Source organism: Xenopus laevis, chromosome 6L, assembly GCF_017654675.1.
Source record: "Xenopus laevis strain J_2021 chromosome 6L, Xenopus_laevis_v10.1, whole genome shotgun sequence".
Lineage (NCBI taxonomy): Eukaryota > Metazoa > Chordata > Amphibia > Anura > Pipidae > Xenopus > Xenopus laevis.
In genome coordinates, this window is record NC_054381.1 from 41,037,747 (window position 1) to 41,181,925 (window position 144,179).

Here is a 144,179-nt window from a genome sequence, read left to right on the forward strand (position 1 = left end):
TGCATTATTCATGGCTCACCTAGCATATTAAACTTTTTGGTCACTCCGCTGTCTTAAAGAGGGAAAACTATGGGGTACCTCCCCTTTACCTATAATACCACTGGACCAATGGAAACACAATCACTCCAACAAGGCATACATTATACTTAAACTTACACGATATTCTGTTATTCAGTTTGTTTGGGCCAACAGGTCAAATGATTAAAACAGCAGATAGGGAAGAGATATAGCAGCTCATTTACTGATGCACCAAACACTGGAAGATCAATTTTTAAACATGTGATCTTCAAAGCGACCAATATCCATAGTACTCATACATGATGAACAGTTGGGATCATACAACCAATACTATCAAACAAGTTGGGCCATAATTACCCCACCACCATCCCGAAGGTCCCCACAATAACAGATCAGCTCTCTCCACTATATCATGAAAGTCACAATTCATATGTCTAAACCTACGCTGGAGTGATGAACTGAATCCTACCTGCCCAACCATCTTTCATCTCTATATGGCAATCCAGCAATGGCAAAATTTCAGATAATAAGCATAACTCAACGCCAGGGTCTTGGGTTTGTTTTTGGTGAAATATTCTATTCCAAAAACATTCTAGTAGATGAACGGCCTTCTGATGAGAACTGGCTCTAATGTGCATGTTGTGTAGAAAATAGACCTGATTGGAGGGATTAAATATCTTATTAACCATAATAATAGCAGGTCTACTTAGTACAGGTATGGGACCTGTTATCCAGAATGCTCGGGACCTGGGGGTTTTCAGATAATGGATCTTTCTGTAATTTGGGTCTTCATGCCTTAAAAGGAACAGTAACGTCAAAAAATAAAATTGTTTTAAAGTAATGAAAATATAATGCAGTGTTGCCCTGCACCGGTAAAACTGTTTGCTTCAGAAACACTACTATTGTTTATACAAATAAGCTGCTGTGTAGCAATGGGGGCAGCTATTCAAATGAGAAAAGGCTCAGGTTACACAGCAGATAAGCTCTGTCTGTCTGATGGTGTTATCTGTCATCCATTAGTTATCCTGTGCCATATAGCCATTTTTCAATTTCCACCATTGCTACACAGCAGCTTGTTCATATGAACTATAGTAGTGTTTCTGAAGCAAACAGATCAGTTTTACCAGTGCAGAGCAACACAACCTGATATTTTCATTACTTTAAAGCACTTTCATTTTTTGGTGTTACTGTTTTGCTTCCAACAAGGATTAATTATATCTTAGTTTGGATCAAGTACAAGGTACCGTTTTATTATTACAGAGAAAAAGGAAAACCTTTTTAAAAATTTGGATAAAATGGAGTCCATGGAGCTTTCTGGATATCGGGTTTCCGGATAAGGGATCTTATATCTGTATGATGTGTTTGGGTACTTTGTCTACTGTTTTATGCATTTAATTCTTTTTTCAAACTCATCTACTAAAATGAAATGAAAGAAATGGCCAATAAGAACTCTGTTAACTCAAACTTGCCAGTAGGATCAGGGCTGGATTGCCCACTAGGCACCCTATCCACTTGCCTAGGACCCACCTAGCTTTAGGGGCCCAGCCCTGGATCTTGCCCCACCCTCCTCATTGCCTGCCCACGTCCCTTTGTGATGTCGCCCTTTCGCTGGGCAAACAAATAAAAAGCCTGGGTGAGAGTGGGAGCCGGATCTTTTGCATGCAAACTGACCAGCTAGTAGGAGGCTTGATAAAGGGCAGGAGCCCAAAATGTTACCTGGTTTTTGGCACAAATAAACACTTCAACACTGTCTTATAGGAATGCTGCAGAGTGAATTTTCTGCAAACTGACCAGCTAGTAGATCCTTCAGTTGGCTGCTTCTGCTGCTTTTTCTGCCGTTGTTTGAACAATTACTACTGAGCTGAGAAAACCAAAATTGATGCCTATCTGGGTGCAAAGTAATTGGAGAGGGTCTCTGCAGGATCAAGGCTACAGCTGAGCAGTCTCTACTACTCTCTAGTCATCCCATGTGGTTGCAAAAAAATTGTGACAGGACTGTCTGTGTGACTGACTGGGTGGGAACTGGCTGGGGCTGATCTTACTGACAGGTCTGGGGTGTGAGGCAGCTTGATGCTGTATGCTGTTGCTTCAGGTTATGCCTCTGTATAAAAAATACTCTCATCTGAAGCAGCTTCTCTTATTTATGTCACTGCTTCCTTTTATACCCATAGGTAGGAGCTGCCATACCATTCGCATCTGTGTAGATATAGCATTCCATTAAAAGACAAGGTAAAAAAAAAAAAAAAGACAAGGTAAAGTTAATTCACAAAGATGTGCACTTGTACTCATTCACAAAACGTTTTAGCTAAGCGCACAAGCTAAATCAGTGCGCACATAAAACAATAGGCGCCGTAAAAAAATGTTTTGTTTTGCCAGTTATAATATTTCCAAAATTCAGGAAATATTTTTAGAAATAAAGTTTACCATTTCCAGTGTCAAAATGGAGTGTGGTGGGGGGGGAGGGTTTGATCAGTCAGGTGAGTGTCTCCAATTGAAATCTGAAGGCATTGGGGCTGTGCCACAGGCTGGTGGGTATGAAATTGATCAGGTGCAGTTCCCCTGTTGTGCAGATGGGGTGGTGTGGGATCTGTGAGTGCCTGCAGTTTTCTTCTTTGGTTGAAGCCCATCAGATGGCCCCATACCCTGCCCAATAAGCTGTCAATTTAGTCTGTTGGCAGCTTATATCTGCCCGTGTATGGGGACCATAAGAAAGAGATGCGGGGTAAGAAAGAGATAATGGTGAAAAGGAGTGGTCTGAATAAAAAGAAACATAAGGAGAGGAGACCAAAAAGAGAAGAACAACAACAATGGCTCCTAAGAAGGAAATGGTGAGAAAATGGACAGTGGGAAATAAATAGGAAAGGTGTATAAGATAAAAGGAATGGAAGGAAAAGAAAATTGGGTGTCGATACATGATGGGAAATGGAAAAGCAGTGGAAAGCAGAAGTGGAAAGATGTTAGAGGACGGGGAAAATTAAAGATGGTAGGGAAAGAAAACAAATAGGCAAGTATTGAATGAAATTGAAAAAATAATAAAAAAAAGTGGATAGAAGCAAAGGTGGCAATAAACATAAAAGAAGTGAAAAAACAGAAGGAAAACACAAAAGTAAATGAATATACCAGAAGATAAGAAAACAGAATGGAATATGAGCCAATGAGTAACAGAAGGTGAGCTCCATGCATATATGTATGAAGGCTGATATAATTGTAGGGTTAACTGTGTCTTTTAGTTGCTGATGTTTTTGAAGACTGGAGGTGGAGCTTTAGAGAGCTAATAGAGATAACATTATAGACTGCAACATCACTTGCTTTTTGGCTGGACAAATTTGTCAGTGTTGGGGGCTAGTACTCACTGCCTTTTACTGTATATATGATGCTTCGGGGCCGGTACCCGCTGCCTCTCACAGTGTGCTGTATGTCAGTGATCCCCAACCAGTAGCTTGTGAGTAACATGTTGCTCTCCAACCCCTTGAATGTTGCTCTCAGGGTCTTCAAAGCAGGTGCTTATTTTTGAATTCCAAGCTTGAAAGCAGGTTTTAATTGCATAAAAACGAAGTATAGTGCCAAGCAGAGATCCCTACTGACAGTCCACATAGGGGCTACCAAATAGCCAATTGCAGCCCTCATTTGGCACCCCAGGGGACTTTTTCATGCTTGTGTTGCTCCACAACTCTTTTTACATTCGAATGTGGCTCACGGGTACAAAAGGTTGGGGACCCCTGGTATATGTGATGCTGCCTCTCTGTACATACTGCCGTGTGGTATCAGTATCAATTGTTCTGCATGTATACTGTACTTGTTGTGCCAGTTTCTACTGACTTTAATTTATAATGTGATTGGGATTCCAGAACCTCTAACTGCTTAAAGGGATACTGTCATAGGAAAACCTGTTTTTTTCAAAACACATCAGTTAATAGTGTTGCTCCAGCAGAATTCTGCACTGAAATCCATTTCTCAAAATTTCTCTTCTAAAGGTGCCCATACACTATAAGATCCGCTTGTTTGTCAAGGTCACCAAACGAGCGGATCTTAACCCGATATGCCCACTAACTGCCAGGGCCAAATGATCGGATTACAATACTACGAACGGGCTTCAACAGGTTGCAGGACCGCATCAACTAGCCGATGTGGTCCTGGATCGTATATAAAAAAAAAAAATCAAACTTGACCGATTGACATCTGGCTGATTTTTGGCCTGATATCGATTGGGAGGCCCCACACATGGGCAGATAAGCTGCTGAGCCAGTCTAAAGGACCGATATCCGCAGCTTTAATCTGCCCATGTATGGCCACTTTAAGAACAGCACTCTAGTAAAATCCAGGTCCCATTGTGACATATGCAGTTACACTGAGTAGGAGAAACAACAGGCTGCCAGAAAGCAGTTCCATCCTAAAGTGCTGGCTCTTTCTGAAAGCACATGACCAGGCAAAATGACATAAGATGGCTGCCTACACACCAATATTACAACTAAAAAAAATACACTTGCTGGTTCAGGAATGAAATTTTATATTGTAGAGTGAATTATTTGCAGTGTAAACAGTGTCATTTAGAAATAAAAACTACATCATAAAAATCATGACAGAATCCCTTTGGTGTGCCAGTGCACACAACTTCTTATTATACAATGTACTAACACACACTGATTTTAAATTGAGCTTGGGGCGCCAATGTATTTGAGGTATCAACACCCACTGCCTGCAGTGCCAACTTCTCATTAGTAACATCACCCTGATATAATGTCAGATTGGGAACAAATACTGCAGCTTAGGTTCTGCTTAAAATCTTGTAAAGACAAACTTTAATGTGGGTGAAGTTTAAGGGGCATGGCCTTCAATGTGGGAATGGCACATACATTTGCACACTATTCCTTTTTGTGCACACAACCTTATAAACTTAGGGAGAACATTACCATTAAATCTCCCTCCCACGTGCAATTTTGTGCAGAGGTGCTACAGAAATTATTTTCACCGGGGGGGGGGGGCTGGGCCCCTGAAGTTATTCCCCAGTACCATAATGGAGTTTAAGATCACAGTTAGTACTGAATCTGTGCTGTTATGAAGCTTACAAGCAGAACATACACACCTTTAGGGAGCTCATATACTGTCTGGAGTCATATTTGGGGATTTTACCAGATCAGGATGTGACAGATTTATCCTATTCATTTTCCTATAAACATCTTTGGTGGAACACATTGGTGTTATTTCACAAATTTTGGTACTTTACACTATAGATCTGTATTATTTGGACCTTTCTTTTTATTGTTTTTACGTGCGTGTACATCACCAGTTTCTAAATTTTTTTTTTTTTACATATTGGCTTGTGGTTTTATTCCTATTGAGAGTCAGGCTGAAGACTGAAAGTAGAGGGCACTCTGATCTTATTTGACATATTTCCCCTATGTGTATATATGCTGATTTGGGGGGCATCTGTAGGCAGTAGAAAGTAATAAATTGTGCTTTCTGTGGAACTGAGCATTGTAGGTCCAATAGATTCCCTGTCATGTCCCAAAAGCCCCTGGGTATTTCCTTTGTGGTATTAGATCATGTATGTGATACTGGTATACAGGTAGCAGAGACTTACTGACACATATACAGTATTTGTGCATTTAGTCATAGCTTTCCATGAGGTGGAGCCCATAATTGCTTTCAGGACCCCAGATCTAATGCTTTTGCAAACAGCAAATCTCCTGAAAATGCCTTCCCCTTCAGAAAGCTTTCGATTGCTGCAAGTAAAACACATTACTCGTGGTGATCCGGCTTAATTGCAGGAAACCGAGAAGGAAGGCAATTTCCGATGATTAAGGTGGATCATCTGCGTGAGCAACGTGTTTTACTTGCAGTGATCTGAAGGGGAAGTCATTTTCAAATTTTTAGTCCATTGAAGCATAGGTTTTCTGCGGGCAACAAAGCGCATCTGCCATTGCTCTTAAAGGAGAACTAAACCCCCCGCGATGTCAAGTCCCCACTCGCCCCCCTCCATTGGCAACTCTCTCTCTGCCTCCCCCCCCGCACAGTCTTACCCCAGAATCCTGTCTTGAAATAGTGACCACAAATGCAGAGTGAGCACAGCGGAGCTCACGGACGCCATCTTCCTTCCCTTCGGTGATTTCCGTCTCTTTTGCGCAGTTGTCGCAAAATGGAAGATTGCTCCAACTGCGCGTGCGCCATTATGACTCTCACTTCAAGAAGATTGCTGAAGAGAAGAAGATGGTGCCCGGGAGCCCTACTGTGCTCACTCTGCATGTGTAGTCACTATTTCAAGAGGGGACTGAATTCTGGAGTAAGACTGTACAGAGGGGAGGCAGGGAGGGGGGGGGCAGTGGGGACTTAACATAGTGGGAGGTTTAATTCTCTTTTAAGGGATAGAAATTAGTAGAATGGCTTTGCTTTGAATTATAATGTATATTTAGTGCTGCTGACATTTTCAAGCACAGCAAGTTACACCCATAGAGGTAAAGTGCTGCCTAGTGCTAAAAGTACATGGAAATCAGATGAGTTTCCAAGGGCCTGATATGGGTATTGAACCATTCCAAGCTCCAATGAGTTGCAGGTTTGTAGCTTAAAGATGGACCCTTTCTATTACTGTGTTGGGTACAACACAATGCTTTTCTCTTATTTATGGGAACAGCTTGTTGGACATTGCCAATAGGTTTGTTTTCTAGAATCAGCTTTCAGACCTGGCGGCATCTTAATCCGTAATTTTAGATACAGGTTCAATACCAGTTATAAATTTTCTTAGACAACTATTGTTCACATAATGCCAAGAACTCTTTTTAGGTAAATTACCATGTGTCTGCAAGAAATTGTCCAGGGGTGGGGAGGAGAATGTGATGATGGCAGAAGAGCAGGTAGATTTGAGCTGGAGGTTAAATTAAACTGTAAATGCAGTGTATTTAGCCTATAATATATATTTACTTATGCTGGGCAGAGGATTACCATATGTAATAATTCAATTCAATTGTATCCATTACTAGCAATCTTTTCCATCCTGGCATGGGAGACTAGAGTGTAACACAATTCATAGCATTCAGGCACACCAGGATATGGGTGCTCAGGGTTTTGGGGTCTTCTACTTTATCAAGTGTCAGAATTTTGATAGGGCACCCAACTAACCTGAAATCACTAACCAGACAATGTGAACAACTCGTACAGATTTACCTCCAAATGTGGATTTTGCTGCAGGAGGTTGGGTTGACTGAAACATAGTTCAGTTTATTCATGATTTTCCCCCTCCACAAAACATACAGATGGAGAGAGATTTGGCATTTGACTGGGTGCAGTGGCATAACTACATGTTACTGGGCCTCACAGCAAAATAATTTTAAGGCCCCCAACATATACAGATATTGCCCTGTTTTACCAATAAATGTTGAAATTGATCATTATTTGGGGCTCATGGGGCCGCCAATATCTTCTGGGCCCCACTGCAGCCACTGGGTCTGCTTCCTCTATAGTTACGCCCCTGTGTGTTTCTCTTAGACATCAATCCCCTTTCATGCCAATCACTCTTCTTACCCTAACAAATTCTGCATGATCCACGGCCCTTCGTTAAAGGAGTAGTTCACCTTTACAAGAACTTTTAGTATGCTATAAAAAGGCTCATTTTCAGCATTTTTCTTTTTAATTATTTGCTGCCTTTTTCTGAATCCTTACAACTTTGACTAACCCCCAGCAGTCAAAGAACTATTGCTCTGTGAGGCCACAACCGGGTCCTTTCCTTATTCATCTTCCTGACTGCCATTCACACCACTGCCTGGTTGCTTGCATAATTTGCATCCTAGCAACAAGATCCAGCTTCTGCAATTCTGCACATCATTCTATTGAAACTTATTGCAGTTAACAGCAGTCAGCCAAATTCTCAGCAAAATCATCCCATGTACTTAAGCAGCTGATCTATGTGAAACCTGCACATGACTTACTAAAAAGTTAATTTAAAGGGAACCACTCCTTTAACTATTCAGATATGGTGCATCAGATGAAATCCCCATTGAACCAACAGGTTGGTATGTATAGTTCATGTAGTGAAATCATACAAGTCTACATTTTATTGACGTGTGTATGAGAGCTTGATCTGTTGTTGGAAGTGCAGATCATTTTTGATGGGTGTGGGTTGCTTTGTGAACAACAAAAGCCAACACTGCAGTAGGGATGCACCAAATCCACTATTTGATATTCGGCCAAATCCCCGAATCCTGGGTGAAAGATTTGGCCGAATACCGAACCGAATTTGCATATGCAAATTAGTGGCAGGAAAGTGGAAAAACTCGTGACGAAAAGTCCTAAGATTTCCCTACCTGCACCTAATTTACATATGCAAATTAGGATTTGGATTGGCCAGGCACAAGAATTTGGCCGAATCCTGGTTTCAATGCATCCCTACTACGGGGACACTGTGGGCGATAACAAGGCAAGCCTATAACAGATACACAAGACACAAAGTCTAGGAGTTAAACTCTTTATTCCATTCAGAGGCATCTGGCAAGTGGAGCTGCGTTGGGGGCACATTACAGATGAAATATGATCCATGCTTTGCTGATATTAATTCATTTACAGTATAACTTTCTACTGTAGCTATTGCCAAAATACTCCAAGTTACCAAGTCTCAATTGAAAATAACATGATTTACCACACTAACAGTCTAGAAATTTAAAGAGATATGACAGTATTTAAATCAGCAGATGTAGATGCAGCACCTATCTGTAAAGTAAAGTTCATGGAAAATAATCAAGTTATGTCTGCTTCAACATGTTAAGAAAAAGAAAGTTGGGCCAGTACTTAAGCCTCAACTAAAGTTCAATATGCTATTTTTTTTAATGACTTTTCATAGTTCAGTATTCTTTTAATCAATGTAAGAAAAGAAACAATTCTAACCACTAAATGAAGTCACTCTCGTCAAGGAAAAAAAAAAGAAGAAATTAAGGTTTCTCTTAAAACTACAACTTAGGTTCTGAGTTCTTTATTTTAACCAAATTAGTATAGATGCAGAAGAAGAAAAAAAAAGCACTTCAGACCATTTTCAAAAAGAAGAAGAAAAATCTCTAATCTGTACAACAATGATCTTTGGGAAAAATTATCTAGTCTATGCAGAAATGCCTCTATTTCAATATGAATCTAAGAGGTAGATCAACAAAATGATGAAACAAATGGTTTTCGCTAGTTGTGCCCCTCAAATCAGTGCAGCATGGTGATTGTGATCATCTCATGCACAAAAACATCACAAAAAAAAAAAAAAATAAAGGTTCAGAGGTAAATTGCATGGCTCTGTGAAGACCACACACGCGCACACACACAGCAGTCTTTATGCACCATGTGTTGCCACATATTCAAAACTGAGGTAGACTGGAGTTTATTGAAGAAACTTGAATGTGTAATATTACCACAATCATCATTCAATTTACATTCTGAAATTAAAAGAATTTGGTAGCTTTCCTTTTGTCCCTGCCTTTTGACTTTCCTTTTGTGTTCACCCTTTGGCTGCCAGAGTCATGCGGCGCTCTGGCAGCCAAAGGGTTCATGATTGGTTGCAAAGAAAATGAAAAAGAATGTGCATAAACCCTGCTGTAGCTATTTTAAGCCGGGATAGACTGTTGTATTCAGCTTTTAAACCTTTCAAGTGGCTTTGTGTGGCCCTTTTTTTTCTTTTATAAAAAAAAAAATTTTTTTTTTTTTTACTGCGGCTGGATATGTAAACGTAAGCCTGCCGTTATCTTCTGCGCGATCAAACGAGTGTTTGACCCCTCTCCCCAGTTCCCTCTCCCCCCCCACCCAGTCATGGTAACTGAACGTAAAATGTGCTGATCTTATGGGAAGCATTGATAGATGGTTGTGACAAAAACAAAATTATATATAAAGGAAAAAAAAAATAAAAAAAATAAAAATATATATTTATATATATAAATTTATATATATATATGCTCCCACAGATCAAGTGTTTTTACCAAACTGACGATGAAGCTTGCTCTTTGAACAGAATGGCAAAGTTCAAACGGGCTGCAAATGTTTCAATGTAGCATTGTTATAGGTAGTGATGGTCAAAGGCACAAAGGGTTCATTGCATTCAACCAAGCAGCACAAAAAAAAAATTTAAATTAATAAAAGGGGTAAAAAAAAAAAAGGTAAAAATAAAAAAAACAAAAAACTCCAGTCTATTGCATCCTAAAAATTTCCCAAACCCGGCCGGCCTCTTTCCATCACTTCCTTGTGTCCTGTTCCCAGAAAAAGTACCGTCAAGCTTTATTTTCAACCCATAGTAAAAGAAAAATTAACGGCATTGCTGATATCAGAATGGTGGTGTCTTTCCGTATTTATTTTTGAACATTCACTGAATTATCTAGCAATATATGATGGTTTGAAAGGCCTCAGGAAAACCGAGGCAACGCCCCATCTCTTACTCCCATCAGCCAACAGCAAGCAGTTTTATGCTGCTCTCTTGCACCAAATATTAGTAACTCCTTAGCTGCTGGCTGATATTTTATTTTTTTTTTTATTAAAAAAATAAAATGCTCAAGAACTATTAGCTTTATAAAGTATACAAAATACAAAAAAAATAAAACGAAAAAAAAAAAAAAAAACAAAACAAAAAGGAACAATTTCTCATTGAGGTACTAAATGCCTGAGGTAGTTTAGTAAAATGCATATATCTTTTTATGCCCTGGCCAACACCTTTCTACACTTCCCTTAGGTTATTCATGGCAGTGTTAAGTAAAAATGCAACCAAATTAGAAAAAAAAAATGCCACTTGTTCAACACTGGGACTAACACTTAATCTTATCAATAACCTTCATCGACTAACCCAACAGTAATCCCACCCTCCACTATTTATCTTTTAATACAACTGGACGTATAAGAGCAATGCCTTTTCTTTTTGAACCAGAACTCATAAGAGAAAGCTTCATTAAACAAAGTTCTAAAATTGTTGGGGGAATAAGAACAATAAAAAAAAAGACTAACAAGGTTCATGTTAACTTGTGAGAATAGATCAAAAGGGAAGTGAAGGGGACCTTTTTTTTTTTTTTTTTTTCTTTTTTTGCCTTTTTTTCCATTTTTAAAGCTGGGTTTCAAAAGTTTTGAAAGCCTAAATAATACATTCTCAGAGACAGTTTAATGGTTGCCTGGTCCTCAAACAGGGGATGCGCTAGGTGGTATTCTTCCCACATAGCAGGGACAAGAAGTGGAATTTGTCTTCATCTCAGTCTGTCTTTGGTCTGGCATCTGTCTCTGTGAAGGGCCATTTTCCTGAACCTTTATTTTCTTCTCGGTTGGGGTTGTCCACTTTGCACTGTTTTCTGCTGTTGCTGCTGCTGTCTTCTTACCTGAGCCAATATTTCCTGAATTTTCCTTTGTGCAAGCTGTTAGGTAACAGAAAGTAATGTCAGGCAGCTCTACAATTTACTTAAGCTCCTCGCTCAGACATTTATAGCTGCAAAACTGAATCTCTTCAAATAAAAATGCAAAAATGGATGTGTCCAAATCCCATAAGATCATAATTTCCACAATGTGGTTGCCCAGCAGTTAATCAATTATTAAGCCTACAAGGCTACAGAGATTCAGAATCTACAAAACTCAGAACTGGCTATGCAGTGTGCTTGTGGAAAAGTACTTACATGGGTGCTATGGAATGCTTAAAATCTACACATTGGGACTGTGATCATTGCTACATATAGCCCATGCAACCTGTGGCAGGTAAAGGTGGCCATACACGGGCCGAGAAAAGCTGCCGAGAGCAAAGTCAGCAGCTTATTGGCCAGTATATGAAACCCTCTGATGGACTTCGCGATCGTTACCTTCTGAAAATTGGGTAGCTGTCGATAGGGCAGGCTTTAAAATCCCAGTTAGACTGAGAACCACATCAGTCTATTAACGTGGTCCTCAATCTCACCGTCTGCATTCCTGGCCTTGTGAACCAATCATTGGGCCCTAGGGCCCACAACTGGATCAGCCCAATATTGTCCACTCAAGGGGGGCATCTGCTTGTTTGTGACCTCTCCAAATGAACAGATCTGCCCCTGTATGGCCACCTTAAGAGTAGTGGGAAGGATGACTATCTGTGGACAATGCATATGGCTGTGTTTTTTTTTGGGTACACATTGCCTCTGCAAGTGACCCATGGTCCATACCATTGATGTCAATGTATATGAATCCCCCACAGGTAGGAGTTTTTGAACCCCAATGCAAGTAGCAGCAATCACAATACCATGTGCTATAGAACTGGATGGGTTTAAAAGTAAAATGAAAACCAAGAGATGGAGGCTCTGGCCAGCACTACATCTGCTGCACATACCTGACTTGCATAGAAGTGACCCGTTATCTTAACGACCACTTCATCATTTTCATCTGGTGTTTGATCACGGGGCACAACAACCTCTGCACTTGTTAAATTCTGAAGTTCATTTACCTAGAATAACAAGCACACAGAAACATAAGCATTTAAATACAGTAACATTAAAACCGCTTACAGACTATGAGACTATAACAAACCAGGGGATGATAAACTAATTCTTATGTTCTGGCCTCTCCTCCCTATGCCACTATTTCCTGAGGCTTTTAAACAGAATGACAGCCTGTCCAAATTCTACAGTACACATAGCAATTTGGTCATTTTGTTGCTTATTGTTCCCCCTATTCAAAATACAACATTTAAGTGTCTAAACTTGTCAATGGGAATCATAAATTATCAGTACTGACCATACGATGACCATTGACAGAATTATACAGCTGAGCAGCGTATGGGCAATGCTAAGAGAATACACTGCAATCCCAATGGATTATCAGTCTGGACAGAACGGAGTGGCACAATACTAATGGTTTAAAAAAATGCATTTCAAAAGTGTTGACATATAGCAAACATTGCTACATTAAGGACACATTACACCATGTAGAAAAATCACACATTTATTAAGCGGCTTATGATTGTGTGAATATGTAGCACGGTGTAAAATTATGGCATAAAAAGGTTGTCGTCTTTTTTAAAAAAAGTTCCTTTGTACACACAAGTTTTGCCTGATCATGTCCCATTGACTTATGACAGTATAATATATATATATATATATATATATATATATATATATATATATATATATATATATATATATATTTTTTTTTTTTTTTTTTTTTCATATTCATTTATGCTGAATAACAAAGGATATTTATAAAGAGTTATTGGACACCAATTTTTAATTTAGTAGATTAGCAGAGTTTGGCCAACCAAGTATATCGCTAAATTAACTTGTTAGACATTGGCTATAATACATGTGATGTCCCAATGTATTACTATACCCAGACCAAAAAGAAAAAGGGAAAAATTGATTTGGTGTGCATAGTTTATGAAAATAAAGGTAGCTCCTGTTATCTTACTGTTTTTCCTCCTTTGCCAATAACCCGTCCAGCAGCATATGACGGCACTTTAATGTGGGTCTCAAGTTTCACTTCTTCTTTAGGTCCGAAGAAGTTTTCTTCTTTCAGTTTACCATAGATCCTTCCTTGAGCCTAATGGAAATGAGCGGTTAGTTTACAAATGGAAACAAGAACCAACAGAAAAACAAATTTACAATAAATGCCTGACAATATATTTAGTAGTATCTGCTCTCCTCCAGAGCTTTATGTTCCTGGACAATTTTATTTTAGAGTAAAGGTGGCCATAGACATTATAATTACGATTATTCCTGGAAAAGATCTTTCCAAGAAAGATTGTTTGTTTCAATACACACGCCGAATCATCAGATATATATGGGTAGAAACAATGAAAGTCTACCTGTATCGGACTATTCAGCACTAACAGTGGCCGATGTTTGGGTGCCTTCAAAGGCACGAGTCAACCTATATCCAAGTCTTCTGCCAATATCGGTTGGCTTATCTCCCACCATACACACACCAAATGTTGTATGAAATTTTTTTTTGGTTGGATATTATCTGTGCATCTATGGTCTTTCTGTAATTTGCCTCAATGCAGATTCATTTGATTTTAGTTGGAATCAAGTACAAGGTACCTTTTTGTTTATCAGGAAGTTTTTTTTTTTTTTTTAGAAATTAATTAAAATGTAGAACATGTTTACAGAACATATTTTCTTGACACTATTAACCTACCTTAAATTGGGCTTCAGGAGGTCCAGTGATGATCACCATTCTTAGTTTGGCATCAGGTCCCTCCGCAGGTGCAATCTAAAGCAACACATTTTAGTAAATTCCCATGGCCAACAAAAACAATTACAAAATAGAATACAGCCAGAACATCATTGGAATTAAGGAAAGAAACTAGTTGTAAACACGGAGGACAGTGCATTGTGAACTGTGGCTGATCTGGTGTTCTCTGTCCGACTACAAGGCAGGATTTGTATTGTATGAACTGTCCTACAGAAGGTCGTGTGGCACAAAAAATGAGACTGTCAGGAGCAGTTTGCCCACAATGAAACATGGGAAATGCCTACAAGTAAAACAGCAGCCTTAATTTCCCTGCCAACAATTTAAATGCAATGTCTCTAGTAAGGAAGTTACAGTAATGCATTTCCACATTATATTTTAATTAATGGGAATCATGCAGCTGCAACTACTAGCAGCAAACCGTTAAGGATAATTCAATAATAAACCTGAAACATGAGCGGACAATTCCCCCCCATGGGAAAAATGCACCACAACAATTGTATCATATGAACCCAAAATATAAATCTGCACAGCTCTGCTGAAGGAATGTTCAGTATAGTGGAAGCTTTCTAGATGACAAGCTACAGGTGACATGCAGAAGGACACAGATATTTGTATGCATTTCATGAAAACATAAACTTCAAGAGCATATTAACAAGGGAACCAAGAAACTGTACCTTAATAGATGCTCCTGCAAAACGTGATAGTTGTTTGATGTGTTGTCCTTGCTTTCCAATAATCGCTCCCACAGCTAAAGCTGGGATGAAGAGATGAACGGTCTCTGACTCTGGCTGCTGCTGTAAGGAAATTTAAAAACAATTTCAACATACCCAGTTTTGTTTTAAAATCCAGTATATTTAAATACACAAACCCACTGTATGGTCAAAAGCACATGGACATTTCTAGAAAATATTGTGCTTTCTTCTTTATGGCTAATATTTGTCATTGTTTCTACACAACAATGCCCCCTGAACAAAATACAAACCATAATAGTTTGCAGAAATGGGAGTGAAGAGCTTACTGGTCTGCAAAGAGCCCAGACCTGAACCCAACTGAACAACTACGGTATGAACTAAACACTGACTATGAGCTGGGCCTAATCCTAAACATTAGTATCCAGCCTCCCTAATGCTCTTGTGGCTAAGGGGAAGTAAATCCTACCAACATTAAGTGGAAAGCCTTCCAAAGGGAGATTATGTGATGGCAGCAAAGGGACAACTTCATATTAAATACCTGTGGTTTGGGAGCGAGATGTTGGACAGGCAGGTGCCCAAATACTTTTGGTCTTGTATTATTCAATTTCAAAGTGTGTTGTAATATAGGTATATTGGCTTAATATAGGTTAGCTACAGAATCACCATGAAGCAAGGTTGCAGGTTAAATGTTTTTACAGAGATCACGGCAATTAAAGAAAACTTCTACTATCCTTATATTTTAAAGGCATTCGGTCATGATTTTTATGGTGTAGTTTATTTCTAAATGACACTTTACACAGCAAATAATTCACTCTACAATATAAAATGTCATTCCTGAACTAACAAGTGTATACCTTTAGCTGTAATATTGGTGTGCAGGCAACCATCTCAGTTCATTTTACCTGGTCATGTGCTTTCAGAAAGGGCCAGTGCGGCACTATGGAGCTGCCTTCTGACAGGCTGTTTCTCCTACTACATGTAACTGAAAGAGTCGGAGTGGGACCTGGATTTTTATAATTGAGTGCCATTCTTAGATCTACCAGGGAGCAGATATCTTGTGGTAGGAAGCTGCTACCATTGTTCTGTTAGACTGCTTGGGATAAAGGGAGTACAGCAGTAAAGAGTGACTGAAGTTTATCAGAGCACAAGTCACATGACTGGGGCTCCTGGAAAACGGACAATATGTCTAGCACCAGATTTCAAAATGAAATATAAAAAAAAAAAATCATGTTTGCTCTTTTGAGAGCAGAATTCTGCTGGAGTAGCACTATTAACTGATACGTTTTGAAAAAAAACATGTTTTCCCATGACAGTATCCCTTTAAAGTAGGATGTATCAGCATATTACACAAGCTTAAATTATAATGAATCATGTGGCCCAAGGGACATCATTAAGCTCTGATTTATACAGGATTGCATCTCAAAGTATGATTTAGTATACATTTTGCAGGTTGTTTGAGGCATCTGTATAATAAATACACACACACAGACTTATATTGATGCAAATACTCTGGCTGCACTCAAAAGAAATTAAAGCAACTTTTTAAAGTTTTACATTTAAGGAAGCTGTAGGCTTAAGTTGTAGTTATTTGCACTGGTCTTACCCCAAATGGTGGATAAGAAGTAGATGATGTAGGTGAGGGAACTCCAACAGAAGGTGGTGGCATTCCTGATGAGGATGATGGGAAAAGGCCCAATGCATTCAGGTTCAAACCAGGAATCAAATGTGCCTGGAGCTGCAATAGAAAGAATATCCTCTTGACACGTTTACACATCATACATTTTTAGTATTAAAAGTTGTGCTACACAATTGATGTGATTACTAGGGCTAGCTGACTGTGGCATGGCTGTTACGGAACCATTTAGTATAAAGAACTATTCAGCAGTGATCACACCCTTGCCACACAAGGTGCCAACTAGAGACACGGCCCAATGAATGCAGCCTGTTTAGATCAGGTTACGAGATACATAGCCACATTAATCTGCAAATCTGACAGAAAGGGAATACAGCTCTGAAAGTGCCAAGATAAAATTATCTTGAAAATAAAGCAATGTGGCATAAGGCCAATAAATAACTACTGTGTCACCGTGTCCTTGAAACAATTCCAGTTAACCAATGCTATTTGCATGCCTTCATACCTTAAATCTACTGGAAAATCATGTATACAATAAACAGTACAAGGTACTGTTTTATTATTACATAGAAAAGGAAATCAATTTTAAAACTTTGTATTATTGGAATAAAATTGAGTCTATGGGAGATGGCCTTTACATGATTCGGAGCTATCTGGATAACTTTTCCGGATAACGGATTCCATACCTGTATATAAAACATTTCTAGAGATAGAATCCCCTTAAAACACAAAAAGTTATTTATATTTTCTGCTGTGCCCTTCATATACATTCAAATGTTTAGCAGCAGTTGCAATTAAAGGGGGATATACACCATAGCTCAACAAGAGACAATCAACTTGGAGATCCACAAGAAGATAACATTGGCTTCTGGACTTTTCTGAACTCCAATATGGCCACTCCCTTTTAAAATATTGCTGTGTTCTGTAACGTAGATGAATTGCCCCTATAGACTGAATTTATAAAAAAAAAAATCTCAATTTAATGTAATTTATACTCCGATTAGAATTGCATTCGAGTTACTGTAGATTTTAAAAAAAAAAATGCATATTGTGTAAAAAAAAAAAATTATATATATATATATATTAACACCACCACCTGGCACACACAGGGGGTTATTTACTTAATTCCAAATGCAAAAATCAGAATTTATTAAAACCCAGAGGATGGAAAAGTCTGAATCTGAAAATCCGGCATCTCAGATTGTTCAGATTGCATATATGTCAATGGGAGAAGGCCCAATGAGTTTTTGTTGTGCGCTGGGTTTCGTGCAATACGAAGAAGTTTTCGGCCGAAAATCTGAGTTTTCGGGTGAAAAATCCAAAAAAAAAAATATATATAATAATATACAATAACATAAAAATCTGATTTTATTCCCGCACATTTTCAGGAAAATGTAATAAATAAGCGCAAAAAATCCAAGCGGATTTGATCGGAGTTTGTAGCAGAAAATGTTGAGATAAAATAGGAATGAAAAATAACCCCATAGGCTCAGGGAATAAATGTTTGCAGTTTGCTCACTCCACATTGCAGAAGTCTCTTATGTTCACACAAGTTTACATTGGAGAAAAAAAAATATTTAACAACCCCCCACAAAAATTCACTAAATAAATTTAACTAATTTTTATTTTTTACTTTAAATACTATGTAAAGCATTGGCACATATTTTTCTACAGAGTCTGCAATGTATCCAACTTTTTGATAGCCCAAGACGCCAATGAAACAAATATATATATATATATATATATATATATATATATATATATATATATATATATATATATATATATATATATATATATATATATATATATATATATATATATATATATATATATATATATATATATATATATATATATATATATATATATATATATATATATATAGAGACACACACACACACACACACACACACACACACACATACATATATACACGCAATGCCCACATATAAAAGTTGTACTATTAATTTAAGTGTACAGAACAGAGCTGCCTTTAAAGTGAAAGCTGTACTTGAGTTGAACCTATACTCTGTAGCTGTATGGGTTAAAAGCCAATTTATACAGTTAGAAGGAATGTGCTAGCGAGCACCAGGAATTATAAAGCATCATTCTATTCAGATGTGATCATTTCCGTTCCAGCTTTATGCTAAACTCTGTACAATGTTATAGGAATATATTTCCCCCATACCACCCTCCCAGAACAAGCAGAACAATCACTTACATTCATAGCAGCAATATCATTTTCATAGGACTCCCTAATTTTTTTCATGATTTCTTCCTCGGCTTTGGCACATGGCTCAATGCTGCCTTTTACTGTAATGGTCCGTTCTGGATTGTACAGTGTCAAGTCCTGTAGTCTGAGGCCACAAAGAATAAAATGCAGAGAGAGATGAGGGGTTATGGATCCGATACACATTAGAACAAAAGGTTAAACAGCAAAAATGCATCATAACTTACGGAGATATTGTGATTTTTGTATCTGTATCTTGCTCAATTTTCTTAAGGTTCCTTCCTTCTTTACCAATAAGACGGCCAACAAAGTTGTTATGTGCTAATATTTTTAAGGGGATTTCTTCAGTGCTGAAATAATGATAATAATAATAAAAATAATAATAATAACAACACACTTTCTAGAACATATTTCTCCTGTTTTATCACTCCATTGTTGGTACTGCGATACATATATCATGTGACCATATTGCTTTCATATCTTTTTAAAAATGCTTATTTATCTGCTGTGTCCTTCATGGTATTCTTTCCGTGAATATTCTGAATATAGTCTATTCCTTGCTTAAGTCATCAGGAAATAAATAAAGCCAGCAAAGAGATCAGTTTACTTACAACTTGGTATCCTGAGCTTCCTTCTGCATGATCTCCATAATGATCTTACATGCAGCTGAGCAGCCTTCAGGGGTTGAGTGAATTGTAATCGGTTTCTCTGCAGCACCTGCATTTTCTTTACGGTGAATATCTATTCTGCAAGGGGAACAGCCATGTTAAATACAAGATGATTTGTTTCTGTAAGTGCTTAAAGGCCATATTGATTCCTACTTTATCAGTACACGGCTGGAATATAGTTTTTCATTAGCAGTGCAGTTTCTTATCTATCCTGGTAGACATTAACACAGCAGCCCCCATTATTTGTGTGATGTTAGAAATGAGGGGAGGTGACTATGCCCACGGGTGATCCCCGTCTAATTCATGCTTCACAGAAAGGACATAGGATTTTAATAATATTCCTTGTAGCAGGAATAGTTTTAGTAGTTCTTACTCTGGAACAACAAACCAAATAAAAGATTGCTACAATCAAACTGAAACTGTGACAATATTTAGATTTTTTCCCCCTTTTGTAAATACATGTATGATTAATAGGTTAAAATAACAAAAAGAACCATAGAGCACATACTTTGACTGGGTCTGTTTAGTGATGTTCCTGATGGTAGCACCCTCTTTCCCAATGATCGCCCCTACAAACTGTGTGGGAACCAGCATTCTCAGCGGAACCTCTGTCTGAGGCTTAGGTCTTGCAGCAGCACCAGGGGATCCCTGCCTGGCAGGTCCCCTTTGCCCAAACCCACGCCTCCCTTGAGGGTGTTGCTGCTGCGGCTGCTGCTGAAGCTGTTGGGATGGTGCTTGCGGTGTTGCCATTTCATCAGGTATATACGTCACTTTCAGGCTATAGTTTTCCAGCTGATAGCCGTTTAATTTTTCGAGTCCTCTGTTTTTTGGAAAAGCGAGAAAAACAGTTTACATTGACTTATTATACCCTGTGCACATTTTAAAACCAGGTGAATACATGGTACAGATGTAGCAATGCATACCCAATGTATGCCACGTATGATGTTAGATGGGACAATTCCAATTTGTGTAAACCCAAGATTACTTTGTATTTTTAAAAGAAATAACATGCAGCTGTTGCTTTGGCTTTCATGTATCCTTTCAGGCCAACCAGACATTACTGCCCTTTTACACTAGCAATGTAAAAGGGCAGTAAACTCCCCTTTGTACAACATTGATACGAATAATAAGGCTTGTATTACATACTTTTTATAACATACATACAAATTATAAAATGTTATGGTTTTTGTTATTAATTTAGTCACATTATACTTTGTATTGTATGAGAAAAACAAATCAGCAATCCACCAAAAACCCTCTGTATAATGCATTGCTCCATATCTGAAAGGGTGCAGACGTAAGAAGGGAGGGGTTTGTTTTATACAGAGGGTTGCTACTGGAGTGCTATGCACTGCACTTTTGGTGCTGCAGAATTATAATATGGTGGTATCCTTTATTATGCACACCCAAGTCCAGAAAGAAAGCATCCAGCCGATTGCAAAATGTAACCACAAGGTGGCAGCCGATCCCAAACAAAGTACGGCAGCTTTTTTAAATAACATGTTTTAAAACAGTAGGAGTATCAAACAGGCTAAAAAAGAATCCATACTTTAGCTACTCTAGAAGAATTCCCACAACACTGCTACAAAACAAGCTTGTCCATATTTGGTGGAGGTGCTGTGAACAAATATTTATATATTACATATTTGCTGTTAAAGAATAAAGCATACTGGTGTCAGTCCTGTCAAGCAGTGAGACTTACAATGCCACAAAGTAATATGTTGCTGCAGTCCCAGACTGGGATTCAACATAAGCCCTGGCATTTTAAGTACAAGTAAAGGACCTTTAATCCAGAATGATAGGGACCTAGGTTTGTCCGCATAATGGATCTTTACGTGATTTAGATCTTCATACCTTAAGTCTACTTGAAAATCATGTAAACATTAAAAAAATACAACAGGCTGGTTTTGCTTCCAATAAAGATGAATTATAGCTCAGTTTGGATCAAGTACAAGGTACTGTTTTATTATTACAGAGAAAAAGGAAATAATTTGGATTATTTTGGTAAAATGGAGTATATGGGGCACTGCCTTTCTGTATTTAGGAGTTTTCTGGATAATGGGTTTCAGGATAACAGATCCCATACCTGTACACCAAGACCCAAGCAGCCAAAAAATGTCGATTTGGTGTATTCTAAAAGCTTAATATCACCCACAAACCTACAATCATACAGGATTTCTCACCCTAACCTATACTAATAACCCAACATTGTGGCTGCAATTTTAATACAAAAGCCATAAGGACATCACAGTCTCCATGTTATACATACATAACTTCACTAGGGTACCCAATTGTCTGTGGATCGAAACGTGTTGACATGGGTACAGAATATTAAACATCCGTGCCTTATTGTCATGAAACTGCTTGGCGTGAGTGCTTTCTACTGGAGTTGTATTTGATTTATGGGTAGCACCTGGCCAGACACTTGATTGGCGAGTGCCGATGATGCAAGGAACTATATATAGTCCCCAAATACCCTTCCTACTTTACATACTACAGGTTATGGTCTGCAGTGGGTTGGCTTACTGTATAGACAGTGATGCTCCTGTGCGTGAACATGGCTTTGCAGAACTTGCGAGTGAAAATCCATTAACATAATATAACCCTATATCAAGTAGATTTCCATACAATTTTACCTGATGCAGCATTCTTGTTGCTAAGAGGCAAAGATCTAAAAGCTCTGTGTACTGACAGATTTGCCCTCGCATTAGGAGTACAGGTATGGGATCCATGATCCGGAAACCAGTTATCCAGAAAGCTCAGAATTACAGAATGGTCGTCTCCCATAGACACAATTTTATCCAAATCTTTTAAAGTGATTTCCTTTTTCTCTGTAATAATAAAACACTAGCTTGTACTTGATCCAAACTAATATATAATTAATCCTTATTGGAAGCAAAACCAGCCTATAGGGTTTATTTAATGTTTACATGATTTTCTAGTAGACTTAGGGTATGAAGATCCAAATTACTGAAAAATCCATTATCCGGAAAACCCCAGGTCCCAAGCATTCTGGATAACAGGTCCCATACCGGTAGTACAATGAGATGACTGTATAGCTTCTAAAATGACTTATGTAGTTTTTCATGCTTACAAGGTAGACACAAATAAAAAATTCAACTTACTGTCTAGCGTGCTCCTTATTGGCATATGTTACATTCACTACTGCAGTTTCTGATTCAGTGTTCACTAGAAGTGTGAATAAAAGAACAACATTAAGTTACTATACATATGGAGATTCCAAATGGTTGGGGTAGGAATATTAATATTGTATGCTTGCTGTACCTTGCTCACAGTTTTCCACTGTCCCATACTGTGCCAACAGGCTGTCCAGTACCTGGAACAAAAAGGACACACATTAGTTTTGTTTTTAATTTAATGTTGCACCAGATCACTTTAAAATAACATTAAACAAGACTGTTAATTAGAAATATGTATTATACTGTAGCAGATTAGCAGTCCAAAAAACTAAAGATTCATGCCTCTATAAATGTCTCCATGAGCTCCCCACCTTTCTGTTTTTGCTCACAGCACATGCACAGTCTGTTCTCGCTGCTGCCAGACAACAGAGTTTAGCGACCAAAACATAGATCATTTCAGTCTCTGCTCCATATACTAATGTTACAAAATCACCTGAAAACAAGGGACCCAGAGTAGTGTACATAACCCTATGTACACTGGTAAGATTATTATTCATACAACTTTTAAATCAAATACACAATTGTTCAGTGTTTTGAGTTATAACTAATCTAAAATCCCAAGCTGTTAAAAAATTTTTTTAGATGCCTTCCTATATAACTCATGCTACACGGCTAATGCTTAATGCTGGCTGCTATGGAGCCATACATTGATCTAGTTGCCAGTCAGGACTGAAATTTGCAGAGTCTTGTGCTGCAGAGATCCCAGGACAACATGAACATGAAGGTGGGCTATTTTAAAAGAGAAACTCACTATAAATAAGGTTTATTCCTTTAATGGGAATTGTTAAAATAGGTTGCAAGGATGGCTACAAAATGCATTTATTAAAGTCTTAGAATAAGTCAAACATCATTTAACGATTTGGTGGCAACTATATGGTAAGTTGGCAACTGTGTTTAAAATGTTTTCTTAATCTATTTGGCTCAACATTTAAATTGGACAGATGGCTTCAGCTGGCTACTCATGTAAAGTTCTGCTTAATGTGGTTGCCAATCGTTATGCCCACCTTGAGGTAGGCAATATTGGGATGATCACAATGCAAGACAAGCATGTTGATGTGCTCCTCACCCCAACAGGATTTTTAAAATCTGCCCGATTGGAATCGGTCAGCAGCTTTTATCTGCCCGTGTATGGCTACTTTTACTTTCTTACAATGTTTTATGACAATCCCTAAACTTCGTTTATCTGCAGCACTCTGGATTGTGCATGTATGTGATGCACCAGATGTTGGATGCACAGACAGTTACTCCTAACAGTTGCTATACTGTCAAAGCTGTTAAAGTAAGCAACGTGCAGAGTCAGACGATTTCCCATTTACATTTCCCTGACTTTAATATTGGGTGGCACGGAAGGGCAGAATTCTGTAGCACTGTGACATCCACAGGCTTAATGAAGAAGGAAAATTAAAGTCGGGATTCCCTTCTCTCCTCCAAAACATAGAACAAAGTGCAACCCTGATGTAGCAATGGAAAAGGTGGGAGGGAAATAAATCCGATATCCTCAAAGGAACCACATTTAAAAGTATCATGAAAAATGCATTCCTCCTCTAAAGTATGATTCGACTAAAGAAAAATTGCTGTGTACAACAAATGGTGCAACGCAGCCAAACTAGGACACATGAGCAAGGCTTTTGTTATCCCAGCAGCATGCAAGAGAAACACCCTGCAAGCAGCTGGCGAGGGAAACGTAAATATCAATCATCCAGTCTAACAGACTTGTCTGCAGCCGGCAGTTTAACATTATTACACTAGTGTAGGGCTTGATTAGGAAAGCACCTCTTTAAATACCATCACTATAAGGCACTAGTCGTGACACACACACAAAACCACAAGTGATCACACACACACACTACAACACTGTCATAGATTTGCCAGTTCTCTATATCTATATTTACAAGAACAACGGTGATCCAGCTTTATCTATATACAGTAGAATCACCATTTTACATTTTTCAGGTAACCAGGAAAAAATTATTTAAAACTACAAGAAAATGTAAAATCAGCAGTTTAGTACTGAAATGATATATGCAAATGAATCAGTTTTACTTTGAGATACAATATTTCCTGTGTTAATAACAAGGGTTAAAGGGTTGTTAAACATACACAACCTAAAGCAATAAATGATTGGTGCAGGACTATGTAAGGGGCAGACTAATTGGAATTGACCATTTACAGGCAGAAACATGGCAAAATACATCTGGTTAGTATTTTAAACCTCTATTTAACAAATAATAACATTCATAGCGGGGGGGGGAGCAGTTTTTGGGTACATCAGGACAAAATGTTGATGTAAAATGTGGGAAAACATTTCTTAAAATCAGGGAAATGCGCCCATTGAAATGCATTATAAATTGGTGGGAGCACAAATAAAAAAATGTGGAAAAACTTCAGGGTACTTAAAATCGACGTTTCACTGTATACCACACAGTCACGCACTATGGCAAAGGCAACAGTTCATTATTTTTCAAATAATATTTACAAAAACAAATACTTTGTACCCAGTGTGACAAAACCAGTGCATGACAACATTGGATGTTGATGGGCTGCAGCTTTCCTCTCTGCCCAATCTCTGCTCTTCATAATCATTGCCTAGATAGTCTCTCCCAGCCATTACCTCTCCATGTGATTTCCCCAAGACTGGTATGTCAGGCAGCAGCATTTTTGTCCATTTATTTTAAAACTGGTTATCCTACCCAAAAGCAAATCCGTTACCAGGGGTGAATTTACTCAAATATAAAACAGAGGCTTTGATTTTACTGAAGATGACAAGTATTTATTGGGCAATATATGTAAAATCAGGTAACGCAAATTAGATGGTGATGGGGGGGGCTAGCCATACATAGGGAGATCCACTCGTTTGGCGATGTATGGATAAACTGATCTCTCCCAGATATGTCCGAGGTGGGCCATATCAGGCTGATCAGATCATGGGCCCAACAATCAGATCACAATGAGTAGAATATGGGTGGTCAGATCGAGGACTGCAACGAACCAATGCGGTTCTTGATCAGACAGGATATTTAAACAATATATCAATATCTGGCTGACTTTCAGGCAAATATAGATAGGGGAAGCCCATCAGAGGGCATCCATACACTGCGTATTAAGCTGCCAATTTAATCTGTTGCCAGATTATATCTGTCCATGTATGGGGGCCTTAAATGATCTTTTAACCTTTTGCCTGACAACAATGTAAATATCTACAAGCAACAACAGAACACTTATGTTCCAGGTTTAAAGAAACTATGCTCCTTTATAAAATGGGTGCAATCTGTTTTTGTATGTAATCTTTAGGTTCAGTGTATATACCTATTTATTGTACAGTACATGCTTGTGCTTATAAACAGGTTAATATTAATAAATCTAGAGCTTGTTTTAATTACATAAAGACATACAGCGTGTCTCACAGCAAGTTGGCCATACCCATGCATGTAAAAAACCTGTGCATGCAAAAAGCAGACATTTCCAGAGGGTGGGATTGTGCTTTGAAAATCCAGGACTGTTTACAGCTATGCTACAAAACCTTAGGAAAACACACTCTAGCTAAGATATACTGGATTGTGAAAGCCACACATTCCACAACAACTGTACTTACCGCACATGCCACATTCAAAGCAGAAATATTATAAAACAAATGAAGACACCGGCCATGCAAGTATTGACATCTACAAATCCAGTCAGTGTATTCAGGGGGAAAAAAAATCAAAAAAATCAAACACCTACACAAAGAAAACCCGGTTTTAGGTTATAAATGCACAAATTTGCACTTATGAATTACTAGGCCTGAACTTTTATACGTAATCAAGTTGCATCCTAAGAGAAAATAGTGATCTGTTCTGTAAGTAAATGTAATAATCACGCTACGTGTACATGGCAGTTCACTTGCAGTTCAAGGCGGCCCTTAAAAGTAATTTTTCTAGGCCCGACTGAGAACAGCGTTCCCAGGAGCAGCTTCAGGCATGAATAAACATATATGCTGAGCTTATTCCTCTCATACAATCCCTATTTTAGACAAGGGGTGGGTTGAGGGAGAATATGGCTTGGCTATTAGATAACAAGACTCATTTCAGATCTCTGGGGGCATCAACACACTTAGCCACATATCCCAGAAATGAATATTACATTTTACATAAATGGAAAATTTAACATCTGCAGTATTTCCACACCCAGTACTGTTAGGGACTCTCTCTTATCCGCACAAATTTATTGTCCTAAAACAAAAAAATAAAGATTGTACTCTCCACTGCTATTTAAGCAAAATTGCCATGTATACCCACACCAATATGGGACTTAACCTCCAAATGCAATTCGAGCAATATTAGATAACCAATGGCCATGCAAAAGTAATTGAATTAAAAAGCAATATTTATTATCACCATGCCAAAATTACTAAAACCATTTAAAATAAGCAGCGCTGCTTGGGGGGTGGGGATCCCAATATCCCTATTAATTCTCACTATTAAATACAATACAATAATGGAGACTGCGTGCAAGCTGTTGGTAGGAGCCGCCAATTGTTTCCAGTTGTAACGAATTTTGGGCAGTACACGAAGCATCAATCTAGATAGATCCGTGAATAAGTGTTCATGTGAGGAGGATAGCGATGTGCCATCGCAACTGTGGTATATATCGCCAATAGGGTGCTTAATTCCGTGGCAAAAGAGATGGTTGATCCCGCAAGGTTAATAAATAGTATACTTTGCGGTATGTGGGAGCGGAGCCGGTGTGTGGTTAAATATTTAGTGCCCAGTATAGTTCAAGCTGTATCGTGTAAACATTAGGCACAATATATATATAGGTATATGATTTAAGCAAAATTGTTAAGGGAGATGGGTTATGGGAACTGTTTTTAACGAAGTAATAATAATAATGATTTTTATTATTTTTTATGTCTCATTTGGTGAACCTATACTTTTAGTTTTCCCTTTGCTTAGTGGTATAAAAGGTATAACAGTTCACCCACAGATTTAAGTTCCAATAGAATCAAACTGCCCCAGGACTGTTCTTGCTGGAACCTATACCTCAGCTCCTATTACTCTGGTGCAATGGTATAGTGTGCCTTTCTAACAATATTTAAAGGATTCTCAAACGTGAACCGAAATGAAATGCCATCCATCAAATGCTGATCTTTTGTAGGCAGACAGATGTACTGAAGTCTTTACATTAAACAATTAAATAACAATGACATTTACAATTAAAACCAAAAGTAATCTGCATTTGCTGAAAGATGAACCCAGGACAAGTGTTACAATTGTCTCCAAACAACAACTGATTTAAAGGGGACCCGTCACCCAAAAAAATTATTCAAAAACCTATTTTATCAGATTAGTCAAGGAAAATTAACTTTAACTACACTATATAAATTATTTGAAACTTGTTTCCTTCAGTCTGGGATTTCAAAATTATAGCAAGCAGACAGCAGCCATTTTGTGGACACTTATTAAGAAAAGCCTTGCATCATCTCAAAATCTTGTTTGTGCACCAGAATGGGGGACCAGATGTCCATCCCCATGCCCTGACCACACAGTTATATGGTAAAGAGAACTGGGGGAATGTGGGGAGAGCAGTGACATCTAAGAAGTGCTGAATTGAAAGTGAAAGTAATTGTCTGCCCCGCCTCTATGCCACGGGCATAGAGGAGGGGCAGACAATATTTGATTGACAGCTGAGATTTTTAAATGAGCTTACAACAGCTATGAATGCTTAAATAAAAAATAGAAATTGGATTTCATGTTTAATTTGAAAATGACTTTTATTATACAGATTTGTGTGTCTGGGTGACAGGTCCACTTTAAATAGTGTACTTAAATGAAAAATGTGCTATATAGTGCATAGACTTGACAATGCTTGGCACAGGCCTGGCAACCAGTTTGCAGGGTGATAGATATACAGTATAATGCTCACTGCAATAGGCAGTTAACCTGAGGCATCCAAGCAGCAGTCTCCCAATCTCTTGACTCACAAGACACTGCCCGAGAGGCAACTGTGAAATAGAACAGGCGAAAGGCATGAGATTAAAAGCAGGGGTTGTATGTCAGATGGGGAACATGCCACAGTAGTGTTTTCCATATTAAGCAACCCCCCTCCAAAAAAAAAAAAAAAAACACTTTGTGGACTACAATAAATAAATACACATATATAGAGGAAAAAAATTAATGGCCGACTATTGCAAGTGTCATTCTATAGCCCAGTAGATGCTTATAATGTTCTTTTGAAGCTTAGAAATAATAGAAACTACCTCAAAAGCTAATGAATACATACAATTAGCAAAGGAAATTATGTTTGTTTGCACCAAAATTGGTCGGCAAACCTCAACTGAAATAAATTCCCCCGCAATTTATTAAAGTTCTACGGCTGTGGGACACTCAATACCCATCATTAATGACAGTATCAGCAGATTAGGGCAATTGATCTGGAACACTAACCAATGATTTACTTATATAGGCGCGTTCACAAACAGCCCAAGGCCTAGATTTGCTTTTATTTATCCCTTTCTACAGCACTGCGGAATGTTGGCTCTTCATAAATAAACAATGCAGACATCAATAATAAAACACTAAATATGACATGCAATGGCAAGAATCCCTATTCCCTGGAAGCCATATGGGAAAAGTCCCACATTGGTATAACATACACTGGTCATAAATGCAAAGCAATCACAAGTAATTTTATTATTGAACAGATACATTTGTACAACGAAGCTGGTGCATACATGTGTTTATGTTGCCTTACAACACATTCAGTTGTACCCTATACAATGATTTTCAGAGCACTGAGAGTAGCTTTGAGGTCAATGTAGATTCCAGGACAAGTACATTCATTTTACAAATGAAGAGAGTGTACACAAAATCCAAGTGTGGAAGCAGCATTTTTCAGTAGTGTGGCACAAACTAGCACAAAATAACGACTAACCAAACAGCGGTTTAATTTTCCAAGTGACATGGCTAGGTTCTTTTATACTACATGCTTTTAAATTCCAGTGCAGAAATCCAGATGATTTACACATGCATGATCTTTCACAGAGGAACATCTTGTATTTAAGGTTAACTGGCCTTTTAGTAGGAGCACTGCTAAATATTCTCAAGTGTGTGGCCATGGCCATTACATAAAACAGATTTACAGTATCTATTTTAACTTTTCAACAGCATTTACTGAAATGTGTTTTATTAAAATAAATAACATGCCAACAAGTACCCAGGTAAATCAAGTATTTATTAATAATTTTAAATTCTGTTTTTACACAAGCCCAAAAATTAGACGAGAACCCAAACAAATGAGTCAGAAATATTAGGCTTGTCCATTCAGTTATTGTGAAATATGATCCAACATTTCATGCCAATGGCAAAAGCCTTTGCTTTCAGTAACTGGTTTGCTTATTCCAGGGGTCCCCAACCTTTTTTACCCGTGAGCCACATTCAAATGTAAAAAAAGAGTTGGGGAGCAACACAAGCATGAAAAAGACAATTGGGGTGCCAAATAAGGGCTATGATTGGCTATTTGGTAGCCCCTATGTGGACTGGCAGCCTACAGTGGGCTCTACTTGGCACTGTACTTAGTTTTTATGCAATTAAAACATGCCTGCAAGCCTGGAATTCAAAAATAAGCCCCTGCTTTGAGGACACGGAGAGCAACATCCAAGGGGTTGTAGAGCAACGAGTTGCTCACGAGCTATGGGTTGGGGACCACTGGCTTATTCAGAAAATAATGGGGTCCTCATTTAATTTACGCCTTCTGATTTTTAACTTTTAAAATAAAACCATGGATACATTATATGCAGTTTATTTTGGATTTAAAAAAAAAATAAAAATTATATCTATATATCTATATATATATATTTGGTTATACTCTAAACCAGAATCATGGATATGAGCACAAATCAAAATTTAAGATTGTGTAAGTGAATTGTAGTCTCCACCCATGTATAAGGGCCCTGTGCATTTCAAAACACATGGGAGTTCATAAGAAAATGTATATATTGCATTTATATATATTTTTTAAAAACTATGCATGTTTGTGCCAGCTCAGAATGCATCTTTATTCTTACCCGGCAAGTGCAAAAACACATAGGATAATTTGTCTGCAATAAAGCACTATTCTGAATTCACAGGAGCACAAACAGGCAGAATATAATGGAATCAGTTACCTAATGTGTTTAAGTATGCATCAAACGCCCCAAAACACCCCCATGGGTAAGAGCACTTAAGCAGCTCAGCACTGTCAAACCACAGTATCCGTGATCTCCCTAGTTAGTGCAGACCACCAGCAAGACATTGAAACATGACTGCTGGTAGTTATCACAGAGAAAAACAATGCAATATACAAACGCACCAAAAAACAGCCTTAGATTTCATCAACAGAACAGTGTGTGATAGTACTCAGGAGTGGATAGCTGCAGCAGCATGTGTGTGTTAGTGCAGCCAAAAGCTCACTGTCAATAAGCAAATGCTAAAGCAAGAGATGTAGAATTCACACACTGTGTATTTTGGCCTCAAACTAAAGACACAACGTTGACGAAGTTGTCTCAAATAATCATCAATATTTATTTTTTTGTACATGCCAATTGTAACTGTGGGCAATTCCATATACAGGTATGGGATCCGTTATCTGGAAACCCTTTATCCAGAAAGTTCCGAATTAAGGAATAGACTTCTCCCATAGACTCCATTATAATCAAATAATGCAAATTTTCAAAATGTATTCCCTTTTTCGCTGTAATAATAAACCAGTACCTTGTACTTGATCCCAGCTAAGATATAATTAATCCTTATTGGAAGCAAAACCAGCTTATTGGGTTTATTTCATGTTTACATGGTTTTCTAGTAGTCTTGAGATCCAAATTACACAAAGACCTGTTATCCAGAAAGCTCCAGGTCCCATGCATTCTGGATAATAGGTCCCATACCTGTACTTATGATGGAAATTGATGCATGTCAATTCTCTGGTTACAATCGTTTTCTGCAACAGCTCTCAAATTGTAGCAACAAATAACCAACTACTCTAGCCCACCTTGCACAAGCATGTTGTTCATTTTCTGCAAAATAGGGAGGGTTGGAGTATCTCTCCGCTACTACTGTTAGATCAGACACATGCAACAGAAGGATATTATTAGCAAGTCAGAGCAATAATTCTTTGGGAAAACTGCAATTTAACAATTTTTTTTCCTCCCACAGACTCCTCAGAAGACACTACTACTTTGCACAGCTGATGCTTCCTTAAACATTGCTGAGTGTTTGAGATTATTTGTGCAGAAAGAATTTTTAAAAGGCCCCTCACAGCGACAGTTTGTTACTTAATACTTGTTCTTGCATACAAGGCATTGCTGATTTTGCCTAGCTTGCTATTAACACACACACACACAAAAACCTTGTGTATTTTGTTAAGTCATATGACTACCAAGAAAAGCCATGTAGAACTTCTTTAACTGTTCCCACTCCAATTACAATCTTATTATTTGAGAAAAAGGAAACCATTTTTGAAATGTGAATTATTTGGATAAAATTAAGTCTATGGGAGATGGCATTTGCATAATTGGGAGTTCTCTGGTTAATGGGTTTCCGGATAACTGATCTCCAACCTGTATCTTTGCATGCAGACAAAAGTAGTTATAAGGTAAATCATTTCATTCTAAAGCATCCATGGGTCCCCACTTAAAATTTATTTAAACCTTAACTTTTACATTTTAAAATTAAGAGTTTTAGTGGGGACCCATGAATGCTTTAGAATGAAATGATCTAATTTTTTCTAGACTTGATGTACAGTACATAGATTATGGAAAGACCCCTTATCCGGAAAACCCCAGGTCCTGAACATTCTGGATAACAGGTCCCATACCTGTACTATATTGTCTTAGAGAGAAACTTTGCAAAAGGCATGGAGACCCATAATTTGAGAACCCCTTTAACAAGCAGCAGCTCAGGAGGAATAGTATGAGGTGGAAGAAGTTAACCACTTCGGTGGGATCTCACACAGTGAAATATAAATCAACAAAGGAAAAAAGAATTTTCAGCTGTTACATTGTAACCTCATTATCAAGTTCTCTCATGTAATCAGAGGAAAACCCAGCCAAGTTAGTAGGGCAAGTAATGCCAAGGGGGCAGCTGAAAAGAAGAGTTTATTTGTTTTATGGCTCACTAAATCTAAAGCTACTAAAAGTCGCTTGTTGTGCAAAGTTGCAGCATTTGTGCGTTCACCAAGTTCTCCCTCACTTATTGTGCCACAGATGTCTCTCTGAACTGGAGTTTCATTCATAAAATTAGAAAGCATCCAGCCTGGAGAAGGCAAAAGAAACCCAAGCAGAGGATGGGAAAAAATGGAACTATTCATAACACAATGTAAGTATCATTAACCCTCAGCACAGCGAGGCAGAGCACTGGACCATTAACTGAGCTGGCAGCTGAGAGGTAAAAGTGATGCCTGCAGTTTCTTACACCCTTTAAATATGCACAGTGACCTGTGAAGAAATGCATCTCCAGCTATGTGAAATTATAAGAAAACATTCTGCTGCCCCATGAACAGGCCTGTTTAATAAGCTAAACATGACAAAAGCACCAGACGGAGCACCTAGCACACAGTAGGTTGTCCGTGTCACAAATTTCAGTTTGCTTTTCTTTATTTTAAAGAGTAATTCACAGGAATCCCACGTTTACCCTGCAGCCATAAGACAGTGCAGCAAGTATTTGTGAATGACGGGGTTGTAGTAAATGCCTAGGGCCAGTAGCAAGAAGTGAAAATGCTCTTTATACATTTGGAGCTTATACTTGTTGTTTTACAAGCATCTGCCAATACAATACGAGGATGATACAACAGTATTTGTATAAGAAGGCTTTCAACTCATAGGTATGCAGTCACAAGAGACATTTAAAACTTAATCAATGCTATAGAATACAATGCTATTCGTATTAAACATTGTATCTGCCATGCCAAATGTTTTGACCACCACTATGCTCTCTGCAGAAACACAGCAGCCAACCATATATGGGATAATGTAATAAAAAGCAAAAGGATTGCCCAGGTCTAGTAAGCGTCCATTTAGGTAGATTTTCTGTTTTTGGATGGGCCCTCTAAAAAGTTTTTGAAGGAGAATGCAATTGTATGGAAGCCCAACAATGACTGTTGGTGTTACTGAAAGAGAGATATTTATTTATATTAACAGAGTGTTATTGTCTGCCGTACCATGAATAGACTAAATTAAAAAAAAAAAAAAAAAAAAAAAAAAAAGTAGATAAACCCCAAATACAATTTGCCAATATAAGGCTGAGTGACTGTTTTCCAGCAGATGGAGAAAGTTTTACAAACATATACACACTTTAACAGGGGAAAAAAGTGAAGTATCATAGCAAGCAGTGAACCTCTGAGCTATTTTTAAGTGATGGAAAAGTAGGTGATAAAAGCATGAACACGGAGGAAATTAAACAGTAGGATAGAAAATGCTCATAGACAAGACTATGGCACACACGGTCACCTTGGTCTAAACTGCAGAATTAAGGCCAGGGGGGCAAGAGAGATGCTTAGCCTGAACAGAGATGGTGCAAAGACGCTGTAAACGAGAGAAGAGGATCTATCCTAGGACTTCATCTTTGCATATAGAGTGTTAAGAGTTGAGTAGTTTTGATTAAACCACCACATGGCACAGATGTACAATATACACACAGTATTGCAGAATAATCTTGAAATCATTGAATATTATATTGGAAAGTCGCTTTGGATTACATTTATTAAAATTCTAATTTTTCATCGAGTTTTGCTTGAAAGGTACTAGTTATAGCTACTTTTTAAACCCCTATTGTGATTATGGACAATCTAAGGCTGCAGATAAAGTGCTCCTACTAAAGCAGGCTGGACATTTTTTTTTTTTAATTCCATGCTATTCCTAAATTCAACTTGTTCACTACCACCAGGTGTCTTGCAAAACCAGACTAAATCGGATTGAATATGTAACACACCAACACTTTTTGGAAAACAAGAGATGATCCTGTTTTCCGATTATGTAACAAGAGAACAGATTACTTAACTGGAACAAAAACAAAAGCTACCATTCTGGTTTATGGCTTTCACTCTCAAAACAGAAAAAGTAAGATGGAGCAGTAAATTCACAAAAAAAAAAATTCTGTTGATAATCATTTGCTGTTTGAAAACTGAAATCTTTCCAATGCTTCATTTCAAGTTGGGCGTTCCTTAATGCATGGCACAATGTGCAGGTGGAAATGTATTGGGCTTTAGTTCTTCTTTAATGAAATTATTCAAACTGAAATATATGTCTGCACATTCCATCCACGTTAAATTAGCACATACCTCCTAGATATGGAAAAATCACAAGTCAATTATATGGGCAATAGACACTGCAAGAATTGTATATGTATATTTCGTATTACTTGAGGGGAAAAAAATATCAAGTTCTATGTTTAGAGGGGAAACAAATAGTCACCCTTGGTACACAAGGTGTTAAAGCAACTCTAAAAATATCTCAAATACCAAAAGGCCAGTAGATCTTTGAATTACATGCTATCAATAAAACATTGGGTTATGATGGCTTGAATAAAATATGCACTCGTCAGGTTTATGATGGGTAGTGTAAAGCCCCAAGGCAAAAATTATGCAGAAGGTTCAAAGCATGCCTCAGCTACATATGATTTTGCTTCATATCAGTAAAAATGAAAAAAAAAACCCTACATAAAGAACAATATCTGTGAAATTACAGGACATTTCTTAATGACCCACCAAAACAAGAGTATTTAAGGGCAATGAAACAACTGGAAAGTAGGCATTACCTTGTTACCAAGTACATGAAATGAAATTAGGTGGGGCTGGTTTAGTTTCTGGCTTAATAGTATAACTGGTAATCACGGACATGTGCCAGCATAACTGCTAACCACGGAAATGTGCTGCGCCCACATAAAGAGCCTCCCCACAAGAGCCAGGCAGCTGAAGGAACTTGCTATATTGACAGGGAGCCACCATTCTTTTTCAATATATTTTAGGTTTGCAAGGCAAATCCCCACCCAACAAACCAAGCATAGTTTGCTTTCCCTGTAAAATAAAGTTCCTGACCCAACTGATTCAATCAAAGCCAACTAGAATATGGCATTTTGCACTGATCACTCCTAGGAACTTTAGAAGTAAAAGGTTTCAGAAACTCGGGTTAGGGAACCCGAGGAAGGATGCTACAATATTTTCCATAAATAAAAACTGGTTACCTTAATATTTAAAGAGTTGAGGAGGTGACTGTGTAAACATTTGCCTATTGCTTTCTTTTAGCAGCTAACACATTTGCAGTTTAATCTTTATTTAAAAATGCATAATTTTCTTGGCTGACCATTTAAAACCAAAACCTGTAATATATATTTCGGAATGGACAACTTTTTGCCAAGTTGCTGTCAGAAATATACTTTGATCAAGCCCTTACAAAGCCATCAAATAGTGAACACACTGGCACACAAGGAACTTCATGCAGGGTTACCCCTTGCTGGTTTATTAGGTTCGCACCTAATAAACCAGCAAGGGGTAACCCTGCATGAAGTTCCTTGTGTGCCAGAGAGTGAACAAGCACCTACGGAACAGTAACATCAAAAATTTTGATTGTTTTAAAGTAATAATGCAATGTTGCCCTGCACTGGTAAAAATGCTGTTTGCACTTCAAAAACACTTGTAGGGATGTGAAAATCTTAAGACACCCTTACACTTTACAGACAGGCACATCCCTAGTAATATGGACACCTCAGTGGGTCCTTATGGGGACCTTGTGCTTATGTAACCCCTGCAGTTCACACAGTGTACACTAGTGGCACTGTGCCAGAGTATAAAAGGTTTAGGAACCATGTGCTCTGGGTCCATTGCTTTAGCCCAACCAAGCAGGCTGGAAGGGAATGGGTAGTGCTGACCCTAGGCGCCTTGGCCCTAGTAATTAGACAGCTATACTTGTTTTATAGATCGCTCTAGGAGTGATAGAGAGGTTAATTAGTTGAGCAGCTCAAGGCTCGGCCGAGGAGGTTAAAGGGATTAAGATCCCAGGGTATTACTGACCCAGAGTAGGGAACCAAGTGTTGCGATAGGGATGTCAGGAGTTCCCCTAGTCTGCCACTGGAAGATATCCTGAAAACTGGGCAATACCCATCACATGCTGTCAACTTACTCTCTGCTGTATATTCCCTAGCCTGTGGGGATTCAGCCTATACGTGCTGTGAGTATATGCTTCCTTTATGCTGCTGTGTATGTTCTATACTCCATTGTGGATCAATGTGCTAGATGATCTCTGTGCTCTTGTTCAATAAATATTGTTCTTGGTTCAACTGTTAAAGAACTACTGGCGCCCATCATTGTGCTATCGCATCAGGTTACAGTTACACTACACCCTTGCCTCCACCCAGCTGCAAGGGCTTACCCCTGAGAAAGAGAGCTCATCTGTGGTCTCAGCACACCAAGGAAAGTAGAGTAAACAGCCCTAGCACAAGTCAGTTTACTATAGGGCTACACACTACTATTGTTTATATAAATAAGCTGCTGTGTAGCAATGGGGCAGCCACTCAAAGGCTCAAGTTACACAGTAGATAGCAGATCAGCTCTGTAGAACATAATGGTGTTATCTATTATCCACTATTTAAAGGGATCCTGTCATCAGAAAACATGATTTTTTCAAAACGCATCAGTTAATAGTGCTACTCCAGCAGAATTCTGCACTGAAATCCATTTCTAAAAAGAGCAAACAGATTTTTTTTATATTCAATTTTGAAATCTGACATGGGGCTAGACATTTTGTCAATTTCCCAGCTGCCCCTGGTCATGTGACTTCTGCCTGCGCTTTAGGAGAGAAATGTTTTCTGGCAGGTTGCCGTTTTTCCTTCTCAATGTAACTGAATGTGTCTCAGTGGGACATGGGTTTTTACTATTGAGTGTTCTTAGATCTACCAGGCAGCTGTTATCTTGTGTTAGGGAGCTGCTATCTCATTACCTTCCCATTGTTCTTTTGTTTGGCTGCTGGGGGGAAAAAGGGAGGGGGTGATATCACTCTACCTTGCAGTACAGCAGTAAAGAGTGATTGAAGTTTAGCAGAGCACAAGTCACATGACTTGGGGCAGCTGGGAAATTGGCAACATGTCTAGCCCCATGTCAGATTTCAAAATTGAATATAAAAAAATCTGTTTGCTCTTTTGAGAAATGGATTCCAGTGCAGAATTCTGCTGGAACAGCACTATTAACTGATTCATTTTGAATTTTTTTTTTCCCATGACAGTATCCCTTTAACCTATAGCCTTTTTTCAGCTTCCACCATTGCTTCACAGCAGCTTGTTTAATATGAACTATAGTAGTGTTTCTGAAGCAAACAGATCAGTTTTTACCAGTGCAGGGCAACAGTATGTGTTATTTTTATTACTTTGAACACTCAGTTTTTTGGTGTTACAGTTGTTCCAAGACTTTTTAGTTCAGTTCACCAGAAATAAAAATACTTTTTCCAATTACTTTCTATTTTCCAAGTGTGACCGTTCTTCTAATATTGGAATGTAAATCTAATTTTTCACCTTCTAAAGCAGCTCTGGGAAGGGGGGGGGGTCGTCGACTATCTAAACTTTTCTAAAATTTATTCCATTTATTTTAGCCATTTCTTATCTTTGTCCCCAAGTTTCATTACAGGCAGCGGTTAGAATTGATACAATAGTTGCCAATACTCCAGAGAAGCTCCTGAGAAATGGATCAACTAAATGCTGCAAAATTGTAACACTTCAGAATCTGCACCTGAATTACTGAGCTGCCATACGGAAATACCACAGATTTTGGAAGAATGGTAAAAAATCTAAAATGGAAAGCAACTGAAAAAAAACGTTATTTCTGGAAAACAATCTGGAAATCTCTTACCTACCACTAACCAAAGTAATAAATAAAATAAAGTAGTACTAAGAACAAATCTTACGATGTTCTGGCCATCAATGGACAATCAGCAATTGTATGAAAATTATGTCCAACAAATAGTGACAGTCACCCATCGATATTGTCAGATTAGCAATACATGTAGATATTTTTAGCAGACAAAGTTTCTAACCTGTCCAATCAACTAAACTTTAAACTCAACTAAACAACCAATCACCATGGCACAAAAAAATGTAGGAACGATCCACACACGGTCTAAAAATTGTACGAAATGAAGATTCCTATGACTATGATCTTTGCGTCTGTGGTCAGCTTTAAAGTGGATGCCAACTTGGCTCCTTTCAGACAGCTGGACATAAGAAGACAGCCTCATTTGGCTCAAAAGATCACTTATGGGCAGGGGGGAAGAAAAAAAAAAAAAAAAAAAAGTATGTACACTTAGTTTTAGGTGTTTTCCGTTAAAGTGATTGGGAGTAACCATTGGTGGAGTTTTACAGTTGGCAAATTTGCTGGGCTGAAAAGGGCTACATGTTACGAAGTAAATAGATGTAATGAACATATAAATTTAAATATGAAATCTGACTAAATATAACCAAAAAAAGTATCTAAAGTGCCAATTGCACTCAAAATATGGTGTTCTTTTAAAAAAATACAACTTCAAAAGGCATGGATCGCATGTAAAAAACCTGGATATTTTATTTAAAATTGACATTTACAATTTAACGAGTTGGGGCTACCCACTGACCAAAGAATAATAAACTCCTTCGCAGACTTTCCAAAAACACTCATTCTTCTGCACCTCACAACTTTTCTGTTGTATCTCCATACCTTTCTTTCAGACTACTCTGCTCTTTTCATAGACAAATTCCATTTGCTGTATCCTGCCTAAACCATTCTCTGTTGTTGCTCCATAAATCTAGAGTTCCATCCCTAAGCTCCTCCAGAAAGACTCCCCTACAGTCTCTTCGGAAATAAATTTAAAAAGACTACCTGGCATAATATTTGATTAAATCTTACAATACAATGTATGTTTGTGTTTATTTATTCACTTATTGTATTGATCCCTGTATAGTGGTTTGACTCAACTAGCTCCATCGAAATAAATATGCTTAATGCTTCAGGCTCCATATGCAGGGGTGTACAACATGGAGGCAGATGCATGTACACATCCGTTAGGATTCACATGGAAGGATTTTTTTTGTATTACTTGTATAGTTGGCTTTGGAGAGCTGGGGAAAGTTTTAGAATACAATATTGCTCCAGTAATATAACCCTGATGATGTGGAGTACAGCTTCCAATAGTATAACCATTGAGATCATGCAAAAGTATGCCAGGGAACAGTAAAAATGGTGGATTGGGATATAGTAATTTTTTTAAGGTATAGTGAAAATGTATGCTCTTCTAGATACATTTTGATATGCAAACAGGCTTGCTTGGGAATGCATTAATAACATTACCATTAATACATTATATTGTGCAATGTATAAAATGAGCAGCTTAAAGGAGAAAAACTCTTGCTACTAAAACCCCCTACCCTACATAGGCCCCCACCCCTAGCCTAGGTGTTACCTTTGCTAAATGCTCCTAACTCTTTACTTACCCCTTGGTGCAGAGTCTGTCCAGTGGAGTTCACGGCAGCCATCTTTAGCCACTTCTTGTCTTCTTCCAGCGATTTGGCAATTTCCACAACATTTGGTGCATGTGCAGTTGTCACGAAACAGAAAATTGCTCAACTGTGCATGCGCCGATACAGCTCTTACTTCGCGAAGATTACCAAAGAGAAGAAGATGGCTGCCGTGAACTCCACTGGACAGAATCTGCACCGAGGGGTAAGTAGTAAAGAGTTAGGTGGGAGCTTAGTAGCAAGGGTTTACTTCTTCAAGGTTAGATAATTTAAAGCAGAAATATGAGGAATGCTTCAGTAGGGCACGTAACCAGCCCCTACTATAGGGGTAAGCGGATGAAGCTCAAAGCAAAAAGAGAAACTGCAGGCATTGCCAATCTACCATACATAATGATGGGCGAATAAATTCACGAGGCATGGATTCACAGCAAATTTCCACATTTCGTCTCCAGGGAATAAACTTGCCAAACTGCGCTGAAAATTAACAAGACTAAAAATCTGCCCAGAAAAAAAAAAAATGGTTGCGTGTCAGAATAGTTAAAAATCATAAAAAAAAAAATTTGCATGACAATTATTTGGACTCCCATTGATTTCAATGCGTTTCACAGGTTTTTTGCAGTTTCACAAATTTACAGAGGAATTCGCAAATTTTTTCGGCAAAACGCCACAGCTTCGCCCATCACTTATCATACAATATTAACCAGATCAATGACATTAAACATAGATTCATTTGTTTGAGTTAACTGGTAACATTCGCTGAAGTCTGCTAAAAATGACCGTTATGTAGACTGCAAGACACTAAAAGATCACTTTTTGCTCTTAAAGGAAGAAAGCCCTTGACACTTAATGACACACTACCCTACAGATATCAGGCCAGGGCTCAGCCAGAAAACTATAGGGCTGGCCTAAATATTTTAGGCAGGCAACACACAGCAGGCTAGACACCACTAAACTTTGCAACACCAGGCTGCTCTTTTATGTATTTATGGAAATATGACAATTCTTTAATCTAATAGCATATTTAGAATACCACAACAAAATAAATAAACTTACAGCTTTGAAAATATTCTAACACCAAAGCAGCATTGTTGCTTTACCCTTTCAAAGGTATTGTTTAAATGTTGAATGATATATGCTATGAATTGAATACTAAAATTGCACAAATTACTCTGTTACGTAGCTTGGTATTTCAATGAAAGTAGCTGCACCACAGCAGGATCAAAATATACAGCTAGCACCTGACTTGTAAGTTGCATGTGTTTTTGCTGCACATCCCCATAAAATAGGAGAAAAAAAGCCCTTGGATAATTGTATTCTATAAAACTAATTACAGCCCTGTGGGTGTGGTTAATTACTTCTGGCCTCTTTGCACTTATTTGCAAGCAAACAGCGTTATTTGCTACCCCATGAACCCATAGTTCTACCACTCCCTATGGTCATGAGCCTCATTTTAGCAGTTCTCACATAGACCTTTCAGCAAGTCAAAAGCATAAATTATAAGGGAAGTCAATACACCAATTCATTGTATATAACTAGAAGATCCTCTGTATGGTTTTACCTGTCAGGAAGATGCATCTACCTACACTTAAAATTCTTTCCTAGCTGAAGTTTTGAGTCACACTGACTCAAAAGATCGTAATAAACAATGTGCTCACAGAGGGGCGGCAATTCTTTTAGATCGGACTTTTATGATACAGCCAGTCACCTTTACCCAGTTAATCCTCTAGGTGGCACCTTTGGAGAAGACATCCAGATAATGTGATTGCAACCAAGTTCCAATTCAGAGTTTTAAGAAGGGATTTGTTACAAGATGTACAAAAACACAGAGGTAAATATAGCCTAGGATGTGTGATGTGTAGGAGTAAGGGAGGGATCAGTTCATGTTTTGAACAAAAACACTAGATAAGTGAATAAGTGGAACTCCAACCATTTCTGGGTCAGTTCAGGACCTATTACTCATGCTGATTATCACAAAGCAACTGATTTCCAGAACAAGAGACTTGGAATCTGTAGCTTTAAAAACACTATTTGATGGAAACATATATTTTACTTGGTGGGAATCATTACCAACTGGACTGACCATATTAGTACTGTGTGGTCAGGTTTAAATCCTATAACAGTATAACTTCCAACTCCCTCACCAAATCACCCATTGCATACCACAAGCATGCTAACCGTCATGATAGAACAATTGTTTACCATTCACCCAGAGACAACCCAGGCAAACAAATGAGCAACATACAAACTCCTTACAGATAGTGCCCTAGTCTGAATCAACCCAACGTTTCCGTAGCAGCAGCACCTTTATTAAAGACGATTTAGAACTATTTATCAAGCAGTAGCAGAACATATTGAAATGATTCATATTCGTTAATGCATTATATTTTGCTTATCCAACCAAAGCCCCCCTTTTAGGTTGCCATGTCCTGCATTGTCAGAGGAGCTCAGATTTCAGCCGTGTTTGCTAGGCATATCATACAATGTGACTCGATTCATAGGACTCCTTATTATATGGTTTGCTTTTTGCATGTTGTGTAGAAGTGGCAAATGCGGATTCCACCCATGCAATTGGTAGTGAAGTATGTTACGTAAGACTTTACATGTGCACAATTTCCATCCGTGTTAGGTAGAGCAAACAAGGCAGACTCCTGCATACTTTCACTGTGTGTGCGTGCCCTTGAACGGTCATTGATGTTCTATACGTAGGTCAGATTACAGAACATTTTTAGTAGTGCAGATATGCACTAAATAGGAAACACAAATGGCTGTGTATGATCGCTTTTTTTTTTATGACCGCAGAACTTGTGTATATGGGGAGCTTTTATTGGCAGATGTTTTAAAGATGGTTTAGAGGCCCAGTAGCACCAAGAAATGGAAAGGCATCACAAGCAACTACATGGAGCATTCACTTGGTCACATCACTTTAGAGATTTTGGGCGCAACTAATTTATTAGATAATGCTCATCTGATGGCAAAACAAATCTCTCAGTGTACACAATCCCAACACCTTTGTAATACAAAAACATGCAATATGTGAAAATTCTAACTAATAGGATAAAGTATTACCAACAAGTGCAAGAAAAACATATTTTAGCATAACTATTCTGGAAGTGTGTGAGAAAGTTTCCTAAGAATAAGTATAAAATGGTGTGATAATTCTACTTGAATCCCTCACACATACTTTTGTATAGTATTTCTACCAGAAACAACTACCAGCGCCTACAAGTTTTTCTGGCTTGTAGGATTAGTATTCGAGAGTAGAGAATGCAAAGGAGTTTGTGCTGCAACTAGAAACCCATTGCTAAATATCTCTAAACCGGGCTCTTACATATAGGTTTTTTTTGTTTTTTTTTGTTTTTTTAATAAATGAATGTGTTGAGTGGAAAAAGTCATATACAGGGTGGGGACTCAATATTCAGAATGCTTGGGACATGGGGTTTTCCGGATAATGGGTCTCTTCATTTGGATCTTTATTCCTCAAATCCACTAAAAAATAATTTCAACATGAATTAAACCAATAGGATTATTTTACTGCCTATAAGGATTATTTATATCTTCGTTTGGATCAAGTACAATGTACGGTTTTATTATTACAGAGAAAAATTAAATTGTTTTTAAAAATCTGAATTATTTGATTAAAATTGAGTCTATGGAAAATGGCCTTCCTGTAATTCATAGCTTTCTGAACACTGGGTTTCCAGATAGTGGATTCCATACCTGTATTGCATTTTCGTTGCTATTTAAAAAACACAAACTTTTTTCAGTGAATTTTACAAACACCCTTTTATTCCACTGCCTTTTCAACGTGCCTCAAGCATGCAAAACATGCATCCATTTGTGCTTAAAAAACGCAATAAAAAGTGAATGCAATGAAATGCAATGCATGCGAGTACAACCAGACAGAAGATAATGGACTCAATTAGGTGCGCTCAAACCTGTGTTTTAATGGTCCTAAGAAGAGCAATTTTCTGCATATATCTGCACAATTGCTTGTTTTGTTTCAGTTTCTGCTACTATAGCTACCATCTTACTCCTTGAAAAGGAGGCAATCTAAATCCACATCCTGCATGGCTAATTAACAATCAATATACATGCATCAGAATGCCCTGCTCTCTTTGCAGCCTTGCAATGTTATGATCTAATATGTGCCCAGTTTACAAAGGGCAAGAAGACCGCCCTACTTTTCAACCACAAATATAAAACATGTATGGGATCCGTTATACTGAAACCAGTTATCCAGAAAGCTCCGAATAACGGAAAGGATGTCTCCCATAGACTACATTTTTTCCAAATAATCCAAATTTTTAAAAGTGATTTATTTTTTCTTTTTAATAAAAAAACCTTGTACTTGATCCAAACTAAGATATAATTAATCTTTATTTGAAGCAGGACCAGCCTATTTGGTTTATTTAAGGTTTACATGATTTTCTAGTAGACTTAAGGTATGAAGATCTAAATTACAGAAAGAAAACACAGGTCCCGAGCATTCTGGATAACAGGTTCAGTACCCCACACTACTAAATGACAAAGGAAATCTCAAGGGGCTACCTCAAAAAAAACTTTTTAAACAATTTTAACATCTGTCGGCCAATGTAATGCACACTGATAAAATGTCACTTCCTATATGCTAAATAATAGTGCCTGTTAAGCGTCATATTTATCTTTCATGCTTGCTCGCTGTTCATGGAAGAAACTGTCATTTTAGACATGTTACAATCAACATTCTCTGGCTGCAAAATGGTGGTTAGAATCCTATGCATTTTTCAGCTGTTCATTGACACAGCTTTTTTACAAAGGGGGAGGGGTGCAGGCGGGGAGAGTGGACGAGTTGAAAGGGGAAGGGGTAGGCTGGCAAAGAAAGAGTGCTTTTGAATTGCAAGGCTGAAGGCCTATCTTCTGTTTTTATGTGCCGATTAAAAGTTGAATAAAACCTGAAAGGTCAGAACACAGAAAAAAAACAAAAAAACCCAGAAAAACCCACCACCCAGACTACAAATGAAAAAAAGGGGGGAAAAGATATTGAACTGTAGAACACGGAGTCACATGTATGGAAACAAAGATGTGTGACAATTTATCAGATTTCGCCCAAGTAATTCACAAACAGAAACTGAACACCAGAACACATGCAATTTAACCAGTACATTGAAATACATGGAAGGGACACTTCATAGTTTTCCTAATATTGAGAGGAACAGATTATACCAGTCTATCAGTTATACACCTGCTGCAACTCCAGTTTTCCCCTCATTTCTTGAATTTGGGCCCTCGTGAATTCCATCTCTGCATACCAACTGGCTTTTTTTTTATTTAGCCTTCGTTTTCCCAAGCCACTGACCTGAGCATCCCCTTAATCTTGAGAATAATTTTAATTGTTACTTTTTTACCATTTATCTTTCCATTGGTTAATTCAGGCCCTCTTCTCCTTCTGTTCAAACCACTCCTTGACTGCTAGAGTAAATTGCACCCTAGCAATCAGATAGCTGTGGAAATGCCAAACTGGGTTGCTGTGGAACAAAAAGCCAAATCATTCAAAAACAGCACAACATTTTTTTGAAAATTGCCATTGAATATCATGGTCTACATTATACTAGTTAATTTAAAAGTTGAACATACATATATGTCGTAATTACTGCATTAATAAGCTATGGGCAGAATTTTATTCTCTTCACTTTCCGGTTTATAAACAGAATAATTTAGGGTTTCGATCACAAAGAGCATATAACATGCAGCGCTTGCTCCACAATTAACCCATAAGTTATTTTTTTAATACAATAATAATAATAATAATAATAATAATAAGGCAGCCAGTACAATCAGTTGGGACTGCCCCCCACCACAAAAAAAACAAAAAACAAAACCAAACACTGGCAATGATTTCTTCTAAATTCCTGAACAAGGGGTTCTGCCTGTACAAGCTGTGTTATTATAGTTACCAAACAAACTAATCAAAGGACAACATGAATAAAGATTTATCCATGAGCAAATATAAAATTTACATAGTATCGAAGGCAGGTGCAAGAACAGATATCCAAAGGCAAGGCATGATTAAACCATAGTGTAACCTGGAAGACTTAAGGTCCCCATAGACGCAAACATTTTTCTTTTCTGACTGATTTTAACGAAATCCGACAAATTGTCGTGAAGTTAGTGGGCATCGAACATTTTAAAATTTTTCGTCCGACAACTGTCAGAAAATTGATCGGCCAGGTTAAAAAAAAAATTAAAATTAATTGGCCAGTGCAATGTTTGCAGGGCCAAGCAGGCAGCTACCCTCAGTTTTCCTAGCAATATCGCCTGAAATGGTCTTTTTAGTTGATGGACAAATCATACATTCAAACGATCGTTTCGAGATAAGCGGCAAATCACCGAACAAGTGGCTTCCCGATGAAATTTGCACTCATTAGAGTTAAGAGTTAGATACTCGTACTTTATAATTGATAATAGAGTGCAAAATCTAAACTCTACACAAGGAGAGGCCACACTGAATAAAGCCACATCCTGGAAAACTTACTTATCAAGCTACACTTGAAAAAAAAAAAACATTAAAAAAAAAAACTTTAAAAAAAATACCTCCAAGGTATACATACAAGGAAGCTCAGAGAGGCAGCATTTGTTAGTGTCAATAGTAAATATGCATACAAATAAAACACACACCGTACTACAATAGTGGCACTAATTTAATTTACTAGTTAAACTATAAACGGATTACCATTTCATTGAGTTTAAAAATTATACAATAAATGACAAAATAAAATCAGCCTGGTAAAAAGTTAGAGAAATATGAGTTGGGCAGGGCTCGAAAATACCTTTAACCATGTGCAATGAGTAACTGCAAAAGACTAACCTGTGGAAAAATAAGCCAATTCAAACTGTCAGAATATGAAAGTTAACATAGCTAACTAAAATGGTAATAGAAAGAGCATCAAAAGCTCTTAATTGCCACTATTTCATATATCCAATATCACTGTGTGCATGCCTTGTTGTAAGGCTGTACTGCACTTGGTTTGTAGAGGCAAGAGTGGGATTATTAAATAGGACTACACATGCACAGTCAAGGCTGATTTTAGTACCAATGTCTGACAGTTTGTGCATGATGAGCACTTCAAAGGGCAATGTTGACAGTAAACTGCAATTCACTTCTCATAGAGTAGTATGGCAAAGGTAAATCCAGAAAAGGCGGGGGCCCATCTCAATTGAACTTTCATTCAGGTCTTCTTATTTGGGCTACGAGCCATTGCCTCGTTCTACAAAACATGTACTTTCGTAAAGCACTGTGTAGATGGAGGTCACTGTATTAATAAGAATTAAATGTCTCTTAAATTATTACTCGGTGAACATTTGCCAAGTGGATAGTTTTAGTTGCATCTAAAATGAGATGTCAGAGCAGAAGCATTGTAGCTTTTTTTTTTTAGAGGAATAAGTAGGAAAGCAGTCTCATTGTAAATTTAATTTTTCCAAGAAAATAGAAATAAATGCAGCTTGTACTTAGGCATTACTACCTGTAATCCCAGTGTGACTTATTAAAGAAAAATCAAAAAATTCATGACTGCTATCAAAACACACACTAAATCTAGTTAAGAGTTAATGCTTAAATAATAGGGCCATGGCCTTTAACTTGCTCCTAACTGTTCAGTGCCGATTTCCTACCTATGGCAACATTAACCAGACTTCTGCTTTTATTAAAAAAAAAAAAAAAAAAGTGGACACCTGTTGCAACTTTTTTTCTTGAATGCTGGCTTCTTTAAGAAAACCTGCAAAAAAATATTCCCACACGAGTTTGAGAAAAAATAAATAAATAAAAAATTTTAAATGAGGCTTAAAATCTCAAATGTTTTAATAAACTGGGAAAATAAAGTTTTCACAGAACATTCCCATTGACTTTTATACAACCGTGCCAGCTTTTACTTGCAGATTTATTCTGGTGATTTTTCTTGGTTTGATTTAATAAATGTCGACTAGTTGAGGAAGAATATTCTAACATATTTGTACTTGTGTTTTTTCACTGCGCTTTTTCAAAAAAATAAAAAAAATAAAAAAAAATGCCAAACTTGATTTTTGATAAATTGCCCCTTAATGTGAGAATAAAATCAGCACATAAATATGTGTTTTAAATGTTGCCTCATAAAGAGCACTGTTTTTTATCTGTAGTTGCTGCTCTGCTTTTATTCTTCTGTGTATGTAATGTTTGCTTGCATGTTTGTAAACATTTGTTTATGTGCAGTTGTAAAAGAAAACAGCTCGCCAATTTAATATTCTGCAAAATATTAAGGTTAGGTTCACCTCAGATTATATTATTCTGATAAAGTATACATGTAGTCTACACATATAGTTGTCCAAATTTAGGCAGCCCTGAAGCGTACATATTCCTTGACTGCACATTTCGTCCATCGTACACAAAAATGAAAACATAGCAACAATCCCATCTGCCATTAGAATGCTTCTATTCTTTATGGAGAAACTTTGCCAGTTACAATTTACCAGTTTTTTGTACTTCAACTTATGGTTATATAACATCACAAAGCTATTACAACAGATTTGAGCCTAGTGCTACCTTATTTTCACTGGCAGTTGATGGGGAGTGGCATAGACACTTGAGTTTAAAAAGTATAAAATGTGCAGAAGTGACATGTTCTTTGCACACACACACACAAACACACCAAATCCTAATAGTGTAGCGTATTGTCAGCTTATATCACAAAATAACAGTGTAACACATCTGTGTTCAACATAGTTTTAATATACAGTTAATTCTAATCCTGCTAATGAGAGTCTGTGGCTATATACAAGATCTCGCCTTAAATAAAGTTCTGTGGAAAATTACTACAGTGCCCACACAGAAGCATCGCAAGCCGGGCTGTAAAAAGTCCTAACTTAATTATTTCTGCTCAATTTACACTATGAGAAGTGCAGCAACAGTTGTAATTCTGGGCCGCCAGGCACAGCTGCAAATATGAAATAAATGAAGTGGTTGGACAAGCACATGCCACACAGTTTGCTATAAACTGTAATGCCATTTAGTCACTTATTGCACTCTGTTCCCTTGAACGGTACGTTTTAAAAGCACCCTGGGTGCAATAAGCCTCAGACTTCCAAAATCTTAAGATCTTTATCTTTTTATAAATGTATTGCACCATGGGACTCTCAAATTGATGTGCCATTTACAATATGACAAAGAATGTAGAATAGAGAAACATTGGCACCCTGTTTTGAAAGCTAAAACAACAAATGGATTAAACAGCAACACCCCCCCATAACAAGAACAAATGAATGAACGGAGAAAAAAAAATCAGCCTCACTAACAAGGTTAAAAACATTGAGGATAAGTATGGGTGGGAGACAAAAACATGACTTCCGTTTTGCATGATCAAAGGATTGAAGCAGTAAGGTCCCAAGTCATTGTCGAATCTCGTATCTGAGAAGTCATTCACTGTCTCATTACTCACTGAACTCTAGAATGTCAGGGTGTGGTGACCACCAAAAGACAGGAGAAGGAGGAGGAGGAGGAGGGAGTGGAGTGGCATAGAGAAGAATACAAACTGATGTGGTAAGGGGGAAAAAAAATGCAGCTTTCACTGTTCAGACTCGCACGCACTTCCGTATGCCTGCTGCACACTTTCAGAACATATATGCTGTGCTAGTTGAGCACGTTATGAGTAAGCATGTTTTAGATACAAGCCTCTATATCTCATGTGACCCATGAAAGCTAGTGCACCCAGCCTATTGCTATGGCAGGGAAAAGGTAGCAATATCTGGTTCTTTGGAACAGTGTGTTTGGGTAAATACAAGTGCCCCTTGTGCAACTGCCCTTATATTTTTCCAGTGCAAATGGGGTACTCCGGTAAGGTTCCTTTGCAAAGGTACACACACTTGTTATGCTGAAACTTTGAAAGCTGCGTTGGTTTATAAACGACATGCCCGCAGCTCTAGATTTTACCCCTAAGCATTGTGTAAAAAAAAAAAAAGTTAAATTTGAGAGTCTCAGAGAAAGCATTATAATCCATCATTAGCATGTAACAAAAAAAAAAACTATCACATTTTAAAAATCCCACATGTGCGAAAAAATGTGTTGGTTGGAACACAGCACCAAATGAAGTGACTCACTTGCCACTTGTTTAGTGTATAAAATTGCTTAAAGCAGCCAATAAGCAGTGAGATGGAGAGATAGGATGCCGTTGCTTTTGTTCTGGCAGGAAGCCATCTGTGTACAGAACACTGCTGCACACGTAAACAGGCGGTTTACAAAACTCACACGCCAGTGAAGCAGTGCAGCTTCCTACTACAGGTATAAAGAGAAAAAGGCTGCACTACCAATTGCGCCACTTAGGGATTAAATTGCATCTGGCTAACACTGCAGCTAAAACCCTTGAGAGAAAATCCTGAACCACTGCCAGCAAACACTTAATATATTGGTTTCAGTAAAACGTGACCAATACGTTTTTAAAGAGACAGATGTATTTAAACAAAGCTAATTTCTCAAATGGAAAAGCAACAAACCGCAGCAGCGGACACTGGGGTTCCAGGCAAACCTGGACTGACTGACACTTAGGACCAGTAGTAATACTGGAGAGCAAACTTGCCCTTTATATAGACGGTGACTAAGGAAAACAACAGCAGCAGGATACCCTTGAACTAAACGATTTCAATGGCAGAGGCTTCTTACCTGCAAGTGCAGAAAACTAATGAAGGCAACCGTTTTAGTTTATCTTGGCATATGTGAGGAATGGCTTTCCCCAGCTGTTCAGTCAGCATTTCCGGGGACAGAGTATGATGATCTTGGATTGTGGATACGTTTATGCCAGGAACTCCGATTAAGGACTTACTCATTCTTCAAATGAGTCAGAACAGCACAGGCATCGTCATGCTAAGCAACACAAAGCAACTCTTTCATTGCCACAGCCAATAACGGTCCACAAGAAGAAGTTATTTGGAAAATAAATTCTCACACTTTCATCATCTGTGCTTTTATAACAAAACAAAATTTAGGAGATCAAACCTGCAAAGATCCATTCAAGCCAATTGGGCACATCATTGTTTGTTTACATGGAAATCTTTCAGTCTACTTATTCGAGAAGTTTCAAGGTTTTACCATTAAAGGCCAAGACTATTAGAAGAAGAAAAAAATAATAATGCTCTGGTGTTTTCAAGTAACAAAATAAAAAAGTGAGAAAAATTAGACTAATTAAAAAAAAAAAAATCTCCGTATGAAACCGCAGCTAATTACTATGCTTTTACATGCCACTACTCACAGAACGGTCCTCAAAATGCTAGTTTATACAAGCAGGAAAGCTTCAGTCAGTGGGACTTTTAACAATTATGCTAGCAACTGACACATTTTATAAATGCCACAATAGCAGGCCTCTGATAACTTTAGATACATCAGGCATTTTTTTATTTATTAAACAATTATTGTATGGCCTGACAATTCTCTCATTAATTTCAAGTGTATGTAAATGGTAATTGTGCAACCTATACCCCCATATCCAATGTACTCCCCTTGCCATTCAAACAATGGCAGTGCAAAGAAAATAGGGACGGCGGATACCTGTGTATCTGTATACAAGAGGTCGACAAATGAGCAAATTCAGAAATATATAGCAAATAGATTTTAGTCACATGCTCACACAGACCAACAACTTTTCATGCTGCAGTCTACAGAATGGCAAGAGAACCACAAGGGTTTATGACCACATTATAAGCATCATGTGAACATTCCTGCGAACAACATGAGATCAACAGGATTTAGAAGAAACAGCAATAAATGAACAGTGACATTATTGGGTGTGGAATGCTGCATGCACTGTGTCATTTACTGCAAGAGGCAATTACAATCTGATCCCCAAGAATTGATGGTTTAATGATGGAAAATGATTGCATGTCCTATGCTACACCAAGGCATGAGGTGAATTACTACTACAAAAGCACCAATATATAAGACTAAATAAAATGCATGGAAAGCAACCAAAATACAAAGATAAAGGGTTCTTGTTTAGATAAGATGTAGATACCAGAGACATGAACATTGCTCACTCTATGGTGAACATTTTCCTTTAGCACTGGCATCTATGTTAAAGGGGTCCTCCACCCTAAGCAACTTCTCAAAATACATTAAAAATGTTCAGTAGTTTCAAAGTTGTTTGTAATTGCTATTAAAAGCAGTGTTTTTACATTTCCTGTTCTTCAGAAACATTGTTACAACACAGCTTAAAAAAAAAAAAAAAGTGTCCTGGAGAAGAACAGATTCCTCTTACAAACGTATTGTTTTATTAAAGAGTCAGAGAACTGAAATGGATACAAAAAATTATTTCAGTTGCTACATTTAAAAACAAGTGACCATTTTAAGGTATATTAGAAAGTTAAAATTTTTTCATTAAAATGTCAAATTTCAATAATTTGGGGGTAATATTACTGCATTAAGGATTTATGTACAAAAAAACATGGGAAGGAGTAATTCTTGGCAATAGTGTTCTTTAGCTGAAGAATGGTTAAGTTGGGAATCTCACCTTCATAATGTATCAATAAAATATGTGTTTCTAATACAAGCTTTAAGTACGTTGTAAGGAAAATTTAACTTTTAGGCTAGAGGAATATAGTTTGGAGAATTTTTGGGTATGTAACAAAAAGGGTCATCTGCAATAGCAACCAGAGTAAACTGTGTCTTTTACATATGTGGGTTTTTACATAAACCTGTTCTTATTTAGGGGTTGTGTATCACTATTTGTTATAAAGACTATTATCAAGTGGACTCACAAGTGAACACAGAATTGCAAAGTGACCGTCAGTAACACCTTTGTTGGTTTCTGACGCATATCCCTATAATGTGGGAGTCTTCAAACAAACTGTTGATAAATGCTGGGGGTTTATTGCTACAAAACCATCATCTCCAGCTCTTGCTCATCAGCTCCTCCTTCCACAGAGCACCTTCATCCTTTATAGCAGGTCTGTCCAACTGAAGGTCCATGAGTGATGGTGTCCCTTACATTGAGATGTATAGCCTACTATATGATCAAGATCTTCACAGACCACTATGTATGAAAAGACTTCCAATCCAACATTTCAAATCACCAGTGTGCCATTGTCCTTATTCAGATCAAAGAACTTCCAAGGTAATGTCGAATAACCACATTTTTACACAAAAAAAAAAAAAAAAAAAAAATATTATATATATATATATATATATATATATATATATATATATATATATATATATATATATATATATATATATATATATATATATATATATATATATTATATATATTATATATATATATATATATATATATATATATATATATATATATATATATATATATATATATATATATATAGATGCCTGTAAATATTGTAAGATGGCAGCAGAGAGCTCTAAGTTTTTTCTCAAGGCTGGTGCAGTTTCCCCAAACAGGAGCAACAGCCTGTGGAAAAACTAGCAATTTAAATCTGCCCAACATTTTGATACCCCACCCCCAGTGAATTAGCCTTTACTTGGCCTTTAAGAGACAGCCGAATATGAGAAATTTGACACGGGTAACATCACTAAACACATTTATAGTTATTTGTGGCTGAATCGAACTTAAAAATAGCATTGCGTTTAGGTTTATTCATGTTGCTTGTCAGGTCTGCTTAAAATGATCCCCCATAATTAATGCGCAGCATAAAAAAAAAAAAAAAAAAAAAAAGTAACAAACGCTTATTGTGAAAAAAATAAATAAATGTCACCTTACCTCCCACTGTAGATGAGGCGGTATGTTTCGTATCTGAAGCTTTCGACTCCTGAAAAATAAAACATTTTCACTGAAAATTGTAATTGTGACTAGCTGAAATACAATGTTTAATGTTACAGTTCTATATAAATTACATTAAAGTGTGATAGCAACACAAACAGAAAAATACAATTGTCTGTTTGTATAGGTTCACATAAATCCATAGGTTCTCATAAATCCATTCCCACAAATGTACAAAGAGTTCAGTAAAAGGCAGACTTAAGAACCTTTATTTAGGAATCACACATTCACTCTAGCTACTGGAAAGGCAACTAGCTATGAGCCAACTAATCAAATACAACTGCTGGTAAATTCCAATCATTCCTGGCTCTTTTGAAGTTCAAACCATTCAATTAGCTCACTGTATTCTCAGGGCTATTGTAGTTGGGAGAGGAGGAGGTTTTTTACCTTTTCTGCTTTTATGGAAAAAGTTTTTGCCCACCCCCCTCCAAAAAAACCAAACAAATACGGCAGTCTAGCATGGTAGTAAAGCAGTTAAATTCTTTGCAAGGAAAAGTCTTTTTTTCTGGGAGTTACAGCCAAATCTTTGTGGTAGGGAAGAGCTTGCTGAGCAAACTGCTCAAATGATGAACAAGTAAATGCCTGAGATGCCATTTAATCCTTGGGATTCCCAAGAATGTATAAGGTTTAAAAAAAAAAAAAAAATATCACTTTTATTGGCTGTTATTCATAGTTTACACATGCACATATGTAAGTGGGTGCACAAAATGTTTATTAAAGGTTAAATGTGCTGCAACCTAGCCCTAAATAAGAGTCTCATGCATTTGTTCAGCAAGCGTGTGGGAGTAAGAACGTCTATATTCTAGATCTATTTTTATATTTGATCTGTAGGAGAGGATAATGGTAGATTCTCCCTTTCAACCAATATTAAATGTATTATCTGCACACCATATGTTTAAAACCATCTAGCTGCTACTAAACATTACAAGGATAGCAAAGTATATGCAGAGTTCAATACATGCATTTGACAAACAGTCTGAGGGCTTTAGCCGTCTCTCCACCCAGTATGAAGGGGTTGTAGAACAGCAATACATAAGGAGAATTACACATGCTTCATTTTAATCACTCGTTATGAAAAGTGCTACTAAAAATATGAAAAAGCTTTAAAGAGTGACTGTAGCCCTTTGTCCAACATAAATTTAAATGAGACAATGTATAAATGAATCCCCCACCCGGAATTTTGTAGGCAATAATATAACATGGTGCTGATTTTACTTTTGGATGTAAATCAACATTATCTTCAAAAATGGCCTCTTTATTGGAGTGCCCCATAGATGTTCTTTGGTTCCTGTTTCAAATGAAGGGTGGCCGTGTCCTAATGGTCCCTGCCAGAAGCACAGTAGGGTCAGCCAATCACAGCCCTCTAGTCTTAGACGCAAAGACAGGCTTCAGTTCCCGATCAAGTCAGCCTAGCTGCAGATTGGTTCATATCTTACCATGCAGTGTGCTTAGTGCCGCCGGCTGCCCTGCAAAGCCTGGTAATGGAGGCAGCAGGAAATGGAACAGATGGGTGGCTAGTAGGGTTTTTGCAGAAATGTTCAATAAAGTAACTTTTTAAAGCACATTCCTTCTACATCTAAGAATTTAATGCACTGGTGCATTTTTTTTTTATAAGGTCTCCTTTAACTGCTACGGTTTGTGTTTAAACATACAGTACTTCTTGCAGATTGCTTTAAATCATGAAAACTTTATGGTTTTTGTTACTTAAGCTAAATAGGGAGACTGAAGTTACTCCATGTCTGGTCTTTGTGAGGTGGATAATACAACCAGTACTACATCCTCCCTACCATTTTTCTTTGGTAATCAATCTAATTATCTATCTTGCAAGTAACTCTCATCCCTATATGCATTGGGCATCTTAGCTACTTGCTAGAGCAACTGCTGATGTAGTGAAGAATTAAAGTGCAGCCGTCTGCCCTGGGATTCATAAAGCGTTTAACAACCTTTCCCCAATTTTCTTCAGATCATATGGGCAACAATGAACACTTCACAGACAGATTAAGGTTTTCTTTAGCGGCAGATTAAAATTATTTTATAGCAACTAAAGCTGGCCACAGACGCAAAGATCCGATCGTACGAATCAACGTACAATCGGACTTCCCCATCTCCCAACCTGCCACTAACCATTCCAATCAAATAAAGTACAAAAGAACAGATCAGCCGATGTTCTGCCCCTGACAGAAAGTTATGTCCGACCAAAGCTATTGACAGTCTCCCTCTGCAAATCATACGATCTGCAATACATGCAGAGACATTTCCTACAGCCGACAGAAATCTTTTAACCTGTCCGTTCGACCAAACGACTGATCTCCGCCGGACAAAAAATGTTGGGACTCTCTACACACATCCTTGATTCATACAATCAGATCTTTGCGTCTATGGCCAGCTTTAGAGTGCATGGCACTAGAGACTTTTAAAGCCACTAATGGATGATTTTCAGCACCTACTGCAAGGTAATATGGTTTCTCTATTCTTTTTATCCCATATAAATAGGGCTCCCTGTGTAGAATAACCCATCACAACACGAAAATCTGTAATACGCGACTATGCACATATAGAAAGCATCATATTTTATCCATGCCTATGTAATGGCATTCAAATGCCTGGATCAGTATTTGAGTACTGTGAAATGTACACAGAGGTAAGGCAAGGGGCTGCAACTGAAGCTGCACAGGGCTGCTGTACAAATATGTTCCTTTACAGAACAAATAAGTAAATGGCAGTTTATTTTTTTTATTTATTTTTTTTTACACACATCACACGTGCAAATACACTGTGTTAGAACAAGTTATTTTTTTTTAAATAAAAAAATAAGCATTTACAAAATAGGTTAAAATCACACAAGCAAGTGCACCACATAGATATAAAGGACATTGGTGAACAAGAACTTTGGGTAGTCTGCACAGACATGGAAGACATCCAGGGTGAATGCAATGTATGGTGGTCTCTAGAATAGCCAATAAGAGCACAAAATTATGGCGGAGGGGAGGGGCATTTGTAGTACCAGGGCATAATACCTTCACTTTTTTCTATTTGCCTATTGGAAAACATTAAACAGATTTTCCCTCTTGTATTGCTTCCTCGAATGTCTATGAAGGTAATGGTTCTGCATGCAGTTTCAACTTTACAGAGGACTCCATCATATAACCACAAAATAATATTTCCTTAAACTAAGCCTTATTCTGTTTAGTAAAATTAATAAAACTGCCTTGGTCTTCTTTATTCTTAAAAGGTCTTGAGGATGGATTTTTCAATTCAAAGCAAATTAGCAACCCTAAGGTTTGTAGAAAGCTACTGTAAAGTAAAATCCACAAACAAAACATTGGTTTCCCTAAATGCACATTTCAAGTAAAATTTATACAAGACAGTAATTTTAGTGACAAACATATTTTATGCAGTAAAATCTATTTGTTCTATTTCCTTTATGAGGAGGTATGATGGGGTGTATACAGATCCAGATAGTGTAAAGTTTAAAAGACATCTAAACCAATACATAATAACCAGAGGTACTGGTTGGATAAGCCAATAAGGTACATAATAGTTATAACGGAGAAATCAAAAACACACACACAAACACACACACACGGTCCTCTTAACTATGACCATTGCAAGGATGGCTGTTCTGCTGCAAATCTGCAGGTACTCGGATTTAATTTTTCACTACAAAACATAAAGGCAGGGTAATTGACTCTAGTGTGTGAATGTGCTAGGAGAAATAAATTGTTACCTTCACTAGAGCAGAGACTGATAAATCTGTGTAAAAATTCCCCTGTAAATTTGTTGGTGCTAGATTAACAATTAACAGATTAACGAAAGTGTGGATATTGCCAGAAAAGCACTGAACACTAAATAGATACTGCTAAACAAATAAAAAGTGGTTATGGAGGAAAGTCTGCCTACGAGGGCAAAATGAGGATGATACTGCACTAAAACCTCATTGTATTTTAGGGATGCACAGAATCCACTATTTTGGATTTGGCTGAACCCCCCGAATACTTTGCAAAAGATTTGGCCGAATACTGAACTCAATCTTAATTAGCATATGCAAATTAGGGATGGGAAGGGTAAAAAAAACCTGCTGAAAAAGCAGATTCTTCCTGGATTTGGTGCATCCCTACTGTATTTAGACAAAGTCGATAATTTTAAAAAAGAGGGAAACTGATCAGTTAATGTGTTTTCCCTTAAAACTATACAATGTAGATATTCTATGTTACCGTGTTGGCAGTTTTTGGGATGCAATGTCATGCATTTAAAAATGCTCACAAACTCAAATCACTGCCGATCCAACATGCTACAGACACCCAGCATACATAAGAACTGATAATAAACATGATTACTGCTAACCACTGGCATCTCTTACGTCAAAAACTGTCTATGGTATGGGTTTGCCAATTACAAGTGTGTTTTAGATAGAAAAGGAGGCCAACTAGAAATATACAGAAACATATGACCAAAATGTTGCAACATGTAATTATGTGAAAGTAAACCTTGCAGTAAAAATGTTTTAATTGTGGTATTCAAAAATACACCATCTGTACAATAAGATAGCTATAGTTCCTCATAAAAAAATTAAAAAAAAAAAAACCACATGCTGGCTAATATTTATAATATCTAAAGCATAGAAGCAACACAACCAGAGGGAAAAGATTTCACTATAAACCTGCATAAAGATATAAGCACAAATACTACCTGGTCACTCTGATTCAGCCAGACCTAACAATAGGCATAATCATTTAAGGGTTTCCACATTCGTAACTAAAGAGCTAAATTAAAGTTTTAGTTTTCAGAAATTATTAAATCTCTGTATTAAGGCTCTTACAGACGAGAGTTTGAAGCTGTGCTCCCCTGCGTTCCGGTTTTATGTGTTTTTTTCAATGTGGCTGTACTCACACAGGCGCATGTAGGCGCCGAATGCGCCTGTGTGAGTACAGCCCCATTGGAAAAAAAAAACCTGAAAGACAAGACATCCCAAAAATTCAGTACAATACTTGGATAAAAATGTAAAACAAACTGAATTACAAATCTGTCTATACAGGATATCTAGGACCTAGGATTTTCTGAACAAGGAATCTTTCCGTAATGTGAAGCATCATTTCTTAAAAGGTTACTACAATTAGGAATAAAAATTAATGTTAGTTATTAAATAAAAAATTGCTGCATGTTAGGGCACAGACACACGTGGAGATTTGGGGAGATCAGTAGCCGTCGCCTCTTCTTTGAGCGACTAATCTCCCTGAACTGCCTTCCTGCAGGCTAGAATCTAAATCACCAGCAGGATGGCACTCATAACACTTTGTTTTCCGAAGTTTCACTTTGGGCGATTTCGGAAAACGAAGTGCTCCAAGTGCCATCCCGCTTCGGGGGAGGGGGGTGTCACACCTGAATGTAGTGTAATGGCATTCTTTGAAACTGGGGTACAAAAAAAAAAACTATTCTATTTACCAGCCGTCTCTGAACCCAGGAAGCAAATTAATCTGTACTAAAACTTCTCTGAACTCATATCAAAGTACTAAGGCAGCCATGCATGGTCCAGTTGTCAGGAGAAATACTACCCAAATTGCTCACACATTTTTAGCAAACATTTTACAAAACAGCAATTACACCATTACCAATTAATAGCACCGATATTACAAATCAAGTTGCATTTACATCAAACGTATACCATACATGCTTGCCTTGGAAATTTTGACCCGGGGGAGGGGAGTGGAGGGGGGGAGAACACACTTGTTGGAGGTATAAACAAAAGCACAGGAGTGGTCTATAAAAATGTATGACAGTCAGTTTGGTAATGAGAAAATTAGCCCGTATGTGCCATAAGCACAGAAATCCTCAGACAATTTCCAATGCTCTGTGTCAGCATTTCTTTTCCTGCCGAGACAAAAATAACAGAAAATCTAGGATGACATTACCCTTATCCAGGAGATGGGTTCTGCCATATCTAGAAGTTACTGGCCTCAAACAAGTCCCATTCCTTCACACCTTGGGGAAGGTGATCCCTAATCGTACGAGGCAACAGAAACTCAACCAGGACCTCAACAGGCTCGGTATACACCTGCAGCTACAGCATATACAACAATCTGACTGAAAATATTAAATTCTAATTATCATTATTCTAATTATCATTATGGCAACCAAGGTCTAAACCTTTTAAAGGGGAACAATAGTTTAAGAGCCAGAAAGATTTGTAGGGCCATATTCCTAGGTATAAAAGCTTTTAAATTTTATATATAAAAACTCACAGTACAATATATTTATGGTTTGTTTTATTTATTCATTTTTTGTACGAGTTCCATAAAAAATGGTTTAGAATGGCCTTTTAGATTAGCCTTTATTTACACAGCCATGACATATACTTAATGTACATTCTGTAGTATATGTTTGAACCTTTGAAATAATCATCACATGCTATGGTTACTTTTATGAGGAGCCAGTTAACCTTCCTGTAGGTTTAGGAACATAAAGTACCTACCAGTCTAAATAATATTTAAAATAAATAAATAAAATAAATAAAAGTCTCATGTACATTACATGCTAACTTTATGCTGGTGTATAGAATACAATTAGTCGCTTTAATGAATTATGGTCATTGGGCTTAAATGTTTTAAATATTGCAAGTTGACACATAAATAGCATTTAACAGCATTGTTATGCACATTGCTTCTACACTACAAAACTCCAGAGATATTCCAACAACAAACAAGGCCCTTTACCCTCAAAGCAAGAAAAGGAATAGTCTGCCAGCCAGACAAAAGCCAGCCAGTTCACCCCCTTTTATTAAGCTGCCACACAAACACACAATTAAAAATTACCACGTGTGCCTGGATTACACTTAAATCATTGTTCAGTCTAACTGTACTTTGAAGCACAGAAAGTTTAATAGGAACAAAACGGAGTCTGAACAATACAGAGTAAACATCAGGCTCATGTTTGACAACTTAGGTCTTTAGCTTTTAACAAAATAAACCCAAAAATAAAACCATGCACTAGTGGGAAAATGAAAACTGGTTCCTGTTACCAGCTTGATTCAAAGATTATTTTTGTATTATTTTGTGGCTGCAATACGTATAGAAAACCCTTTTTGCAAAATTCTACTTTTAGGTTAACAGTCTGCATGCACATGTATTCCCTTTGAAAGTCAAACACAAAATGGGGGGGTTGGAGATCAAGACAAAGTAAATAGAGAGACAGAGGAGAACACATTGCGTTTGTTGCAGTGTCTGTACTGGGAGGATGCAACTGAGCCAAGGATACTATGAGTAACCCAACAGTTTTATTTCTTTTGTATTACAGAATTTTTCTGCAACTGAAGAGACTTCTTGTGATTTTTCCATCTATTTAGTAAAATTGATTATTTTGGGGAAAATCTATTATTTTTATTAGCCAAGTGATATCAATGGTGTGTTAATCATGAAATTTAGCCAAGGAGGCCTGTGTTTCTTCTAATTGTAACAAAAACAAATTCCCCATGGCAGTAGTCTGTTCTAAATGACGATTGCAAGCCTACGTTCACACTTCACAAAGATGTACATGTCAACTTCCTTTACATTGAACATCAGGATGCAGAGTTTCCTTTTACACCCCATCCCCCATCACCAAGAGCTATATAATCCTGCCCCTTTGGAAGTGCAGCAGCTTACGTTGCCTTGGGAACCGTGGGGCCCAATTTATAAGATCAATGGTTTGGCAGTAATGCAAAGCAGCCCCAGGCTGCAAAATGGGGATGAAAGCCCAGTGAGAGTCTTCCAATATTCCATTTTGCAACTTAATTTTGTGGTGCAATCCATTTAAAAAAAATGCGATGCAATTTAAAATTTCAACTGTATAGATGCCTAAAAATGTATGTATTTTAAAAAGGGCTGCAAACTAGCACAAGAGGTTAGCTTGAAAATGCCTCATATTTAAAAAAAAATAAGCCAATTTTTAAAAAATACATACAAAAACTATTAGAACAATAACCTGTTTTTCTAGCAATTTTGTAATAAGTAACTGATTGAAAAGCATGTGGCCATTATTTATACACACACTGAAATATTACATTGCTTTAATATATTTTATATCTATTTTGCAGACCTCAGAAGTCCACACAAGCTACCAATTCCAGGATAGCAAATAAAGAGAATATGTAGACTATCTAGATGCACCATGTTGACTTTGCACACACAGCAAGCAGCACTGGAACTCTTCTAGATCCAAAAACCACACACTTCTTAATCGTGGGATTGTGAATGCCTACCTACATATTCATTCAAGACACCGATAGGGATGCGTACACCCACTGTGGGATCTCATGTTCCAAATGATTGTAAATCTTCTGTTTATAACCAAAGCTTATGGTTAAACTTCACAGTATAACCTTGTTGCAGAGGTGTGTCAGAGAGTGATGGAAAGCCGCAAATGAGGTAAGAGCAAGCTACAGACAGACTATCCTTGTGGATTTTAAATATGAAATGTCTGTTTCGTGTGAAACAATGGCATCTTGTGGACCTCCGCACAGCATGTGTGACGTTTCTCAAGCTATAATGTTTCATTATAAGGTTAATTCAGAAGCTCCACTACCAGAGGGGCCTACAGGATTTTTTTTTTTCTTGCCCAAAAGCAGATATTTAATAACCCACTCAGAGCAAATTTAGGAAAGTGAATGGTATAGAATCAGATACACATGGATGCCAGAGCCCAGGCTAAAGCCAGAGTGCAGCTGCATCATTACTAATTTCATAAAGACGCACAATTATAATATGATAAAACCTACTTATGTATGTATGCATGCATGTATACACAAGTCCATATGTGAGGAAGAAAAATGCAGAGTGCCATATGCAGAGTGCCACAGAAATCCTAGCAATGGGCCATGTAAAAACGGTGCACTATATGATTACACTATCAATCTTATTTTAAATGTACGCAACCTGTACCAACAATAATAAATGCTACTGTATAAAAAGCCAGAGTCAATATCTGTATGTAAGCCAAGAACTGAACTATTATTTTGCAGAGATCTATAAGCCAATAACAAATTAAAACCCAAAAAGTAGGAGATTCTGGGAGTTGTAGTTCAATATAGTTAGCCAGTCTTCGGCCCATTTTACAGTTCTTCACAGTTTAATATCCACCTGTGCCAGACTTTTTGCTCCTTATAACTTATATAGTAGTATAAAGCAGAAATGCAGGTATAACTGCCCCATACATTTTATAAGTAAAGCTTTTATTAAGGCAAGTCACAGCATAAAAAAAATCTTCACTCAAATGTCAAACAAAGGGAACAGCACTTACAGATAAGACTGAAGGGAAAAGAAGACTCCTGTGTGACAGTTAATGCTGCAGAGATTTGTAGCTGCTTCTTGTTGCCAACTACATTACAGGTTTTTTTGTATCTAGGTGGTAAGATTGGATTAGCATAGGTTTTCTCCATAAAAAGTGTGTGTGTGTGTGGGGGGGGGGGGGGAAGACACTGGTCATTAGCCAAACAAAATAAGGCTGGGACTATGCAGTTCATTATCGCTGTCCTGTGCAAGTCCTGCTTTGTCACCAGCCTGCCTCCATACAAGAAGCCTGCCTCCATACAAGACCTTCCCTAGTGACTGTTGCAGAAGGATTTCCTGACCAATATAAACTAAGTTAGATAAGGTGACTTGGTTTTCAACAGTAAGTCTTTCCAAAAAAAATAAACACTATACACAAAAAAAATTTAAAAAAAATGTATAAAGTACTACATTAATTATTATAATACCAAAATGATCCTTTACCAAGACCAGTGAGCAAATTGGGTCCCCTTTATAACAATACACCACAATGTAAGCTCTATATAAAGCAAAATAGACAATATGTAATAATTCCACACTTCTAGCTATGAAATTCATGTTTAGAAAAAAAATGATTTGTAGGCTGTGGAGAAATGCTGCACAAGCAAAACCTTAAGGGGACATTGCAGAAAAAAAAAATTACAAATCATTAACATTTGCATGAATTCTCTTCTTAAAGGGGTGGTTCCCCTTTAAGTTAAATTTTAGTATGTTATAGAATGGCCAATTCTAAGCCACTTTTTAATTGGTCTTCATTATTTTCTATAGTTTTTTTTTATTTGCCTTTTTCTTTGGATTCTTTTCAGCTTAAAATGGGGGTCACAGAACCCATCTGAAAACAAATATACATTTATTGATAGTGCTACTTTTTATTACTCATTCCTCTATTCAGGTCCTCTCCTATTCATATTACAGTCTCTTATTCAACTCAGTGCATGGTTGCTAGGTTAATTTGGAGCCTAGCAATCAGATGGCTGAAACTGTAAACTGGAGAGCTACTGAATAAAAAGCCAAATAAACTACAAATAATAAAAACCAATTGCAAATGGTCTCAGAATATCATTCTCTACATCATACAAGCAGTTAATTTGAAGGTGAACAACCCCTTTAAAAAGGAGGGAGAACACAAGTCATACAATGAAGAAATCAGCAAATTATAAAACACACACCAACAAAATCATATGCCATAGAATTACTTCACAAGTTGCTTCAAATGGGTTTTATCGCATTGGCATAAGACCATTGGACTGTTGGTGAAAGCATGAATATTTTCACCCTCTGGAGACAAAAAAAATATTTAAATGCGAGTTTGAATTTCAGGATGTGAACAACAACAAAAAAAAAAAACTTTTCAATTCAGAAAAAAAAAAAAAAATTAAATACAAAACAGCAAAATTGTTACAAGAATCCATTTAACTTGATCCTAAACCCCCCCCTTTTTTTTTTTTTTTTTTAAATAAAGCAGCAACACATTGTAGGTGTTTCTCCTTTAGAGTGCTACATAGCACTAATGACGACGCAAGACATTAATACAGAAGGAGAGAAGAGCCATGCTAATGAGACATTTATATATAGAACTCTGTTTTTTCAGATAATCTTTCTAGACCCCTAGAGGTGTGCAAGCAAAGACATACCTAAAGTGAAATTTAGGTTACACTATATTTTTGGCACTATACATTTAAGGTTTTTTATTTTATTTTTTTAAATGAATAAAGCAAACTAGCCTAACACACACCACCATCCACAATCCCTGTAAAAGAGAACAATAAATTATTGGTTAGTGAAAGCGGATGGCTTTGTTTAATCTATTTCTACTGTTGATATATGAAGAAGAATAGAAGATCCAAACCACAAGAACAAAAAGGCAACAGCTTTGGCATACAACAAAGTCTAACCATAAAAATGGCTTACATAGAGCACAGAAGTACATACCACAAGCAAGTTGATAAGAAGCAGAATGTGCCTTAAAAAGGTAGCATCGACATGAGACAGGTTATTTTTTAATTGTATTTTGCTACTATATATTTGTATATCCAAGCACCACTTAAAGAAGAATATTTGTGCAGAAACTAAACTTAAAATTATTGATGGGGGAGGTTAATTTAATATTTTGTCTTGGGTTTACATTTTGGTCAATTCTCTAAGCAAATTAGGGATGCACGAATCCAGGATTCGGTTCGGTATTCGGCCATTTTCAGCAGGATCCGGCGGAATCCTGGAGCCTGGCCGAATCCTAAAAATCATGTGACTTTTCGTCACAAAACATTGAAGTAAAAAAAAATTTCCCTCCCCTTGCTGATTTGCATATGCAAATTAGGGTTCCGATTCGGTATTTGGCTGAATCTTTCACGAAGGATTTGGGGGTTCGGCCGAATCCAGAAAAGTGGATTCGGTGCCTCCCTAAAACAAATCCAACTCTTAAAATATAGCAGGATGCAATAAGGTTTTTGGTAACTTAATGCCTCTCTTCAACTTAAACAAGTAGTTCCACTTTACAAAACTTAATTCAAATAATATGGTGTTGCCTGAAATGATTTTAGAAGTCACTGGTGATATACAATGGGAAGAAGAAGGGAGTCACCTCGCACACCCTGGCCGTCCAAGTTCCGTGACACCTGGTGCTCGATGAAGGAGGTGTTGGCAACCTCCACAGCAATCGAGAAGGAAGAAATCACCGGCACAACAGGTTATTTCCAGCAGGGAAACCCTTGCTCGTTTATTTTGCGGATGCAACGTTTCGGGGCGTAACCCCTTTGTCAAGCATGCTTGACAAAGGGGTTATGCCCCGAAACGTTGCATCCGCAAAATAAACGAGCAAGGGTTTCCCTGCTGGAAATAACCTGTTGTGCCGGTGATTTCTTCCTTCACTGGTGATATACAAACAGTAAGAAAAATTACACAACAAGGGATGTTGTCCTACAGAACTTTCCCATTATACATACATTTTCAAGTCATTTCATAAATGTAATTACTATTGAGGAATTGGGATTGTCGTTGCTATTCCTTCACTGCTGGTTTTACACTACATGCACCACTGAAACAATAGAGATGAAGTCGGTTCTGCTTCAGTTCGGACTGCAGCCGCCACAATGCTGTGCAAAGGTCTCATTTTTCCTTCACAGGTCTTACTACTGCTACATTGTTTCACTAGAATGTGTAATCAGGATTGAGTGATACAGAGAATAGGTTTTGGGGTGGGGCTTTCTTTTAAGCCTTAAACATTTGATACACTATTTGGTTGCGAGAGAGAGAAGAGAGAGAGAAGAGAGAGAAGAGAGAGAGAAGAGAGAGAAGAGAGAGAGAAGAGAGAGAAGAGAGAGAGAAGAGAGAGAAGAGAGAGAAGAGAGAGAAGAGAGAGAAGAGAGAGAAGAGAGAGAAGAGAGAGAGAGAGAGAGAGAGAGAGAGAGAGAGAGAGAGAGAGAGAGAGAGAGAGAGAGAGAGAGAGAGAGAGAGAGAGAGAGAGAGAGAGAGAGAGAGAGAGAGAGAGAGAGAGAGAGAAATATACACATATGATTGGCTTATGTTAATAAACTGAAGGAAACAACCAATATTTGTGCATTATTCCTGCGGAAAGATGGCATGCCATAGATCACAGGCCTTGCAATTTGCTTGGTGGCCCAAAGACTTGCAGTCGTCATCACAATAAAAGACTCCTGCAGCTGTTCAGCCACGTGACAAGCTCTAAGCGGAACCATGGCGGCCTTCGAGTAGTATGTTTGCAGTCTCCCGAGGACAATAAAAGATGCAATGGCTGATTGCTTATTATATGAGACGGTGGAAGTGCCAAGGCTTAGACACATTTAGCACTACCTTATTACAGCAGAGGCTAGCAATTACAGTTATAAGTCAGTATGTGCTGCCTCCCAATATAATATAAAGATAGATTCAAGCTAAAACATACATGCTTAAAATAAATAAATAAAAATAAAAGTAGGAGCTGTATTAACGTCTAACTAGGATACTGGTATTAACTGGAATATGGAATTCTCTTTTTCACTCAAAAAGCATCAATGGATGCTAAGGAAACTATTTAGAATTTGGAAACAACTAAATTTTAAAACAAGATAATATATTATAGCAGCAAAATATTTAAAATAACAACAATGGGTCCATCCATAGGCAAGAGCCACATAACCTACTAAGTTACCAGAAGGGGCAGAGAATAGAACTTCGTAACAGTTAGAAACTATGGGTAGGGAGACTGGTTCAATGAAATACAATTTCACCACATTATGGGAACATCTGATAAAATATTGCTAAACTACTTTTTACATCAATTAATACATTTTTCTTTTGAGGGGGTGTGGCACTCAGGAATCCTTAACCTGCATGGCAGATGAGAAATTGCTTGTCAAACCCATAAGCTGAATTTTTTTTTTTTCCAGCTAAATCAGGGTGCTGAAGTTGCAGTTTACAGCAGCTGTTAAGATGCAGATTTGACACGCCAGGTATAAGGGTAATACCTTCTCACGCTGTTGTTTGCATCAGTGTAGTAAGAAGGTGTTATAGATTTTTAGATTTATATCTGGCAGAAACTGAAAAAGATGGATAGTAAATAAGCGAGCAAGTCAGGAAAACAAGGCTCCACTGTTTAAGGCAGTGTGCAAGGCTAATGTCATACCAAGGGGCAGATTTATCAAGGGTCAAAGTAAAAATTTGAAGTGTAACAAAAATAAAATAAATTGGAAATTTCAAGCAATTTTTTTTTTTTTTTTTACTTAGACTATCGAATACGCTTCAACTTTATAAATGTATTATGTACTGCCTCTTTAAAACTTCGACCATTCGCCATTTTAACCTGACGAATTGCTATTTTAGCCTATGGGGGACCTCCTAGAACCTACTTGAAGTCAATTCGTGGACTTTCAGAAATAGGTTTTTTTTTTGTTTTGTTTTTTTAAATACTTCGAGATGAATTGATCAAATATGATCTTACTTGGATTCGAACAATTCGATTACAGCTTAATCAGCGGCAGGAAAAAAACCCATCTTTTTTTAATAAGTTTCGGTTGGTCTTTTTTTCTTCGAATTTTTTTCTTCGAATTTTTTTCTTCGAATTTTTTTCTTTGAGTTCAAAAAACAACTCCTATTACTTCAAAATTCGACCCTTGATAAATCTGCCCCAAGTGATTGCCACCATGAGATTTGCAGAAATCGCCATGACCAATATTTTTTTGCCATCTAGCGATAAGCATAAATAAATCATCCAATACAAAGTGGAAAACTTTTTCCATGAACAGTGTCTCCATAGCACACATCACATAGATGTGGAGTAATAAAGAATACTTTAACAGAGTTTTCACCTTTAATTAGCATTTTCGTAAATAAGCCCTGGTGCCCTGCCATGATAATCACTTGTTTAAATAAATAAACAGACTGAGCTAGTCACTAGTCTAGACCTTTGCAATACAGTCCAGGGGTGCTTTACATAATTACACTAGAAAATGCATAGAAATGCTCACCACACAAAGACCTACTTTTAGTACAGAAACTTGTAGTAAGATAAAAAATTTGATGAATGATGTAAAATTCTGTGTAATTAAACTTTAAGGGAACACACTGCAGAAATAATGTACTTTAAGGCATCTGCCATATCGTTATAAATGTATAACTACCTTGTCAAAAATATTTATCAACAACTGTGAGATCTCTGCATCTTGATGCCAGATTCCATACCTTGAACACACCCAACAACTCATTTGCCTAATGCACACTGTAAGCAAAACAAAATAGGTTTCGAGGTGCATAGTTCTATTGCCAGTGGGTTTGTTGTACATGAATACAAAAGTAGATTTAAGACTAAGCAGCCCAGCGAAAGACATCATTAAATCAAACAAATATATTTTTATGTAGCTTCAATATCGAGAAATTGCCCTGAATTTCTTGCTAAAGATTTCTTTAAAAGGAAACATGAGAAGTATTAATTTCCTACAAGTAAGAGTGACACCAATATGATCTGACACTACCACAAGCAGCACTTGTACTGGCCATCACACAAAGGCTTCTGTGCAGGATGTCCAAATATCTTAATAAAGGTATAGGATCCCTTATCCAGAAAGCGCAGAATCACAGGAACGCCATCTCCCATAGAGATCATTTAAAGCAAATTGTAAACCTTAAGTTATTTCCTGTTCTCTGTAGTAAAAACAGCACCTTGTCATTTATTCTAGCTAAGATACATGAATCCATATTGGTGGCAAACAAATCCTATTGGGATTATTTAGGGTTAGATTTATTAAGGGTCGAATTGAAAATTAATTTTCAAAAAAAAAAAAAAAGATTATGGTCAAACTGTCAAATTCGACTAGGGAATTACCTAAACTCGATTTTTAAAAAAAAAAAAAAATGTAATTAGATTTTTTGAAATTTATCTGGCCCATTAAGAATTCAAATTAGACTATTTGCCACCTAAAACCTGCCAAATTACTGTACAAGTCAACGGGAGAGGTGTAGTGACAAATTTGAAGATGTTTATAGCCTTCCTGACATTCAAGTTTTTTTTTTTCAGAGAAAATAAAGTCAAATAGAGTTTGTTCGAGTTTGCATTAAATTCGATTCATGATTTCAGGTCGGTAAAATTAGTTAGTTAGAGTTTGCAATATTCATTTAAAATTAATTATAAAAATAGAGTTTGCAATATTTTTTTTTTTATTATACACATTTCCCCAAATCACATTTTGAGTATGCATGTAGAACGCAAAAACGAATTCACAAGTTAAAAATAAATATTAATTCGAAATTTGAATCTTGATCAATGTGCCTCTAAATGATTTTGAGCAGATGCAATAGTGAGCCAGTTCCTTATCTACAAGAAAAAAAAAAAAAAAAAAAGGTCCCAAGCATTCCTTATACTTCCTCCTATACCTGTATGTAAAGCAACATTCAAGTCTTGTCAAGCATTGCAGCAAAGTGACCAATTTAAAACCCATGTATTATAATGCGGTTATCCAGACATGCAGCAGAACAGCATGATCCCCAAGAAGCACTCATTCCCTTCTTGTAGCTCAGAAACATTACTTTGCCAAATAGCATCACATTCATAAAAAAGCTCTAGAATTTAATACCACAGGCCCATCACTCGAGGTTATGCTGCTTAGAGAACCAGAAGGCATTTGATAATAACGCGTTTTACATTTTGCTAATCCGCAAACCACTGCTGCCTTATGGTAGCATGTTATACACACACACGCCTATTCCCACTGGGCAAAGACTAGCTTGGTAACGGCAATAGAATGCACAGTGCACTCTGACTTATTATGTGACAAGAGATACCCGCCAGTAATAAGCGGTCTATAAGATAGTAGGGCATGCACTGGAAAAAGTCCAATTATCTTAAAGACACTAATAATCCTTTTAACCTATTTTGTAAAAATGAACAATTGGTTGAAACTAATTTTACATGGCATGCAGCATCATTGGCCTTAGTTGGTCTTGCTTGGCAGTCAATAAGCCATTCCCCTCTAGTTACATTACTGGGTATGGGACTTGTTCTTCAGAATGCTTGGGACCAGGGGTTTTCCTGATAACTTATCTTTCCATAATTTGGATCTTCATACCTTAAGTCTACTAGAAAATCATAAAAACAATAAACCCAATAGGCTGGTTTGCTTCCAATAAGGATTAATTATATCTGAGTTTGGATCAAGATTAATGTACTGTGTTAATTTTACAGAGAAAACGGAAATGTTTTAAAATTTTATTTGGAAGAAGTTAAGACTATGGGAGATGGAAATTCCCTAATTTGGAGCATTCTGCATAATGGGTTTCCAGATAACCGATCCCATACCTGTACTGCACATTTTAATTTCTTCTCCAAAATAGATTATCCATTTTATGTTTTGGGTAGCCGAGGATGAGAGGAGTATAACAGTGCTTTATTAGCAGGCATTACACAACAGTAACTTTCACTTTTAAGCTACCAGTTAGTATGCACAGTATAAGTCTGAGCACAGTGACATCAACAGGCCATTTGTATAAACACCACATATTCCCACTATAGTAGGAAAGCATTTGGGCAAATGTAATAAACAACAATGCATCTTAAAGCAATAATATACATTATTCACATCACATAGTCCTGGGTCCATGCAGGTAGTTTTCTAATTCTCTCAGTACACCTTATAGGTTCACTTTCTTCAGGTCCATTGCAGTTGGCATCAGGAGTAGGAAAATGTCCTTCATCAAATAGAGCTTCTTCTCGCTGGAGTCTCACTTCAAGTGGTGTAGTAAATTTAGATTGTCCTTGTTTCAGTATTCCTGGTTTCTAAATTCTGACTAAAGATCCAGGCTGAAAGTGCACTTCTCTTGCACCACTTTTTCGGTCAGTATAAGACTTGCATTTGGCTGGTTGATGTTAATGTCAGCAGTAAATTATTTTGTAGACAGTATTTTGTGGAAGTTTCATGTCTGCAACATGTAACTTAGTGTGCATCTCTCTGCCATGTAATTATTCAGCTGGAGATGTTTGGGTTGTTGCATGGCGCATTGCTCTGTAGTTATGTAGGAACTCTGTTGTAAATACTTTCCAAGATTTCCCAGAAAGATTTGCTGTCGGTAGTGCTTCTTTCAGACTTATGTTGAATCGTTCGATTTCGCCATTTGCTTGTGGGTAATACACTGAAGATTTCCTATGCACAATATTCCTCTCTCTCGGAAAGGATTCAAACTCATGAGACAAACTGTGGTCCATTGTCCAATATTAACTCCTTTGGATTACCTTCTCTGCTGAAGACTGCAGACAAATGTTATTACTGTAGCTGATGTTATATGAGAAACAAAGGCAATTTCAGGCCATATACTGCAATAGTCTATCAAGGTCATAGCAAATCTACAATTTATAGGAGCATCTGTAAAAGGACCCACAATATCAATAGCAAGTTTTTCCCATGCTGTTTCAGGGAATGATACTGGCTGAAGTGGTGGTGTATGTTTGATAGCTGTTTTGTCATGATTCTGACAAGTAACAAGAATGAATGACAGTTACCACATCAGCATCCATTGTTGGCCACCAGTATAGTTCTTGTAGTCTTTGTTTTGTACGTACAATTACTTGATGACTCTCATGTGCAAGTTGTATGAGCTTTTCTCGCAAGGTCTCTGGTACCAGTAAATGAAGAGCTCCACAGACAACATTGCCATCTACTAAGGACAGTTCGTGTCTAATCCTGTAGTAAGGTTGAAGATCAGGACGGTGTTTCTTCTCAGCATTTGCCCATTTGTTTTTTAAGATATCCCATAGTTTTACTTGAATTGGACATGCGAGGCAAGCTTGCTTAAAATCAGCAGCTGTAACTGTAGAGAATAGGAAATCAGTCAATGCTACAACTTCTATGTCCTCATCCAGTGTATCAGAAGCTGCAGGCAAAGGTAAACGTGACAAACAATCAGCAGTAACATTTTTCAAACCTGGTTTGTATTGCATTTTGTAGTTGAAATTCAGTAGCCTTGCTGACCATTTAGCTATACGCATTCCAGCTCTTCCTAGTCCCTTTGTTGTAAGCAGTGTAGTTAAAGGGCTATGATCAGTGCATAAGGTAAATTCTCTACCCCATAGGTAGGTTCTCCATTTTTCTGTTGCCCAAACACATGCTAGAGCTTCTTTTTCAACAATGGAATACTTACGCTCTGTTTTTGTAAGTGTTCTGGGTGCAAATGCAACAGTTTTCTCTGTATGATCAGCATGGATCTGTGTGAGAACTGCACCAATGCCATAGTCTGCATCTGTAGTAACCATAGTGGGTAGTGCAGGATCAAATAAAGCTAGCGCTGGACTGTTCTCAATTAGCCGTTTCACTGTTTCAAAGCTATGTTGAGCAGACTCTGACCACACCAGACTTAAAGTTCCACGTAGCAGTGCTCCAAGTGGCTCCACAACTGAAGCATAGTTGGGAATAAACTTAGAATACCATGAAGTAAGACCTAAGAAAGCTCGTAAGGTCTGGAAATCAGATGGAGGAGGTGCCTGTGTAACAACGTTGACATGGTCAGGCAGTAATCCATTTTGTGAGATTAAATGACCCAGAAATGACAGCTGAGTTTGTCCGAAGTGGCATTTGGAAAGGTTTAGTCCTGCAGAATCAATGCATTTCAGAACCTTTTGAAAAGGTACTTGTCATGAAGATCCATAGTTGGAGCGTAGACAATTATATAATCCAAGTAGCATTCTACACCAGGTATGCCATGGAGTATAGAAGACATAAGTCTTTGAAAACAACTCTGTGCTGAAGCCAGTCCATAAGGTACATGCTTGAACCGAAACAAAACATGATGGGTGATAAATACAGTGAGGTCTCTACTTTCCTCATGCAGTAATACTTGATGATAATAAGCACTCTGAATATCCAGAAAAGAAAAAGAAATTTGGCTCCTCGGAGTTCTGAAAATATTTCCTCTGTGTGTGGCAAGGGATGATTATCCATAACAACTGCTTCATTAGGTTCACAGAGATCAACACATAATGATACCTCGTTTTCTACATTCTTACAACTGGTGAAACCCATTCAGAGTATTCTGATTTTTCAATCACATCTTGCTCTACCAGTTTCTTTAGTTCATGTGAGACAGTCTCCCTTATAGAGAGCAATCACCTCAATTTCTGGTGTACTGGTTTTACATTTGGTCTCAACTTAACTTTGTGTACAAAGTTCTTTGCACAGCCCAGTGAAGTGTTGCTTTGTGGTGAAATTTTAGACACTGGCTGTGTGGCAGGCACTGGTGCTGTAGTAATGAGACCATCAACTAATGGTTTAACGGCTGATATTTAACTACCTTATTTATTGTGGAGACAGTTTTGTATCGGATATTAATATAAAGAAAGGTAGTTCACTTTCATGCAATGATCTATTTAAAACTTTGTGTTTTCTTTCAAATCTAAAATAAACGTAGGTTGTCGTTTGCTTGGCTTCAGCTAACTTTATATTTCTAATTGTTCTAAATTTCATTTTTAAAAGCAATAGCCATCAGGAATTTTGATTAAAGCCATCTTACTAGTTAAAAGACAATGCAATATCCGCAAAACAATGCACATGGAAGAATGGGTCAGCAAGTCCAGGCAATTCAAAGTGCAGTGCCTTAGCAGGCTTTAAAATCGTGCAACTCTCCATCATGTGCCATTGTCCTTATAGTAAATACAAATCTGAGAAAACAACTTTTGACATTGATTCTGCATCTAAAAAATGTAATCATAAAGCATGTCAGGACTGCTGCCCTTAAGACACAGTCAAGAGCACTACTTTTTTTTTAAACAAAGTTTGATCTGTTAGCTGCCATTTTTCTTTAATGTATTTGCTTACTTTGTGAAAAGTGAATGCCGTGGGTGTACATTCATACACATATCGAGTAATGTTCCGGGGTTTGGTCCACTTGCATTCAACAGATCTAATCATAAAGCAAATTGCATACAGAAATATTCTCCATCTGCATTTTTTCAGATGGTGGTGAAGTCTTAATCCCACTAGTTCCGATTCATCTGAATGGGAAACAATTCATTAAAGTGCTGAAAAACACACTTTATGGTTCTGTAAGCAGAAAAGGGTAGCTGTTTTTATTTGTTTTAAATACATACAGGTCTTCCCCTTAAGTGTAGAGAGCTACTCAGTTAGCAAATCGTTTTTTTCAACAAGAAATTATTCAAGGTCCACGGTGAAAAAAAGGTCATTAAAAGGAGGGCATCATATGAGGTCAGTTTAACTGTGCTTACGGATTCCTCCTTTACCCATGGATCCAATCATTACCCTGTGGTCCAAAAAGTCGTTATCTTTTTGCAAAGCTGTCGTCAATTCTGACTGTCTGGTAATCTCTAAGATGGGTGTATCTCCAGAACTGGAGTGACCGGTAATGGCAGAGAGCAGGCACAGGACAGATAATCTTCATATGTTCAAAGAGAGGGGGTTGTGGGAGCACTCAAAAGGCCAAGTTAAAGTATATTTAAGTATAATGGATGTGCTTTTTTTCAATGCACATTCCCTGGTCCTGTCTTATAAGTAATTCAGTATAAATGCAAGTGCGTGTGTTTACAAACCAAGTTATGATCATAAAGTTGATAAGCCATCATACCACGTCAAGGTAAACCCCATACGGTGGTCCCTAACTTGTTTACCTCTGGTCATAGGATAAAAAGTCTTACTTCTCTGCATAGTAGCATTATTAGCAATCTTCATATGTTCCTTCACACTAGTTCTCTTTCCAAACAAGTGGTGTCACACACACACTCTTCCAAATAAGTCGCATTTTAAAGAAAAAATTAATTCAATCCTGGGAAGATATACAACAAAGGCAAGAAAAACACTCCCCCCCCAGTTTTACCACCAAAATATATTATAATCTCATAAAAGTAAAAATCTCAAATTCAGGAAATCTCAGGAAAAAGTTTAACTTTGATAAACCTGCCGATGTGTTGTGGGTTTTAAAAAATGTTTTGCCAATATCAATATAATGAACATATAAAATTCATCTCTTTAGAATTTCTATTACCATTCAATGAAATATGCAGATCAATGTCATCATATACTCGAGAGAATTACAAATAATTAATTTTCCTCAAATTCAGTATCAGTCTCATACGATACAGGGGACAATGTTATGTATGAAAATCTGGTGCACGGCATGCTACAAAAATCCTACAATCACACGTTTTGTTTGGACGTATTTGATGCAACACCTTCACTTGTAGCTGGAATTGCCAATCATTTTATGTGCATTGTCAGTGTATGGATATACACAATACTTTGTAGTGCAGCCCAACGCAGGTAACCTCAGTATGTAAACAAGGATGATAAAGGGCTCGAATATGACTGACAAAGCAGATTTGCTAATCACCAAGCTACAGATTGACACACACTTGCTAACTAACCTAAACCATTCTCAGCATGAGTGTTTATACAAGTAGGAGCTAACATGTTGCTTACTGCAGCCGAAGCATTATCCGGAGAGAAATAAAATCTTAAAGACTGCACTTTTCTCAGGCGCAGATTGTCCATACAAAATAGGATATAGATAATCCAGTCTCATAATGCCCCCATCAGCATGTAAAGAAAGTCATCTGTCAAACTGGAAATGCCAGTGAATGCAGCACCCTTCTGCTTCCCTTTCCACTCATGAGCCAACTGGTGACATTATGTTATCTGGCTGTTACACTATGTTCCAATCCAAAAATGTAGAGCCTTTGATTGATATATCAGTTTATAATACACAAGAGCCATGAATATCCTGTAAATGATACCATTACAAAAATGGTGCTTAGTGATGTCATTCAGTTATAATCGGAATGGTGATGTCATTTCTGTCACAGGACTCACTGAAACTTGTGTATTATAAATTAAATCCCCCCTGTTGCAAAATATGAGGTTATTAGAAGTCCCTCAGACTTCCATGACCTGTATAAAAAACACAAGGCATAACTCCTCAGTAACTTATAATATCCTTATATACAAGAGTGGGTATTTTATTCACTATATAATGATAAATCTTCTAGTGAGTTTTTGTTTCTAGCCCCATACCATAATAAATGTAATAGATTACAAGTTGAAGTAAATAAGGTAATTATAAAAAAAAAAAAAAAAAACCCCATTGTGCACAATATAAGTGAATTGAAAAGTCATAGGTACATGTAAAACTGTTGAATCCAATCAAGACCTGTTGCAAAATGGGGATTTTTTTTTTTTACTAGAAAATACAGCATTGGTTTTGGCTGCCAATTGCTTATACAAAGTTAGCCTAAATAGGTAGAGGTCTTAAACCAAAATGCACATGTTTTTTGACTATGAAGAATTGTGGTAATCAAAACTGCACTCCCTGTAGCCCATTGGGAAAAAAAACCTTGAATTCTAGATGCTCACGTAATGCTATCAAAAAAGTGTGCCACAGGCAAAATGATTCAAAGAATGTAAAGTACACATATCTGTACAAATAGATGGCAAAACAGGTGGTATTGCTAGTTGTATAGTCTTTGCAAGTGGGGCCTTTTACATAAAATACATATAAAGGAAGCCCAGAAAATACACCCAAGAACTGCAATTAAATTGCAGTAGGACACACAGGTTTGACAATGTTTTAACAGAAATCATTAAGGGGCCCATTTACTTTGCTTGAGTGAAGGAATAGAGGAAAAATAGTTCGAATTTCGAATGTTTTTTTTTTTTAGCTACTTCGACCATCGAATGGGCTACTTCGACGTAAAAATAGATTGTTCGCTCGTAGGAATAGCGCTAAATCCTTCGACTTCGATATTTGAAGGATTTTACTTCGATGGTCGAATATCGAGGGTAAATTAACCCTCGATATTCGACCCTAGGTAAATGTGCCCCTAAGAGTTTCCAGGTTCAGGCTCAAAAATGTTGCCAATGTATGAAAATACAAAGTTTTCTATAATTCTAGGAATATCAAAGCCAGTAAATAAACAATTGCCACCATAATTGATCTTATGGCTGGGCAACTCCATCCTCTGATTTTTGCACCAATCCCCTCCCTGTTTTAAGTCCTTGCAGTAAATATTGACCATTCAGAAATAAAAATGTTCCGAGATATGACAGATCTGTATTTATTTACATAGCTAAAGCAAGTTATGTAGCATAAACAAATTGCATTTAAGATGCATTAATTCTTACTTTGATTTTAGTGGCCTCATTCATTTAAAATACTGCAATTTTAAAAAAATTGCATTATGTTATTAAAAGAAGTTACTAGCTGGACAGGTAGTACAAAATTAAAGTTTAAGGGTTTAAATTTGAATCAAATACATGTTATCCCCCCCCCCCAAAATTGTGTCCGTTGGTTTGATTCCCTTGCTGGGACCAAGTTGCACTTGCAGGTGCTCAAAGACAATCTAGAATAAAATGTATCCTCACTTAAATCTTGGGAAGTTATGAAAAATATATCAAAATTTGAAACAAATGACAAATGCTAGATATAAATGAATTGTAACTTACACTTAGCAAGTGTGTGGTGAATAAATGATGTGGCTACAACCATGGAAAAATCCAAACAGACCAGTAATAAACAAGCATGAATGAAGCGGGTGAAGGGTGTCATTTATATGGAACTATTCAGACTGTAGAGTGGAGTAGCAAACTCTTCTAACCAAGAGTAATACTAAATGATACCACTTTTGATAAAGAGATATTAAATAACCACCATCAGAGAAAGCAACACTCCACTAACCTAAATTTGCTCCCCTGCCACATTGGCACAGACTTGAAAATAAAAAAAAAAATCACAACAGTGACCAATTCAATATGCTTAATCAGATTGTAGTATGTACACAGCCCTCTAGAATGCCAGCTGCTTAATAATAATATATAAATATGTAGAGGACAAATGACTACTACAGGTAAGTATCCATTAACTGGAAAGCCATCATCATGAAAGCTCTCAATTACGGAAAGGCAATCTCCCATAGACTCCATTTTTTACAAATCCTAATTTGTGAAAAATATCTTAGTATGAATCAAGTACAAGGTACCGTTTTATAACAAAGATATTATTAATTCTTATTGGAAGCCAAGCCAGCCTATTGGGATTATTTAATAATTTTCTAGTAGACATTTAAAGATTCAAATTATGGAAAGATCCTTTCTGGATAACAGGTCATATCCCCCCCCCCCCAAAGACTTGGACAAAAGGGCACCAATTCATTAAACAAACAGGTATTTTAAGGATACAAGTAAATTTTTCTGTGGAATTGTATATAGACGCAGAATTGTATTTATGGATGCTATATTTCTACATTTTTATTTATTTTTAATATATATTTTACTTCACTTCAACCAGTTGAATGAGTCAACCAGTTAAATAAGTCAGTATTAGACTTCCACTCCTTAGGCCAAAACCATTTAGTCAAACACACTTCCCCCTCATTTTAGAATATGATTTCACTAAACACTAATAAAATAATGTATATGTGCACTTAAGTGTCATACCTTACTGCAATGCTTTGAGAGAAAGCAGCTTCTCTGTGCAGCCTTTATCATTTGTGAATTCCTTAAGACCAGAATGTTTACAGGAGAACATATTTAATTTATGTAAGAAAAAAAAAAAGGGGGGGGGAGAGGTGAAGAAAAACTGCATTTCCTATAGAATTCATTCTCTAGAGAGCCCAGTAGTGTAGTCGGGAACAAGCTCCGTACAACTCCATTCCCATCCCCCAAGAAAACCTTGACCAGCCCCCCTTTTCCCCTAGCAGTACGTTTTAATGCTTCGATAAGCCGCCCCCAGCACCATATTCCCCAAACTGCCTTTCACAGCAGGTATAAAGGTCATTTGAGCTATGTGGGAGTGTCAGATCTCCAAAGTCCCAACATGGGTTGGAATGCAAGTGACTATGGGGGCCTTACAATTTTACTTTGCATAACAAATCAAGCACACTTTACAATTGTAGGCCCTCCAGATTCAGGGCTACTTTAAAGCAACCCTAACTGACACCACCTCTTGACCTTTCTTTACTGAGGAGGATATGTACTGCCATTTCCCAAACCCGCCCCCACCCTACACCCATAATGCACAGCTCTAGCTGCTTCTGAGAGAAGCAAACTAATGAGCAGCATTGGGGGAGGGGTAAGCATTCACAAATACTCATGGTATGGGAAAGTTATAAAAGCAGTTGGTATGTGGAAAGGTGGAGTTAGCAGGGTGGGGGCTGGAAGAAATTCCATTCATTCATTTTTTTGCAACCAACGTATCGTTATGAATCAAAATAAACTTACATGTGCCACCATCTTTAAAAGATAAGGATACAAGAGTAGTTGAAACAGGCTTACAATGTCTGGTCATACCAAACAAAAATAAGGCTATATTATATGATTTACAATATATCAGAAGCAAAGTGGGTGGGCTTTGATTAGAGATATTTACCCTGCAGACAAAGGCGAAACCTACCACCCACACCTCATTTAACCAGCATATAAGTAGTTAATGAAAGGTTTAAGAATCCTACAGCCCCCACCCCCTCTCAGAAAAAAAATACATATCCGAAAGAAAATGTCAATTGAAAAACGCGAGGGAAAGAAGTCGTCCAAAGCAAATAACCAAGTCACGTGTACAGCACCAACATAAAAACAAGTAAACAGGCTAAAAAAAAGCCTCTCTTAAACAGTGCTTCCTTTGCACATACAATTAGCATTTTCATGTATTATGTCGACTGCTTGTATTTTCACATTTTTAGTCACTTTCAAAATTGCACATTGGAACAAAATTTCTCAGCTGCGCATTTTAACACTGAAGTCACTAGAAAGAGCTATAAATGTAGAACAAACCAAATGATTAATTACCAACTGTAAATTCAGCCTAGGAGCAAGATGAACTATAGTGTACATGAAAGCATATCCAGTGGCATACACATTAGGAATAGGGAAATGCATGCAAATGGAAATGAGAAAGCCCTTTACAATCTAGAGGCGGGGTGTTCAAAATTCCCTATTAACAAAAAAATAAATAAAACATGCCCTGGGTTAAAATCTTGTTTGAACAATAAATACACCTCTAACCAAAGTGTTAGAAACAATAATGTTATAAGCAAAAAAAATAAATAAATAAATGTACACAAGGCCATGAATGCAGTTTAAAATGTCAGATGCTGACAATTTTTAATTCAGAAAAATATTTGTAATATCAAATTTAAAGGACATTTTTTTCCTAGCACTTCTTTTACCCAAAACATAATGCATAAGATGATTTATGAAAGTATGAAAGGTTGATTCAGCAGAATATTTAAAAAGCAAGATTTTAAAGTTCCACAGATAGGCCTCAAAATGGCACGATGATGCGTGTGAGTCCCAGTGCAAAGTGCAAGGAGGCCTTTAAAGATACATGCGCTGTGCTGGTGGTGGGGGCAGCTTCCTCACAGAAAATTCACACCGTTTCATAAATGTAGCTTTAAAAGCAGCTTTATCAATTCTGGTTAAGAAGATAGAGAGATAGATAGACATTACCAAAAATAACAGCCCTTGGAGTGCGGTTATTTTTGGTAATGCATGCATTATGGTGTTGACCTAGCACCCAGGCAGTTGTTGTGGTTGGTTAAGAGTGCACCTTACAAGACTGATATATTTATTTATCATTATGTCTGCACACACAAATACACAATCAGAGGCGAGGCACGATATTTCAAACACAGAATTTAACAGATCACATGTCTGCCCTTTAACCTACAATGGGCCTGTATTCAGAGGAACACACGAACACTACAATCACAATAGAGGATAACATGCCCTAAAATATGACGTGAAAGATTTATAGAGTTTAAAAACCAAAAATAAAAAAAAAAAAAAAAACCTAATGCAATGTTTTCAACCAATTAAATTTGGGTAAAGGAATACATTTCAAATCTAAGCAAATACAGGATAATATAAATAAGCATAAAGTTCCAGTATAATAGACCAAACTATACAAAAAAAAAAAAACCACCTATACATCACAGGCTTAAAAGCAAAAGATTTTACAAAATCACCAACTAAAATGTGTTGAATAAATATTTACCTTTGCCTTTTGGGTACCGAGTGTTCGACTTCAATCACTTTGCCATGCAACTCCACTTTCCCTGTATAAAAAATAAAAAACAAATTTAAAAAAAAAAAAAGCATGGAGTTGTAAAAAAAATTGCCAAAGTGGTAGCCCCTAGCAGTAGATAACCCCCATGCTACTATACCCGTACAGCTCTTAGAAAAACTGATAAATAGACCAAGATGGAGAGAGAGAAGCAACACGTTTCTTATCTAGGCAGCTATAATGTATCTGCTAGAGAATAATGTATCAAAAAAATATAAAACACAAGCTGGCATAAGAGCAACGGACTAGGGAATCTGTGAGAGAGGAAAACAATGTTTAATATATCCCAGTAAGGAGAGAAACAGAAAGTACCAGCTTGTACGAGATCAACAAGGAGAGGATAAATAATTCAGACATCAGGAATGGGGTGGGTGTGATAAATGGAAATCAGGGAATTGGGGGAAGTCCAGGCCGCGGCCCTCCAGCTGTTGAACTACAATTCCCAGCAGCCCCCCCCCCCAACAGGTGACCCCCCACCCCTGATGTTTTTCTGCTAAATCCTCGAAAGCACACTAGTAAAAGCCAGAGCGTGGCTCGGTGCCTCGTGATCCAGTCATGTGCGTGTTTACGCGTGTGGCTTCCCAAGCTCTTTTTATGAATGGCCCCACACTTTGCTAGGGATTGTGCTCAGACCAGCTATGCTGAAGGGCTACAACCCCCCCCCCACGCGTGCAATGGGGCAGCCTACTCACAACGAGGAGAGATGTCTCCTTGTCAGAATAAAATGACAGGGGGGTACCACTACATCGGTAAAAGGGGAGGAGGGATAAAATGCCCGTCCCCGTGGGGAAAGGTGGAATTACCCTATTCTCAGGTAGGGGTTGGTTAAATGGACGCGCAGAAGAGAGATGATGATGGGGGGGGGGGGCTGAACAGGCCCTTTAAATGGACATAGTGGGGTCGCAGGGATTAGTTCGGGGTGACTGGTCCACATTAGCGAGCGGACAGGGAATGCTTCACACGGCAGTAACTGCATTTGCTGACTGGTACCCAAGTTCTAGTACAACAACTAACCGTGTACAACAGGGTTACTAAGTGCAGCAGGGCATCGTCCTGTTACATGTGAAATAACTACAACTACAAGGGGTGTGTAGTTTAGCTGCGCAGTTTAGGCAAGTGTCGGATACGCTAGTAACGCGAGGTCGCTGCGCTTGTTGTGTGCTGCCTGGGTTTGCATCTCGGGATACCCCGGCCTGAGAGCCAACGTGCGGACAAACCCTTCACCAGAGCTGGTGCAGATACACGGACGGTGCCCGACCCCTTATTATCATCATCGTGTGCGCACCGACCCTGCTACACAGAGGTACAAGCGGCCGATACCCGCAGCCTCCGCTCCTTCGTGTCCCTCCCATTCACCGTACAGGTCAGCAAAGGCAGCGGTCGCATTTAGAATTCATTCCTGGGGAAGGCTGGGGGCACCTCCCTTGCGCCGCCGGTGCAGATCATTACCTGAGAGGGTGTCGATGGCCTTCATAGCCCACGTCTCATCCGGACAGTCCACAAACGCGTATCCACTTTTGACCAGAAACTGCCCGGTGAAAGGGATCTTAGACTCCTTGAAGAGACTTTCCAAATCCGTGGGGCTCACGTTTTCGCTGAGGTTTCCAATATACAGCTTGTTCATTGTAAAAAAAATGAAAATAAAAAAAAAATAATAAAAGCTAAAAGAAGACGAGCCCGAAAAGCCCGAGCAGCTTGAGCAGTAAATCAGGGGGCGGCGATCGAGCGAGCTCGGAGGAACCAGTAAATCAGGTCTGTAGTCGCTGCTCGACTCAAAAGCGAGAGCTGAGAGGGAAAGAAGAGCAATTTCGCGTGTTGTCCGGATGTGCAGGAGGAAAAGGGGCAAAACAGATTCCTTTTTCCCTCTTACTAGAATGGCGGGCTTAGAAAGAAAAAAAAAAAAGGAGGAGGAAAAAAAAACAACTTTTTGTCTTCCCCCAAATCCTTTTGGCAGGCAGACTGTGAAAATGTCACTCTACGTTAATGTAGGCACCGCCTCTAAATAAAATCGAGAGGAAAGGGGGGGGGTCACTTTAATATTCCGGCTTTTTGAATGAGCCACGTGTTCAAACTACAAATCAACTTCTCACGTGAGGAATCCCAGCTCCTCAATTAGATAGTAGATTTGGGGAAAAAGAAGGACGAGGAAGGAAAAAAGAAGTCGGGGAGGGGTGGAAAGGAGATTGAGTAAAGGGAACAAGGGGAGGAGAATGAAAAAGAGAGAGAGATCCAGATGAATGGGGGAGGGGAGAGAGGACTGGGCAAGTTTGGATGGGGGTTGGTTGGTGAATGTATGGAACATGTATGTTATGTGTGTGGGTGGGGGGAGATGGCCTTTGAGCAAGGAGGAAGTGCCTTACTATAGCTAGCAATGCACCTCGCACACCCCCGGGCAGCTTGTTGGAGTAGCCCAAAGCCTTAGGACGCGGCAGAAGGGAAGTTTAATGTCATTTCTTTAAGGGTTGATTTTTTTTATTTATTTTTTATAGGACATTGAATGAGGGAAAGGGGAGGAAGCCCATCTCTAGCGATCTCTCCTCCCACGCCCTCTCTCCCTCCTCCACCTCAGGGGTGTGCGTAAAAAAAAAAACCCCTCTTGCAAGACGGAGGTGGGGGGTCGTGCAGTTCCTCTTGCTGTTTGCCAATATGGCTTGAGGACTTTCAATAGGTAGATCGCTTTCAGGAGTCAATGAGGGGGGGGGGATGGAGACCTGCTTGGCGAAGGGGGTGTGGTGCGGTTCAAGGCTGTTTGTAGTGCGATCCATACAGCGCATTGCTCCCTGCCATACAATGGTGTCTGAAATCCTGCGCGCGATTGGTCGCTCTCCGATGAATGACAAGGAGGGGGGTATATGCCAGTAGGGTCAGGGCCCCCCGCCTGTTCATCCCGTGTGGTTTTTGTTCATTGTCGCTGCTTCCCAGCTCTGGGTACCGATCTCTCCTCCATAAGCAGCGGGCAAGATGCAAATACACTGACAAATAAACGCACATACTTTTAGCGCCCACGTTAGCGAGGGTCTGGGAATGCGGGGGAGACCCGTCGCGCCTTCTTCTTTATGTGTGATGTACAGACAGCCATTCATAATTTTACTGAGAACTACAATGGTGGGTACGTGGGGGGAGGGGGTGGGATGGGAAGAGGCAGCCTCTATTAAAAACAAAATGTACAGGGGTGCTGCTGGGCTACGAGCCATTCTCACATTAAAAGATGTATTTCCATCATAGACATTGAGGAGGTGCCTTCCTGTGTGTGCTTTCATTTCACTTGTTGCAGATTTAGTTTCACTATGAAATCTGTAAGTATTTTTATTTGATTTTTATTTTCCCTTTAAAAAAACAAATCTATCCTCTGTAGGAGTGAGTCCGGTTACTCTGCATTAGTGTTACACCTCCTCAAACAATGTTACTTTTCTCTTTCCCCCTCTGGTTACAATTTGTTGCTGTTGCCAGTGAGAGTTACATTTAGAACACGCATTTATGGGTAGAATAAGTAAGAATCCTTATAGCTGGGTTGAAGAACAAGGGCAAATTGTATTTTCTTCTTTTCACTCCTTTATAATAAAAACAATGTCATTTGCTTGGAAGATGGAACAATGGGAAACAATACTTGGAGGCATTTGTTGTTTTGTATAGAGCTGTGTGTCTCTGAAGCAAACACATTAATATGGATGTATTCTCAAATATTCTACTCATTCTGCTTCCTTTCCTAGTTTATATGTAACAATGTTCCTATAGGCCTTGCTCCAAGGCTCCAAGCATGGACAGCAGGAGTGTTGGGCACATTTATTTTACATATGATATAAAGGAGGCTTTGCTCCTCGTGTATGGGTGTGTGTGTAGCTGGTGGCCATGGAATATACACTGCATGCCTGCACCACATTTTTTGTCTAGCATTTATTATTATTATACAGTCATGTTTAAAATTATTTCATAAAAACAAAATAAAGCAAATCAGCTCTGGTGCAATAGGGGCACAGAATCTATAAATAGCGACCACAACGTGCTACAGTATTTGCATCTGCAAGAGGCCTCTGGTCGTATTTATACAGAATATGCTGTTTATGCTGTTTACATGTATGATTCATGGTAAGATCAAACATCTTTAATATAAGATGCAATACATGTGAACCTCGTGTGCTCACGCCCCTTCATTCCAAGCTATCGTCTGTGCTTTATAAGAAATAAATCAGGAGTAAAAGATGCAAAAGGATAGTTCAGTTAAATAAGCAAGAGTAAGATAGGGGGTTTTATTCTTCTTTACTGAGATGGGGCAGATTATATGTAAAGTCTTACACAAGCAGTGTTAAAGGATTGTGCACACCAGGGACGTCTAAAATGCCACTATCTCGCTGTACGTTGATTTACAAATTCAACAGGCACGGAAAGAGGATCCTGGGAGCTGTAGTTCAGCCGGAGAGCAGCAGCAGTAGATCGGGGGCACGGTGATTTACAATGCAGCCGCTGTGGAATGCAGCCACGTAACAGTTGACTGGGAGAATGGAAACCACTTTCATTTATTGTTGTAGTCATTGCAGCCAAGGGGGAGGTGGGAATCTGCCATTTTGGATGGAGTTGCACAACACTGTGCGATGCAGTAGGACACTAGAGAAAGCGTTTGCTAGGCCTGGCTTATTGGGGAACGTCATTAAACACATAGAACACGCGTATGAAACGATTCAGGGTTTTTTTCCCTTCAATTAGCAGTGATGGCCCTTCTGCTGTCACAATATGGGCAAGAGAAATAGTGTAACAATATGGGCAAGAGAAATAGTGTAACAATATGGGGGAGAGAAATAGTGTAACAATATGGGGGAGAGAAATAGTGTAACAATATGGGGGAGACACAAAGTGTAACAATAGGGGGGAGACACAAAGTATAACAATAGGGGGGAGACATAAAGTGTAACAATATGGTGGAGAGAAATAGTGTAACAATAGGGGGGAAAGAAATAGTGTAACAATAGGGGGGGAGAGAAATAGTGTAACAATAGGGGGGGAGAGAAATAGTGTAACAATATGGGGGAGACAGAAAGTGTAACAATATGGTGGAGAAAAATAATGTTACAATAGGGGGAGAGAAATAGTGTAACAATATGGGGGAGAGAAATAGTGTAACAATATGGGGAGAGAAATAGTGTAACAATATGGGGGAGAGAAATAGTGTAACAATATGGGGGAGACACAAAGTGTAACAATAGGGGGAGACACAAAGTATAACAATAGGGGGGAGACATAAAGTGTAACAATATGGTGGAGAGAAATAGTGTAACAATAGGGGGGAAAGAAATAGTGTAACAATAGGGGGGGAGAGAAATAGTGTAACAATAGGGGGGGAGAGAAATAGTGTAACAATATGGGGGAGACAGAAAGTGTAACAATATGGTGGAGAAAAATAATGTTACAATAGGGGGAGAGAAATAGTGTAACAATATGGGGGAGACAGAAAGTGTAACAATATGTGGGAGAGAAATAGGGCAACAATAGGGGGGGAGAGAAATAGGGTAACAATATGGGGGACAGAAATAGTGTAACAATATGGGGGAGACACAAAGTGTAACAATATGGGGGAGAGAAATAGTGTAACAATAGGGGGGAGAGAAATAGTGTAACAATATGGGGGAGAGAAATAATGTAACAATATGGGGGCGACACAAAGGGGCAGATTTATCAAGGGTCAAAGTGATTTTGAGGGAATTTTCGAAGTAAAAAAATTCGAAATTCAAAGTAATTTTTTGGGATATTTCGACCACCGAATAGGATACTATGACTTTGAATTTGATTCAAAGTAAAATCATTCGAATATTCGCCCATTCGATAATCAAAGTACTGTCTCTTTAAAAAAAACATTGACTTCAATACTTCGCCAAATTAAACCTGCCAAAGTGCTTTGTTAGCCTATGGGGACCTTTTGTTTTTTTGGAAGTCAATGTAAAATCGTTCAATCGATCTCTGAAATCCTTTCGAATCTAAGGATTTAATCCTTCGACAAATTCGATAAAAAAACCTTTTACTTCGATATTCGAAGTCGAAGTATTTTAATTCGATGGTCGCATTTCGAAGTATTTTTTTCACTTCGAAATTCGACCCTTGATAAATCTGCCCATTTGTGTCTCCCCCATAATGTTACACTTTTTCTCTCCCCCCTATTGTTACACTATTTCTCTCCCCCCCTATTGTTACACTATTTCTTTCCCCCTATTGTTACACTATTTCTCTCCCCCATATTGTTACACTTTGGGTCTCCCCCCTATTGTTACACTAGTTCTCTCCCCCATATTGTTACACTTTGTGTCTCCCCCATATTGTTACACTTTGTGTTTTCCCTATATTGTTACACTATTTCTCTCCCCCATATTGTTACACTTTGTGTCTCCCCATATTGTTACACTATTTCTCTTCCCCATATTGTGACACCAGAAGGGCCACCACTGCTTAACAATTGAAGGGAAAATACCGCTGAATCATTTCATAAGCGTGTTCTATGTGTTTAATGATGTTCCCCAATAAGCCAGGCCTAGCAAATGTTACACTTTGGGTCTCCCCCATATTGTTACACTTTTTCTCTCCCTCATATTGTTACACTTTGTGTCTCCCCCATATTGTTACATTATTTCTCTTCCCCATATTGTTACACTATTTCTCTCCCCCATATTGTTACACTTTGGGTCTCCCCCATATTGTTACACTATTTCTCTCCGCCATATTGTTACACTATTTCTCTCCCCCATATTGTTGCACTTTGTGTCTCCCCCATATTGTTACACTTTAGGTCTCCCCATATTGTTACAGAATTTCTCTCCCCCATATTGTTACACTTTGTGTCTCCCCCATATTGCTACACTTGTGTAAAAATATGGGGGAGAGAAATAGTGTAACAGTATGGGGGAAACATAAAGTGTAACAATATGGGGGAGAGAAATAGTACAGAAATACACTGGCACCCACAATTGTCCTTTGGGGGTTGCCGTACCCTCTTGCATTGTGCACCAGGCCACCTGGAGAAAGGAGGGGGTGTGTGCTCAGCTTTACCTTGTTCCAGGAGAGAAATAGTGTAACAATATGGGGGAGACACAAAGTGTAACAATATGGGGGAAACCCAAAGTGTAACAATATGGGGGAGAGAAATAGTGTAACATCACCTTTATACCACTTTTGTTATTTTTTTTCAAAAGGGTTGCCCTGTAGTATGGGGGGGGGAAATAGTGTAACAGTATGGGGGAGACCCAAAGTGTTACAATATGGGGGAGAGAAATAGTGTAACAATAGGGGGGAGGAAATAGTGTAACAATATGGGGGAGAGAAATAGTGTAACAATAGGGGGGAGAGAAATAGTGTAACAATAGGGGGGAGAGAAATAGTGTAACAGCATGGGGGAGACACGTAGGGGCCCATTTACTTAGCTTGAGTGAAGGAATGAATAAAAACAACTTCGATTTTCGAATGTTTTTTTGGCTACTTCGACCATCGAATGGGCTACTTCGACCTTCGACTTCGAATTCGAAAGATTCGAACAAAAAATCGTTTGACTATTCGATAGTCGAAGTACTGTCTCCTTAAGAAAAAGCTTCGACCCCCTAGTTCGCCACCTAAAGGCTACCGAAGTCAATGTTAGCCTATGGGGAAGGTCCCCATAGGCTTAGCTAGCTTTTTTTGGTTGAAGAGAAATCGTTCGATCCATGGATTAAAATCCTTCGAATCGAACAATTAGTTTTTCGTTCGATCGAACGAATAACGACTAAATCCTTTGACTTCGATATTCGAAGGATTTAACTTCGACAGTCGAATATCGAGGGTTAATTAACCCTCGATATTCGACTTTAAGTAAATTTGCCCGTAGTGTAACAATATGGGGGAGAGAAATAGTGTAACAATATGGGGGAGACCTAAAATGTAACAATATGGGGGAAATAAATAGTGTTACAATATGGGGGAGGTGACAGGCAGGGCTGTAGCTGTCGTGTGACAATTGTGAGACTTCTACTATATTGTATTGTATATTGTAACTTATGTGTTTAAAAGAGTGACATAGAGCAACGTGGCTGGATGTGGCGCCCCCATAAAACAGAGACATGGGAAAGCCAGGACTGGAGTGCGCAGTTAACCCACAGCTCCTCTTCATTCACGCATCGCCAGCAGCTGCCTGTCACTCACCGAAAAGAAAGGCGCGCTCATGGCTGCTTGTGTGAAGGGAACCTGCTGTATGTGTGGCTGCGCTGGTGCGGGAAATACACTCTGCAACCGTGCAAGTAGCAGCAGAGCCAGCTCAGCAGAAAGAGCGAGGCTGCAGTAGTTGGGGGTGGCCAGCGCATGGAATCATAGTAGACAGCGCATAGTAGCGTGCGGCATCGAGTGCCAGTGTGTGTGTGTAAAGTGCCTTGTTTGGTCGCTTCCCATTGGTTGACAGCGTCCTGGGCGTCCCCTCCCTGCATCTCACTCGAGTCTCCTATTGCCGCCTGACTGGTTTATTTTCTTCGTGCTTCCCCATTCATTGGCTTCTCCCTACACTATGCTTCTGAGCCTCTGGCGCCAAAGTCAACCCCCTTTGCACCTCCCCCTCACTTACCACTCGCCTTGTTTACGGTCTCTCGTCGTGAGGGTTGCGCTGGCGATGTGGAAGGGGTTAAAACACGCAACCGCAGCCCGTGTATGTGGCACGCTTGCCCGACCTATTGTGTGTCACATTATATAGTGTGCAAAAAGCATCCTTTTTTTTATCAAGCTTCGTCCTTCAGATAGCCCCGAGCGCATGTGCCATGGTGTAGTGCTAGGGTTATTAAATCACTTTAAACAAGGACATTGATATGGGAAACACATGCTGCATGGAATCCAGTCAGAAAACTGCATTTATATGCACCCTGCCTGCAGGCACCACATCATCCAGCATCTGCTGGTGCACTCCCCTGTTCCTCAGTGGCTGTAGCTACCATACCCCTAGTGTGTGTTTAGGGTGGTGTGCTGATGTAGAACAGTCACACACAGGGAATTCAGGAGACCCTACATTAACCAGGGTCTTCTTGCCACAAGGATCTTCATTTGGGCGTGGGACTACCATTTCCATAATATTCTGTCAGGGAAAAACTAGGGCTGCCATCTTTTCTGAGGGTGAAAAAAACTCCCCTTTTAATCACATTAATAATAAGTATTATTACACTATGACAGCAAGTATAATATTCCTAAGGACTTTAATTTGGTCTTATTGTTTAACAGATGCTGGAGGGTCACCGTTTAGTATTATTATTCTTTTATTTAACATATAGAAGTGCTTTACACAGGTTAGGCATTATTCCCACTAGTTTTGCTACAGTGAAACTAACTGGGGGTAATTTATCAACACTGGGAGAATTTGTCCGTGGGCAGTAACCCATGGAAACCAATCACATTGCTGTATTCATTGTTCTACCTGCAGCTGGCTGAAAAAAAGCCACTCACTGATTGGTCGCTATAGGTTACTGCCCATGGAGAAATTTGCCCAGTGTTGATAAATGAGCCGCTTATTTAACCGACTCTCCATCGTTGCCACTCTTACCTGCAACCCCTAGTGACAAAGATATATTTAGAGGGCGATTTGAAGAGCACAGGTTGGACTTTTTTGGGCACACCAGATTACGTTCTTTGGCATACGGGAGCCATTATCTATACATTATTACTTTACTGTGCCAACAGAACATCACCAGGCAGCAAGGTTTTCAAAAAAAATCCACATTGGTGCTTCTAACTTGGTAAACATATTCATTCTGTTTTTCCTACTGATTCTTAGAGTGCATGGACGGTATTGCAGCATTTCTGGGCATTTAAAAAAAATAAGTATGTTCCCTGGTTAAGCAAACCCAAAAAATGCACCATTATGGAATGTTCTAAACCCCAGGCGAGTTCATATGATGTAGTATGCTAAGAATGTGGTTGTATGTTGGACCCATTGTCGGGTTTATGCAAAACAAACTCAGCTCCAATGGCCATAGCAGGAGCTACATACTTTCCGCATGCTACTGTTTCCTCTAAAATGGAGGAATTCCTATTTTGAAATTCAAACCATATGTCAGCAGTGCATGGGGAGAATTTCACTATGCTGGCTATGCATTCACTGCTTAAAAAAAAATCTCTTGCTAGCAAGAAAACAGGTACAATATATATTTTCAACATGGGTTTTTCAAGAAAATGGTATGTATATTGTTTATTGGCAGGTAGGGAATGGAGTATAAAGCAACTTATGGAAACATATTTTAGAGTGTGCTTTGCAGAACATTTCTGCTTGTATTAATGAGTTGTCATAAAGGCAGACAACAAACACATTTTAAATCATCAGTGTATTGTTTCTGTGGATTAACTGCTAAATAAAAAAACTAATTTTGGTACTAGCAATGACCTATTTCTACCTACTCAATCACACAGCACAATATGACATGTTGTAATGCATAATTATTTTGGTATTTTGTGTGTGCATGTTGAAGGGGTGGTGTTATCTCTATCTTTGCCTGTAAGTAAATGCTTGGTTTCAACAAATTTAAAGGGGAAATTTAGCTTACATTACCTTTCAGTTGTTTGTGGATGGAATTAAGAAATGCTACATCTGGTCTGTTTTTTGTTTGATTTTATTAACATGTATTTATATTAATAACATGTATTTATATAGTGCCAGCATATTGCGCAGCGCTGTGCATTGTTTGACTTTTGATTCTGCCTCTGATTGTTAAAGTCACTAACCTTAACAATTAGAATGTGCATTCATGGTGAGGCAAATTTTTTAATGTTAAAATAATTTACTTTTAATTGTCTTTTAGCCCATGCACTCCCCATTTATCTCCCTGCCTGTCTTTAAAACTACTGCATGGTTGCCAGTGTTAGTGAGCACAGTAACAAGAAAGCAGTTTTAATGGCAGCACCTCCAAAGAAATTTAAATAATTCAAATAGAATAAGCCTACCTGACTAAATAAAATGTCTTATGTCAGGTACTACTTAGTGAATAAAGGGGATCGAAATCCATGAAATGGTATTAAACTACATTTCAAAATGGAAAACTTCACTGGCTTTTCAGGGCAGACATCTGATAATATAGTTCAGATAGACTGTAACCTGTATATGCTTTTGTTTCCGAAAGTTATAAAATATAAAACATCATTTCACTTGGAGAAAACATATTCCATGCTCCACTGCCATCCATTTACCACTCATTTCAGCCCCATAGCTTTATAAATGCATATTTCTGATGCATTTGAGTTCCATGTTTACAATAAATACTTCATAAACTAACCAGGTTACTATATTTTGCTTCTTAAGAGGGCCCATAATTATTCCTTATATGAATATTCAAAATAGGATTGTAGAATAATAAAGTCTTACAGGACAACTTGCTTAAAAGAAAAAAACAAACAACATATAAAACATGCCTTTAAAGTTTATTTATTTGACTTCTCTCCTTGGCATACCAAAAAAAGATATTTAATTATTCTTTTTCTAACTTGAGTCAGAATGTTTTGCAAGGGTGAAACATATATCAAGTAATTAAGTAAAATGGGCCAACAAGTGATGCATGAAACCCCCACAAGAGAGGACAATACAATCCTGCTTTCTGTTAAAATGGTACTTAAAAGCTGAACAAGCCTGGGAGTGTCCCCTGCAAGGGCAGAACATCAAAGATGGCTGATTGACATTCCACCAGCATAGTTTAGAAGCTGTAGTGTGGTATGTGTGTAACAGCCATTATCTGAGGTTAGGTCTAAAGGCCACATGGGTAGACCAGTTGTTTTTCTGGAATCTCTCCTTTACACTCTGTGATGATTGCAGACCAACTGCTAAAGCAGTGCTAGGGCTGGAGAATGACATTTGTATTATTCATACCATTGCATGACTACAGCAAAACCCTAAAGCACTTTCCACATGGTCAAAACACCTCAAATCTCCTTGTGAAGCTATAATCTGTTCAGTTCCCATGAACCATTAGCTGTGAAGGAAATCATGATACACAGAAACAATGTCATTTGAAAACTGCATGTTTAATATGATATTTTCATGCTCGTACTGTTTTAAAAGTGCTGCATTCACATTTTTAAAATTTTCCTAAAGTGATTTTTACTGACATAATGATGTTTTATATCACTGACTAACAAAAGAGTTATTGTGCACTACTTACATGTTTGCAGTTTCACAAGTCATTCTAAAATTTACTTAGGTTAATACTATACCTTAGTAGCTAAAAACAGGAAACATAACTTATAAGGTTTTGACAGAAACTGTTTAAGACATCTTCCCTTTTCAAAGGGATTACTTTGGGGACTCTGGATAAAAAAAAATGGTTGTACGAGTAGGACAAAAACAGCTTATCGCATTTGGCTAATTTATTTTGTTTATAAATATTGATCCAATCTGAAAAATTATATAATCCTGCTCAAGAGCCCAAAAACATTTTTTTTATAGGATAAAAAAGAAATAAAACAGTTTTTTAACTAACAGTTGAAGTTTTCAGAATATCAGAAACAGCTATCAATAGATGTTATTTGCAAAATGTACTGCTTTTCTAAATACTTTAAAAGAACCACCTAATTAAACCTAACTAAAACCGTAGATTTAATTTCGAAAGCTCAGTTTTTGAATGTTTTCCATTAAGTTTCAATATTCAGAAAAATTGTAACTGTAATTTTAGTAGAAAAATCGTTCTAAAATATGCATAGGCTTAGCTAGGAACTGAATAAACAATGTATTGTATTTCCGAAAGATATTAAAATGTTGTTTTTTTTTTAAACAAAAACAAACAAACAGTAAAATTACTTTGATACTCCTTTATAAATGATCTAAGTAGTAAAAAGTGCATCTTGTTTTACTTTTTTTTTTTTTTAACTTGTTTTATTACATAATAAACTGTTTTATTTACCCTCTCCACAGTTTAGGGAATTCTGTCCTATGTTAATATGGTCAAGATCGTGATTTATTTGTTCTGAAATTGTCCCTGTACAGATTGTCCCTAGCAGATTACTAAACTGTTAGGGACTGCTTAAACTAAAAATCTGGTGCTGTTTTTTCACTTCTGAACGCTTAGTTGTATGATACAAATATATCTACTTTATTTTGATTTAAATTTCTATAAATGAAGGCATGGCTGTAGTTTCTTTAAAACAAAATCTGTGCTCTGTAATGTAGAAATGATTATTTCTGAAGTTTGTAGAACATTTTTATGCACAAAAAATGTTAACATTGAAATGTGTTGTCCACAGGTTAAATGAATGACATTTTTAGGGAATATTAAATTCTACAGAACTATTAAAAATACCCTAGAAAACATTTTTTGTTTGGATGACAAATTTGAATGTAACAAATCAGGGTAAATGTTTGTTTCCAGAATATCAGTTTTTTTCTCCAACATGGTCTTTGTTACTAGGTCAGTGTACTAAACAGAGAGACAACCTTGCAATGTAGTTATGGGAAATAATCATGTTGGTAAGGGTTCTTAAATGTACGTTATGAAGTAGCTGAACAAGAAAAGGCTTGCAATGCTCTGCTGGAATTTTCAGGTTAAAACAAACAGGGAGAAATGGAATCAGCTAACTAAGTTTGAAAAGTGAAACGTGTAACTCCATAGATCAGTTGCATCCATAGTTTGGTCATTTGCACAAGCTAAAACTGTGTTCTGCCTTGCATATACTTTATCAGTCTCATGGTTGACTTTATTAACATAACCTCTGTATCCTCTGGGATACTTAATCCATGCACATAACTATTTGAAAACAAAAAATCTATTTAAAAAAGTGATGAAAAATGTTGATATACATGCCTCTTAAGCATTCGTTTGCACCGAACTCAGTGTTTATCAATACAAAGACAATATGGTTCATACATTAATACTTACCCAGTTATTATTGATCCACTTACAAAATGCAACTGACTATTATTTACTAGTTAACATCACTTGTGTGCTTGGTATCTGTAGCTGGGCAAATACCCATGTGTTAAAGAAACGGTGTAAAGATTACAAATAGAATAGCTTTAGAAGATCCTAAAAAGTATACATCAGTTTATTAATCATCAATTCAATGGTAGGTGCAGGCAGATATCCACTTGTTTCAGTTGTAAATTATTTTTGTAAAACTTTTTTCTTCTTGGAAACCTGTTTTTTTTTCCAGGGTTATAACGCTCTTTTATTGGAGCTTATTGCTACTTACCCCCCTACCTAACAAATTCTTTAAGATGTCTTCAGTGATCTTTGCCCTTTTAGGCTTTCACATTCCAGAGATATCTGGTTGCATTGTTGCTGTGTGGTGTGTGGATAATATAAGTTCCATTTCCTCTAACAGGAAATGTCCCTCTCTGTCTTATGGTTACCTGTATGGCATTTGATTTCAAAGTATGAATTTGCATATAGTGAAAATAAAATGCTAATTATATAAAGGTAACTTTGTCTCACTACTCTGGTATCATCATTTTGGTATCATAGATATGTCTTAATAAACTAGAAATAGTCAAATCAATTATAAGAACATCGAGTAAAATTCACCTTATCGGTAGCTCTTCCATAACTACTGTTTGTATGTGCCACCTCCATGTTTTCAAACGCATGAAATGTATATGTTTAAAAGTAAATTAAAGGAATCAATTATTCATAGAGACTTTTAACGTGCATGGAGATTAGAAAAAAAAATTCCAAATCTAAAGGAGTTAAAGTTAAAAAGCCTCCTCGCTCTGAAGGTCAGATTTCTGAATGATTTGTGAGTTAAGGTTTACAATACTTAACTGCTGATATTAACTCTGTAAGCATCTAAATCTTGTCCCATATTCCTGTTTTTTCCTAAAGAATATAAACAAACTCTGCAGTAGTTTGAGACAGACACAGTCATTATATTAAATACAGGGTACAAACTTTGTATCAAACTAAATAGTATTATTTAATTCATAATCATTCAACAGTACCTTGAAATAAGATACCAATATCTATCCATTCAAACACATTTTGAATCAGATTGAAAATACCTTGCATATACGTGTTACACTAATTCCCACCTCAAAGTTCAGCAAAATAACAGCCTTTTTTGAAGTGAAGAAAATAATCAACTCCGCTCTTGTCCTTAATTAGCCAATTTCTTTGTATTTATCCAGCAGTTTATTTCATTAACTACATGCCATATTAAAAAGTTTGTTGTAGTTTAATTAATATAATTGTTCTTTTTTATGTATGATTTTATATATGATTAACTTTCAGTGTGCTTACCTAATTGCTTTTAAACAGTTTGCTATAGACACACAGGCAGCTTTGTATTTGGGAATGAAATCTGAAGATTTTATATTTGTGTGAAATTAAGTATCCCTGTGATTTTTAATCAAGAAAGGGAAGTGTTGATTAAGATGATGTTTTGTTTTGCATAACAGTGAATAATTTCTTGATTTGGAGGAATTTCTACCACTACAATACATTGGTTCCAAAGAAGTATGATGACCTGAAGGATCTGATTGCACCTCAAGGAAGTAGTACATCTAATACTTGCTGTGATACAATTTTAGAAGCAATCTCATATTTATTCCCTGCAGTATAAAAAAAGGAGACTATGACAATCTTCAGGTTCAGTACAATGAAATTGTTTTTGTAAAGAAATTTAACCAAAAATTAAATTTTATTATATTTTATTATTAGTATGTACTGTTCATTTACGGAAATCTTAAATGATCAAGCCACGTACATGTCTGAACAGCTTTTCCCTCTGCACTTCACTTTTTAACACCAATAAATAATGGTAAAACTCATACTTGTCTTGTAGTAGTACATTTCTTTATAAACATATGGTTGGGCTTAAAACCCCTAGTACGGGTACTTGCTGGTATTTTTGATGTGATTCGAAGGGAGGCAATAATCAGCTGACGGGAAATGGCCCAATTTGCTAAAAGCCTATGAGAGCTTAGCAAATGCAGCATTGACCTGCAGTGGTATCCAGTAGCCAGTTAGAATATTTAAGCCATAGCTATATTTTTCTAACATGGCCATTTATATGTTTCTTTTCATCTGTGATTTCGTCAAAATTCTATGAATAGCAATTCAAATCAATCCAACATATAAACTTCATAAATTCTCAGATTAGCCGCTGTTTAGGTGCTCCTGAGCTAAGGTCACACTCTAACTGCAGTCTACAGTATATAGTGAATAAAGTACCCCCTCTTGTAAAATATAAGGATATTCTAAGTTACCGAGGAGTTTCATGACCAAATAATTATACAGGTCATGAAACTCCGAGGTAACTTCTAATATCCTCATATTTCACAACTGGGGGTACTTTATTTATTATAATACACACGTTTCAGTGAGTCATGTGACAGAAATGACATCAGAACTCACCGTTTATAACTGATGACATCAGAACTCACCGTTTATAAGGATATAATTTACAAGATATTCATAGCTTTTGTGTATTATATGTGATTATTTTATTGGGATGGGGGGAGGGCAGCCACCTGCCACAATGGGGCATGAGAAACATTAATTAGATGAGAGATAAAACTTTTTTTTTGCATTGAATACAATAATCCTTTTTAGTACTTACAAATATTCTTTCATGTAATATATTTTTACTAGTTGAGGTATATCACTTCCAAATTGTTAAAAACGTGTTAAATACTCATTGTTAATTAGAGATATTCTCATACACAGTAGGTAATAATAGGAATTCAGATGGCACTCACAGCAGTAATTGTGCTAAGTCTTTCTGGTTTATTGAGATCCCTATAAATCAGAAGGCTTTTGTTTGCTGTTGTGAGTGCCATCTGAATTCCTATTTGTTACTTATATGTATGAGGAACGCTTGAGCAACAAAGTTTCCAGACAGAGCACCACACCTAATTGCATCTATATTAGCATAGTGATTTAAATTTATTTTCAAATACAGTATGCCAGACAAGCAGAGTCTAAAAGTATTCAACAGGAGTACAAGCTGGACATCCCTGTTGAGGAATCATCTGCAAAATTTCTGAAAATATATATATTGTGTGTGTGTGTGCTAAAAATATATCTGGGTTTTTGCATACTAGCCACTATACACTGCAGCGTCTAGACAGCATTAAATTTTATACTTGAGACAAGGAACTATAAAATGCCTTGAAACAATTGCAGATAGCTTACTGTGAAAACATGTGCACTGAATCTTGTTTTGAGATCTGTGGACACACAATATGGCAACCCGAAGATATCCAATCGATTTGTCTGTGGATCCTATGATTCCACCAAACAGAAACATAAGGGACGTGTAGCCCTTCAAAAGGGAGAGCTGTGGTCATTATCCAAATGCCTCTTCAGTCTTCACTTTATTTTGTTATAGAATTTTAAGAGAATACAAGAGATTAAATATGGATTAGTGGTAATCACAGCAGTATGCACATTCTACAACACACCAGCTCACAACATACACATATATGACAAAATAAACGAATGGACGGCACTTCTGGACAGGCTTTATTGGCAGGTGGTAAGACCTATGATTAAGGGATACACTCCAGAAACGCGTTAGCCGATTCACAGCCACCTGCCAATAAAGCCTGTCCAGAAGTGCCATCCAGGAGTGCCGTCCATTCGTTTGTTTTGTCATATGCTATAGTAAGGGACACTGGGGACTGAGCACCTGGCTGGGGAGCAGCGGAGAACTTGAGCGGTCTCTTTTTGTTTTTCATTGACAATACACATATATGCATGTGCCTCCTGTTGACTCATCAGCCAGGGGTTCCTGAATTTCATCCAGAAAGGTTCATTGGGCATCTATACATTAAAGAGCAGGCTGCTTCATTTAGCAAACATTAAACACGGGTGAACACACAAAGTAAGCCTGCTGGATACAAACATCTGATGCATTTTATGCCATCCAGTGAACTTAGACTTCAATTAAGTGCCCTTCATGGAATGAGCCTTTTCTGTGATTACTCTTCTTGGATTTAACCACACTTCTATTTTATATAGCGGACTTATTATGTTGGTGAACGTGCAAGGTTTTGGTGTTTGGGTTAGAGTACCTGGGCTGCAAGCCATAACTGTAACTGTGAGCTTACTTGTACTAGGTTGGAACCTACACTCCTTTTTGACATAAGCTCATACCCTCTCCTTAGGCTCACAATCATTCAACCCCTTCCATAAATTGTGCCATTGTGAAGTGATGAATTCTGGCAACTGAGGTCCCTCTGCTTTAATTGTGGGTGGTGCACAAAGCCTCTGGAAAGCAGAGGCAATTCAAATCCTACAAACCATCACTTCACAAGGGAGAAAATTAGGGTTGCCAAGGTTGCCAAGGCCGGGGCCGGTATTACAAATTTACCGGCAATGTAGCTGGTGGTAAATTTGTAATACCCTTCAAAAAGACCCCTCGGCCTGCCCCCAATCCCCTATAACTTAGCTTTTGTCCTCTGTCTTCGGTTCTCCGTGTGGTGGCCCGCCCCTTTTTGCATCCCCACCAGCCGGTAACAAATATAGGAAAAACTGGCAACCTTAGAGAAATTAGATAGACAATAGACTTTCAAGATTTAATTTCAATCTGTGGTATCTGTATATCTGTATAAATGTATATTTAGCAGATAGCATTTATGTACTTTTTTTTATCAGAGGGACAAAATATTGTAACAAAATCAAGCGTCAATTCGTATCATACAATTGACGCTCTAAACACTCAGTTTTATCAAATTTTTGCTGGGAAAACTAGACTTTTTGGGATTATCGGACAAAAACCCCAACTTTTTCTGATTATCCAGCACAGATCGAAATGTCAAGGAACAACTTCAAGGACATCTGCCATTGGCTTCTACATTACCTTGACAGGTTTGAGATGGAGTATTTCATTTTATTAGCAGCTTTGGGGTATGATAAATCTCTAAAAATTCTATTTTTTTTTTAACCACAAATAATTTTGAGTTTTCTCCTTAAAAACCTCGACCAGAAAAAAATTGAGGTTTAATAAGTGGGCCCCTTTGTGTGTGATTGTCAAGTAAATTGTGACACAATTGACTGATTCAAGGACAAGAAAGCAAATGTTCCCTTTCTGAATAAAAAAAGTAAAAAAGGTTAAAGAAAATGTATTATCTGAATAAAGATGCAACTCACACACACACATATTTTTTTTTTAGCAGTCTTCATGTTTAAGCCTTAAATCAACAACAATATTGTCATTGCTTTTTGCTTTTAGAAATAAGGGGTTTAGTCTATGAAACGAGGGGTTAATGACCTGTGTACCACTTGAAATAAAAAGAATATAACCATCTATTTATCAAGGGTCGAATTTCGAGTACAAAAAACTCTGAAATTTGACATTGAATTGAAAAAGTTTTTTCACCGAATTTGGCAATCCTACGATCGAATAAAAATCGTTCGAAACTAACGATTTTAGTGTACGATCGAAGGATTTTTATTCGATGTGTAAAGACTTAGAAAAAGTTTGTAGAAGGTCCTCATAGGCTAACATAGCAATTCGGCAGGTTTAATTCGGCGAAGTATTGAAGTCGCAATATTTTTAAAGAGACAGTACTTTGATTATCGAATGGTCGAACGATTTTTACTTCGAATTGAAGTCGAAGTAAATTTGAAGTCGTAGTATCCTATTCGATGGTAGAAGTATCCAAAAAATTACTTCGAAATTCCAACTTTTTGTACTTAGAAAATTCAGTCGAACCTTAGTAAATCTGCCCCTAAGTATCCTTTACAGGAAAGAAAACACATAAACCACTACTAAAGTGTACACTGCATCCTGTACAAATAATAATAATGCACAATTATTTTTAACAGTTGTTTTTGGAACTCGAGGCAGTTCTGTGCAATTAAAGGAACTCTAGTTTGTAACGGGGACAGCTGACCAAAAGCATTGAAAATAAATTATAAAGGAATTTCTATAGAAAAGTATACTTTTTAGGCAATTAGAAAAAACTGAAATGCTTATTTGCATTAATTTTAAAGAGCCATTTACATTTCCATCCCCTATTTATATTTGTCTGATGTACAGTAAATATACATTCAAATGTTTTAACATTTCCTCTAAATTCTTTGCGGTGAAACTGACAGTCCTGCGGATTCAGCTTTGCAATAAATCCTATTTCTATTTTTTTTATAATCTTCACCTCCCAGAGCCTTCCTGTCAGTCTGATATTCATCTTACAGGAAATGAGATGCAACAATGACAAGATACCCTGGAAAAGGAGCCATGTTTGCTTACAGTATGCATTTAGACACTGTAAAATGTTGGTATAATCCTTCTCATCCTCTCATATAGACCAATGTGAAAGTAGTCAGCTCCCATCATGCTCTGTCACACCTGTAACTAATCCAGCATAATTGTGAAAATAAAATACACCTTACAGTACAATCCTCATAAAGCCCTCCAGTAATTCATATTTACTATTTGCTTGTACAGAAATAGTATAAAACTATCAACAACTTGTAAATCTCTATGCTAAGCTTAAATGTGCAAGAAAATAGTTAGTCTTCCATCATCAACCACTTATCAGTTATGGATGCATTTTCACTCAGTAGCTAGATCTATACTTAAATGCTCGATATGCTCTATCTATACTCTTCTTGCAGTTTCGACAACCATAAGTCAATGCCCTCTGCAGGCTTATGGCATAATCTGCAAATATGGAAACACTATTAAAAATCGCAATAGCCGTGAACAAGATTAATATCATCATTGTATATTTATTTATATAGCACTAGCAAGCTACACAGCATTTTACTGCACTTCACAATTTATAATGAAGAGGGGGTCTTACAATAACAAAACAAACAAAGAAAATAGGATGGAAGAGCCCTGCTGTTACATATCAGCAGGCAACATTTACTGGTCACTACCTGATTGGTTGCTTTGCTTTACTAGAACTAAACTTTAGGACTGGGGAAAAAACCCTCTGCAGCAGGGTATTTGATAAACGTTGGCATATTTTAAAGCCCCTTGGTGCACATAAAGGGATACTGTCATGGGAATTTTTCTCCCTCAAAACGCATCAGTTAATAGTGCTGCTCCAGCAGAATTCTGCACTGAAATCCGTTTCTCAAAAGAGCAAACTGATTTTTTTATATTTAATTTTTAAATCTGACATGGGGCTAGACATATTGTCAGTTTCCCAGCTGCCTCCAGTGATGTGACTTGTGCTCTGATAAACTTCAGTCACTCTTTAATGCTGTACTGCAAATTGGAGAGATATAACCCCCCCCCCCAGCAACCTAACAACAGAACAATGCGAAGGTAACCAGATAGCAGCTCCCTAACACAAGATAACAGCTGCCTGGTAGATCTAAGAACAGCACTCTATAGTAAAATCCAGGTCCCACTGTGACACATTTAGTTACATAGAGTAGGAGAAAGAACAGCCTGCCAGAAAGCAGTTCCATAGTGCAGCACTGGCTCTTTCTGAAAGCACATGACCAGACAAAATGACCTGAGATGGCTGCCTACACACCAATATTACAACTAAAAAAATACACTTGCTTGTTACATTTTAAATTGTAGAATTAATTATTTGCAGTGTAATTTATAAATAAAAGCTATATCTTAAAAATCATGACAGAATCCCTTTAAAGACAAGTGCAAGCAAGGTTACTTTGTTCTGACACACAGTAGGGCTGCACCAAATCCAATATTTGGTTTGGGATTCAACCAAATTCTAGTACTTCTTTTAGGATTCACATTTGGCTGAAACCTAAGGGGCTGGTTTGTTAAAAATTGATTTTGTGTTTTTTTCCAATCGCATATGTATTTGTGCTCAAGTTTTTAAGACTTGAATATTCAAGATTTTTTACAGTAAAAAAACTCAAAAACTCCACTGTCTAAAATCTGCAGAGATGCCATTGCATTCAAAAAAGTTTATGTTCACAGTTTTTTAAGACAGTTACAATTTTACAACCTCATTGAACATTAATGGAACAGTATGAACTGTTTTTACAATATTATACATATTAAATAAAATAAACATGCACACAGAAAAAAAAAATCTCAATCAAGTTTTAGCGCAATCACAAAAATGTATAAATCTGGCCAAAGTGTTTAGATATACTGATATACAATAAATTGATATACTAATCCTTGGTTTGAAATATTTTATTTGGTTTTCACAATAAACCATAAAAATCAATATGATTAATACAATGACATATTAAACAGAATGGATATACTAATTCTTAAAGGGATTCTGTAATGATTTTTATGGTGTAGTTTTTATTTATAAATTACATTTACATTGCAAATAATTTTCCTTAACAAAAATAAACATTTTATTCCTGAACCAGCAAGTGTATATTTTTTATTTGTAATATTGTTATGTAGTCAGCCATCTCAGGTCATTTTGATTGAATGTGTGCTTTCAGAAAAAAAACAGCACTTCATGATGAAACTTCTTTCAGATATAGTTATAGTTTCTCCAACTCAGTGTAACTGAAGGAGTTGCAGTGGGACTTGATTTTTACTACTGAGTACTATTCTCATATCTAACAGCGAGCTGTTGGGTCAGGGAAAATTTTTTTCACCTTACCGGAGTGCTGCTGGAATTTGTATTGGAATTTGTACTGGACCTGGGCAGACAGAGTCGCAGCTGGCACCCGACGCTTCAAAAAGCGGTGAGATTGATTGTGTAGCACTACACTCTATGCTTGTGTATTGGGTCAGGGAGCTGTTATCTTGTTGCATTTCCATTTTTCTGCTGATGGGCTGCTGGGGGAAAGGAAGGGGGGTAATATAACTCCAACTTGCAGTGCAGCAGTAGGCTTATGGGCACACTGTGGCTGTTGTCACCTGCGTATTTTTGAAGACTGAGAGAAATAGATCTGCTCCAATCCCCCCGCTTCATTGATTTGAATACAATCAGCCTGTGTGCGCTTATACACTGCAAAGCTGAAGCTGTGGTCAGCCCAAATACACAAAAGGATGCATCTCAGGGCTGCTGTATATGAGCACACACAGGCTGATCATAGTCAAATCAATGGAGCAGATCTGCTTCTTCAGCCTGCAAAAATACACATTCTTACAACAGCCAGAGCCTTTAATCTGTGTGCCCATAGCCTTAAAGAGTGACTGAAGTCTATCAGAGCACATGTCACATGACTGGGGGTACCTGGGAAACTTACAACATGTCTAGCCCCATGTCAGATTTCAAAATTAAATATAGAAAAATCAGTTTGCTCTGTTGAAAAACGGAAGTGCAGAATTCTGCAGAATCCCTTTAAAGTTATGGGACTTTCTGGGTGACTGTGACAATTTTAACTCTCCTCAAATTTGAGGCTTAAGTTTCAATTTAGGATTTAACAGAATCTTGTGTAGAGGATTCCAAAAATTATAGATTATGTGCATTTTTATTAAGTAGCACTGACACATTTGTATAGCGCTTTACAGGGTTCAAGAGATCATCATCATTCTCATATGTCCCTGCCCCAGTGGAACTTAAAGTCATGTTCATATACTTATTCTTCATGTATACTTCTGTTACTGTTCTGGGATCTTAAAGGTCGATTCTCTCTCCTGTTGTGTCTGCTGTCATCATAAAAAGAGTGGCTTACTGACACATAAGGCCTCCTAAGCTATGAATATCCTAGTCTATTCGGGTTTTTTTCTTTCTGTGACACAATGTGAAGCAAGTTGAATATCTTACATCAGACAATACAATATCAATGGCAACCTTTTGCTTCCAGAAAAGGGAAGTTCATCTGCTATTTGGGAACATATGCTCTTAGAGACCAGAGTCCTGCCTCTTGCACTTAAACAGGTAATTACTTGGTAAACAGGCATGTGGGTGTGGCTAGGTATTTCTCTTACTGGCCCATAAATGATTCAGATCACCTTTGCAAGGGTTCACAGTTTGGACTGTCCTTGTGTTGGCCAACATGTTTAAAACACTGTCACTTTAGTTTTTTCCATCAATTATTTTTCTTTTTAATATCTATAGTTACTTTTATGTTTAACCAATCCTTAAAGGAACAGTAACACCAAAAACTAAAAGTGTTTTAAAGTAATGAAAATATTATGTAGTGTTGCCCTGCACTGGTAAAACTGATCTGTTTGCTTCAGAAACACTACCATAGTTTATATAAATAAGCTGCTGAGTAGCAATGGCGGAAATTGAAAAACGGCTAAATGGCACAGGATAAATAATGGAGAACAGATAGCATTATGTTCTATAGAGCTTATCTGTTATCTGCTGTGTAACTTGAGCCTTTTCTCCTTTGAACAGCTGCCCCCATGGCTACACAGCAGCTTATTTATATAAACAATAGTAGTGTTTCTGAAGCAAATACAGCAGTTTTCCTAGTGCAGGGCAACACTGCATTATATTTTTATTACTTTAAAACAATTTCATTTTTTGATGTTACTGGTCCTTTAACGTATAAGTATTGAGTCTACATTTTACCACCAGGTGGAGCATCTAGTGAAAAATCACAACCGAGAATATTCTGCTAAATCCTTGGAGGATGACACTTCAGCAAAGTCCACGCATCATGAATATTATAAAGACCAAACCTCTTCTTGCCCTTGGAAAGAGTTTACATTTTTTGGGTTGTTATGGGGAAAGAGAGATGTCCAAAAGATGACAACTTTCAGGAGATGAAAAAACCTTTATATTCATCCGTGAAACAGCAAGTAGTGGTAGTAAGTGAGAGTTCTGTGGAGTCCATGTTTGTACAATAACCTAGCCTTTACCCAGGGTCACTGTTTTGGTTCCTATGACCTCAACAGTATTAATTTACATGATAAATAAAACGGGCATTTTTTTTGCAAACATGAATAAAAGTATGTACCTAGATAAAATTTTGTAGTTCCACTTGTGGTGAAAAAGGTGAGATTTTATTTAGTAAAGCTCAACATGACACCTTGTCAACACCACACAATTAGTAAAATCTGACATCATAACACCCGGCAGTGCATTCCATAACCTCAATGCCCTCATTGTGAAGAACCACCTACATTGCTTCAAATGAAAATTCTGTTCCTCATGTGGCCTCTGGTGGCTTTGATCTTTTCCATGGGGAAAAAAGATCCACCGCTGTATGTCTATAATGCCTCTAAAGTACTTGTAAAAAGTAATCATGTCTCCTCACAAGCACAAATTATCCAGAGAAAACAACCCCAACCTTGAAAGTCTACCAGAGAAAACAACCCCAACCTTGAAACTCTACCCTCATAGTTTAAATTCTTCATCCCTTTTACCAGTTTAGTTGCATGTCTCTCTTCAGCTCATTACCATATAACATATAAACATTATTAGTGCTGACAAAATACACAAATTCTTAATCAAAAGTTCTTTATTAAATAACTCCTCTTATCCTTTATTAGCATTTATTATACAGGGTTTACAGTCTGACCCACCATATTGTCCAGGGTGCATAAAATAAATTATTAGACGTATTCATGAAAAAAAAATGGTGCGCAACTTCACCTATTGAGGCTGGGAACCCCTTGACACAAGTCAAGACTAGCAATCTATGAATGCCAGAAGGGCTGCTGTAAAAGGCCATAGACAATCACTATTTAGTGGGCTGATGGGTGCTGTTTTTTCCTCTCTGCACTTGAAATGCCTGGGCTTATTTTGAACCAGTTGATGCAATTTGAACTGCTGCCACAATTATGTGCAGCCCCTATATTCACTATATATAAAGTTATTGTCAGACTGTTCATTGCATTTGGTTGCATGGCTTGGATTAACAACAGCACCCAACTATATCCTGATTAAGCATCTGTTTATACTTCTAATTATGTTAGAGCTTTGCTGGATACAGAGCAATCTCCTTGCCTTTTCTTCTTTTGATCTTTTATTTTCTGCCTACCCTACACATAGTAGAAGCCAATGTACTTAATATACCTGCAAGATTTGTTTTTCTGTTTTTCCCATCCTGTTGTGAAATGTTCATGTCCTTTTATTAAACAGACGGGAACACTGTGTTAATAGTAAGAAAAATGTTTAGCTAGGACAGAGGGAAATAACTGAAACATGAAGAGAAAAAAGTATATAAGGTTCAGACTGGGTGAGATTCAGGCAATGTTTTCTAAAGTTACAAATGGATAATGTAAAGCCCAGTCTGTGCGTATACGTGAGCATGTGAGTTGGAAGGTAGTAGAATATCTACACCAACTCCTTTCTTTGTTGTCAGATATGGGAGTGTGCTTGGAATATAAACCTCCATAATCTATGGAAGCTGTAGAGAAAATGGCACACTGGCCTAGGAAGGTCTCAGTAGCCAGTATGTTAAGAGAAGCCAACAGAAAAAGATCATCGATATGAGTGAGGGTATTACAAGCAGAACATGTGTTCCAGATGGCCCTTTTAAAGGGGGCAGGGAATGCTGACTGTTAATATTGATGAGATTACTTGAATTACTGGAGTTAGTGGAAGCAGGAAAGGTGGACCAGAAAAAAACCTCTCTAGATGTTAAGAGCAAAAAAAGATTATCAGAAGAGATTGTGAGTGTTAAAGAGTTATGGTGAGAGGGTACAGATGGTGGTGGAGTAAGTATGTTAAGGAAAGAAAGCATAACTGAGGAGAGGCAAGAGGAGAAGTACCAGCTAGAAAGAATTCTGTGAATGGAGCAGGTTGCAGATATTTTATTAACTAGACATAATAAACCAAACATAAAAAAAACACTTGTGGTGAAGATACTAAGGATAGATAATAAGAATATATGGAGGAGATCTAACTCAGCTGGCTAAATCTTGTTAAAGTCAGAAGCAAATAATAAACAGACAAAAAATTAGTGGATCACACAGTATGATGCACTACATATTTCAGTTCTCACTTACTAACTCTAACCCGCATAGAATTAATAATGGGGCTATAATCACATATACTGGGCTACTTTCCCCTGTTTTTTAACCTATGATTAGGTTTTAGATATTCGGTGATATGTAATAAGTAGCGACCCATGACGTTCTTATTGAATACTTACCAACTGTCTGATTATTGAATATAGATCTGTGAATGAATTTGATACCCTTAGCTACTTACAGCTTCCCAGGAATTTAACAAATAACCTCTTCTTGTCTTCCACTGCTCCCAGAATTGCATCGGATGGACCATTATGTTACCAAAGAGGTATCAGCAAAGGGCCCAGAAAGTGAGTGTGCCCAAAAGTGCAATAATCATAGTTTTGTGTGACACAGATGCAGTACAGTCCCTGTATAGTTTTCCATCTGTATTTTAGAAATGTGTAGCAAACCCAGGAATCACTTTTCTTTATGTATCAAATACTGTATTATGGAAATGTTTTGCTATGTTTCCAGTCTATTTCAAATTCAAAAGATTAACCAGTAACACCTTCTAATGCCCAATGTAGAAGGTGCCAGTTTTTGAAATCACAATGACATTATATGCTCCACAATCCACATGAAATTATCAATACATAACACTAAACTATAACATTTGGTATGAAAAGCTTCTGAAATGGATGGGAGTATATATCTGTCTAGAAATGAAAAATTTTTTAGGCTGATTATGTCCAACATGGGGGAGAATAAAGTGAGTTCAGACAAAAAAAAGACACATTTAAAGGGGTTGTTCGCCTTTAAATTAACTTTTAGTAAGATGTATTATGTGATATTCTGAGACAATTTGCAATTGGTTTTCATTTTTTATTAAAAGTTATTTAGCTTTTTATTCAGCAGCTCTGCAGTTTGCAATCTAAGCAATCTGGTTACTAAATCCAAATTACCTTAGCAACCATGTAGTGATTTGAATAATAGACTGCAATATGAATAGGAGAGGACTGAATAGAAAGATGATTATTAAAAAGTACCCGTAAAAATTAATTTGTATTTTGATGGGGTCAGTGACTCCTATGTGAAAGCTGGAAGGAGTCAGAAGAAGAAAGCAAAAATGAAGACCAATTAAAAAGTTGTTGGGTTAACTTTTTTATGATGACAGGGTGACTGACACTGGGAACAGACAGGGAAGAAAACATCTAATAGAAATTTTATTTGATTACTTTTTTATTTGCAATATTTCTAAACATGAATTATTTATTATAAATTAAATAAACCACCATCTACCATTTCTGTGTCCTGAACAAAGTAACAGCCTTACTTGGAAGTTTTAATCCTATCGGTGTGTAGAAAGAAACGAATAATGTTTGAGCTTGTCCATTATCATGTAAAAGTTCTATAACCATTTTATTTGAAATATATTATTCCCTTTATGCTATACAAAGCAGGCCCTGAAGCCCTAGTAGATTCTGCATGGCAACCCAGTATTACAAATGAGCTTATTACTGTCAATGGACTGAAGGCAAACATATCATTTGTACACATGCTGGAAAATATAATAATATATAAAATATAATATTTAAATGTACTGTACATTTGTCTGCCATAGCCTAATGTTACGATTATTATATAACTAAGTTATTATATTACTACATGGTATCTGCTTTGCACAATGGGTCCATGCCTTCAACCATAGAGCAGTTGTACCTTCAGGCCAGAAAATAACCTATGATGGATTTCATTGCTCCAGTCTACCAAATTTCTCACTTTACTTCACTGAATAGCATCAAGATTCTGTAATCTAGGCTCCAGAGATGTAGTATGTTGTATAATCAGCCCACCATATAGAAAGTACAGCGTATCACCCTAAAAGACCCACAAGGCAGCTACCCACTGCAGCACAGGAGCTTTATATAGATAAATGGTAGCAAAGCTTTTGAAGCAAGCCTACCATTTTTTGTTATATCTTCAAGCACAATGTAGTGGGGGCAGTTGATGAAGAGGGAGAGCTCAGAAATATTGAGCTGGTAGATCTGACACATTTATGCATTTACACCCCTGAGCAGGTGCTTTGTGCATGGTTTATTGATTTTGCACTTGTGTTGCTATAAGAATTTGAGCACATCTTGAAAACATTCATGGGGGTAGGGAAGGAAAAAAAACTGCTTTAATCCCCTCCTGCCACCTGCTTTGTACATAAGTCACAGTCACACTGAAAACCTCCATCTTTAAAGCCACAAATACTTCTAGGAACAAATGGGTTAACCGAAGTATGAATTGAATTCTGACTCCACATAAAATGGCTTCCCCGGATAGCAGAGAAGCAGCCATGCAAAATGCAGACTGAAAAAGCAAGCGGCCACCTGTCTCAGTGGCAGAGTCTCTCCCAGTGCCCCAATTATCACATTTCCTTTGAATGTATCTATCAGAACAAAGACCTTCTTAGTGCAACTAGTTCACTATCATCTTAATATATTTTATATTTTTGCATCTGATTTGTAAGCTGTGAAAGAGTGCACAATCAAAGTTCCCTTTAGTTTCTTGTACACAAAAAATATGTTTTGTGAACACCTTTTGAAAGCTATGTGTGTCATGGGTTGGCCCAATTTAGTACTGAATTATGTGTGTGTGCATACAAAATGTTCTTTTTATTTCACTGTTTGTCTTAAAGTGTGCAAGCAGGAACACATTCTAATAGGAACAGTGGGCTTGATCACTTCCTCTGTGATCTGGAGCAGGAAAACATCTCTTGTTCAGGAAGGTGCACATCCCAGCATTGCAGTTTTTGTGCATGGTTATGTAGGGACCCATAGGGTTAATATGCCCCTATGGTTTTAAATCCCTAACCTTCCTCCTTTTCCCTAGTTACTGGGCAAACACCCATGTATCTAGTGTTAATCTACATATCTACTGTATGTTATTAGCCAAGAGGTGTAATGACCACTTCCAGCCACACTTTAATATAGTGCTTGGAAAGGGGTGGATCTTCCTCTTTGCCTTCTCCTGGCATCCATTCTTTTCTATTTTTATTGCACAGTAGCCTGTGGGAGTTGTAGTCCTACTACACCACACCTTTATTCTTCCACATAGCGAAGGCCCTGTCTTAAGTGTTAGAGTCACATGTAACCCATGCTCTAATCACCCCGTTTGGTCTGCCTAGCCCAATTAGCGTTACAGTTACATGGTTGATCTTGCCTTCCATCAACTGATTACATTGTCAATGTCTCTAACGCTTGCAAGTGGATGATCATTATAGTTGGTTCTACAGCATTGCATTTATCTGTTGACATTAGATAAGTTATGACCAGTGTTCCTTTATCACCTTCAAGAGTCTGATCAGCCTGCCAGTTTGCCACTATCATGACTTCTACAATTACCAGTTGCATGCCTTGATTTTTACTTCTCCCACATTGCTTTAAAAACCCTCAATATATGTCTACTAATGCCTGAAGTTGGGCTGACCTGACTGTTCAGTCCCTAGGCTAATGACCTGTTCAATTGTGGATCTATGCAGACCAATCAGCTGACTGGATTTTTCATCTCTGATCATCTCAGTAGGGCATTTAAAGGGGAACTATAGCGAAAATGAAAATGTAATATAAGCATCAGCATACTGAAATAAAAAACTAAATATAATTAATTACATATACTGCATTGTTTCTGGAGTAAAGTTTATGTTCACTATTCCTCTCTCAGCATCTGTTTCTCCTCATTCTCTCTGCATGCAGCAGTTGGGTGTCAGATGAATGATCCAATATAGCTTATAGGTATACATAAACTTGATTATTTTCAGAAACAGAACAGAATATGTAATTGATTATATTTAGAAAACTTCTTATTTCAGTATGATGAAGCTTATATAAAATTTTCATTTTCGCAATAGTTCCCCTTTAAAGGAGAACTAAGCCCCCTTTCTAATAAAAACCCCTCCATAGTCCCCCCTCCCTGCCCCCCCCAGAGGCGTTAAGACAAGTAAATACCGCTAAGATGGTAATTACCCCTTGTTGCAGAGTCAGCGCAGCGGAGCTCACGGGGGCCATCTTTAGCTGCTTCGGTAATCTCTCTAAGGAAGCTCCGCATCTGAGCATTTTCCCGGTTATCTACAACTGCTTATGCAGCGAAGGTGACGATTATGACCGAAGGGCTGAAAGAAGATCCAAAGATTACCGAAGCTGATAAAGATGTCTGCCTTGAGCTCCACTGCGCTGACTCTGCAACAAGGGGTATTTACCGGCTATGGGGTATTTACTTGTGTTAACTCCTGTGCGGGGGGGGAGCAGGGAGGGGGGGACTATGGAGGATAGGGGTAGGGGGTTTTATTAGAAACGGGGTTTAGTTCTCCTTTAATAATAACTCATCCCACCAGCAGCCACAGATAAATGTTCATTATCCATTCAAAACAGAAAGCAAGAGCCGTGGTTTAGCTAGATGTTACTGGGCCCCCAATATATTCAGAGGTTGAACTATTTTACCAATATATATTGAAATTGCTCATTAATTAGGGCCTCATGGGGCCCCCTTATACCCCCTGGGCCCCCCTGCAGTCTGTAACTCTGTAGTTACATCCCTGAGCATGAGTAAGAGAAAGAGAAAATTCAGAGCAGCTACATGGATTTATTTCACCCCTACAGTGACTCTTTGAGATGCAAAGAATAGGCGCTAGATAGCTTGCCTAGGAAAAAAAAAAGAGGGTCCTAATAAGAGGCACCTCTATGCAAACTGAGTAAAGGTAATATAACTAGTGGAGTGTGGGGAATAATAATTAAAACAAAAGCCAAGCTAGGATGTGCAAATATTTGTAAAAACTATAACAATTCTTGTTAATATTACTAATGAATTATTTTGTGAGGTTAGCTGAGGGTAGTTATCTGGAGATCCTGGCCTTATAGTAATGAGCAAGGTGTAAAATTATCACCATCAAGGGTGTCAGGTAATAAGAGAGAGAATTGAAGCGTTATGATAATAAGTCTGAGATTAGAATATATTAAATATAGAAGCTTTGGATTTCTTTATTACATAAATCTGAAATATAGTCTGAATATGTAGGGGAAGATTGCTGAACCCTACAATTATAAGAGTACTCTGCCATGTTTCCCTATAAACCTGACTAAATGATACAAAACATGCTGCAGATCAAGGTAAACTCTGACAAAATTACCATGGAACTTGATATCAAGGTGGATTTTGTCCCAACACATTTAGTCGACTAAATCCTGATTTACCCACGTTGCCTCCTTAGTCATTACATTTAGCCAGGACTGAGAAGTTAGATTTCTGCAGAACAGATTGAGCAATATTTTAGCATGATTAGGCCTTTTGTACTTTCAGATAACATCTCAATTTAGTAGTGTTAAATACATTAGAAAATAACTTGTTAGTCATATTCTGGTGTTTTGATACGTCCTGTTCTTTTTCCATTGTTACCTGATGACCATGTTTTTATCCTTCCTGCTCATTCTTGAGTGTCTTTTTAGTTTCACCTTTCTTCTGTTTCGCATTAGACAGCACTGACTGTGCACACTTACTCACGAGGAGGACACAGTGATCATGCCTTTAATCCTTTGTACACCTGTGAATGAAACTGGACGAAGTCAAACAGCGGCTGAATCACTAGTTTTCCTTTCTTTGTGTTTGTTCCATTTTTAAAAAAGATCAGTTTACTTCTGCATTCCATTCTAATATGTCATATAAAAGGAGCAATTGATTACAAAGTGACTAGGAAACAATTGTCAGACTTCAAGTTTATTCTGTTTCAGGGATTACATTCAAGTGTTTTGTTAGCTCAACTAAGGTTTATGTCATATTAGGCAATGCCACTCCATTCCACCGCAAGTGTGTATTAAAGTGATACTGACACCAGAAATTAAACATTTATTTTACATCTATCATAACATTGTCTTTGCATACTATTCATTATTTTGCCATAAAAATATTTGCCAAATGCTTTTATATTATCAGATCCCCCAAGTTCCTCTATGATGGGGCTTCCATATTTGTGCAGCAGGAGTCCGTTAGCATTAGAAGCTATAACTGACAGGTTGAGAAGGGACAGTCCATTTGACAAAATAGTCAGGTTTAGGAACTTTAAGTAACAATTACTTACAAAAGTGTTATCAGTAAACATGATCAACATGACCTATAGGTAACTTGTGTAGCACCCTATTATGTGTGCAGACTGTTTGAACATTATAATGCGGGACTATAATTAGTATTAATGGACAATGAATTACTAAATTGCTCCCTGATGTGATAAAACAGAGACTGCAAACGTTTGATCTTTCTGGAGGCAGAACTATTGCTTGGGGTTAAGAACTACATTTCCAACAAGCCCTTGCTCCAGGAAGTGCATGGAGACAGCCAATAGGAGCCCAACCCAGGAACCGGAAGGGGAGGGGGAATTAACCAGCAAGGAGGACTGTGCTGTGCTGGAAGACTTAGTGACTGGGGCAGTTGTGTTGCAGCCAGGATTAGTGATTAGCCAGAAAGAGAAACTGTCACTAATCTGCAGAGGAAGACACTGCAGTTTTGCTGAAAGTTGATTCCTGTTATTCCCTGGAGGGAAGGTGCACAAGGTCCCAGTAGCCAGTGTGATCCTGGGTTGTGGCCTTCCAGCCATTTTTGATCAGGAGGAAAATCCAGTGAGAGGAGAAGCAGAGTTCCTGATAAACTGTGAGTCATCATTAACCCCTGCCCTGCCAGTTTGGAAGATTAATACTCAGCCTTATTCTATCTGTGAGACTGTGTGGTTTCTGTGGACAGAGAAGCCCTAAATTGCTGGATGTTTTCACATGTGTTCAGATGTGCCTCCTTTTTGTTATTACAATCATCAGCTGAGAGTGTTGCAGTGAACCAGTAAAGTTACTGAAGGTGATTTCAGGGATTGCATAGTCACCTCATCAACCTGCAAGGATTATAAGTAAGGCTGACAGCATTGCATTCATCACAAGGGGCCCCCACCGGTACACACACTATATCCAGCTGGCAACTTGTTGGGAGAGACTTAGGTGTGCACACCAGGGTTACACTGGGCTATTCTTACAGCTGTTATTGTTGTTATATTATTGTTATTTACTACTATTCTAAGTAACTAATCTCTTTTCTTACAGTTTCTGCTGTTAAATAAAATAAGGCTGTGCCTGTTGCATTGCCATTCTTGTTTGTCTGTTCACTGGATCTGGGGTGTCACCAGTATACTTTGCAAGATAATACCCAATAGCACATAACACACTCACGGGTGTGCTACACTTGTAATGTACATTAATATTTTGAAGAGTTGTTTTTTATTGTCAGGCATGGCATGCTCCTGTCACTGCTCACATAGTGTGGATGCTGTTCCTGACACACATGTCAGCATTGGACAGTATTGCCTTTTTATCTGCTGGCAAAGATATATGATAATATATAAAATATAATAAATTACAATTTATCCATATTTTCCGTTGTGTTTAAATCAGGAAATGTGCATAGTTCCCCTTTATATATGTTCAAATGATGAATGCATACTTGCCACATTCAAAGAGGTTTTCTGTTGATTATTTTAGGAATGAATTCACTGCAGTCTGTTGCTGAGTAAAGTTAAGGCCCCCATACATGGGCCGATAAAAGCTGCCGACAGACCGAGTCGGCCCCATGTGTGCTTCCCTGATCAATATCTGGCCGAAAGTCAGCCAGATCTCGTTCGGGCAGGTTGAAAAAATCCTGTTGGATCTATGTGTGTATGTGGCCCCAAGATCCGACCGCCCGTATCAGATCCATTATGATCAGCCGATATCGCCCATGATGTGGGCATATCTGGGAGAGATCTACCAAACGAGCAGATCTCTGTGGCTATGGCCACCTTTACAGATACAAATTGCAGGCAAATTTTCATCTATACCATTAACAGAAACTGCCTATAGTGTATAATGTATGATTACCATAGGAGCTAGCAGCGCCTATATTCTGGTTTATACAGGACTTTTGTGGTATAATATAAAAATAATATGTTACTGTGTGCTTGCCATTAATACTCAAAGTCCAGCAGTTCAATTTCTCTATCTTGGAGTAAACTGAATATCCATAATATCTGGATTAGTTTGATATATTAGGCTTCCAGTTTCATACTGGGCCTGTGTCATATACTATGAATTTCACATCATTCATAAATCTCTTAAAGAACACTAGTTCCTCACTCCAGCTCTGTTATGCCATAGTGTGGTTATTTAAAAATTCCATATGAAAGGTGGGGTACAAATCTGCTGTCCTTTGCTGGACCAGATGGGTGAGGGTAAATAAATTGAAATAATACATACATACATACAATACATAATCTTAAAAGAACTGATTTGAATTGGATGGTAGAAATGATCTTGCCTGGCTTTTCAATAGCTGATCTGTCAACAGATTGGAAATAGAAAGTAACTCATATAAAACTTTGTGATTTTAAATGCTGAATTGACCATAAAATGCACTGAGAATCTATAAAGTAGGGAGAAGGTGAATAATGTTCTACTGTAAATATAAATCAATACATTAGTAAATAAAAGGACACCTGGGAGGATTTGTATGTTCCTTGTGTAGTTTTTATTAGGGATTTTATAGACTGTGTGTTCTAGTTCTTTTTATTATTTTTCTTTATTTTTCTTTGTATTCTATTGATATTCATTTTTCAATTTGATACACTTGCCTGGGAGGCTTTTCTAATACTTGGTATCTGGGTCAATAGCAGGGCCTTTTGCCATGAGGTTGTATATAGCTACGCTGGTAATCTTAAATTCAGAAGGTTCAAATGAGAGACACAGACAGAAGATTTATTCAGGAGCAAAAACACCAAACATTTGGGGTATTTTCATCCCCATTGTCAGCGATACAACTAGTTCTTATGTAAACATCAATTGATATGCCGTTAGAGTGAGTTTTAATGTAAAAATTTGCTTCCTTTTCTTGAACATGTCCTATAAAGTCCTTCCATGAGGATTACAAATCCAGCAGAGACAATTTCCCAATTGTTGATCCCTTATGTGAATGCCCAGTGGTATGCAACGGCTCTAAACTGCCTAATGGGATTGCTGTATCCACAGGCGTAAAACCATGACTTGTGGAAATCCTTGTAGTACATACTGATGTGGCTTGGGTCCTTATTTTCAACCCAACATTTCTGCAATCTGCTTCCCATGACATAATCTTCAGTACAAGCCTCTCTGCCTAAACTGCAAGGCTTGGCAGACTTCTCTTGGTCCTATATAGGGCACTTTAATGTGTTCTTTAGTGCAGAGGTTTTTCGCTTGTGAATTGCTTCCTCATTTAGTGAAAAGGCGATCTGATGACGAATTGTCTATTGGTGAATTTTCTCAAAACATCCACAATTCGCTCTTTAGTAAATGTGCCCCAATGTCAGCAGCTGAAATGATATCTCTCGGGCAGGTTTAGTCATTCTGGTGGGACCAAATCAGCGTGTTGATGTTCTCTCGACAGGCCAGCACAGTAACCCCTTATTATCTGATCCAAGTATAACTCGGTTAGCCTGCTCAGTGGAGTACGAAGTGCTGCACCAGAAGAGCTGAAATTCGTTTTTTTTTTAAACCGGAAACTCAGCTCTTAAAATTACCAGGAGAATAATTTTGCCAACCTTGGCAAGCAGTGGGGCACTGCTGTCTGCTGTCAACTTGCCTCATGACTGGAGCAATTCTGCCACTTGATACAAACAAAAAGGAAATTATTATTATCTTATTTAAAAGATCTGTGTATTTGTGCCTGGGAAGGCATAGTGTTGTAATATTCCACTGGCTCTGCAAGAATACCCCTGTTCAGGTAAGAGGGGGATAAGGGACCTGCTTTCCACTTGTCCATGGAGGACAGGTTCTTATAGAGATGGAGGGAGCCCAGTGAGATGCAATTTAGTGAATGGCTTAGGTCCTTGTCATCTGGTGGATTGACATCGGAGAGCCCAATTTCACCCAAATTTTATTGAATCTTTCTATGGAATTGTAACAAAGAGCGCCTTTGTATTCCATGTGTTGCTTATCCACTGTGTTCCTCAGCTAGTGGGACATCAGGAAAAACCACGGTGGGCCCCTGGGCCAGACCCACTATTGTCGTTGGCCCTGACCTCTCTCCCTAGCCCTGGTGCAGCCTTGAGAAGGAAAAAAGTTATGCGCTGGGGGCCAGAGGGGGGTTACTATCCAGTGCGACCCTGGTTAATGACTATATACATTTTCAGTCTTTGCCTGCACTCACTCTTCTGTGGCAATCTGTGGAAATCCAGAAATGGACAGGAACTGAATTATAAAGGAATAACTCTAGCTTGAGCAAATTTGAACTAGGGATGCACCGAATCCAGGATTCGGTTCGGGATTCGGCCAGGATTCGGCCTTTTTCAGCAGGATTCGGATTCTGCCGAATCCTTCTGCCCAGCCAATCCGAATACAAATCCTAATGGGGAGGGAAATTGCGTGACTTTTTGTCAGAAAACAAGGAAGTAAAAAATATTTTCCCTTTCCCACCGCTAATTTGCATATGCAAATTAGGGTTTGGATTCGGTTCGGTATTCGGCCAAATCTTTCGCGAAGCATTCGGGGGTTTGTCAGAATCCAAAAAAGTGGATTCAGTGCATCCCTAATTTGAACAGCTGAGAGGGATTCTGTAACAGTGATTCCCAACCTGTGGCTCATGAATAACATGTTGCTCACCAACCCCTTGGATATTGCTCCCAGTGGCCTCAAAGCAGGTGATTATTTTTTCAATTCTGGTTAGGAGGCAAGTTGTGGTTACATAAAAAGCAGATGTACTGCCAAACAGAGTCTCTTGAAGGCTGCTAGTCTATGCAGTGGCTACCAAATAGCCAATCACAGCATTTAGTTTGCTCCACCCAGGAACATTTTCCATGCTTGCGTTCAGCGTTCAGGCCTCCATCCCAACCACCCCCTGCCCAACACCATTATTCCTTTCTAATAGTAACAAATACACTTGTCACACTTGTGCTCAGCTGGCTGATGTAAATCGAAGATCGTGTGTGTATGGGGTAAAAATAAGTGTAGAAGTTCTGATAAAATATTTTTTATTTTATTTTTATTGGTATCCTTTAACCTTTTATGTGCCACATGGCATAGTATCTGTGGCATTGACATATTGATGCCACTGTGCTGGCATGGTAGATTATACATTTACCTTTAATCTGGGCCACAATGTGTGTTTAGCAACAACATGTGGCATGGCAAGATCAAAGGATGCTGGCGCTTTAAGTGTTAAACCTATGCAATCCTATTCTATAGCACCTTCTTCAGCTTTCTGTTCCTGAGCCTGCCCCTACTCCTCCTCCTCCTCCTCCCTCAGTGTTTGTGTTCCAAGCCTCCCAGCCAGGGGATCTATGTAAGGTCCTCTGAAACTGTTCTTTGTCTTTGTCACTGGGTTACATATATCACAGTGGTCACGGCAGTCCTCACTGTTGGACTTTAAAAACATAAATAAAAAAAATAATCTCCTTCACTGATTTCTGTTTTAAAATCTTTATGTACCTGTTTTGCTCTGATGAGAAAGAGCACATTTAATTCAGGGATCGCGTATCCGTATACAGGAGTTTTAGCTGTCGCTTCCCCCCAGTGGAGAACAGTGGTGGTCAAAATGCCTCTGCCCGTCTGTCACTGCTCCTGATATAAATGAACAGAACCATACAGAATCATATAGTACATACTCATGGAGCAATCAACAGAAAATGGCATTTTGTCTGTCAGTCTTTCCTACATCATGGCACCAGTGGGCAATACATACCTGCTGATGTATGCCTTAGGGCAGGGGTCCCCAAAATTTTTTTACCCATGAGTCACATTCAAAAATAAAAAGAGTTGGGTAGGCATGCAAAAACTTCCTGGGATGAAACCAAGCTAGAACATACCTGTGCGACAAAACACCTGCAATTGCCCCATGTGCCGTTACCCTTTCATAGACATATTTTTCTGCCTTCTTAAACTAATGTAAAACCTTTGTTAGTACGTTATATGATCTCCTACTGTTAGCTACTTTACAATTGCTCATTTTTAATTTTTTTTCTATAGTTTATTTATCATTTGCTATTAATTATTTGCCTCTTTTCAAATGGGAGTCACTGAGCCAAAAATGATTGCTTTGTGAGGCTACAACTTTATTGTTATTGTATAGAAAAAAAGGGAAAATCAGTTACAGATTGCAAATCATTCATTTAAAGGTAAACTACCACTTTAATCTACTCAAATGTAGTTTTTTATTGTTGCATTGTAGTCAAAGACACAGAGAGATGTCAAGCATGGCTCATGGATGGCTGCTGTCATTGACTTCAGTGGGAAATTCCTGACAGTGTTAGAAAAGGTGATGATTTTTGGCCTCTAAAAAATGTTCCTAAACAAAAATTGCAAATTTGTCTTGACAGTCAGGAAAGTTTGTCAACGAAGATATTTTCTGCTCTGGCAAATGTGTCAGTGTGTTAGAGCTGAATTAGTCAAGTTCAGTTCTTTGCAATGAGGTGTTATAGTTCAAATCAAAAGCTTGCTGAAAAAAAGAGCATTGCGTCAGTGTAAAGCACTGCAAATCTACTGTATACATCAGGTTTCAATTTCAACGTCAACTTCTTTTCTGTACTTCTTTCATTAGTGGCATGGAAATTAATTTTGCAAATCGGAAAAGTCATTTTTTTTTGTATGAAGTTGATATTTGGTGTTTAATTAGTCTCAATTAGTCACAAGATACCCTAAAGCCATCATGTTTGTCATTTATTGGTGAAACCCAGAGGGATGAATGAACAAACATGCCTGACAATGCCTTTGTATGATCCAAGCTTAAAGGAATTCTGTCATGATTTTTATGATTTACTTTTTATTTCTAAATTACACTCTATTTACACTGCAAATAATTCACTCTTCAATATAAAATGTAATTACTGAACCAGCAAGTGTATTATTTTTAATTTATAATATTGGTGTGTAGGCAAAATCTCAGGTCATTTTGCCTGGTCATGTGCTTTCAGAAAGAGGCAGCACTTTTGGATGGAACTGCTTTATGACAGGCTGTTGTTTCTCCTACTCAATGTAACTGAATGTGTCACAGTGGGACCTGGATTTTACTATTGAGTGCTGTTCTTAGATCTACCAGGCAGCTGTTATCTTGTGTTAGGGAGCTGCTATCTGGTTACCTTCCCATTGTTCTTTTGTTAGGCTGCTGGGGAGGGGGAGGGTTTGATATCACTCCAACTTGCAGTAAAGAGTGACTGAAGTCTATCAGAGCACAAGTCACATGACTGGGGCAGCTGGGAAATTAACACTATTTCTAGCCCCATGTCGGATTTCAAAATTAAATATAAAAAAAATCAGTTTGCTCTTTTGAGAAACAGCTTTCAGTGCTGAATTCTGCTGGAGCAGCACTATTAACTGATGCATTTTGAAAAAAACATTTTTTCCCATGTATGTTCCCAGTATCCCTTTAAAACTATATAGAGTTAATATAAAAGTACACTCGGAATGACTTCTTGTATATGAAAACGTACTGTATACATAGGGGCACATTTACTAAGGGTCGAATATCGAGGGTTAATTAACCCTCGATATTCAACCATCAAGTAAAATCCTTCGACTTCGAATATCGAATTCGAAGGATTTACCGCAAATACTTCGATCATGATTTTAATCCATCGATTTATGCAAATTTATGGGGAAGGTCCCCATAGACTAACACTGAAGCTCGGTAAGTTTTAAGAGACAGTACTTTGACTATCGAATGGTCGAATAGTCGAACGATTTTTAGTTCGAAACGTTCAAATCAAAGTCGTAGTTGAAGGTCGAAGTAGCCTATTCGATGGTCGAAAAAAACTTTGAAATTCGAAGTTGTTGCAGATTGTACATATAGCAGAAACCTGTGTTTGTGGCACGCGCAGGGGGTTGCAGGGGGCCTCCTATGCGAACAACCGCAAACCATTTCAGGTATTGTGACCATTGATGTTTTCTGATTGTGCACAGTTGGGGGCCAAATGACCATTTACCATATGCCAAACATGTTCTCAGAGACTGTGAGTATATTAAAAATGTATGTTTTACAAGGGGGGAGAGAAAGAACTCATTTAACAAAGTCATCATAGGCTCCCATCACTTTCCTGTTATCTCTGCGGTGGTAATCAAGCATTAACCGGAGATCAAAGGCCCTATAGAGAAGAATGCAGTAGCTGGATTAGGGGACTCATCCTGTTTCTTTGTAGGTTTTGTTTTTGGTGCCCCTCGAAAAGATATTACTATAACAGAGTTAGAGAAGTGGAAACGGTACTAAAATACTAAGGCTAGAGTCACACATAAATGGCTTTTTTCTCTTCCTCATAAGGGTAAGGGCACACCTGGAGATTTGGGGAGATTTAGTCGCCCAGTGACTAATCGCCTCTTCTTTGAGGCAACTTATCTCCCCAAACTGCTTCCCCATGTCTTCCACCTGCTTCAATGAAAAAAACGCTTGCGCCAATGCACCCGTGGTGCTTCGATTTCCGGAGTCGTCTGAAGTTTACTCGTGAGAAAACTTCGGGTGACTTTGGAAATTAGTTGAAGGTCGGGAGATTGAACTGCACGATTGTTTGTTGGACATAAGGATATATCTGCACGTCTATGGACAGCTTAAAAGGCATGGTATTTCTCTGTCAGTGCATATGGGGCATACTTTTCCATTTTTGTGCAGAAATACATCCCATGTGCATTTACAACTGAATGCTGTGGCTTTCAGTGAATATCAAAGGCAGAGGATCAGCATTCTCTCTGTAAAATAAGAAAATGGCTGTGTGGCATTAGCAATGATACAAGGGTGTTTTGTTGCCCTGTGTGTAGCGACAGGCAGATTCCATTCATGCATTTTACATGGCACTTTACACCATAAGCAGTAGAGGAATACACCAGTGTTTTCTCTGCTGGTACAGCGGAGCTCGCTTACAAGAAAAAATGCAGTTCATCACAGTTGAAACTTGCATCCAGTGGTTCTCTTTGCACTTCTGCTGTTCTGTCCATCCTGTCGCCCTTTTGTAACATAGTAACATATTAACATAGTAAGTTAGGTTGAAAAAACAACACACGTCCATCAACTTCAACCTTTTGACTCTTTTTTTTAACCTGCCTAACTGCTAGTTGATCAAGAGGAAGGTAAAAAACCCCATCCGAATATTTAGACGGAACCTCTTTTCTTCTAATCGGAATGGGTGACCTTGTGTCAGCTGGAAAGACCGACTGGTAAATAAAGCATTAGAGAGATTATTATATGATCCCATTATATATTTATACATAGTTATCATATCTCCCCTTAAGCTCCTCTTCTCCAGAGTGAACATCCCCAATTTGGTGAGTCTTTCCTCATAGCTAAGATTTTCCATACCTTTTACCAGCTTAGTTGCCCTTCTCTGTACCCTCTCTAATTCAATAATGTCCTGTTTGAGCACTGGAGACCAAAACTGTCCTCTTCCTGCCGTGAATCTATGCCCCTTTTAATACAGCTCAAGACCTTATTTGCCCTTGATGCTGCTGACTGGCATTGCTTCCTACAGCCTAGTTTATCATCTACAAGGACTCAAAGGTCCTTTTCCATAATGGATTTGCCTAGTGCACGTCAGGAATAACTCAACCCGCATTCGACCCTAATCCACAGAACCTTTTCCTGCACATTACCCTAAACCACACCCAACACGTACCTGCATCATAACATTCTGTACGCACCTCTGGTTCAGAAATATTCGGGAGCAGAGGAATAGGAGTGTGCTTCCCTAGTCCAACGCACACTTGAATCCGTAATGGTTCACCAAATCTGAACCCAAACCAACCCATGGGTTTTGGGTCAACCTGCATATCACTAGAACACAGTGTGCGCCTATAGATGCAGAGAAATATATCAGAAGGTGGCAGTAGTCCAGGGTCCCCAGAGTAGTCTGGATTCATGGACCAAAACTGCACATGTGATTCATGTCAGTGACAAAAGGCAGTGGCAGATCAAGCAGGTTTAAGAGATATGTTTACTGCGTAATTCTACATTAGCTCAAAAGCATTAGTATATGTGAAGATAATGAAAATTGCACAATTATAACCAAAAAACTATTGGTGTCCCAGGACAAACAAGCAATAAATGTTCGAGAAAGTAAAAAGGAGGTTAAAGGAGAACTAAAGCTAAACTAAAAAGTAGGCTAGAAATGTTGTACATTATGTTTTGAGCTTTTATACCAGCCTAAGGCAACCAGAGACCTTTAGCAGTAAAGATCTGTGTCGCCAAAGATGCCCCAGTAGCTCCCCATCTTCTTTTCTGCTGATTCACTGCACATGCTCTGTGCTGCTGTCACTTACTGAGCTTAGGGACCCACTCACAATATACAGGACCCATAGAATATATATGTCACAAAATAAGACTGATTAACAGATACACATCAGTTTATATTACAGACAAACCTCATTTTTGCTTGATAATTTGTGACGACCCCTAAGCTTAGCTTCTCAACAGCTGCTCAGAGCCCACTGAGCATGTGAGTGTCGCAGACCCCCTGTGACAAGTTTGAAGTCCTTGATCATTGCTGCTATTGACAAGTTGAAACTTTAGGCTGGTGCAATAAGTTCAATATATAAAATATGGCATTTTTAACCATATTAATTTTTAGGGTTTAGTTCTCCTTTAAGGTGCCCATAGACAATTACGATCTTTCTTGGAAAATGTATTTCCAAGAAAGATTGTTCATTTCAATACACAGAGCTGAATTGTCAAATATAGAGGTAGAACCAATAGTGTACAATAACAATAAAGTATCTGATGATTCAGCACTAACAATGGCCAATGTTTGGGTGCCTTCAAAGGCACCTGATCAAAATTTTTCGTCCAGACGAGCCGACCAATATCCAAGTCTTCTACTGATATCGGTCAGCTCTTTTCCCACCATACACGCACCGAATATCGTCCGAAAATTAGTTTCATACGATATTATCTGTGCACCTATGGCCACCTTTATACTTGTGGTACACTCTACAGAGACCTAATGAAGCTGGTTGTAGACGTGTAGATTATTAGGCTATCGTCCGTTCCAATCTTCCGACCAACCACTAAACATCCATATTAAAATAAAGTAGTAAAGAGAACAAATCACACTATGCTCTGGCCATTAATTGACAGGCAGTAATCGTACAAAAGTTATGTCCGACAAATAGAAGTGACAGTCACCCACTGATATCGTCACATAGGCAATACATGACGTGATCTTATCAGTAGCCGATATAAATCTTTTAACTGGTCCGATTGACTGAATGACCAATTGCCATGAAACGATCAATGTCGGGACAATCCACACATGGTCCGAAAATCAAAAGAATCTTTGTTTCGTACGATAGTATCTTTGCGTCTATGGTCAGCTTTAGGCCATGGACCCATGCTCTATTTATCGAAGCCACTTCCACTTGCGTGTATTCACACACTTGAATACGTATATTTGGGCTCACCTCTACCTCTGCTCCAATGCATGTGAGACAGTGGCGTATCTATAGGGGAGGCAGACACTGTGGTTGCAGGGGGACCTGGACTGCGGGGTCTGCTTCCTCTATAGCTGAAAAGAATATCCCACTTTCTCTTACCTTCAGCATGGAAGGGGGACGCAGGTGGCTGGGAGACTCCGGAACTGGGTGAGGAGTGAGCGAGCGGTTGATGATAGCAGTTCTATCAAAAAGATTTTTTTTGCAGGGGGAGCCTGGAGCACTCTAGTTGTGCCACTGGTGTGAGCACACACAGGCAGATCTAATTCAGAAGTGGAAAATTGTGCCCATTAGTGCTCACTCACTGGCACTCCCTGCCTTGAATTACATTCACCTCCTATAAATACAGCACTTCTGAACCCAGGCATCACTGTATTCATGGTGGAGGCTGCACCAGGCTTTGTGCTTCATTCTGGAGTGCAAAGACCTGCACCCTTCGGCTATTGGCAGATGGGGGGTGAAATCAGCCTGCTAAAAACCACAGGAAAATTTCAGCCCCTGGGCAGGCAGTAGACTTCACTTCTGCATCTGGAACCATTGTGGCAGGTCTGGAGTGAACACACTCGGTTGAAAACGCGACACATAGCATTCCGCTCCAAAATCAGCAATGTGAGTGATGATTCTAGGGGTGGGGGTCTTAATCTAGGTGACTCCAGGAAATCCAGGGGAATTATTATTATCCTTTACTTTTACCCTTTATGAATAAAAAGGAAAATAACATATCCAATACTATTTTTAAATGATCAGAAAATGGACAGTCGCTAACATACATGAATATTTAGCTCATTCCAATTCTGCTTTGAGGAGTGAGAGAACAGTGTTGCCAGCATTTAGTGAATATGGAAAATTCCCTCCCTTGTTCAGAATACAACCTGTTGTCACAATGAAGAATAATGAAGATTGCTCGAGTCCCAGGGAATTCATATACCATTCCCATAGAATTAGAAAATACTGAGATGCTACTTTCAATTACAACTGAAGCTCATTAAAGAATGAATAGATGAATATCAAGGCCAAGGCCAGAAATCTGTGGTGCATCAATGCTCTCAGAAATGTCACAATTCACTGCATTCTGTCATTCACCCCTATATCCTTTGAGTTACACTGCAGCCTTCTATGTGGTATTATACCAAAAGCTTTTGCAATATCAAAATTACATCTGCATTTCTGTGATACCCAGGTTACATTATATTATACATTTCTGACAAGCTATAATGGGCACAAACCAGACTGGCTCTTATGTCTGTTATTATTCAATAGTTAATAGAAATTATTTGTAATGGCTTTGTTACTTATGATAGCTGTCATGTTTACAGTTTTTTGTACCTCGGGGAACGTATTCTGTAGTGTGGAATCTCTCAGCACCACAATAGACATCATTGACCTTTAAAAAAACGTATAATGGTCTGACACCATCTGATGAAGACTCTGCAGTCACATTTGCTTTTTTATGTGATTATATACATCTTGTTGGTCATGAGTCACACATAGGGCTTAATGCCTTACAGATAATGACCACCAGGAGCAAAGAATTTGCCTTTGGAATCCTATTGCAAGTGGTGTTTTTTTTAAAAACTCTGCCTTCTATTCCCACCTGCTTAATAAGTTGTTTACCAAACGCCTTTTTTTCCCTCTACTCTTTGTTTGTAGATTAATTTCCCATTTTACTTTTTATGTTAATGAGCATTCATATTAAATCTGCACACATGCAGTGTTCACAAGTGAAGTGTGGGAATTTATAAACAACGCATAATAAAAGCCCTTTTCGAATTAAACATGAAACCCAAATCCTTTTTTTCATTAAAACACCACACCTGTTATAAACTTATTTAGAAATCTCAGCTGTCAATCACATGTTGCTTGCCCCTCCTCTATGCCTTAGACATAGAGGCGGAGCAGGCAAATATTTTCATTTTCAATTCTGCACTTCCTAGATTTCACTGCCCTGCTCACATTTCCGCTCCCTCCCCACCATCCAGTTGTGAAGCCAGTGCACGTGAATGGGCTTCAGGTGCCCTATTGTGGTGCATAAACAAGATTTTGGCATGATGCAAAACTTTCCTTAATAACAGTGTCCACAAAATGGCTAATGGCTGCTGCCTGCTTGATGTGATTCTGAATTCCAAGACTTACAGAAGCAAAATTTTAATAAATTGTATAGTGTGAGAGAAGTTTATTTTGTTTGGCTAACATCATAAAATTGGATTTGGAATTATTTCTTAGGGTGACAGGTACCCTTTAAAAGATGCAGAATTGGCTAATAACAGAAAACTGTGTAAGGCAATAGCAGATTATTGGGGATATATATTAATTTGGGGATATTTTTGTAATATAAATTTGAATGGCTTTGTAAAGCATTTGAAAAGGAAAAGGAAAAGCTACTGAGGCAGATTATTACCAATAGATCAACCACAACAGTGCAAGCTAGAATGCAATATTTATTCTGTAGAATGCTTTACCATACCTGAGTAAACAGCTCTAGAAGCTCTCTCTGTTTGTTTAGGATAGCAGCTGCAGTATTAGCATGCTGTGACATCATTTCCTGCCTGAGTCTCTCCCTGCTCGCTCATAGCTCTGAGCTCAGATTACAGCAGGGAGGGGAGGAGGGAGGGGGGAGAAGAGCAAACTGAGCATGCTCACGCCCTGCCCTGGAGGTTTGTGCTGAAAGAAGAAAGTCTGATACAGAAGCCCATGTGTACACAATAGAAGGAAGGAAATGCAGTGTTTCTTTTGACAGAGGACTCAGAGCAGCACTACTTTGAGGTTTAACTGGTGTATTTATATAGACCTTTCTGATAAGGCTTACTTAGTTTTAACCTTTTCTTCTCCTTTAAGAAACAATGCAGAGCCATAACACTAACCCAATGGCTGCAGACCTCGTAGAGCCAGTGGGGGTACTGGCATATTTAGCAAAATGTGATGGAGGATAGGGCCAAAATGATCTTGGGGTCTGTTGCTGATGGAGAAGTAGGGGGCAAAACAGGCACAAGCATCTTGCCCTGCCATCAGACTGCTTCCCCCACAAGGCATTCAGTAGTGTTGTATTGATAAGTGGATGGGGAGAAGCATGTAGGTTCAGATGAGCAAGTTAGGGAGCAGTGATGGTTAAGGGCTGCAAAGGAGCCTTGTGCATACAGACTGCCCCATAGCAGGTGTTAAGTACAATGAAGTCTTGCACCCACAAGTACTGGGTGCTACACCAAATGCTGACCTCAGGCACAAGTGCTTATTGAATGAGCAATGTTATGCCCCTCAGTGCACTAGAACATCGGTCCAGGGCCACCATATATTACCCCGTATGTCTGGGTGGGGGGGAATAAATACTTGGTATGCCACTGATTGTAGGAAAAGGCATGCCGTATGACTTCAGCAATGGCAAGGTTACTAAAGGACAGAATTTATCCTGTGATACAACAGGGCTTATTTATCGGTAGTAAACAGACTGCTAATCTCATAATCATTGCTAAATTACACCAGTGCAGTTCAACATCTATATTAGTAAATTTACCTCAATGGAAACCTTGATTCAAATAGTATTAGAAAAACAAGCACATTGAAATAAGTTTATTTAATATACATCAGAGTATCCATTTCTAGGCAAGTGAAATGAGGACATTTCTGATTATTCATAATGTCCTCAAAGAACCTATTATTTACAGTGATTGCTTGGCAACTGTCTTCTAATAGCTGGACAATGACGTGTTATAAATGGGCTAATATTACTTTTAATTTTCTATATTAGCACACCTTAATGGTTAAACAAGGTGAGATGGTGCTTTAAAGTGGACCTGTCACCCAGACACAAAAATCTGTATAATAATAGTCCTTTCAAATTAAACATGAAATCCAATTTCTATTTTTCATTAAAGCATTCATAGCTATTGTAAGTTCATTTAAAAATCTGAGTTGTCAATCAAATATTAGCAGGGCGGGGCAGACAATTACTTTCACTTTCCATTCAGCACTTCCTAGATGTCACTTCTCTTCACACATTCCCCCATTCACTTTACCATTTAATTGTGTAACCAGGGCATGGGGATGGACACCGAGTCCCCCGTTCTGGTGCAAAAACAAGATTCTGAGATGATGGAACATTTGCTTTAATAACAGTGTCCACAAAATGGCTGCTGCCTGCTTGCTATAATTATGAATTCCCAGACTGAAGGAAACAGAATTCAAATAATTTATACAGTGTAATTAAAGTTCATTTTGCTTGACTAATGTGATAAAACAGGATTATAAATATTTTTTTTTGGGTGATGGGTCCTCTTTAAAAGCAGCTGAGATGAATTATTTTGCAAAAGTTTTGTTTAATTAAAGAATCAGACATAATCTGGCATAATAGCAAAATGATATAATCTGCTAAATGCCATAAGGACTGCTGTAAAATGCCATAGACAAGGACTTTTTATTGGACTGATGGTGGGTTGTTTGGGCCTCAGTATTGTATTGATAAAGGGATGTATTGTCAGCAAGGACAGCTTCTTCCTTTATCCGGATGATTGTCAGGCAGGATAGGGGTGTTGGGAACAACAACAATTATTTGCAGTGTAAACAATGTAATTTATAAAAACGACATCATAAAAATCATGACAGAATTAAAGAGTATGGGTTGGGAATTAAAGTGCTGGGTATGCTAACAGTGCTGCTTTGTCTAAAAATAAAACATGCAAAATGAACATCTTAAATTCATTACAAGAATGATTAGCTTCACTCGTAAAATATGTTAATCCTTATTTCAAGCAAAACACACTGAAATGTTCCAGTAGTAGCAAATACTCTCATAGGTGTTCATCAAATCCATCCAGATATACCGTATGCTGGGGAAGGAGTATACTAACAACTCGAGAAGACTTGCTGCCACCTGTAGGCACATATTTAAAGGGACAAAAATTATTTTCAATGGATTTCCAGACATGAATGTATGAAAGCATAGCTGAAAATGAGCATAGAAATCTCTCCTTTGGTAAGACAAAATTTATAGCAGATAAGTCCTACTGGAACAGAACCTAAAATAATAGCTTGTAAGCTCTACAGGGCAGGGACCACCATCCTTTTGTCTCCTTGACACTTAGGGGGTTATTTATCAACCTCAGAATATCCGAGCCTAAAATAATTCGTAGTTTTCAGAGCAAAAAAAAAAAAAGTGACGAAGTTGAAGTCCTGAAGCGCCAAAAAGACCCAAAGTCACAAAAGGAGGCAAAGTTGAAGTCCTGAAGCCATGAGTTCAATGGCCATCAATGTATTATTTTAATATTCTATAGGCCCCTGCCACCAATGTTTTTAACTTTTAAGGTGTGCCCTGGTGCTAATTTTTTTTAAAAAAATTATTCCTTGGGGCCCCATTTTTTTAACTTGTAAAGGGGGGTGCTGTCCCCAATTTAAAAAAAAAAAAATATTCTTTGGGTCCCCAATTTATTTTTAACTTGTAAGGGGGGCCCTGGCGCCAATGATTTTTTTTTTAACTTATAGGGGGGCCCTGACCACAAATTTTTAAAATAACTTTTAAGGGGGTCCCTGGCACCATAGTTTTTTTTTAAGTTATAAGGGGGGGCCTGACCATCAATAGCTTTTTATAACTTGTGTGTGTGGAGGGCTTACCTTTTTTAGCACTGATGTCTGTGTGGTCTTTTAACTGTTGTGTGGAGTGGGCGGGATCTGGGGTGGGGCTTGGGGTACGAGGCCCCGTGATTTCTAATGGCGGCCCTGCCCCAGCATCTAAAAGCTTTGGAGGTCCTGTATAAGTGAATAGGGAAGGTTCCAGTGTCTGCGCTGATGTCCATAACGATATCTGATGATTTCAGGGGTTTCGGTGCAAAAAACTCTGAAAACTCCAAAAAAAAACGTTGTTTTTGCGGAAAACTTTGAACAATTACGAGTTTTCAGGGAAAGTTAACAAAAAAGTCACTGGTTTACATTTATTCTTTGCTGGTTCACATTTACATACATTTCTTTCTAGAAAGAAATTTAGCAGGACCAATAAGGGGTTATTTAGGGTGCAGACATGCAATGCCATTGCCTATGAATTGAAAGTTCATCAGATAAATATTGGCAGAAATACACTAGGGATGCATGAAATCCATGCAAAAGGGCAAAAAAAAAGCGCCCATAATCACATGATTTTAAGGGGCAAATTTACTAAAGGGGGGAAGCGACTATGGCTGGCGAAAATTTGCTAGCGAAGGAGATAGACTCTAGCGCTACTTCGCACTCTATGGAATGGACGTAACTACGTAAATTCACTAAGATGCAGATATTATTGAACGTTACCTCTTGCGCCAGACTTGCCTTCACCACCTCAGACCAGGGTAAATGCAATAGAGTAGATAGGAGTTCCTCAAAAAATAATTGAAAAATTTTCTAAGTCCCAAAAAACGCTGGCAACTTTTCAGTTTTTCAGGGTGATAGGCTGCAAAAGATCGTAATTTTTTTGGGGGTAACCGGCTTCCCCGCTACATTTCCTTACATATGGCACATAAACTATACACTGGGCTCATGTGTAGGGCAATATAACAATTTGCCGGTTAGTAAATTTGCCCCTAAGGCCAGGTGCTTGGATTCAAGCAAATTCTGCTGAAAAAGGCAGAATCCTGGCTGAATCCCAAAAATACACAGTATTAGTATTGAACATCCCTATAAACCTTATATTTGAAAATTATTTTCATGTTAACACTTGCAAACTACATCAAGTCAGCCCACAAAATAACTATCTCTATCTATTTGATAAGGCTTACTTCAATTATTATCAACATGTTTATGCAGTACTTGACATTAGACCATGCCTCAGTGGAGCTTACAATTAAGGGTTCACGCCACATAAATAGGGTTGCCACCTGGCTGGTATTTTACCAGCCTGGCCGGTAAAAATGATGGCTGATCCCAATGTTATTAATAGGGAAAAACGATAAATATATAGGAAGGCCGGTATTTTTTTCCAGAAAAGGTGGCAACCCTACACATAAAACACGGGGCCAATTTCTTCAGGAGCCATTTTATGGACATAAGCCAACATGGACATAGGAAGAACATGCTAACAAGTTCCCCACAGATGAGAAAAAGTTTGAAATGTTACTATAGGTTGCAAGCATTTTGGCACTTGTACACAAGCACGTACACAATCTATAACTAGGTCTGAAAGGTGCACTCTGTTCAAGCTGGACCTCAACGTGTATCTATCCCCAGATCTGGTCTTGTTTTGGTGGAATGCTGGGGAGAAATGATAGAAAACACTGGGGACACCTTTGGCAAAGCCGAGAAACTGATTGCTGCTCATGACTTATATTTATTCTTGTTATTAAAAGAGAGAAAAATGAATATAGCTTAGGATACAAAACTGTAAATATTAATTTTGCATAGTGTTGGGCAACAACTTTTGTACGGTAGCATGTAAAGTGTGCAATTTTATTGCCCTTATGTAGTCTGCGCAGGTGTTCTTACTCAACTCGCAGCACTCTATTCTTGCCAGTAAGTAAATCCTTCATGAAGTAAAACTTCCCATTTCCTTTTTTTACTACAGGTATGGGACCTGTTAACCAGATTCCAGAATGCTCGGAGCCTGGGTTTTTTTTCCGGATAACAGATCTTTCTGTAATTTTGATCTTTATACCTTACGTCTGCTAGAAAATCATTTAAACATTAAATAAACCCAATAGGCTGGTTTTGCTTCCAATAAGGATTAATTATATCTTAGTTTGGATCAAGTACAAAGTACTGTTTTATTAATACAGAGAAAAATCAAGAGATGTTCACCAGAATTACTCTGCTTTCCTATTTATTCATCAACCCTATACGCCTTTGCCTGGCATGACCCTAGCTGTAGGAGATATAATATGCAACAGGGGTTTTTCCCTCTGCTGGGGGTGTGCCAGCATGCAAGCTTCCTTTTAGTCGCATCTAAAAAAAAACACTAATGTCAATTGGTGGTACTATTTTAATGCAGACTGTTGCACAGTCTAATCAACCTCCAGCCCAATGGCCAACAATGGAAAGTGGCAGTTCAGCATATCTCAGCGACAAGTGACAAAAGAGGTTTCCACCAGGGAACTTCTGGGTAAACTCCTGAAGTAAGTGGAAGTAAGACCACATGCTGGATCCAAAAGAGAGATGGATTAGTCTCTTGAAAGGATCAATAATACATTTAGGGTAGGGACACACTGGGCGATTTGGGGAGATTTAGTCGCCTGGCGACTAATCGCCGCGACTTTCCACGACCAATCTTCCCCGAATGCCTCCCCTCACTCTGCGCCTGGATAAAATGAAAAATCGCCTGCGCTAATCACACGCGGCGATTTGTTTTCCGAAGTCGCCCGAAGTTTCCTCGTGAGGCAACTTCGGGCGATTTCGGAAAACGAATCGCCGTGTGTGATTAGCGCCGGCGACTTTTCATTTTATCCAGGCGCAGAGTGAGGGGAGGCATTCGGGGAAAAAAGTCGCTGCGATTAGTCGCCAGGCAACTAAATCTCCCCAAATCGCCCAGTGTGTCCCTACCCTTACAATTACTAAAGGGAGTGTATATCATGTTGAAACTCAAACATATACATATCTGCAGGCTGACACCATGCCTGTTAGTTAGGGTTGCCTCCTTTTCTGGAAAAAAATACCAGTCTTCCTAGACATCTATCTTTTTTCCCTATTAATAACATTGGGATCAACCATCATTTTTACCGACCAGGTGGCAACCCTACTGTTAGTCCAGAGACGTGACAGAGCAGATGGGAGAGCATTGGCTTAAAAAGTAACAGTAACAATTACATGTTAGTCCCAGATAGCAATTTTTTTTAGACTGATGGGGTCAGTGACCCCAACAATCATATAGTATTTTTAGGCCAATGTCACACTGGGCTGAAAATCAACCTGCACAGGCAAACGATCAACCCATTACCGTGTTTGCACCAGGATCCAATATGATTTTTTTTGTGTGTGTGATTGTAGTTGATTAGTCAAAATGCAAATTGTGTGTGTGTGTGTGTGGGGTAAATGCTGCATGCACTGTGCTTGTGTTCGTAATGAGCCCTAGAGTGTCAGCAGCCCTAAAATGAATAAGTGCACCTTGCATAGACAGTAAATCCTATTGTCACTGATATTCTGATGCTGAAAGAGAGCTGCTGAACTGAAAGCTTTATTAGGTGTCTAAAAATACAAATATCTCACAAACCACTAAAAATAGAAAAACAGAGGCGCTCTAACCAAGTTTATATTGATTTATGTTCTGGTTTAGATCCCCTTGATTGCCTGGGATGTTTCCATACTGTTTAGATCCACCTCTTTGCCTGAACGGCTGCAGCTGTGCCTGTGTGAGATACATTCTTTAGTTGCAGTTGTCAGTCGGCTTGTGGATTTCTCATTCTGTTTTACAGTATTATTAGCAGGCAAATGCATATTCACGCTGCTGAAATGTTAAATATTTGCTATTGGGTGTGCTGAGTCCTTGCGGTTACAAGAAAAAAAATATTTACTCTTGGATTTAAACTGTATTTTTGTTCGTGCAGTTTAGTCAGAAGTGAGAACTGTACCGACACTTTGCTTCCCTCTGCATATTTTATTATGTATCGGGTGTATCAAATGATTTGTAATGCCATTTCACAACGTGAATTATTATAAAAGACGATTTGTTCCCTTTAAAAATACTATATATCGTTGCTTCCCCATTACAAAGGAGAAGGTCATACTCTGTTTGAATAGGGAGGCAATAAAACAACTCTTTGCTTGGGTCAACAGCCTACTGTACTAGAATGTTCCTCACAAAGTAGAGTTTGCCGTGAGATAAGCCTTTATGTTTTGCTCTTTGTTCATATAGAAGTTCAAAGCAAGCGTGGCCATGACGTCACAAATTAAAACAAATATCTCTAGCACAAAGCTCGAGCTATAATACATTATTGCACAGTCCAAAGGTCTGATCAGTAGATTCCGTACAAGGAATATGCATATATAGTAATACCATATATACCCCCTGTCCTTCATTAGTCAGGCTATTTGCAGATGTCTGTGTTGTTTTTATCTTCATTAGTGATGACTCCAATGGGTGAGAAAATGGACGCGTGTCAAAATAATTTTGTCGCCCAATGACTTCAATGCATTTTCGGCTAATTTTCGCTGTGAATTATCCGCAAAGTTAAATGGTTCAGTGGTCTTCATAGTAAAAGTTAGATTTTTTTTATTTTTCTTTATTTTTAAATGCACTATTTCCACTCTTATCTCAGCCATGACAGATACATGTAATAAACTGAAGGTGGGGTTTTACTGATCTATAATGAAACTGCTTATTAACTACCTAAACTCCAGAATATAGATGGCAAACAGTCCTCCTAGAAATAGTACTCACCAACCCCTTGGGTGTTGCTCCCAGTGGCTTCAAAGCAGGTGCTTATTTTTGAATTCTTGGCTTTTAGGCAAGTTTTTGTTGCATAAAAACCAGGTGCACTGCCAAACAGTTTCTTATTACAGAGAAAAACAAGGATACTTAAAGGATACTTTCAAAATGAATCAGTTAAAAGTGCTGCTCCAGCAGAATTCTGCACGGAAATCCATTACTCAAAAGAGCAAACAGATTTTTTTATATTCAATTTTGAAATCTGACATGGGGCTAGACATCTTGTCAATTTCCCAGCTGCCCCAAGTCATGTGACTTGTGCTCTGATAAACTTCAATCACTCTTTACTGCTGTACTGCAAGTTGGAGTGATATCACCCCCCTCCCTTTTTCCCCCCAGCAGCCAAACAAAAGAACAATGGGAAGGTAACCAGATAGCAGCTCCCTAACACTAGATAACAGCTGCCTGGTAGATCTAAGAACAGCACTCAATAGTAAAACCCATGTCTCACTGAGATACATTCAGTTACATTGAGAAGAAAAAACAACAGCAGCCTGCCAAAAAGCATTTCTCTCCTAAAGTGCAGGCACAAGTCACATGACTGGGGGCAGCTGGGAAATTGACAAAATGTCTAGCCCCATGTCAGATTTCAAATTGAATATAAAAAAATCTGTTTGCTCTTTTGAGAAATGGATTTCAGTGCAGAATTCTGCTGTAGTAGCACTATTAACTGGTGCGTTTTGAAAAAACATGTTTTCCGATGAAAGGATCCCTTTAAGAAAGTATAACACTGCCTAAGTAATGGGCACAAACACAAACGTTATCTTTAAGCACATCCTATTATACAACATGATCACCAGCCTGTATTACAGTGTAAGGGGATATGTCATAACATGAGCAATGTTTACACTTGCTTAGTGGCTGATAGCAAACATTTAAAGATGTTTATGTTTATGCCCCAGGCCAGATAGGAATTTATTTAGGAATCCATGTACAACATGAATGTAATACATTTGCACTGGACACAAGTGTGTAGATCTCGAGCCATAGTGGTAGTGGCTCATTGGCCAGTGTTGCTGATAAAAGTTGCCTGTGAGTCAGTATGGTGCGAGAGAAACAATATGTGAGTCATGGCTAGATCCTGAGAAAAGCCTGGGGTCACAGCTAGAAATATACTCCGCATGGTACATACATTTATCATTATGAAGCCAATATATGGGAATATTGTGGTGCTTATGTTCTTTATACAGTACTACTGGGAAAACAACCTTCTTTCAGATGCATCCAGAAGTCAACAGAAAAGCCACCATCCCGTATGTAGTCTCAAGGCTGTGTTCTGTTAACATTTCACGCAATCTTGACACAAAAACAGGCTATTCCAGCTTAACAAGAACATGACCTGATCACCTGAATAGTATTTTATACATTTAAGAGTACTTTTACATACATCACTTGAGGGTGTGATTTACCTTGGAGAAAACTAATGTTAATCGCTGAAATTGAACAGATGTCCTGCCAATAAACAGATACAAGGAAGGCTGTTTGTCTGGCTTAACATTAAATTCAAATCTCAACATGTATATGCAAAGTTGCTGAACTGTTTTGCTGGATATTCAATTTTCCTTTGTGTTATTGATTTCAGGGCTTTCATCTACCATGGCAAAATACTTGCATTACAGGGAGTTATCATGAAAGCTCATTTTCACCCCACAATCTGCACTGAAGCAGAACTTTGAAAATGCCAAGTCCTGTAGACTTCCAACTGTTGTTAATATTCAACTCCCAACACCCCCAGTGGCTAAAGGCAGTTGTTTAATTGTAAAGGCATTACATTACATTCCAGGGGGTTTTGTGGGATTTTTTAATTGGAAATGTGAGTTATGTAAGGTATAAGGTACTATATAAGATACTATGTGGCCTTTAAAATGTAAACATATAATGGAAAGAGGATATTGTGTGATACTGTATATAATTAAAGGTATGGATTTTTCCATTATTTGGACATGTCTTAAGTCTACTAGAAAATTGTATAAACATTAAATAAACCCAATAGGTTACATAGTTACATAGTTACATAGTTAAATTGGGTTGAAAAAAGACAAAGTCCATCAAGTTCAACCCCTCCAAATGAAAACCCAGCATCCATACACACACCCCTCCCTACTTTCACATAAATTCTATATACCCATACCTATACTAACTATAGAGCTTAGTATCACAATAGCCTTTGATATTATGTCTGTCCAAGAAATCATCCAAGCCATTCTTAAAGGCATTAACTGAATCAGCCATCACAACATCACCCGGCAGTGCATTCCACAACCTCACTGTCCTGACTGTGAAGAACCCCCTACGTTGCTTCAAATGAAAGTTCTTTTCTTCTAGTCTAAAGGGGTGGCCTCTGGTACGGTGATCCACTTTATGGGTAAAAAGGTTGGTTTTTTGCTTCCAATAAGGATTAATTATATCTGAGTTTGGATCAAAAAGTTTGGATTATTTGGATAAAATGGAGTCTATGGGAGACAGCCTTTCCTTCTGCATAACGGATCCCATATCTGTATTAGGAAACAGAATAAAGTTACTCTCACAGATCATAAATGCATATAAGCATTTCAGACCTCCACTTTCAGTGCAAGTGCAAAAGTCCAAATACACAGCTGCATTACCCTGTTGGGCAGTATGAATAGATTTTCATTTTCTTGCTTTCTTGACTTTATTGTGGTCTTGTGGGCTAAAGGGGCCTACTGTGGACTTTGTTGGGGGCTCTGGAGATCACAATAAATAAATGTATTCAAGGTACTTAAATACCACTGGCAATCATGTGCCATTGGATGGACCTGGTACAGTGTTTTTGTAAATTTCCCATTTATTCATCACTTCATGGCTTATAGCAGGCATGTCCAAAGTGCGGCCCGGGGGCCAATTGCGGCCCTTTTTCAAATTTACACTGGCCCTCAGCCTCCATCATGAAATTAATAATAATGAGGTCCCCCAGCACAGTGCGATCAGGAATCCCATAGCAGTAATATTAAGGCACACTGTTTTTGCATACTTCTCTAGGGCTGAAGGTGTCAATAGACGTACTGACGTGCCAGTACAGTGAACTAAAGAAGTATGGCGTCACTACGTTCCAATACGTGTCTATTGCTAACACCTTCAGCACACAGGCAGCAGTAGAGACCAAGTGGCAAATTCACTAAGATTCGTAGTTGCGCCAGGCGTAACTTGGCCGCACTTGTCCGCACTTCGCCACACTGCGCCAGGCGTAGTTTCGCCAGCGCTCCGCAAATCCGAAGTTGCGCACAGGGGTAGCTTAAGGTTGCGAAGTTGCGCTAGCGTTGATTCGCTAAGCGAAGCGAAGTTACGCTAGCGATGGTTAATTTGCATACGGCGCCAAATTCAAATTTCAATGGAGGAATACGTAGAATCACTACAAATGCCTGGGAAACCTTCAAAACATCAAATAAATTTTTTTTTTGCCCTACACATGTGCCCACTGTATAGTTAAGTTGCCATGAGTTAGGAAATGTAGGGGGGAAGGAGGGGAGCCCCAAAAAATTTTTCGATCTTTTTCAGCCTATCACCCATAATATAGAAAAAATGCCTTTTTTTTGAAGCAATCCCTATCTACTCTATTGCGCTTCACCTGGTCTGAGGTGGCGAAGGAAGTCTAGCGTAAAAGGTAGCGTTCAGTACACTGCGCGCGTTAGTGAATTTGCGTAGTTACGTCCATAGCGAAAATTCGCCAGGCGTAAGGGTGCGAAGTAACACTAGCGAATTTACGCCAGCGTTCGTTAGTGAATTTGCGAAGTAACAAAAATGCCCAACGCTAGCGAATTGACGCTAGCGTTAGGCGCTTCGGCGCTTAGTGAATTTGGGTCCAAGTGGCAGATCATTACACTAATGTGCCCAAATATTACTGCTACGATTACTGCTACGATTACTCGATTCCTGTAATTTAATGTTAATGGTTCAAAGAATGTCGGCTGAATGGTCGGCCCCCACACATTTTCACCTCACCAAATCTGGCCCTCGTTGCAAAAAGTTTGGGCACCTCTGGCTTATAGTGACACTGTATCCTACTCTCCTTCCAATATGCCCTTCTGATGGTGGTTGGGTGTCACTGCAGCAAGTGCACATGCCACAATTGCACAATAAATATAACTGATTAGTCAAAACTTTTATCAACAAACAGATTACAATTTTAACATACATGCTGTTTATTGAGCTTATGTGTTGGTTGTGTGTAAATATATTTACCATCAGTGTTTATATCTCAATGCATATATTTTATTCAAAATAACTTCTGAGTTTTGTGTCTCTATTTTTATTTATGTAAATGCCTGGAGGCAGCTACAAAGGTAGAAGCTTTCATCTTTGAGAGTATGCTTACTGCTGCTGGGTAGAGGGTCTGTGCTGAGGACCTATGGTCTGTATCTTTAAAATGGAAAATTATTTGTATCATCATCAAGTGTTATCATCAAGTGTTAATATAAAGCCAGCAAGTTACACGGCTCTTTACTGTAATTTCACACAGACAGGGATCTTACAATAAATTAGCAAAGAAAGGGGTTCAGAATAAAAATAGAATTGGAGGGCCCTGCTCATAAAAGCTTACAATCTAAAAGAGCTAGGCATTAGTTGACTCATAAGGTTCTTAAAAACAATTGGTGATTATTTATGTTATCTTGACTTTAAAGAGACAGGAATTCAAGAGACAGGTCAAGAGAAGACTTGCAGAAAATGCATTTAATTAGATATATAAAAAATATTTTAGAGAGAGAGAGAGAGAGAGAGAGAGAGAGAGAGAATATGCAGGAAATTGCGGCACTCATGGTAGTAACAAAGAACTATTTATTTTGCTCAACATTTCGAACATGGTTCTTCATCAGGAGTATACAACTCCTGACCAGGGCCGCAATCACAGGCCCCCGTACAGCAAATTTTTCTGTCCCCCTTGGTCCCGGCCCACCCCAGTTCCCGACGAGGTTTAAAAAAATAAAAAAACACACATTGGTGTTCAGTACTCCTGGTTTCAGAACTTCAACTTAGGTTATTTTCGTGACTTCGGGTGTTTTCGTTGCTTCAGGACTTCAACTTTGTCTATTTTCATGACTTTGGGTCTTTTCGTCCACTTTAGGACTTCAGCTTTGTCTATTTTCGTGGCTTGGGGTCTTTTCACCGATTCAGGACGTCATCTTCGGCTATTTTCGTGACTTCAGGTCTTTTCACTGTTTCGGGACTTCGGCTGTTCAGCTTTTCGGCGGTTTGGGACTTCAGAAGAGGCGCCACTGCTTTGAAAAGTGCAGCACAGCTGGGCCCAGTGCAGGAGTACCCCCTGTGCCCCCCCTGATGGCGGCCCTGCTCCTGACGAATACGTTGTATACTCCTGACAAATAAAAAAATTATAATAGCAAATACATTTACCTATAACACAACAAATAACTTTAATACAGATATCTCACATATAATTATAGTGTTAGTAGAAGTAACTTCAGATCTTAAAGGGATCCTGTCATCAGAAAACATGTTTTTTTCAAAACGCACCAGTTAATAGAGCTACTCCAGCAAAATTCTGCACTGAAATCCATTTCTCAAAAGAGAAAACAGATTTTTTTATATTCAATTTTGAAATCTGACATGGGGCTAGACATTTTGTCAATTTCCCAGCTGCCCCTGGTCATGTGACTTGTGCCTGCACTTTAGGAGAGAAATGCTTTCTGGCAGGCTGCTGTTTTTCCTTCTCAATGTAACTGAATGTGTCTTAGTGAGACATGGGTTTTTACTATTGAGTGTTGTTCTTAGATCTACCAGGCAGCTGTTATCTTGTGTTAGGGAGCTTCTATCTGGTTACCTTCCCATTGTTCTTTTGTTTGGCTGCTGGGGGGAAAAAGGGAGGGGGTGATATCACTCCAACTTGCAGTACAGCAGTAAAGAGTGATTGAAGTTTATCAGAGCACAAGTCACATGACTTGGGGCAGCTGGGAAATTGTCAATATGTCTAGCCCCATGTCAGATTTCAAAATTGAATATAAAAAAATCTGTTTGCACTTTTGAGAAATGTATTTTAGTGCAGAATTCTGCTGGAGCAGCACTATTAACTGATTCATTTTGAATTTTTTTTTTCCCATGACAGTATCCCTTTAAAGGAATCTGCACACAAATCATGTGACTCACACAAGACTGACTGTTTTTCATTACACAGATGGAAAACTCCTCTTTTTTGATGAATATAATGTGTGAGGGAATACCTTCAACATGAGGCAATAACAAAAAAAAAACACTTTAATAGGATCATGTGATACGTTTATTAGTGGTGTTTATAGAAGAACTCAAGGCTTGAACAGGAACAGATCAACATGGTTCTAGAGGCTAAACAGCAATCATTCTCTGGGCGAGTGTAACCCATTAGCACAGCACTGTTTTTAGTCTTCTCTGCCAAACTTTTGTTATTTTATAAAATGATGTTATTAATTTAAAAGGAGAACACCGCTTAAAAACAAGTTGTTATATTTTATGCTAAATTAAGCTTACTTGAAAAGAAACAGAAACATTGGATAATACACACATAGGCTCATGACAAGCTTGGAGGCCTGACAGTTTCAGGCTTATTCCACTGTATCCGCAAAAAAAAGATCATCATAATCAAGATTCAGTTTCATGTGTAGGATAGCAGCCATACAATACACAGTTATGATTAAAGTAGGCCCCATGGTACTCAAGATTCCCCTCATCTGCCATGTTCAGGTTCATAAATCATGGGGGTGTAGATAAATGTTGCCATACAATATCAAATTATATATGACCTTACTTTTAATATCATCAACAGTTTTATGCAATGGGCAACTTTAATTTTCCAGTTCGAGCAATAAATAGAGCAGGCAGTGCACATACACTCTCTTCTTGCTGACAATCCTGAATTTCATACGCTCAGTTTTCACAAATGGATTAGCAAAGAAGTCTTCCAAGGTAGTGCATAAATGAATGTAGCTTCATTCCAGAGCATTTGCACATAGCCAATAAATGTTACTTTTCATAGCAACCAGCACATGAGTCACCAGACTGAGTTGAAGAACATCAAGGGCGATTATCACTTGCAAATATCCATTCAATTGATTTACAGTTCATAGGGATATCCCTTGAAAAACATATTTTTTGTCTTATATGTCTAGAATAATGTTATTTTACAAAAATACCATAAGGGGCAGATTAATCAAGGGTCGGATTTCGAAGTACAAAAAACTTCGAAATTCGACCATCGAATTAAAAAATTCAAATTCGAATATCGAATTCAAAGTTTTTCAGCAAATTTGGCAATCCTGCAGTCGAATAAAAATCGTTTGATTGAAAGATTAAATCATTCGAATCAAATGATTGGAACGATTTTAGCAGACAATCGAACGATTTTTATTCGATGTGTAAAGACTTAGAAAAATGTTGTAGAAGGTCCCCATAGGCTAACATAGCACTTCGGCAGGTTTAATTTGGCGAAGTATTGAAGTCGAAGTTTTTTTTAAAGAGACAGTACTTCGATTATCGAATGGTCGAATAATCCAACGATTTTTACTTCATATCGAAGTCGAAGTAAATTCAAAGTCGTATTATCCTATTCGATGGTCGAAGTATCCAAAAAATTACTTTGAATTTTCAAATGTTTTTACTTCGAAAATTCCCTCGAATTCACTTCGACCCTTGATAAATCTGCCCCTTAGTGTTTGGGAAAGGCCACAAAAGCTCAATTCAATGTATACATTTCTTTTATAAACTGATGTTTTTTCTTAAAGAGGAATTATCGAGAAAATTAAAATGTTTATGTAAGCCTCAGCATACTGAAATAAGAAACTTTGTAAATATAATCAATTAAAAATTCTGTACTGTTTCTGAATCAAGTTTATCTTCACTATTCCTCTCTCAGTATCTGTTTCTCTTCACTCTCTCTTCATGCAGGAGTTGGGAGTCAGATATTCACTGACAGTTAGATCCAATATAACTTATAGGGAGGCTTCTTTTCCTAGCAGATGTATTAGAACTCACGCAAATAACTAATTC

General features: G+C 38.1%; 1 protein-coding gene and 2 long non-coding RNA genes across 5 annotated transcripts; 2 read left to right on the plus strand and 1 right to left on the minus strand.

Moving 5' to 3' along the window:
- Positions 1–8,459: 8,459 nt before the first annotated feature.
- igf2bp3.L (insulin like growth factor 2 mRNA binding protein 3 L homeolog) lies at positions 8,460–83,687 on the minus strand. Of its 3 annotated transcripts, XM_041565291.1 has the most exons (16): positions 81,996–82,057; positions 81,615–81,675; positions 53,788–53,836; positions 45,448–45,567; positions 22,669–22,720; positions 22,509–22,572; positions 19,892–20,203; positions 19,327–19,461; positions 18,943–19,065; positions 18,707–18,842; positions 16,453–16,584; positions 14,832–14,951; positions 14,101–14,175; positions 13,372–13,503; positions 12,299–12,412; positions 8,460–11,366 (listed from the first exon to the last, which is right to left on the minus strand). In XM_041565291.1, exons 4-16 carry the CDS (start codon positions 45,448–45,450, stop codon positions 11,262–11,264), a joined length of 1,503 nt encoding a protein of 500 aa, XP_041421225.1. In that variant the 5' UTR covers positions 45,451–45,567; positions 53,788–53,836; positions 81,615–81,675; positions 81,996–82,057; the 3' UTR covers positions 8,460–11,261.
- Positions 83,688–84,020: 333 nt separating this feature from the next.
- LOC121394566 lies at positions 84,021–97,407 on the plus strand. The gene is made up of 2 exons (XR_005961781.1): positions 84,021–84,979; positions 97,036–97,407. It is a non-coding gene; the product is annotated as an uncharacterized LOC121394566 (long non-coding RNA).
- A 14,966-nt stretch (positions 97,408–112,373) lies between these two features.
- On the plus strand, positions 112,374–141,552 carry LOC121394567. Its single transcript, XR_005961782.1, has 2 exons — positions 112,374–115,025; positions 141,271–141,552. It is a non-coding gene; the product is annotated as an uncharacterized LOC121394567 (long non-coding RNA).
- Positions 141,553–144,179: the final 2,627 nt, after the last annotated feature.

Bases quoted from the DNA above. Each gene is read 5' to 3' on its own strand.
- igf2bp3.L (XM_018266309.2), bottom strand. From the start codon at position 83,307: ATGAACAAGCTGTATATTGGAAACCTCAGCGAAAACGTGAGCCCCACG. The intron at 22,721-53,787 runs GTAAGGTGACAT...TTTTTGTTCCAG, and splicing joins CGCCTCATCTACAGTGGGAG to GTACTGGACAGCCTGTTGGC. The intron at 19,462-19,891 runs GTATGTGCTCTA...TTCCCCTTGCAG, and splicing joins ACTAAACAGACCCAGTCAAA to AATAGATATTCACCGTAAAG.